The 101,987-nt window shown below is 45.3% G+C and overlaps 1 protein-coding gene and 1 long non-coding RNA gene across 9 annotated transcripts; one reads left to right on the forward strand and one right to left on the reverse strand.

Annotated features, from left to right (window-relative positions):
• Nucleotides 1-2,789: 2,789 nt before the first annotated feature.
• IRF2 (interferon regulatory factor 2) lies at nt 2,790-82,088 on the reverse strand. Of its 7 annotated transcripts, XM_077848683.1 has the most exons (10): nt 81,901-82,088; nt 66,668-66,852; nt 43,515-43,607; nt 35,185-35,284; nt 33,607-33,783; nt 33,233-33,279; nt 23,842-23,959; nt 12,924-13,088; nt 5,456-5,502; nt 2,790-4,147 (listed from the first exon to the last, which is right to left on the reverse strand). In XM_077848683.1, the coding sequence occupies exons 3-10, from the start codon at nt 43,599-43,601 to the stop codon at nt 3,839-3,841; spliced, it is 1,050 nt and encodes a 349-aa protein (XP_077704809.1). In that variant the 5' UTR covers nt 43,602-43,607; nt 66,668-66,852; nt 81,901-82,088; the 3' UTR covers nt 2,790-3,838. The 7 variants fall into 7 exon arrangements, with proteins under 7 accessions (XP_077704809.1, XP_077704808.1, XP_077704812.1 ...); XM_077848682.1 differs by lacking the exon at nt 66,668-66,852; XM_077848686.1 differs by lacking the exon at nt 66,668-66,852 and having other exon boundaries at nt 82,035-82,058.
• A 178-nt stretch (nt 82,089-82,266) lies between these two features.
• Nucleotides 82,267-88,730, forward strand: LOC144284310 (uncharacterized). 2 transcript variants are annotated; one of them, XR_013352656.1, is made up of 2 exons: nt 82,267-82,416; nt 83,384-88,730. It is a non-coding gene; the product is annotated as an uncharacterized LOC144284310 (long non-coding RNA). The 2 variants fall into 2 exon arrangements; XR_013352657.1 differs by lacking the exon at nt 82,267-82,416 and adding an exon at nt 82,509-82,594.
• Nucleotides 88,731-101,987: the final 13,257 nt, after the last annotated feature.

Below are 101,987 nucleotides of genomic sequence, written 5' to 3' on the forward strand. Positions count from 1 at the left end.
GATCCCAGGGGAGACGGAGGAGGTTCTGGGGTTGGGGGGTACTTCCAATCTTACATGTTGGGATGCAAACATGTGATTGAGACACAGCTCGGAGATGCTTACAGTCCTGTGGGCTGTGATGCCCTTGAGGAGAGTACCCTACAGCCTGGGAACAGATGGGAGAGGAGAGCCAGCTCCGGCCCCCTTGGCTGGTCAGTGTCAGGTCCCCCTGGCTCTGATCATCCTGGCCCTGAGTGTGCCATTGGATGGAATTTTAGGATGAGGTAGCTGAACACCACCAGGTAGAAATCGGCTTCTGCTCCCATTCTCTTTCCACACCAAAACTAATACCAAGGTGTTGGATATCCGGCACGCATGCCAGGGACCCATCTTGGGTACCTCATTGCAACCCTCCTCCTAGCATGCTTTTTGTTTCTTCAGTAGAAATTTGGCAGAAGAGCAGGATTCTTATTTTCACCTTTTATCTGGGTCTGTTTGTCCACAGCTAGAATAACAGGGGCTCTAAAAACCTAATGAATTCAACGTTCAAAGAATGGCCTCAAGCAAATGGAATGTCTAATGTTCCATCTCTCTGGCTTAGGGCAGGAGGCCATTGGGGCTTAACATCTTTTTCATTCACATGCAAAATATTTCCCAAAGCCCAAGTTTTAAAATTCAGAATCCTGAAACCAAATCACTAATAACCTTCCCCATTCCTAAAACTTTCCATGTCCAGCGGATTTGTGTGTCTTTTTTATCCATGTGTATTTCTTCTTCTCTATAAACACATTTGAATAGACTAAACACCTCCTTTGGCAGTTACTTCAACAAAACATTGAAAAATCGGCTACGGTTGAGCATGGATTTATTTAGATACTTGCAAACGGTGTTCTGGAAGCCCTTTGCAGTTGAAGGATATGCTGGGTTCTCTCAGCCCTCTGGCTGGGAGGAAGTTGCTGTCACTGGAGTCACAGTTCACAGCTGTACCACGCTCCTGCTATCAGGGGAGAGACCTGAGTGCCAGCTGCAGAGAACAGAGATTATTGTCCCAAAGGCTATCACACTGAATTTGCTACTTACACACACACACCACACACACACACACCCAAGCCCATCATAAAAGCATATCAGCTCACACAGACACTGCCCAAATGAAGCACGTGTCCCCAGTACTTCCTCTAACCGACAAGGTCTGAGGCTTGAGTCCCTGAGATGCCCCATCTCATCCTCTTTCTTCCTCACGTCAACCCTTGGCATTGTATAACTAGCTCGTTTCCCTACACTACTGGTAACACTTAGAACCAATACAGAATTTCTCAGAAATAATTTAGACTTGATTCCATTCTCTGGGGCCTTATTGGCAACGGGTGATTATTTTTAGTACCTCAGTTGCGCATTTCCAAATCCTGGGAAGGTTCTGTAAGTAAGTCTGCTCACAACCACGGGGGTGGAAGATGCCAGTGGGGATGGCGTCTGGGGCCTGCAGAGCTGCGGGGAGGGGTGAGGTGTGAGCAGGCTCCTCTATTTTGAGGAGAGGGAAGGGATCAGGGATCAGGAGCTACCCTTAACCCTCTGACTGCCAGGCCATGTGACTTAGGGCCACTTTCTTTTATTATTTTTTCAATTCAATTTAAAACAGGATGGCTACTTAGATAGAAGTCACAAAAAACTGGTCTCATTTGTTTAGAACTCAGAAGATGAGTAGGTCTTAACTGGAGAGCATAGTGCTTAGGGGGTTGGGAGCATCTCCTTCCTCTTCAGGAATCGTTTCACTACGAAAGTGAGGCTTTCCCACGAAATTGAAGTAAACACACAGTCAACAAAGTGCCCCTCACAGAAGCAGTCAACCATCAAGATGTGGCATTTCAACCCAACACATCCACCAGTAAAATGCTTCAGTTAATTTCTGTTCAGAGCTGGATAATTTTATGACCACTAATTATGTCTGCAGCTACACATGGAGAAAAGCATAAAAATAGCTCTCTGTCCTTTCACCAAAGGAACCTTTTCAAATATTAACTTAGCAATCTCTTCCACAACGCCCGGAGGAAGTAGATAGGCAGGTTAAGTCTGAGTTTTCTGATTTTATAGACATCATGGATGCATGAAAGGTTGGCGCGGTGGCTTTTCCAAGGTCAGGGATACACCTTGAAATGACAAATGGGTGACGAAGTCTGGAGTTCTTTCAATGCAAAAAGACAGGCCCTAAGTACTGAGGACAGCTTCTGGGAGGCCCCAGGTCCCAGAAAGAAGACTGAGGTAGACTAGGAACCCAACACGTATTTCCTATTACTGAAAACGTCTTGCGTGTGGGCCTGGTATGTGACATAAATACAAAATTTTAGCCATACATATGAGCCTATGGGTGAGGAGAGGAAAAGCACAGAAGTGGGTAGAATGGGCACATGGTAGAGAGGGAGATAGTGGGGTGGCTTTGGACTCCCTCCACAGTCACACCAGACTTGGGCTTAACTCATGCTCTTGACTCCTACTACCCATGTGACCTCGAGAAAAGGCATTTTCACTGGAAACGTCCATTTCTTCCATGTGAAATGGAGCTAAGTAACTATCAGGGATACAGCCTCAGTGAGTGAAGTAGAGAGCTCACGGAAAACGCACAGCCGAGCGCCTGGCTCAAGGTGAGCACTAGAAAGAGGAGGCCATTCTGTCCTCACGGTAAGAACCTTCCAGGGTTTCTTATGGTTGAAATGGGAGTAAGTTTGGGTCCCCAACAAGCAATGATCCTTTGCCAGCCGTGTCCCATGGTGGTCCTCTCAAGTAGACACAGACAAAGTCAGGCATCATGCCCATTAAAAATTTAACTATATATCATATTCATTTATTATCAATCCACAGGATAATTTGATTGCTACATGAGCTCATAAAAGCTTTTTCACCTTTACAAAATTAAAAAAAAATGTGCCACAAGGATGTAATAACAACTGCCGATAAACAAGAAAAGGAATCTTAAAATTATAAATTTGCTGTAGAAAAGATAAAAAACAATTATATTTTCTTTAGAATTTTACCTTGAATAAAATATTCCCCTGTATAAAAAATAAAAAAGCTTGCTCTGGTTAGAATTAGAATATTTTTGTCTTCAAATCTGGGAATTTGCATAATATCTCCATGATAGTTTTCCTTTGTACCGCGTGGCATTCAAGCACAGCAGATTAGATTTTCTTTTTCTTTTTTTCTTTTTTTTTTTTTAAAGCAGTCTTAAAAAAATGGGACATCTGTGGAGAAGCTCATTTTCTTCTTCTCCTCCTCAGGGATGTGGAACACAGCCTCTGCGGGGAGGAAAAGGAGGAAATGAACTGGATGGGCTGGGCCGGGAGGCGGGACAAAGGGCCCAGAAGGGGGGGCCGCTGAATGTGTTGAGAAATAGAGCAAGATCACAAGAAGAAGGTCTATCTGTAAGTGCTTTAAGATAAGGTGCAGAAGCAGACTGCAACGTCGCTAGTACTGCCCTATGTACATATTCACAAGAATAAAAAATTCCAGCTAGTTCACATTTTCTCATCCGTTCTGAGGCATCCACTCCACCATGCTGGCCTTGACCGCAGGCAATGCAGCACCTCGCTGCCCGTGTGGGTGTTGGTCCTATGACGTCCTTGAACTTGAGGGAGCAGCCCTGGGAGATCCAGCAGGCTCTAGAGATACACGTCTACCAATGGGCTGGAGTCCTGAGTTAAAAAGAAGCTCCAGTACTGGAGTTGGACACAGCAATCAATGTTCTATTGTCAAGGCTTTTTCCCTTAGATTTGTCTAAAATGGGTGTCAGAGAGAAAAATAAAATACAAACAAACAACAAAACAAAGCCAAGAAATCCCAACAACCACCAGGGGAAGTCAAAGGCTTAACAGCTCTTGACTCGGGCCTGGGTGATATCTGATGTTTTCTTGATGACGCTGGCCCGAGTCTCCCGGTCTGGCCGACTGCTGCTGGGCGCTGGGGTCACGGAGGGAGGGAGGGGGAGGTCTGGTAAAGTGGGCCATGAGCTGTTGTAAGGCACCGGACAGCTCTCCTCTTTGATGGTGACCTGGAGGTCAGGTTTGTTGGAAGTAACGAAGGTCGCCATGCTGGGCAGCAGGTAGGTGCTTCGAGTCCCCATGTTGCTGAGGTACTGTTTGCCTTCAATGTTCCTCTTCCTCCAGTGGGGTCGTCCCTTTCAAAGAGAAGAAGCAAGATACATGTTTGTTCTTGGCCTTCAATCAAACGGCTCTTTATAAACAAAAATGCACCACTATTCCCACGTGTCAGTGTGTTAACTGAGGTTCTTAGGAGGCATGGAATGAACAGAAGCTTAGCGACTTGACATCCCTCAACTGAGACCCACACCCGGCTGTGCACATCCCAAGCAATGGTTTCTCTTCCCTTTTTTTATCAATTCCCATTTGCTACCTCCCAGAAAAAAATGGCCAAAACTGTTCTATGAAGGCAGGAAAACAAGGCAGGAACTTGGTTTCTGGTTCCGCTCTCCTGCAGGCCCCCCAGCCTGATCATGAGGTAGGTCTTAGGTCATCATGGCTGGTTTGTCACAGAGTCTTGCTTCCTCACTCATGGCCCAATCCAATCTTTTGAGTCAATCTGCGCTTTCCGAGAGAGAGGGAAATGAGGAACTCGGAGGGTGAATGCCTTTCCACCGCGTTCAAACGGGTACAGCGTAGAGCTCCAGCGTGCCAAGCAAACAGAGGGTCTCGGCGGGGAGGGGCGGCTACACTCCAAAGAAGGAGCTGGAATTTCTGACCTTGAAGAAACAGGGTTGGAATGTATGTGAGCATCTACACTTCCTGTCTTTTCAGAGTTCCTGGACTCCACTTGAAGTATTTCCTACACTGAAAAATCACGACTTGAAACACCCATTAGCCAGTCAGTCTCTCTCTCTCAAACACAGACACAAAGCAGGCGGTTACAGCCATTTCCTGCCATTGTGTGAGCCCAGCCTAGAGCAGGGGGAATGGGGAGCAGGCGACTGCGAATCCAGACTGCACGCACACCTAGGCTCTGGGCACGGATCACAGAGGAAGGGGACTCCGGGTAAACATGGAGATGCTTTTGCTCAGCACTTGCTGCCACCTACTTCCGGTCACTGCTTTTGGCCACTTGGACCAGCTGTTTCTGCTGGTGAACTAGGATGTTGAGGGTGGGGAGCACCTCAACAATTCCTGGCCTCCACTCCGGTCTCTATTTCCTGCCGTCATAGCCTCTTTTTCTAATAGCAACCTCTTCCTCTTTCCCCCCGTTCGGTTCCCAGAGATTAAATTTATAATTCAAAACCCAGAAGTACGGTAATTTTCATGCTGTGTACATTTTACGACACACACACACAAACCCCCGCACCCATACACAAACTCCTCCAGGAGAACTCGTGATCAAACGTAGAGAAACTTAAGGAGCAGCAGGGAAACCGAAGTGCTGGTGGGAAAATGCTTCCCCGCAGCGCCTGTCGGAGCCAGGTGGCGGCCATGCTTACCTCGACGCTCTCTTCGTCACTGGGCACACTATCGGTAGTTTCGCTTTCTGTTCACAGAGAGAAAAACACAGGGCCATCATTCCTGCCGCTCCAACTGCTGTGTGGCTCAGGCAGTGTTTAAAAAAAATATATCAGCACTTCTTTTTTGTTGTTGTTCAAAAGAGAAATGGGTCAGTGAACTCATGATCTTCACCCTCTTTGTGCAAAAGGTCAAACAGACAGTTTGTACTCGGGAGATGCTAGAGTGGGTTGTCCTTCTCTGATTTTGGCCCTTCGGTCGAGGGTCGCTCGCTCTCCAAGGGCCAGGCTATGTGTTCTCATGGCCCCTACCTCCCAGGACTGGGGCCAATCTGCCCTCCGCTCCCCAGGACCTCTGCTCACTCCTGCGTCCACCTCACCCCCTTCCCTCAGGGCTGCTCTATCCACACGCCCCACTCGTGCTTTCTTCCAATCCCTGTCGGGTTAGTTCCATTTAAGTCCCAGCCCAGAGCCTCCCTGGAGCACCCCCCCACTTACTCGGGCCCTCCTTTACCCCATATCCCTTTCAGACTTTTATCCTAGGTTTACAAAGTTGCACCCTCCACCTGGGTTGCTGTGGGGGACAGATTCTAGGGCAGCTCCTGTGATCCTCCTCTCCTGCTGTTTCCTGGCTTGTTGGGATTCCCTCCTCTGGAATGCAGGGGGGGAGGGGACCTGCGACTTGGTTTGAAGCAACAGAACACAGTGAGCGATGGATGGATGTATGCAACTATGTTAAGTAAGCCTGAATCCTGTCTCCTGAGGAGACTTTCTCCCTTGTTGGCTTTGAGGAAACAAGGAGCCATGTTGGGAAGGTTTCCATGACAAAAAGCCAACCAAACAAAAAACAACCTAGAAGCTGCTTCCAGCCAACAGCCAGCAAGAAACTGAGGCTCTCAGTCTGACAACCTGCAAAGAGCGACATTCCACTCCAAACCACATTCCACTCCAACCACGTGAGCTTAGAAGCAGACCTCCTCCCCGCCATTCCACCCCGATGCCTGCCGGATGAGCAAGTAGCCCTGGACCATACCTGGACGGCAGCAGGGCTGCGCAGGCAACGTGCAGAGCAGAGAGCCCAGCTAAGCCATGCCTGCACTCCTGACCCTCAGAAACTGGGCTGGGATAATACATGTGTGTTGTTGTCTTAAGCCACTGAGTTTGTGGTTCTGTTGTTACGCAGCAACAGACAACTAATCCGGTTACCATCCTGATTCGGTCTGCCCGTTGGGAGACGCCGAGCAGGTTGCCTAACTTCACAAAGTGCAATTTCCTCATCTGTAAGATGGGAGTATGAATGTCTCCCGAAGAGGGTTAAGTGATGAATCAGTGTGAGGATGTGTGGGAAAAGGCCTAGCACAGGGCCCGGCCCACAGCTCGAGAAATGATAGCACACCGTTGTCCTCAGCTCGTCAGCCTTGCTCAACCTTGGATTTGCACAACACACTAGATTAACAGAGTCAAAGTTAATAGCCAGCGATTACACATCACCTGTACGTAGAACACAGGATTTTTTTTTAACTTAAAAAACCTAATTTTTTAAGTACAAAGTTTTTAATTCTTTAAGAAAATTGATGGTGTGCAGCTCTTCAGTGTTGATGGCATTGAGAAATGAAAGCACCAGGGGTAGGGAAATACACTGCCCCTTAGAGAGCCCTGACTCTGGGTCATTCCTTTATAGACAAGGGCTAGAGAAAGCATGATAGTGAACAAAAGAGAGAGCCTTGGGCCGGGGCCGTGTCGGCACCTTTGCACGCAGGTCTGGTTAGCCCTCACAGAGATCCTCAGCTGGGAAGCAGCTCCTATCACCCCCCTTACGTAGAAGGGCTCATGTGTGCTCCAGCACCTTCTACCTCTTTCCATCCCAAACCTACTGAGCGACTGACCTCCAGTCTCATATCTGGCCAGTGGCAAAGCTGGGACCATAGGGCTCCAGCCCACATGGAGCCCTTTTGACCATTCGGAGCACTAGCCCCAGAGCAGGATCTCTATGAATTAAAGGTTAAATAACAAATGGATAAACTGAGCCACAGGTTCCTCCCTTAAACAAAGCAAGCGAGAATGCTGACCACACGAGGCCTGCCCTGGAGCCTTTTTCCACACAAGGTCAGCCACTGTTTTCCAGCGACATCCCCTGGGCATGAGCGATCCCCCCCAGAGCTGACCAGGGGCCCCTAGAGCACAGGCCTGGCCTCTCCTCTTCTCAGGCTGAGCAGACTTCCCCAGAGCACCCCCAGCTGGAGCAACAGCCACCCGGAGAAGGCTTTGCCTGGGCTGATGATGACCCTACCCCTCCAGACAAGCTGACAGTACCAGGAGGCCTAAGAAATGCTTCCACCCCAAAACAAGTGAAAAACCCTGCTCGCATAATCCTCGGGCTAGCTCAGTATCCCAAGGAGGCAGGGATCAGTATCGCAGCTCCCAAGAAGAATGAGGAACAGAGATATTGAGAAACCTGCCAAAGTTGTGGCCTGAGTCAGCAGAGAGGAGAGAAAACAAAACTGCACATCTGATTCCAGGGCTCTGGGCACCGAAACACAACAGCAGCTCTGCTTCCTGAGCGCTCCTGCTGCTCCGGCTGAAATTTCAAGATCCCCTTTCCATTTTTATGCTCAGCTTTCTCGGTGCTCTAAAGCCAGGGTTTCTCTTCCTTTCATACATGTCTAGACCCCCTTTGCTCCTAATTACCTCCCAGAAACGCCATCATCTTCTGTTCCTGTCTCCCTTCAAATAGAAACAAACACACAGACGCCAACGGACATGTGTTGCGGGGAGGAGAGCTGGAAATATGTGGACACCAGGGTTCTGGGATTCCAGCACAGCCCCAGCCCCAGCTGCAGGAGGGCCGAGAAGACGCAGACCCTGGGCAGACTACTTGGTTAAGACCTTTGCAGAGACCATGAACGTGATCAGAACGTTCACTGCTCTCATGAGAGACTCCCCAACCCTGGGAAACGAACAAGGTGGGGGGACAGGGGGACTGGGTGATGGGCACTGGGTGTTAGGCTATATGTTGGCGAATCGAACTCCAATAAAAAAATATACAAAAAAAAAGAGTTCATTGCCCTTAAGCATCCAGTTTTCAAAACTTCAGGAAACAGTTTGAGACAAGAAAAGCCATCCGTGGTCTGAGCTGAAATTTTCAGCTAACGCAAATCTTAGTGGAGAGCAGGGCTTCTAAAATAAGATCATCTGCTTCTGAAGTAACTCTAAAGACTCTCCATTATTAGCAAGCTGAGATTTCTAGTTTTTATTGTTTAAAACAACGGCCCTGTGCGCCTGTGACCCAGGAGCAGGAGATGCCCGAAGCTCCGGCCTGAGGACCCGAAGACCCTCCTCTCCCAAGTAAGCACGGCTTCCCCGACGTCACTGGTTCACGGTGCTTTGTTGGGTGTCCACGAGCCCATGTCCCTCTGTCCCCTTGGTTTTCCTTCACTGTTGCCATTCTCAAGATCCCTTCTTATATCACAAATGAACTCACTGCAGCTGCATATCAGCCTGCACTGTTATTTCATTTTCCCTTTCGATGAGTTTGGATTTGGGTTTTTTTATTGGTTGTGAATACAACGGAATGAGAAAAAATTGGAGTCGCTTCACTAGCGCGGCACGACTGAATGGAAAGTATTTACAGAGCAGTAACAGGTACATGAGTAGCTCCTTTCAACACTGTGGTCCCAGTTCCCCTGAAAGTGACTGGTGAGAGGGAAGGGGATCAACCCTTGGGCGGGTTGATCTCAGAGATCCTTCTTCCAGAGCTGTGGTTCTAGGATGACACTAGTCTTACGTTCACACACCGCTTCAGCCCAGTTTTTATTGTCAAACCACCTCAGGAACATTCCAGAGAGGGAAACAGGATGTTTAATGTTTAAGCCTTTTTGCATTCTGACATCCGGGCACATTTTCTGGAAGGTTCTTGTTCAACAAGTTTTATTAATAAGATTGACAAGAATTTCTTTCCCTCGATCCTTTCCTCAACTCACTTAGGAAAGCTCAGTCAAAAGGTTCAAGTCAGAGTCCTCTTCATTTCAAAGCACTTCTACCTTAGCCTCACCCAACAAAATGCAAGCCTGCTAGGGTTTCCATAAGGGCCCAAAGTCTTACTGCCAATTGTTGGTCAGTCCACTCTCTCAGTCATAACCAATTAATCCTTTGTATTTTTTTTTCAAGATTTCATTCATTTATTCATGAGAGACACGCACACACACACACACACACAGAGAGAGAGAGAGAGAGAGAGGCAGAGACACAGGCAGAGGGAGAAGCAGGCTTCATGCAGGGAGCCTGATGTGGGACTCAATCCCGGGACTCCAGGATCACACCCTGGGCCGAAGGCAGGTGTTAAACTGCTGAGCCACCCAGGGATCCCTAATCCTCTGTATTACGCTCTCTTCTCCATCCTCTCGTCCAGCCCTCCACAAAATACTACTATGGCTTTCTCTTACTAAACCATCGATAACCTAGTAAAATCCTGGTGCCATACATACAAGAGGCAAGAGCCCACTATATAGCAGACTTTTAAAGATAAAACGACTGTCCACCGGAGTTTCCCAAGGTTGGGCTCGGGAGATCTCTCTCCAGGATGAAAGTTTTAAGAATCCAACGAGAATTTTATATTGTCTTAAAACACCCAATGCAAGTACTTCCACTCAAAGAAACCACCTCTTTTCTTGCTCACCACAAAATTTAAACCATAGAGAAGACAGACTTGCAAAACGGAATGTGGTTTTGTAATACTACTGGATTATATTTCAATGATCAGGAAGGGTAAAAAAAAAAAAAAAAGAAAGAAAAAAGAAAAATAACAAAACAACAGCCTCCACATACCAGTTTCCTAAGCAAGTGAATGAAATGGTGAGAGGAAGTTGAAATTCAGTTGAATTTCAGTCCAAACAAAGGAAGCTTATCACAAAAAACAGACAAGCAGCCTCTCCTATCAGGGAACATAACGTAAGAAGGGTGAATTACAACCAAAAAAAGCTGCCTTTCGAGGCAGAATGTTATCAAATTCCTTGACCGGAAGACTTTAACCAGCTACTCCGTTAAATTTTCCTAACAGGTAAACTTCGGGTCTGTAAGTTCTGGAAAGGCAGCAGTGAGGAAACATCTTGGCTCCAACCGGTGAGCCTCACTCCAAAAGGTTCTGGAGAATTCAGACAATGAAAACAAGGGAGAGAACGAAAGGCCAGACTGAACAGCCAGGCTCCAACAAAGCTCCTGCTGCCTGCCAGCCTGGCAACTGGGATCCTTCTTTTCAAATCTATGCAAATGTCCTGAAAAGGGTAATGAAATTTTCATTTCTCTCTGCATGGATCAGCTGTTCCTGGGATTCTTCTGCAGAGGCAAAACGCCACTGAGGGCAGACCAGCAAGAAAGACGTCTTTCCAGAACCCTCGAGAAGGCTTCAGGAAGTCTTCAACAGATAAACAGAAAAGTCTATTCTAAAGTTCCAACCCTTGAAAAACAAAAAACACCCAAACTCACATGGGGTGGCATCATGCCCCGCAGCAGCATGATGTAGAACAAAGTCACACATTTTCAGCCATAGCTATGTAAATATAAGCAAAGGAGCCTAGTGTCATCTCAACTGTAAAATTAAGGCATAAACAGGCTGCTCTGTTCCCCCCCCCACGCCCCCCATCGTAGGCCGTGGATCTCAGGGCCGTGGATGTGTTCCCAACCACGGAGCCCCGTGGATTGTCCGGGGCAGCACCACAGTGGGAGGGTTAAGAACAGGCATTTGGCACCAGCCACCTGTAGGCAGAGTCTATCCGTGTTGCCAATTGTTCTTCCCTGGACACACTGCTTTGCCCACAACTGGCCTTAGGTTCCTAATTTTTTTTTTTTTAAAGATGTAATAATGATGATACCCAGGCTGACAGGGTTCTTCTCCTGATAATTAAGCAAAGTCAGTGGATTCCAAGCAGTTAGCACAGGTCCTGGGGCACAATAAACAGACAACACACAGCAGTTATTTATCCCTGGAGCCTGGCAAAGGCCAAAACGGAACTCTGATGCGTAGGAGCTCAAAGCGTGATGAGTAAACCACTAATGACAAGCTTATCCTGTTTGACAGATTATAAGCTTCCTGTAGCCAAGGTCTGCTCTCACATCCCCTTCGCGTTCCTGGCATGGAACAAAGTGAGGATCTCGAGGACCTTACGTGAAACCGGCCAATCACAGAAGGACAAACGCTGCGTGAGTCCACTCTCCTCAGTTTCGGAGAGTGGCCTAGTCCACAGAGGCAGAAAGTGGAGCGGGGGGCTGCCAGGGGCTGGGGACCTGGTGTTGACCGGGGACAGAGTTTTAGTTTTGCAAGATGAGAAAGTACTGGAGCTGGGAGGTGGCGATGGTTGCACAACAACGCAAATGCAATTCCTGCCGCCAAAATGTGCACTTAAAAATAGCAAAAATGGCAAATTTTGTGCTATGTCCATTTAACCACAGGTTAAAAAAATAAGCTAAAGAGATAGAAAGCGGGTGTTCAGGCGAAGAGAAGGGTCGCTTAGTGGCTGACAATTCACAAAGAACCTGTCATTTGAATCAACCTAATTCTACTACTGTGTGCCAGTCACCAGAGCGTCATCCTAAGTGAAGGACGCTCTGTCTGGCAGCACAGAAAGGATCCTGGGAAGTGTATTAGAGCTGCCTGTACTGACTCTTGATAGGGCCTCTTTTTTTCTCTCTATTTTTAACGTTCGCAAGCAATAACATTGACTCAGAATTTATATTTCCTAATTATCGAGTCTGCAGAAAATTAAACGGAGATCATGGGACAGTGTAAGACGATGTAATGGTGGCAGATGAAGGAGCCACCACTTTGTTGCGTAAGGATGGAAGAAACAACAGAATCCGGTTCTGATCCTAGGATTGTCTGAGTCAACTTCTGGGTTGTTATGGGGCCCTCCCCCGGGGAATCAGATCTGGGCTCAGGCACCTGGCCTGATTAGAAGCTGTATTGAACTGAAAAAGAAGGGGAAAAAGTAAACATGGTGGGATGGAATGTGGCTCGAGGTCTCCAGGTTGGGTTCAAGTCCTGACCAAACACTCACTGACCATGTTATGTTCCCTAGAACACATGCCTTCCCTTCCAGAAATTCTGTAGGAGCTGAAAGGGATGGTCTTCGAGGTTCGATCCAGCTTGGTCAAACTCAGATTCCACTGGAAACACCCTTCCGGATTTCTTATAATTTATGCAATAACATAGACTTCGACGAACTACTTCTCCCAAGAAATATTGTTAGTCATGCACGAAAAAGTTATGGGTGATCGAGTAAAGAAATGCTGTGGCCGTGTCTTCCGAGAACAAAAGTACCCAAGAAGATGTTCGTGGAGAAAACAAAGCAAGAATAATCCCCAGGATGGAGAAGTGAAGCAGGTGCCCCCCGCCCCCCGAAGGACTGCCCCACACCCATCCTTGCTCAGCTCCAGAGGTTCCCTCCAACCCTCTTACCTGCGTAGGAAGACACGGGGGAAATCTGCAGAGGGTAGAGCTCACTCATGCTGACCGGCTGCTCGTCACTCTCGGTGGTCACCTCTACAACTTGGCAAATGTCCGGAGGATTAGTGACAATCTCTTGATCGTCGATGTTGCTGTCCAGATGTGACTGTCCTACAACTTCAAAGAGATGACAGCCATCATGCCCTGATGCCTGACTCACGACTCTAGCACGCACTCTCAAGGAAGACAAGCTTTCCCCAGAGTTGAATCATCAGGAATCAGATTCTCAGCCACATGTCATCTGCCGTGAAACTGAAGAACAGCCTTAGCTTTGGGTTTATGTCTCCAGAGAAGCATCTTGCCAGTATCCTGCCTCCCGGGGCTATTTCCAGCGTGCTGGCCAATGGTGCTTACACGTGGCCATGTCCCAAACTCAATCCAGTCATAGCCAAGCCTGCAGGACCAAAGGCTGCAGCCAGAGCTAGCCCCAGGGCCAGACAGACAGTGCTTTGAACTTGACCCACTTCTGTCCTCTGCTCTTCCACCGAAGGAAGGAAGCTGCCGTGCTGTTTTCCAGGTCTGGGTCCACAGAGACATAATCAAATCTTACTAAGGAGAAAGGACCACCCAAATCCACTCCACTGCATCCTTTCCAGCTGAGGGTGCTCTGTTTGGGCTCCCAGCCCTTCCCTGCCCTCCGGGCACCATGACCACTGGAGGAAATATCAGAACGACGGAACAGAGCGGCCTAACACAGACCAGCCCCACCAGCTCCCCAGGACACTGACAAGATGAATTCCCACCACCCTGGTTCTGGATCTTGCCTCGACTTGCTTTTAATTAAACTTTTCAGTTTGAGGTCATTGTAGATTCACATACAGTTTGGAGAAATAATAGAGAGATCCTGTGTCCTGTGTGCCTTTACCCAATCTCCTCTAATGGCTACATCTCAGAAAACTCTAGCACAGTATTAGGATATTGACACTGATAACTCTACACTGCTTGTTCAGATTTCTTCACTCCTACCTGTATTCCTCTGTGTGTAGATGTGTGTCTACGTGTGTGTGTGTGTCTACATATGTGCAATTAAGTTTTATGCAATTTTATCACATACAGAGTTTCGTGTGTTTGCCAGCACAGTCAAAATACAAAACAGGTCCATCCTCACAAGCATCTCCTATATACCCACCTCTGTCAGCCTCTCCTCCCCACCGTCTCTGACCCCTGACATCCACTCATCTGTTCCCCACTTCTATAATTTTTGTCATTTCAAGGATGTTTCATAAATGAGCTCACATGGTAACCGTGGGAGATTAGCTCCCCCGCCTCCCCTCAGTATAATTCCCTGGAGATTCATTCAACCTGCTGTGTCTACAGAGCTCCTTTCCCTGCTGAGTACTATTCCATGGTGTGGATATACCACAGTCTGCTTAACTACTCATGCATTGAAGGACTTCTGGGTTGTTTCCGGTCTTAGGCTATTCCAAATACAGCTGCCATGAGGGACATGGCACACATGCCATACAGGCTTTGTATGAACCTAAGCTTCCAGTTCTCTGGGACCAATCAATGCCTAAGAGCACAACTGCTGGATCACATGGGAACTTCATGTTCCATTTTACAAGAAACTGCCAAACTGTTGCTTGACGTGGCTATACTGTTTGACATTCCCACCAGCAATGTGTGGATGGTCTAATTCATGGTCATTCTTGCCAGCTTTTGGTGTTGTCACTATTTTTCTACTTCAGCCACTCTGAAAGGTGTGTAGTGGTATCTCATGGTGGTTTTCATTTCAATGACCCTAAGGCCCTCCCCTACTTTCAAACAGAACTGACCTTATACTTGTTGGCCATTGGCCAAATGACATACCCCTAAAAACTGGCACTGATAAACAAATGGAAACAACAAAGGAGTAATAAGGTTTTCCCAAGGGCCTCAGAATACTTGGCGATCATAGTCAATGTTTTACTCATCCCTGTGTAAGTGATTTCTAACATTTCCACCCATGAGAACGACAAGCAAGCCATCCTAATCCTTTTATCAATTAAGAAGCCCAGTCACAAAAAAAAAAAAAAAAAAAAAAGAAGAAGAAGAAGCCCAGTCACAGAGAGGTAGATTCACCTCTCCGAAGGCACACAGTCCAGATTACGCGCAGCGCTCCCACGTCCCTCACATTTTCTTGACCATCAAGTTAGGCAAAAAGGCCTAACCACATTCCAATCTTCCTGAGAAATCTGCCATCGTGGACAAGTTCTTGTTTTAACTGCTCAGTATTTTAATTGCTCCAGGATTTTTGTTTATAAATGAGTTCCGGTTTTAATTGCTTTTTGGAGAGAGATGAAATGACTAGCACGAGGTGGAGAGAACATGACCTGATTCTATTCAGAGAAGGCTTGAGAGGGGAGTGAGAATTCTCGAGTTCTGGAACGAAGAGAGGAAAGGCACCCGCGAGGCTGGGGGAAGGAGATGTGGGGATGTGATAACCATCCACAAAGCCCTGGCATTCAGAGAGGAAGGGAAATGGAATGTTGTTTAGGTTCTCCTGGAGGGGATGAAATTAAAGAAAAGGACGACAGGCTATATATGGCAGGCAGACTCCCAAATTCTTATTTTATCCTTTGGACCGTCCCATTTGAGCATGAAGAGCATCAATTATGTAGTTCACCAGACACAGACTGAGCACCGACACTGACCTCTCTCAGGTTTCTGCTGCCTCTTCTCCCACGGAAGATAAAACGGTAGGAAAACAAGATTTTCCCAAGTCCTAAAAGCAGTGGGCAGATGGAAACCAAACGGGGCCCGCGTGTATGCATGCGTGTGTCTGAGGAGGGGCTGGCCAAGAGCGATACCCTGCCCAGTAGGGCAATCAAGGTCTTCGACAAATTTGACTGACATCAAAACCACTCTAACTTCCAGAACTTCAAAATTCAATTCTCGGTTGCACCGTCCTTCCAAGTAGACAGCAAGTGAGCTGGTCGTTTATGCAATGGCAGCAGCTCAAGCGTCTTCCCATCGTAACAGCCCCTTGCTCTGACCTGGGATTCTCTCCCTCCCTGCCTTTCCCCATAATGCCCAACTCATTCAACTCACAGAAGATTTATTGTGCATCTACTCTGTAGGAGGCCTTGTTGTCAAGTACTAAGGGGGCAGAGGGCCTGGTTTGTGAGGACTCTGGTAGGGCTGTAGGCCAGCACACAATGCTCTGGAGGTGAAGTTTAGGACAGTTGTGAAGGGAGGGGGGCCGGGGAGAGTCCACACCAAACGAGTTGAGAAAGTGGAGTATTTTTCCCCCCAGTTCGAGGAATCAAAGGCTTCAATGAGGCAGTAACGCGTGGGTTGGGTGGGAAGGGGAGGCTGAGCAACAGGCAGTATTCAGAAGGCCTCTTTCTAGAGCCTTTTCCTGACCACCCCTCACCCCAACCCCCAGAACAGACTGACCTCTCCTTCCAGATTGCCTCTCACCCACTTGCCCCCGCTGCTTGTCCAAAATTACAATGTGACACAACCTCGTGACACTTCCCTGACTTTCTACCCCATATCACAAGTTAACTTTTTATTTGTACGCATCACTTCCCAACCAAATTGTGGCTCCTGAGAGAGTTGAGAACCGGGATTAAAACTTTCTGTACCAAGGCCTAGCACAGGCTCAGGACTCATGCCTGAGAACAGCTCAGTGAACCTCTGCTAAACACACAGATGAATGAAACAGACCGAGGCTCACGGACTGGAGCCAGGGTCCCATAGGAGATCAGGACCACTTGCAGATGCCGGATGTGGCAATGAGAGTCTCCCACCAAATTTTAAGACTCGTGGCAAGTGGGCTTTTCAGAACCTAGAGGAAGTGATGAAGACAGAGTGGGCCGTGGTTGCCAGAAGCTGGGGGTAAGGTGAGGAAATGTTAGGGGGTGATAAAATGTCCTAGGCCTTGAAGATAGTGGTGGTTACACAACTGAGTGCTTCTGCCAGAATTCTAGAACTATACACTGAAGAGGGGTTACTTTGTTGTTTTTTCAATTAACATCTCAACATCGGTGGGAGCCCAACTCACAATCTGCAAGCCCAAAGGAGAAGCAAGGAAGTCCCAACATCTGAGATGCTCTCTGGATGTGCTTTAGGCACTACCCCTAATCAACTGATCGATCTGTCACTCGTTCTCTCTCTCTCTCTCTTTCTCTCTCTCCCTGAACGACTAACCTTTGCCCCAAGGGACGACCTAGACAGTAACACTGACTCTTGACGGTCATGAGACACACACACAGCAAACTGTTAGCAATCTGCTATGGCGAATCAAGTCAGGAGCAGCACCGTGCTAGGTGCCCAAGTATCCTGACTGATAAGTAATAGTAACAAAACCAAACACTTCCTGAGCACTTCTCTTTGCCTCTCCCACTCACCCCTGACCTCCCACCTGGAAGCCTCCACAACCCCATGAGGAAGGTACAATTATGGTCCTCATTCTAGGCATGAGGAAAGGCGTCACGGAGAGTTAAATATTTATTCAAGGTCAGACGGCCAGTAAGTGACAGAACCAGAAGTCAAATTCCACACTCCCAGATGTGGAGGTGCAACTCAAATTCTCCGCAGAACCACCTCTCCAATCAAAAGAGCTCATTAAGTGCCTACCTGGCTGTTCCTGGCTTTCTAAGCCCATCTGGGGATAAAACCTTAAGAATCTCACTTTAATGAAACTCTGGGCTCACAACAGCAGTAGTGACATTGCTTTTCAGCAGCTCTGTATTGGGTGCCAAGGAAATTCTCCAATGATCAGAGGAGCTAGGAATCCACTAAGCTTCTCTAGCACATCAGGTCAGCCCATCAGGAAAAGAGTCACCCACAGGAATGTAATTTTATCTGGACCTAGTTGCTGAGAATTACAACAATATTATTCATGGCTGCTTACTGATGACCAGTTTGGTTCCTTAAAAGGTCATTCTAACTTTATTAACAATTGCTGACGTAACGTAGGGCTCCACCTGAGAAAGCAGTCGCCCCTGTGCCTCACAGAAAGCTTTGAATACCAGAGACTATTAGAAATAAAAATAAGGGTCTCTGGTGGAGGAGGGGGTGGGGTCCCATGTTGGTCCTACCACTTTACAGCTAAAAAAAGCAGAAACCCAGAGAGGCCACAGAGACTGCCAAGGTCACCCAAGTAGCTGTAGGGTTGAGCATAGAGCTTATCGGTGGGCATAGAAAATCAGGCCATCAGCATGGTAGCATGGAGAGAAATTTCTTCTTGATCTCATCCGAAGAATGGAATCTGTTACTCTTAGCGCTGACAATGTGGCACAGATGGAGGCTACTTTCCTTACTCAAATATATTTTAATATACTTTTGATAATATCATCATAATACTATTTAACCACCTTCTCACTATCCAGTGATTTTTTTTCCATTACACTCATTTTGTGCTCCCAACAACCTGTTGAGGTGGGCAGGATCAGCATTATTATTCCCATTTTATATTTCAAGAAATGCAGTCTCAGAATGGCTACGGAATTTGCTCAAGGTCATGTGGTAAGTAAAAATCTACAGAGGTAGGTCTAGAACCTATGTCTTTTAACTTCTAAACTCCGTGTGTATGTGTTTTAAATAAAATGCAGCCATGATTTGGGTTAGAGGCCCAAGATCCACAGTGAGAGACGGTCACTAGGGGGCTAATAATTTCAGAGAATGGACTTCTGTCCTTGCATGGGCCAGACCTCCCCAGCTGCATCAACAAGTTGATGATGTAGGTCAGGGCAAAGCAAGAGTGTGACTGGGGCAGTATCCACTCTTCACTCTCAAGAGCAAACAGTACCACATGCTACCGTAAAGGGAAGTAAAGGGAAGCCAATCACCTGCTCCAATAAAATCTCGGTCAAGTTAATCAATGTATCTCAAGGGTCAATGGTCTGGGAGCAGAGATGTGGGTGAGACTTCTTGGGGTAGCAGCCTACACCTGCCAGCAGAACTGCCAAACATCCATGTCTTCTGGGCTGTGTGGACAAGCCCTAACAGCCGCTGCACAAGGACAACACACATAGCCCACCTCGCTTTCTCACTGGATAGGCACATGGAAGTCAAAATGTTCAGAATAATTCAAGTTCAAAAGCAAATATAAAAGGAGTCACCAGGGACCAGGTCACCAGGATTCTGGGGACCCGAGAGAGACTCCGGTCCTCATCCTGGGGGTAACAGTGAAATGCTGAGATTGGCATTTTTTTTAAATCTCTCTGTATAGAGAATGAATGGGGCAGGGGCAGAATGGAAGCTGAGCCCTGGCAAGAGCGAAGGTGACTGAGGGTACTATCAGAAAAAGAAAGAAGGGGATGGATTTGAGAAATACGAAGAAAGACAGGAGGAGCTGATGATTAATTATAAACACAGTAGGTAGCAAGGGAGAGGAGACGGTGATAAATATAGAGCCCCATAAATAGATGGCAGGTTTCGTGGGCAAAGAAAAACTTCTCAAGATTGTAAACACCATAACCAAACTACTGCCAGGATACTGTGCCGGCACATGGTAACTGAGAGAGTCCCATGCAGTTCCACCTCTGTGACCAGGCTTTCCCAGGTCCAGTTTGCTAAGGAAAAATAAGGTACACTATCAGTTCTGGGTCTGGGTATATTGTGACATTTGGGTTTTACATCTCACTTGGAGTTTCATATTGCTCAGAGTTTTCTAGGAGTTCTAGTAAAATCGGAGGCTTTGTCTCCTGAGGGGCAAACAGCTCAGCCCTCTCCGGAGAAGGCGAGAGGCACACAGCCCACCTAGAAAGAGCACAGAAGACCTTCACTGCCCCCCCTTACGGGGTGGGGTGGGGGACTTTCATCTAAAGAGCCACCTCAAGCTATTATTGATCTTGTAGATGGGAGTTTTTGTTTTGTTTTGTAAAAACATTGCTTACATTGTAAGCACCAGGAAAAAGAGCAGAAAAGAACAGTGAACAAAGGGGCTGGAAAAAAGATGAAGACACAATTCTACAGCCTAGCGTCACCTCTGGCCATCCACAAATCATTATGAATTCTGGTGCCAGAGGCTGCCAACCTTGAGTCATAACCATGAGGCCATCATGGGGACCCAAAGGTGGTCTCTACTTCTTGATTCTCTTCTCTTGCGGCTGCAGTCCTCCCTGGTGATACCGGAATTCCTAAGCTTGTCTACAGGAGCTACCCAAGCCTAACTTTTCAAGACAGTCAAATTTGGAAGCAATTACTCACAAAAGTACATCCTATCAGGTGCATCTTGGGCAGACAAAATCCAAATTGCCTTATTTCCTAATTGCCATCCGTCTAGTCACTAAGGATTGCTTGATTTACTGTGGAGTCATGAATAGTCCCCCTGTTTCACAGCAATCTTTGCTTTATTGAAGGGTGGGGTTACCTTTTATCAAGAAACACAATGGGGTTATAAAGCACTGCCTAGGCAAGTCACACAGAACGTCCGCACCTGCAAACTTTTTACGCTGCCTGGAGATGATTTCAATACAGCTCAGCAAAAAGCACTGCTAACCTGGGCAAGATGCCAGCGGGGTATTGTCAGAACAATTCAACATGTTGCTGGCGTCTTCCGCTTCCTAAAACCAGAAGTCACCCCACACAAAAAAGAATTCAATGCTCAAGAAAAGTAAAAATAAGAATAGAAGGGTTTTGGTTTTTTTTTTTTTTTTACCCCTACCCTTTCAAAGGAAAGCCGGGTCAGGTCTTTGGGCGTGCTAACCTGTGCATTTAATCAGACAGGAGAGATGAACATTAAGAGACACTTGATGGGGTGAGCACTGGGTGTTATGTGTTGGCAAATCGAACTCCAGTAATAATTAAAAAATATATATATATATAAATTAAAAAAAAATAGAACAGAAAAAGAGACAAGTCTTAAGGATTGAGACACCGTGCTCCTTTTGGGTGTGGACAGCCGGCTGAATCAGAAAGGGCCTTCTGCTGTCAAGGACACGAAGGCAAGACCAGGGCCCGGCCCGCCGACAGCCACAAGTGTGCTCATGTGTGCGTGTGTATGCAAGCCTGTGTGTGTCTTCCTGCTGTAATTTGTGGCGAGAATAAAAGCAAAACATAGCAGCAATCAAGCAAGAGTCCCGGTGCCAGGGCAACGGTACGTTCCCTGCTTTGTACTGGATTACGCTCACAGTGACCTCCACCCCGTCTGGAAGAAAACTGCGCTGGGTGGCTGGCCTCCACTGTATTAGCTTATTGATTTTCCATCTCTTTCCCTCGCCTAAGAACCTACCAGACAATGTGAAAAACTGCTATCATCGAAAACACTCGTTTCAGTTCCCAAATTAAATCTTATCAACAACATGTGCTTAGAAAAGCAGAAAGAAAACGCCGGGAAGCCTTCTTCCTCTGGGCCCAAACACAGAACTGGCATGAACTCTGGCTTCAGGACCAAATGAACTAAAAGCAAGAAATGGTGTTGTTTTTAAATAAGGCATTTTTTAAAAGGTTGAGAGAGTTGCTCTCAAATTCCACAGTGGCCTTGGAGTCGGAATCCCTGAGTTTCTCACCTCTGTGCACGAATCACAGAGGCTGGGGATGGCTAATGGATGGATGGTCACCGCGGGAGCGGAGATCGAGTGCTGTGAAGGGTTTAAAACTGGAGACAGTGCTACTGTTAACTGTGATCACAAATGACCCCCTTCTTTAAAATACTTGCATGGGGGCGCCTGGGTGGCTCAGTGGTTGAGCGTTTGCCTTTGGCTCAGGGTGTGATCCCGGGGTCCTGGGATCGAGTCCCTAGCAGGCTACCCATAGGGAGACTGCTTCTCCCTCTGCCTATGTCTCTGTCTCTCTCTCTGCATCTCTTAAGAATAAATAAAGTCTTAAAAAAATAAGATAAAAATAAAATACTTGGCATGGATCCACTTGGTATATTATTACATACCTTTGTAAGGGCCGCCAACTAATTAGAGATATTCAAATTCCTTTTACTGCCATCCACTATTAGTTTATTATTAGGCCAAGGAAGAGACTCATTTAATCCAGCAGGTGGTTTTCCAACCAAACAGGGGCATCCGTCTTTGCCCTGGAAGTAAGGACTCATTAAATGAGCACCAACCCCCATAGCACCAATCATACCAAAGGGCAAAGAACAATCAGCCTGACAGAGAATTTACATGCCAAAGACTCCACCAAATGTTTAAAAAAAAAAAAAGTAAAGAAAACTCTGTATTTGCCATTTTATCTGAGGCTGAATTCACCTCGTAAATGAAGGAGAGCTTAAAACCAACCAGCTCACTCGAAATAGCTGAATCTTAAGAAAAAGTGCCTGGAGTCTTGGCAAACATTTTCTTTCTTTTTTTTTCTTTAAAGGGCTCCACGGGCAAGGCTTTCCAGAGGCTGCCTGCTGGGAAGAGGAAGACAGATGAGAACCCAGGGGGGGTTGAAGCAGCTCCAGGCTAAGGGAGCACTGGTCAGGCAAGGCCTCATTCCCCAGGGGAAGTGGTAACACTGGGGGGGGGGGGGCTGTTATCTGTCCTGCTCTGCTCCCATCCTTCCCTCACGCTGCACTTGCATTCAAGGGATCCCCTGCATACATCCCCCTGCTTCCCAAACTCCAAAACCCAGAGGAAGAGGCGGAGGGGGGATACTGACACTCGTAGCATCTGCAGCCTCCTGTCCTCAGCTGAGGATCCAGACATGAAGGCACCTGGACAGGAGGTCTGCTCTCATCGTTCTGCATGATCTCACCGGTTCTTAGCAGCACCAGAAGCCCTGACTGTCTACAAACTGGAGAAAAGTGTAACGGCCCTATAGGTGCCTTGAGGGCAGAGCCTGGTGCTGGATGCTGTGGCTGGAGGTGGCCTCGCCGCCTGCCGGGGCCTGCACCATCCGGCCGCTCAGCTATGGCTCAGTGCGATCTGGTTGAGGAGAGCCACTCGGGTCACCCTCCTGCCTAAATCCCTCCAAGGGATGGTGTGTACCTCGAGTGTGTATGTATGGAAAACATTTGTGCACGTCACTGTCTCTGAAACTTCAATTTAAAAGAAGTAAAAATTTTTTTGAAACGCCCCCTCCAGCAGTTTGGAGATAAAACCCAATGTCCTTCCCATGGCCTGAAAAGTCCGCAGGACCCCACCCTTCGTCCCTCTCTGACACACCCTCGTGCCCCCCTCTCCCCAGCCTCACCCCACTCCACCACTTGGACTTCCCTAGTCTTCCATGTGGGTTCCCACGTCGGGGTCCACGTCTGGCAGTTCCGGGGCCCCCTCCTCACCCACCCACCTCAGAGGAAATGCCACTCCTTCGAGAAGCTTCCAATCTAAATCTGGCCCCAGATAGTCTCTCTTGTTTTCTTCTTCATAGCATTTTCCACAAATGCTAGTGTCGTAGTTATCCATGGCCTTAGTGAACTGTCTCCTTCCAGGGAACTAGGGTTTGGGCCTGTCCTGTTCCCCAACCTATTGCTAGCACGGAGTCTGGTATACAGAAGGTGCTCAAGAATCTTTGTGGAATCCAAGCGTGCCCTCAGGCTACATGTCTCTGCCTCAGTTCTTTCGTGTGTAAGAGGAGCGCCACTCTTTGCGTCAGGTATGCCACGGAGCAGGTTCCACGAGGACCCAAGAGGACAGTCATCCCTCTTCTTGTTCCCAAATTCAAAGAATAACGCTTTTGTCCATGTGACCAGTTATTGAAAGATGGAGAACCACTAATCATGAGCCACTGGGGGAAAAAAAACCCCATTTCATCTACTGGAATCTCCTGGGAAGTCACTCTTGGCCTATTTTCTTGAGGCTGACCCATCAAAAGTTCCTTTATCGGATCCTCAAAGGCCTTTATTTTTCAGCCCTGAAATCTGGGGCTGGAACTCTGCCCTCTGAGATGGTTCCAAGACCTCCTCCCACTGACTATGTTATTTCAAATCACGTTTTACAAATTTTTAGATCCCAGGGGGCTGCTCGTGTGTATAAAAAAATGAGATGTCAAAACAGTTTACCTATGATGTTCACCGTACTATCCACTTCATTTTTTATAGCTGAAGTCAGGACGGCATACTCAGGAGAAAGATCACTTACTCCATTACTAAGCCCCAAAGATGACTCAACTGGTTCTTGCTAGGAAGAAGAAAAGAAAAAAGAATTGAGAACACTTCCTTTCCCTCCCTCCTTTTTCTTAGTTTAAATTCTACCCTCTGTCTACTTTTCTTTTTCTTTCTTTTCTTTTTTTTTTTTTAAACTGCTAGGGTCATGCTCGTCCCCTGAATACATTCCCTACTAATTTAAATCAGCCTGGAGCTAAAGCAGCGCATTTCTGCATGGAGTACACTGCCAGGTATTTGCCTACTTTCATTTTCCTTCGAGGACATGGTTCAAGCCCATCTGGTTTGCTTTTATGAAAGGCTTACACCTGTAGACTATAGTCTGGGGGCTGCGCGGGGCTGCAGAACTGTCTGTGGGAAGTAGCGTGAGCCTCGCTTCCAGATCCTTCTTCTCTGAGGGAGTGCTCCAAAGGGGCAACTCCTGGCTTTCTCTGGAAGGAATCATGCCACCTCTTTGGAAACCATTTCTGGGGGAAATGTCTGCCTCAACCACCGAGCCAAGAACAGGAGCCCAGGGGACTCTGTGAATGACTTCTCCTCCCATAAGGTTTGTCTTGCACCTTGGCCACTTGAGCACCAGGCCCTGGGTGGGTGGCAGGTGACACAGGCCAGATGGTGCAGGAGGCCTCCTCCCCCAGTGGAGTCCAACTGGGCAACCCCACACCCATGGCTTCCCACAGAGGCCTCCCGAGAGCCTGAAGGTCCCAGGCAGCCCGGGAGTCTACTTGTTCCTACTGATGAAGCGATGCAACAACTTCCTTGCCCCTTAGTGTAGCTCTTGCTTCTGCCTTATTCAAGTGCATCGGAACCCTCCAACCTCTGGGGGAGCCAACCAACTTTGGGGAGAGCCAATTCCTGAGCTGCAGACTTCCAGCATTTTGATGAGAGAGCTCTTGCTCAGGGTAAGATTGCATTTGCATCTATGAGAGGAATTGTGTCAGAAAAAAAAAAAAAAAAAAAAAAGCCACACAGGACAAGTCCTTCGGGAAACCAAAATGAAGAGTGGGGGCAGGGGCGGGCAGAAAGAACAAGCTGGGAGCAGAAGATCATCAGAGGTACAGATGCCTGTGCTTTGAAAAATCCAGAGTGGGGGGCACCTCTAAGGCATGTGGGGTGTTCTGATGGGTTTATGTGCTACCTGGAAATCAACGGTGAACCCCCACCCCCACCCAGCCCCACTGTCGAAATCTTGGGAAAGCCACCTAGGGAAGGTCATGATCCCAACCTGGCAAACTCCCATCATGACAACTGTGACTTGGAAGACATCCCTTCACTACATAGCTCAGTCCTGAGAACCTCCCACCCCGCATGGCTCACAAGAGGCACGACAGGGCGCAGAGGACGGGCCCAGGACAGGGAGCCCCCTGCCCCCCACCCCCAGGTAGCGTCTTTACCCCTTCCTCCTGCAGCGCCTTGCACTACCTCCTTGTATGAGGCCTTCCTGGGGATAACTCGCTTGCCTGTGACTTGAGTCTTCATCCTTTCCCCTCGTCTACAGCCAAACTTCTGACAAGGATCTGCCCTTCCCACCTTCCCCCCCCTCCTTGCACCTCTGCACCCATGACAGAGCCTGGTCTGGCCACCACACCAGCCTTGGCCTTCAGCTCCAGCCCCCGCCTCCAGCCCTGGCCTCTTACTCCAGCCTCCAGCTCCAGCCTCCAGCCCCGGCCTCCAGCTCCAGCTCTTAGCCCCAGCCTCCAGCCCTGGCCTTCAGCTCCAGCCTCCAGCCTCGGCCTCCAGCCCTGGCCTCCAGCTCCAGCCTTGGCCTCCAGCTCCAGGCTCCTGCAGGGCTGCTATGACCAGCCTGCTATCTGCCCAGCTTCGCAGTCATGCAGGACCTGGGGTCAGAGCCTGGCTCTGTCACCTTGTGCTGGATGCAGGAACTCATTTTACTCTCTTCAGCCTCGTCCAGGGCACTATAGACAGCAGTAAACCAAGGGCAGTAAAACAAGGACATCCCAGGGATGATGTGATAATTAAGTGAGATTTAATAGGGACCTGGCACTTACTATCAAGTAAATGCTTCTGATCATCCAAGCCTTAGTCAGGCCAATAAAACTGTTCTCCCAAATACTGTGACCTGTCCTCAGGTGCTGGGGCTCAACCCCACACTCTGACATCCAACAGGGAGGAAGGACGGCACTACCCCTCTCGCCAATGTGACAGTCCCATGTTATTCTAATTCTCCACCTTCTCGTGGCACCTGCCACTCTCGCTGCTTCCTCGGGGGCGTCTTCCCGTCTCCCCACTCCCCCACCCCGTCGTGCTCCACGTGTCACTTGGCCACTTCCTTTCCCTCAATTAGCCCAAAGATCCATGTACAGAACATCAGAAGGAATGATGAAAAGAACCGCTAATCTGTATGGCTTTCTTTCGTTGTTGAGTTATTTCTTACTCATTCTGCTTCTAGATTTCTTATAAAAGTAATGAGGCAGTCGAGACTTGCACGTATTTAAAAACCTAAATTATTCTGATCTCAACTGAAGGCCTCGGAGTGTTTCACATGATCTACTGTTTAATTAGCGGCAAGTGATACTTCTATCACTTTACACTTGAGAAAACATGACTCAGAGACTAAATTAATTTTCCAAGATCACTCTACTTTTAGCTTGAGGAGATGCAAGAACTGAACTCAGTCTCTGGTCACGCCACACGATCCTATTCCAGGAGCTTTCTGCCTTAATAAACCCTGCACTGATCCCAGTGGAGATTCAGAAGGAACTATTTTTGACACCGTTGTAGTCTCCACCCCAACCCCACCTTGTGTCCTGCGCTACTTCTCTATCGGAATGGTACACTCTCTACCATCGGAGACTGAGTCGGACTCTTTTGGACACTGACTCCTCCTGTCCCACTCCTCCCATCCCCTGTTGCTTCTGAAGTCTTCAGTGCCAACCATCTCGTTGGTCCTATCACTCTAGAAGAACAGTATAGTAAACTGAGCAGTGGTAGGTAGCCAGCATCTCTCCGAAAGCTCTCTCTCTATTCAGGGTGCAAGATGAGGTTCTTCACTGTACTCGGTCAAACCTAACTATATACCTTTTTCTTTTTTTAAGCAAGGAACTCAAATGAAAAGAAGGGGTGCACAGTTCTGTATGGAACGTGTGCGCAGAGGTCTCTGTCTAGCATCCTCTGGTCCCATACGGTGCCCACCCCTGCCCCGTCCCCCTGCCTTGCTCTACCGTAGCCTGGCCTCATTAATCCTAGGCCAGCCTCCCTCTCTCTGGCCCCTTTCTTACTTAGATGTAGGTTCACTTATGAGTCAACTAGTTTTGGTTTCTAACCTGCTCCCAGAGGAAACCAAACCGAGACTACGCCTTAGTGCATTAACTTTGCCACGTATGTACGGTGCATTAACTCTGCTTCCGTGGTGCATTCACTCTGCCAAGTATGTATGCCCAAGAACCTTTTTTCACAGCATGGGATCTAAAGTTTGTCTGCAGTTTAAGGGGTTTGGGGCAAAGGCACAAACTGGCACAAGAGGTCCAGGGCAGGAGCCACTCTCTATAGACCTCTAACACAACACATCTTTGTTTGGTCTCTAAAGCTACGCTTGCGGCAGGGGCGTGAGGATGGGCCCAAGTCAGAGGACAGCAAGGACTACTCAGCCCCCTCTGCTCCAAGTCCATTCCATCTCATCCCTAAGCCACAGCCCCCTGTCTAGATGTCACTTTCCTTAAGGCCAAATGCAACGGCCGCCTGAGCTTTTCCGTCTGCAACCCAGCCCCTACCGCCAGCAGTGCCCTAATTCATCTGTGCAAAGCCAGTCTCCTTGAAGTCAAATGTAAGGACATCTCTAGGTCTCTCTACTAAGTAAAATTTCAGGCTGACAGCTGGGCTTTGTAAAGTAGCCCAGGGGTGGGGCGCCTGGGTGGCTCCGTTGGTTGGGCATTCGACTCTTCAGATCTCAACTCAAGGTCTTGATCTCAGTGTCGTGACTTCAAGCCCAGCATGGAGCCTACTTAGAAAAACAAAAATAAAAGAATAAAAGTAGCCCAGAGGGATTGCACACTCCACACCATGAGGCGGCTAGTAAAACAGGTTGATGCCTCCTGCCAGGTCCTACGACACCATCCTCCCTTCCTTCCCTGGAACTAGACCGCCTTCATTCTCCTCCTACTCTCATTGTGACCTCCCTTTGACTTCTCTCCTTGGCTCCCTTTCCTCTTCGCCTTGTCCTTGGGTCTCTGTGTGTGTCTGATACAGCTTCTCCTTGGAGCAGGCACCTGCTGTCAAGGCCTCCAGTATCATTCCTGAGCATGTGACCACACACCTGCGCCCCCCACACTGACCGGAGCTCTGGGCCCATCAGCTCCCACTCTCTACCTGACATTTGTTTCAGAGAGCTCTCTGTCCTCTCAAACTCAACATGTTCCAAGTTAAACTCCCCGCCTTCTCCACAAAGCATGCTCCACTCCCAACGTTCATTCCTGGGAGGTGTGAAGACCCAGGGCTTCCTCTTTGATCTACTCCTGTCTTCATCCTCCGTATCCTCTCCAACATCGCCTCTCTTTCCACGCGCCACCATCTTCATCTTCACTTGCCCTCCACTTGCTCTTCTTCTCCTCCCCTCCATTCCTTCTTACTGCCAGGAGAAAGACCTCCCCCCCCCCTTACACAGCAACTCCGTCACGCTCCGATCCTACCCAAGGAGTTCAACACCAAGCCTTATTTTGCAACCTCATCCATAGAGGTTACTCTGTCACCCAGTCTTCAGACTGAGCTCTGAGCGTAACCTCAAGAGCCACCGGGAGCGGAAGGAGGCACCAGTGCCAAACAGGCAGGGCAAGCCCTCTCTCCTGCTCCATCTGGGCCAGCTCTGATTTTATCTGTTTTTGAAGTGGGTTGCCACTCTGTGTTTTCATCTGGTTAAGGTTTAAAAGTGGAAGGCCTCTTCCAACGGATGAAGGGATCCCTCCAGTATCAGCCCTGATGGGTGGCCTTTGGACGGTGACAGGGAGCCTGTTGTTTTTAATCTAGCTCAAGTCACCATCAGAGCCAACAGCTCGATTAGAAAGTTCTGCTAGAAACCAGTACCTGCTTCTCTGCAACTTCTCCCCAGCGGTCTGCATTCAGAACTGACACAGGCCAAGTCTGCTCTCTCTCTACCAGGTGACTTTAGAGACCCTCCTCGAATAGATTTCCCATCTCAGCACCAAGGCTTTGATCTGGAAGCACTTTATAGTTTCAAAGCACTCATGTTTCATCTGCAAACAATCCTGGGAGGCGGGCAGTATTAATTTCTAATCCTCCCCACCCACGGCCTTTTGTTTCCACTGTTGCCTCACATAGACTCCTGCTCTAATGAAGCCGGTTTCCTGACTCATCCAGCGAAGACCAAACAGCAACCTCCAACTTCCTGGCCTTCATCTGATGCTCCCGGTGCTGGGGATTGACTACCATCTTGCTTCACCCACACCCCAAAGCCAGGCTCGGGTCCCAGGCTCTTGAAATGTCAAGAGGCACCAGGTAGAGTGAACAAGCGTGGGTTTGGGGGCTGGATTGACCTGGATTCAAATCCCAGCTTCGTAAAGCACTGCTACATTGGGGAAATTACTCACCCCCCTCCCACCCCGGCCATGCCTCCAGCTCCTCCTATGCAAACAGAAGATGACCTGGCCACCCCAGGGAGAGCTAGATGACATAATAATTGGTGCTCAGAACTTGGTAGAGGCTAAAAAATGTCAGCTACCACCCCCCTCTGTTTATCCCCTTCTCTCCTGACAGATCTTGGCCCTGGGACATTTTTGGAAACACATACGTGCACCGATGATGCACGACATAGGATGGTTCACTGTTGCCTATCCTAGGCTTATTTCTTTAGACGGCCAGTTACCTCCACACAGGCAAGGCCTACTTTAAGTAATAAATGGCTCACTGAGTTCAGAGCGTATTTATTCCTAAAAAGAACATCAAAGAATATTGAGGCAGAGTTCCTGCACCTACCACGTGGCCAGTAGGGTCTCAGTTTCCCAGTCTCGGGGAAGCTATTTGCTGAGGGGAACAACTGCCTGAGCGACCCAGGGAAAATCCTGACACTTAGCCTACATGTGCTAAACATCCTTTCCTAGTTAAAACTTCAACTCAAACTCAATGAAGACTGGGAGGAGCTTGTCTCAATAGCAAATCTTCACCCCTAGTTACCACACGCAAGACAAATGCTGTCAGTGGAAGAAACCTGTCTCATTAATCCTGTTGCACTTCTGCATAGGACATATTAACTCAGAGCTTAGACGTTGTGACAACAAAAAGTAATGTATTAATAGCTCGGTAAGGATAAAGTCCTTCAACTATACAATTCCACACAACCTGTAGAGCTCACTTGGGAATGTTCTATAGCAACATTCAGTGAACACCATGGTGTTAGCTGTCAGGAGCCACAAAACCTGGGAAGGCTACTGGCCTTATCTATGTCTTGCTGCTATACTGGGACAGATGCAAGCAGATTTCAATTCAAAAGTTAGGCTGTGAGGGGCACCTGGGGTGGCTCAGTGGTTGAGCATCTGCCTTTGGCTCAGGTCATGATCCAGTCCCGCATGGGGCTCCCCGTAGGAAGCCTGCTTCTCCCTCTGCCTATGTCTCTGCCTCTCTCTGTGTGTCTCTCATGAATAAATAAATACGATCTTAAAAAAAAAAAAGTTGGGCTGTGCTTATTTCTGATGAATTGCCTGTCTTCTGCTGAAGGAACAATGTCCCTGTGAGGGATAGGTCTTAGGTATTCACCAAACTGTCATCACTGGAAGACCTTACATGTACACTTGGCTGGGACGGAACTTGACAGATACAGCTCTTTGGAAGAGGAAAACTCTCACTGGTTTCCCTGGGCCAGTATGGCCCAACTTCACCCAGGGCTGTCCATTCCACAACTTGCTGCACTGATTGGCCATATGGAAGACACTACCATGTCCTCTGCTTATGAGAACACCCCGTGTCATCAATTCTAAAATGCACATCTCCTCGAATGTCCACAGCCCTAAAATAGAATGTGCCTTGTAATCAATTATGGGCCATGGTTTCATTGCAAGCAGTTTTTCTTGCTTAGACCTCCCTAAAATAATGGTGTGTCTTATACTTACTGGCATCTGATATTCAATGGACTATGGAAGATGTGTCTGAGCAAGGTTTGCTGAAAGTGAACATCGGTCACTCCATTCTTCCCTGTCTTCTAACTGACATTATGACATTAAATCTGCATTGCAATGTAAAACCTCTACTCCTGCCTCACACATTTTATTTATTTATGCATCTATTTGGGGATCAAATATGTATTATCTGTTCTGTACCAGACATTGAGCTAGATGCCATAAAAGTTGTAGTAAATATGACATAGTCATACTTAAGATGGTAGCAAATTCTTCCAAGTCACGTATTTGTGGGGAAGTTAGTTTAGTTTTCTGACTAAACAACACTAATAAAAATGCAGGCCCCAGAAAAAAAATCCAAACTCTGGGAAACTTGATACAACTAATAACTCGTTTTTTACTTCAGTTGCAAGGAAAAATAAAATTTTTAAAAAGTGATGTTAAGGGAGACTTACAGATTTAAAAAAATGTATAAAGGAAAAGACTTATAGATTTTTAAAAAATGTCAAGAGACATACCCCCAAGTCACAGTGTGTGAACCTTAGATGGATTTTCATTCAAGTAAACGGACCGTATAAAAATGACATCACTTATGACACCTGGGAACCTGAACACTGACTGGATATCTGACAAAATTGAGGATTTACTAATTCTTCAGATGCTATAGTAATACTGTGTTATTTTTAAAGAATGTCCATATTTTAAGGTGTACACTGAAATAGTTATGGGGAAAAAATGATACGATGTGGAATTTGTTTGAAAATAGTGTGCTGAACCATACAAAATGGTTTTTGTGAATCAAAAATGGCCAAATATCTGTCATTCCTATGGGGTGGAGGGACGTGGATGGAGTTACTCCTGAAACAGAATAGCCAGGAGCTGGTTAATGTGGAAATTGGGGTGATGGTGACAGAGCAAATTCTACTCAGTTGTCTCATCCTGTGTGCATAAAATGTTTCCATGATAAAAAGTTAAGAGACAATTAGGCCTCAGTACTCTGCTGTATTTAAAATAAGTCACAAACTGTAGATATTTTGAGTGAAACTGAACATATCACTGCTGAAATACTCTGCTGAAAATATTTGTTTTCCACTCGGAAGGGAAGGGGAATATGAAACTTTAACACTTGATCTCAGCTTCCCCTCAAACTATCTCTACCCCCACAAGTCTCACTTTATATCAGAAGTCAGTATTTCTGTATTTCTTCTGACTATCTGGACTAACTGGCTTGCTTTTAAACACTGTGCTGTCTGGACGGTTTGGTTCTTCCCTCCGATAGGGATTCTGGATTAGGAATTGGAATACTTGGCGTCACCTTTAAGTGCAGTTCTACACGACCACGCTACTTTGGCCATGAGTCCCACGGCCCTTGGGCCCACGGCCCTCAGCTCCCTTGAACCTCAGTTTCTTCATTTTGTAAACAGAGTGCACTGAACCCTAAGACAGTCTTCTCTCTGATGGCCTGTAGGCCTGGGGGTGTGGTATCTCCTCTTTGCTCAGCAACTGAAGCTCATCCTCAATTTGGCATGGATATTTGGCTATGCTCTGGCTATTTAACAAAGGCCTTCCAATCCAGGCACAAAGATGCTCACATGTCAGGGGATTCCAAACTACACAGCCCCCTGAAAGGCTCACATGCACACGCATGCGCATGTGTACACACACCCCTACAGAAAACCTTTGGGAGTCGTGAGAGTCAGTTCTGGGATGGAGCAGAGAAAATCGGCTGGGAACTACACTAATAGGGTGTTCAAAGGTACCCCCCAACCTAATGGCATGTCATGGAATAGATAACGTAACAGGTAGGTGATATGCCTTAATACAAGTATATAATATATAATATGCCTTAAGATCTACTGAATAGCCTGGAAACGTACTCGATATGATCAGATAGCTGGCTATTGGAGCTCGCCTGGAGCTCCGGGCCCCGCTGGCAACAGTCGTGGGGACCAGATGGAGCTCAGTGTGAACTGGGGACTTCATTCATAAATTGTTCAGTGAGATCGGATTAAGCAGGGGATAGGTGTATTGAGTCTGCGCGAGGGGACAGGCCAAAGAGGAGACATGAAAAGCACAGAAAACACAACAGCCGAAGAAGAAAGATCAAATACGTCACAGGGATCATGTTACTTGTTTTTATGAGACAGAACAGGAATTACTAACACAGTCACAACTTTGGCTTTTTCATCTGAACCACCAAAGATTACCTTGATGTGCTTAACTCTGTCTTCTTTCTCGGTCTTTGGTTTCTTTCCTGTGGCAACAACAAAAAAATAGTTGGGGGTCACTTCCTGAGGAATGTACAGAGAAACGTTCTCCCCCCACCTCCGCAGTTCGTTCTGGAACTCTCAATGAACTCCGTATATGCTTTAATCTACACATGGTCAAAATTCCACAGGGTTCTCTGACCGTCTCTGGTGACCTGATGGTCACTTGCCCCAGCCAGGCAGAGGTGGGACGATCATCCACAGTGTGAACAAGTGTTCTAACCTCAGACTTACCACAGATGTGGAAATACAGAAATCGTGGAGGTATGGCGATACATATTACATGGCCATTATTCTAGTCAGTAAATATCTACCTTTCTTAGAAGGTCGCTCAGATAAGGGCAACATCCGGTACACTCTGAATGCATTGTTTCCCTTCTTTATACTTTTATCCTTGACTTCCTCAATGTCAGGCAAGGAGTTCATGGCACATCGAAAATTCGCCTTCCATGTTTTTGGATCAGGTTTATCTACTCCCGGTTGATGCTTTCCTAACAAAATAGCCAAAAGAATGAAGGTTAAGAAAAACAGGAGAAATAATATAGGGTAGAAGTTTCTGGAAACATAGTCTTGCTGACCAGGTACTGCAGAGACCCCATCATTTTTTTTTAGAGACCCCATTTTTAATTCCAGGCTACTACAGATTTGCCTGGGACCAAGACTGAATTCCTGGGATGTGAGAACTTTTGTCTTAAAACCTGGACAGCTCTGGGCAAACTGGGACAAACCGGTCACCCTGGCATGAGAAAAAATTAATAATGATAGAAGATAGGAGTCGAGGTAAGTAACAGAGAAAGCTTGGCAGGTCGCGGAGGCCAACAAGCCCAGGTAACTAGAGTGCCTCTTTTTCATCTGACTCTCAAATATTAGTAAAAAGGCTATTCCTATAAACAGCTCCCTACTTATATTTTCTTATAAACAAATATATTCTTGACTACCTTTTGGAGAGATAAGTTCCAACCAAATTTACCACTCCAGAACAAATAGGTTCTATATTCCCCTGGCGTACACCTGAAGAGCATAATCAGAACCCCACATTTAAAGGAAATTTAAGGACTAAGTTGCTATAGGATGGGCAAAGTATCACTTCTGAGTGACAGAGTCTGTGGCCCATGTGTCCTGGATGGGATGTGCCTGGGGACACGCCACAGGTTTTTCAGAGCTGTCTTCATGAGGCCATAAGCCATATACATGCAGCGGGAAAAAAAAAAACCAACAATGGTTATTAACACTGTATTGTAGAATTGAAATTTGCTGAAAGTACATCAACGTTCTCACCAAAAATAAAAAATAAAAGGTCAAGGGATCCCTGGGTGGCGCAGCGGTTTGGCGCCTGCCTTTGACCCGGGGCGCGATCCTGGAGAACCGGGATCGAATCCCACGTCGGGCTCCCGGTGCATGGAGCCTGCTTCTCCCTCTGCCTGTGTCTCTGCCTCTCTCTCTCTCTGTGTGACTATCATAAATAAGTAAATAATAAAAAATGTTTAAAAAAAATAAAAGGTCAAATATGAGAGGTAATGGATGTGTTAATTAATGGGGAGAATCTTTACATAGTGCATAAATCAAATCATCACGTGGTATGTTCTAAATATCTTACAATTTTATTTGTCCATTATATCTCGATTTTTTAAAAAAAGAAAGCACTGGGGCACCAGGGTGGCTCAGTCGGTTAAGCATCTGCCTTCAGCTCAAGTCATGATCTCGGGGTCTTGGGATCAAGCCCTGAAAATCGGGCTTCCTGCTCAGTGGGAAGTCTGCTTCTCCCTCTGCCCCTCCCACCCCACTCCTGCACTCTCTCTCTCTCTCAAATAGATAAATAAAATATTTTTAAAAAGGCATGAAAGCAACAACAACAATAGCATCTACCTCTATACACGATGCGGTTTTAATACCTGTATGGATCGCCCAGTTTCTAAAGAGTGGTGCATCTTTTTCCACATCCCACCCATGTCTAGCTGCATGCATCCAAGGGATCTGGAAAATCTTCTTTTCCTAAAAAAAAAAAAAAAAAAAAAAAAGAAGAATTAAAAAAAAAAAGACTGCGGCAATAGGGTTTTAGCCACCTTTACAGAAGGTCTCTCCATCCTAGCCAGTAAGATTCTCTACTAAGGGACACTGGGTGTGCAGAGTGTCTATGGCAAAATCCACTAGGAACCAAACCTGCCTCCTCACTGGGCCCCAGATCTTGACAGTCCTACTGGGGAGAGATTCAGAGTCGTATGGAGTCTGGCAGAACAGGAATGCATGCCAAGGTCCAAGGACTTGATTTGGGGATATGCCAATGTGTTCCATTATGTGTGCCATTTCTCCTTAAAGGACCACAGATGACTGGCCACCGACCGAAACTTCTAATGCTTATTGTCATCATTGAATTCCATCATTTGCTAGAGAGGAACTCCAGTTGCCTTAGGTAAATTAAAATTTAGGCAACTTTCCAAAATTATACCCATTTGTGCTGCTAAAGGGAAATTGGGGTTATCTGAGGTCATGGCCACAGAGATCAAATACCTCAAACTACTGTGCATCCAACAGAAATAGAAGATTCGGTCTAATGTGTCTACTCAGGGGTTAAAACCTGCATGAAACAGCAAGAAGATGTATGGAATGTGTGGCCATGATTACTACTTTTCTCGTAGAGAAAAGGTTTTTGGTACAAATCTTACGGTAGACCCTTTCCATCTCTCTCACAGCCTTGAGAGGTAGGTAACTCAGTTTATACCAACCCTGGCAAACATGGGATTAGACACTAGCGTTTTGGAAACAACTTCTTCAAGCAACAACTTGTGCAACTTCTTTAACCAGCAATCCTGACAGGACCAGCAGTCACTAAGTTCCCACGGCACTTGACTGCCCACCTGTTCACATGGTCTAGTTTCCTTTTTTTGCAAGCACCTACTGAGCTACATATATGTAATAATTTCTGCTTTACAGTTGAGGAAACTGAGGAAGAGAATTAAGTTATACAGCTAAGGAAATTATCATAACAAGTGTCCAAATTCAAAACCAGGTCACGTACCCCACACTTAATCACCTAGTCCCATCACACGCTTTCTCCCAGGAGTCAGACGGAGATTTCCCATCCTATGACACATCTGTTGTCTTGGATTCTGTGGAAACCAGGCCCAGGAAAACTATGTGTTTTTAAGCCCTAGAGGTAGTTCTGGTAGATTCTAGGTATGGGGAATCCTTGCACAATACACCGGGAAAGGAAAAAAATGTCAGTAGGGATTTCCCACCACTTTGGTCTCACACAATGAAAGACAGGAAGGGTCCCAGTTGACCCCCAAAAGGACTCAATGCCTCTATAGAAGCCTGAGCTAAAAATACTTCAGAATATTTGAGAGTTCCCCAAAAACTGTCAAAAGGGAAAATTCTGTTGTATTTAAAACTCAGTTAATAAAAAGAACTGAAAGTGAGAGACTTCTCATAAACCCCTCCCCATCCATGGAGATAGCATGGTTTCAGGTCAGCCATTTCCAAAGAGCAGTGTCAGCCAAGGGCTGGGTGAAATTTTATTTTATTTTATTTTATTTTATTTTATTTTATTTTATTTTATTTTGTTTTTTAATTTTATTTTTTTAATGTAGATGAAACATCAGAGAGCAGTCTTTTAATGCAGTTTTTGATGTTCACATGAAAATGAAAAAAAACCAAATAAATGTATTTTGGTGAAGGAGTTCTCCTGAAAGTGCAACCAGAATCTAAATGTTTATGCCTACAGATGCAGATCCTTTATAGAATTGCTGCTGCACATTTCTGTAGGTCAAAAGAGTTGTGGAGGTGATGCAATCTGAAATCTATCTTAAACACAAAGTTGATTCTGATAAATAGATTTTTTTAAGCATCTGCATGCATGGAGTTGCATGTGTGTGCACACAGATGCACACAACTACCAAATTTAGTCTCACTGAAACTATGCCCAAATCACGAACCCACAAACATAATGACTAAACCTAGCAATTATCCGCCCTGGATCCATGGATCCTCTTTCCTGGGCAAAAGGTCTGAATGGACCTTTCTTGAAAGAAGATAGATAAATGGCCAGTAGCACATGAACACACCCCAAATCATTAATCATCAGGCCAATGCATCTCAAAACAATAATGAGATACCATCTCCTACCCCCCAGGATGACAGAATAAAGTAATATAAGTAAATAAATAATAAGTTGGTGGTCAGGATGTGGAGAAAGAGGAACCTTCCTACATTGCTGGCGGGAATGTCAAATGGTGTAGACGCTGTGGAAATCATTTGGCTCTTCCTCAAAAAGTTAAACACAGAGTGTCCACAAGACCCAGTAATTTCATTCAAAGACTTATAAACAGATGTCGAAACAAACATTTATATGTGAATGTTCATAACAGCACTACTCACAATAGCCCAAATGTCCATCAACCGATGAATGGATAAAGGAAATGTTGTACATGCACAAAATGGAATATTATTCGGCCACAAAAAGGAATGTGGCATTGACAAGTGCGACAACACAAATGAGCCTTGAACATTATGCTAAGTGAAAGAAGCTTTCTACAAAAGGCCACATATTGAATGGTCCCATTTATGTGAAATGAGCAGAAAAGGCAAATCCACAGAGATAGAGAGCAGATTAGTGGATGCCTTGCACAACGAAAAGATTTAAAATACTTTGCAATGCAAAGTGACTGCTTAATGGGCAAGTGTTTCTTTCTGGGCTGATGAAAATTCTGGAATTATAGTGGTGAGGCTTGCATATAACATTATGAGTAGACAATGCTGCTGAATTATACATTTAAAAAATGGCTAAAGTGGTAAATTTTTTAAAAACCTCGTGTCACTTTTAACTAGTTTTTCATGTTGCAAAAAATACTAACAAACATATTACATGTATCTTTTTTTTAAAAAAGCACTATGCTAAAGAAAAAGAAAGTGAGATTCATTTTAAAACTGGAAGAGATTCTGACCAGTAAACATTCCGGTCATAGATCATTGTGTCCTATGGGATGGTGACGGCGTTGCTCTGGGTCTGTGTAGCCTCTGTGACATCAGTATGTGCCATTAGAAGCCCTGAGCGTCCCCTCCACACAGGCTGTGCACACTGTGTATGGAAGTACAACATGTTCCAGACTCTACTCATGTTTATAGAGAGAGAAGACTCTGCCCACATGAGGGAAGGAGAGAGAATCATTGCTTGAGTTGAGAAGTTAAGATTATCTAGAGTAATGCAGAACAGACGTATGTTGACCCCAAGGGGAAACCGGTTCTCTTAACTCCCTCTGCCTCTTCCCTCCCCTAATACTTGTAAGATGTCCAATGTACTCTATTTTTGTTTGGACTCCTTACCTTGTGCTGAGCCTCTCTGACATTTCCACAAGCACAAGCCTGCTTTCAATGTGAACAGAAGGATAAGGTATGAGGCTACCTGGTGACACCGTACACTTGGGGAGTGGCCTCAGCTCCAGGGTCTAGGCAGCTCTCCCACATGAAATGAGCATGTCAATAACTAGGTGGCGGGGCAGCCTGGGTGGCTCAGTGGTTTAGCGCCACCTTCGGCCCAGGGCCTGATCTGGTGACCCGGGATCGAGTCCCACCTCGGGCTCCCTGCATGGAGCCTGCCTCTCCCTCTGCCTGTGTCTCTGCCTCTCTCTCTCTGTGTATCTCTCATGAATAAATAAATAAATAAATCTTAAAAAAAAATAACTGAGTGGGAATCAACCAGAGCTACAAGAGAAACCACGAACCTGGTCATGGCTGCCTCCTTCCTTCCTCAAGAAATGGCCCAGAGAAACCACAAGCAAGCATTTGGACCAGTCCAAAACTGACCTGGTCTCTTGGACAAGTCAATGCCAAGAAGGAAAATAAATAAATAAATAAATAAATAAATAAATAGGGGGCCACTGTTCATAATCAAGGCAATCAGGAGACACTTCAAGTCAGAATAGCCTTCTCTGGATTCTCACTGAAGAAATCAATTGTAAAAACATATTTTTGGGGAATACACAAGGCATTCCAAATATGGATGATGCAGGGATGAGACTGAAAAATTATGATTAATGATGAGTGGTTTATTCAATTGGTGATCCTATTGTGAATACACAGAAAATGCTCTTAAGTCTTACTGACGTGCAGTATCAGGGAGTTGCTTTCAAATGCCATACACATATACACACAGAAATATTTTAAATGTTAGTAATTTTTAAACTGGATGTGAATTTGAAAACTACACAAGAGGGGCGGCCTAGTCGGTTAAGTGTCTGCTTTTGGCCCAGGTCATGATCCCGGGGTCCTGGGACTGAGCCCCGCATCAGGCTTCCTGCTCAGTGGGGAGTCTGCTTCTCCCTCTACCCCTTCTCCACAATGGTGCTCTCTGTCTCTCTCAAATAAATGAATAAAATGTTTAAAAATAAAAGGAAAAAAACAAAACTACATTAGAATTTGCAGGATGCGTAGTGACTCAGCGGTTTAGCATTTGTCTTCAGCTTAGAGCGTGGTCCCAGGGTCCTGGGATCGAGTCCCACGTTGGGCTCCCTGCATGGAGCCTGCTTCTCCCTCTGCCTGTGTCTCTGCCTCTCTCTTTCTCTCTCTGTGTCTCTCATGAATAAATAAATAAAATCTTAAAAAAAAAAAAAGAATTTGCTATACTATTCTTTCTAGTCATTAGACTATTCAAATCTGCGAGTATGTTTGCAAATACTCATAATGAAAAGTAACAGGCCCAAGCCAAGGCCTTTTTCATGAGCTAGTGATAATGCTGCTTTGCCAGACATCTTCCCTGCTCCTTCAGAGGATACAAGCCATCACCATCCTCCTCAGGATGCATTAAGAAATAAGAAATGAGGGACGCCTGGGTGGTTCAGCGGTTGAGCATCTGCCTTTGGCTTAGGGCGTGATCCTGGAGTCCCGGGATCTAAGTCCCACATGGGGCTCCCTTCAGGGAGCCTGCTTCTCCCTCTGCCTGTGTCTCTACCTCTCTCTCTCTCTCTCTCTCTCATGAATAAATAAATAAAATCTTAAAAAAAGAAAAAGAAATGGAAACAAATTTAAGGCATCCATTAGCAACCTATTCGTCTCTTACTAAGATGTCCCGGATATGATGGACTCTCCACTTGAGAGGAACACGACACCCACCAACCCGATGTGCGTAAGCCCAGTTATCTTAACAGAACGAAGCCACAGTCCCCAGCACTGGTCCTCTTGGAGGGCACACACATCGCTCACCTAGAGCCGCCCACGGGTCAGGCAGGAGGCCTAGCACCGAGCCAGCGAGCAGCAGCAATCAAGACGTCCCTGGCCTGCTCTCCAGGGCCTTCCAGCACGGAGGCCTTCACCACCACGACCGACCGGTCCTGAACAACTGATGTGTAAGTGGGTAACGAAGCCCCACAGACAGTGCCGTTTTCTGAGTTATAACCAGTCCTCAGCAGGAGAAGAGATTTTACAACGACCCCAAGCCACTGAACACACAGCGGGGATTCTCAGTCAGAGTGCCTCTGAACAGAAGAGGGGGCGCCCGGTGGCTCAGCGGTTGAGCATCTGCCTTCGGCTCAGGTCACGATCCCGGGGTCCCGGGATTGAGCCCCGTGTGGGGCTCCCTGCTCAGGGGGGAGCCTGCTTCTCCCTCTCCCTCTGCCCCTCCCCCTGGCTGTGCTCTCTCTGTGTCTCTCTTTCAAATAAATAAATAAAATCTTTTTTTTTTTTTTCTTAAAGAAGGAAATAAAAGTAAGGTCTCAAGTGAAATATTTCTGTGGGTAGATGAATGCCAAAGCCTAAGTTAGCAGAAACCTCTAGAAAGATGGCCTGAGGAGGTGCAGGCACAGCGGCCGTGGCAGGCCTGCCCGAGCGCACCCTGCCCAGGCCCGTCGGCCGCCCACCGCAGCGGCCCCCCGGGCACCCATGGGCTCCTGTGCCAGCGTCGTCCTGAGAGGCGTCACGGCCCGCTCTCGCCGAGGGCCAGCACAGCGGCCTGTCAGGGTGGCGAAGGGGTCTCCGCTCCCTCTTCTCCAGGGAAGAGAACTCGCAGGCCAAGGGCCGGCTCAGAGAAGCTCAGCAGGGAGGGCCACCCAAGGGGGCCTAGTGCTCAGCCGCGCACAAAGGAATCCGCTCACTTTCCAGTCCTCGGTCAGAAAAACACGGACAAAGTGGGTGGAAGAAAAGGCTTAATGGGGGGGCCCGGCGAGGAAGCAAGCCTAAGAGGGTGCATTAGTTTCCCAGAGCTATCGAACAAGCTGCCACAAACCGGGCAGCTTACGGCCACGGAAATCCATCCTGCCACCGTTGTGGAGGCCAGAACTCTCAAATCTAGATGCCAGCAGAGCCATATTCCCTTTCAGAGGCTGTAAAGACCATCTTTCCCGGACATGTCCAGCCTCTGGTGGTTCCAGGTGCTTCCCTGGCTCGTGGCTGTGTCTCTGCAATCTCTACCTCTGTCTCCATGTGGCCTCTGCTCTCCTTTCTCTTCTGCGGATGCTTGTCATCCCATTGGCCCAGCTGGACAAGCTAGGATAACCTTGAGATCCTTAACTTCTTCTGAAGACCCTTTTTTCCCAGTAATTACACATCCACAGGTTCCGGGGGTTAGGACGTTAGCACAAACCAACCCACTAGGAGGAGAGTTAACCGCACCATATCAAGTGCCTACTCGTACAGGGGACACGATAACACCGTAAGTCTACCCCTTGCATCGAGTCAGCCCAAATCAGTGGAGATATATATTTTTTTAGTGGATATATTTTTTAAGAAGAAAAAAAAAATCACTTCTTTTCAGAAATCAGGAACTTCTGTTTAAATGTCATAAAAGGCAATATTATCTTGTTCTTTAAAACATAATCCTACTTAGTGTCTCTATACCTTGGCTTCCAGGTCTGTAGAATGGAAAACATAACAGTATCTCCCCCATTGTGGGGATTACGTGAGTTGATGCGTGTGTCTTGCTTAGATGAGTACCTGGCATTATTAACAAGCATTAGTTTTTATTATTATTATCATTATTGAGCACCTTACATTTCTTCAATTCTCCTTGATGACAGTCCCCCCTTTCCTTCTCCACCTGCGGCTCCACTAACCATGCAGGCCAAGACCCAACCTGATTTCCTGTTTGTTTCTTTGGAGCAGGCTAATTACAAACCCTTCCAGGATACCAATCTGAAACATTATGGACAGAGCAAGCCTAGAAAAAGAAATGGTTTGCCATAAGACCTTCAAATAGAGGGCAGCTCACCTGAAATGAGCACATCGTTTACTTATTTCTATTTATTCCATCCTGCTTCAGAAAAGGCCCGCTGAAACCGATGCACTCAAATACAATACGGTCACATTTAAAATAAGTGGAAAAAGCATAAGTGGGTGAGGGAGAAAGAAATAAGGCTTGAGAGATATCTGAAAAGACAAGCTTGAGCCAGGGAGTGATCTTAGCAAGCAGAGCAATGCAGCAGTATCCCGCACGCTTGTTAGAAGTGGGCCACAATCAGGCTCTGAGCTCTGGAGCGCCATACAAAGATAAAGCCCTACCAGCTGAATTATTCATCAGGCCCTTAAGATTACAATGAGGGGGAGGCAGAAGAGGAAAAGGAAATTTACTCAAAAGAGCTGCAATATTCCTGGCAGTGGGAGAGCAACCTCTCCCTTGGGCCCTCTTAAAGAAGGCGCGGTATGTTCACTGCTTTTCTAAGCGATAAATCTATTTTTTCAGGTGTTCTTTATTTTGACATCCATTCTCTTCCTGAGTCACTCCTAACAGGTAGGATCAGTTCGATCGAGAGTCTGAGGCTGATAAAGGAAGGATTTATATACATGTGTGTGTACATATGTGGGGGGCAGGGGGTCGTAAGGGACAGCGTACTTTTTTAAAGACCTGTAGGCACATAAACAGTGCTTCACAATAAAAAGAGAAAACTTTTTTTTTTAAGTCCCAAAACAAAAGTTTTCTTTACTCAGAAGAATACTGAGAGGAACACCAGTAGACTCCATTCCCAACACAAAACCCACATGTTTCCATGTCCTCCAATGCTAGAAGCCAGGAGAAGCAAGAGAGGAGTTCAGAGAAGGAAGAGGGTGAGAATCGTTAAAGAATAACACAGATCATTTCTGGTTGGCTGGTTTTGTCATTAATAAGCATAAGATTTTGAATACGAAGAGTGCAAGTTTCCTTTTCAGCAGTTTCCATGCATATCTTTTAGTAAGGACCTCTCTCTCTCTCTCTCACACACACACACACACACACACACACACAGGCACCCAACACACTTACCTTGTTAAGCCACTTTAGCCCTGGTATCGTATTTGAGTTTATCTGTTCCTCCAGCCACGGGCGCATCCGCATCCTTTCCACCGGCATGGTACCCTTTTGCAGAAGAGAAACATGGTATCAGGCAATTTTGCTAGCGACTGTCACGTCTGAACTGTAAAGTGCTACACCTCTCTCTAGCACTTATCTTCATCCTATTTGCATGTAAATTTAAGTTTAATGTGGGATTCAGAAGCAAAGATGAGGCCCATTCAAGCCTCCACGCTATCAACCCCATGGGCAGCGTGACATCATCCTCTTTTCAACCTCTAGCTGTATCTTCCTCCTTTTACTTGTTTCCTTCTCCAAAAATGAGCTCTGAAAATTCTACTGCGATGAATTTGGGTTGACTTGATCAAAGTCTCAGTCACTCTGTCTTCCAGCTTGCAGAGGACTTGTCTCTCCTCTGTGCCTCCCCAGCTCATGCCAGAGTGCAAGTATCAGTCCAAGAACCATGTGGGACCACAGCCTTGGCCTCAGGAGTCTAATTCCATTCTAGAACTCAATTCTAGAACCAGTACATCTCTCCCAGTTCAGATCCACTCACTGTTGCAGACGCCTCGCCTCGGGCTCCTTGCTCACACTGCACTCTCTGCTCCTCCCTCCCTACGCTTTGCCCATCCCTACCCATCCTCCAAGACTCAGTTTCTGCTCTCTCCTTCTCCACAGGCCTTCTCAGACCACTCCAGCCTGAAGAAATCTTCCTCCTGGACTTCCCTAATTCTCACGGATCTTACATTGCTCTTTTGAGAATCAAACATTGCTTCGGAGCAGCTTTTCTATGCTGCCTTTATTCTTATCCAACTCTCATCTATAAACTTTTCCACTGTGTACACCTCTCTCTCTTCCTAACCAAACAGTAGGCTCTTTGAGGGTAGGAACTCTACCTCCCGTAGGTCTTTTTATATTCCTACAAAGCCCAAAGGCTGCCTTCCACCCAGGAGATGTTTAAACAAGATCCAGACCAGCCCTGAAAGGTCAGCCAAGCCGGGCTGCCATTGTGGGTTGGCCCTGACCACTCATATGGAGGCTTCAGGCCATCATTCTTTGAGGTAAGTAATAGGAAGCTCAGGGACAGGCCCAAAGGGGCCCCCAACACAGATGCTCTTAGTGGTTCTGAATTCATCCCATCCCCTCATGCATTCATCCACTCATTCAAGGATCACTTATTGAGAATATTCCAGGAAAGGGCGAGACATCCTCTAGCACCTAGAAACTCCCAGTCTAACAGAACACAGGAAGGAAGAGATTACCACACCACATGAAGAGCCCTGTGTACCGAATGATACTAGAAAGTAGTCGGCAACGGACAGGGTGACGGAGTCAGGCTGGCCCTGCAGGGCCTGGAAAACCATGCCTGAGATTCTGGTCATCATCCCAGAAGGGAGGAGAACCGGAAGTTAATGCAAATGAATGATATGATTAATCTTGTCAACAGTAAAGGGAAGGGCTGATTACAAAATCCAGACCAGGGCTTCACCAACTTGAACGGGGACACAAATCTTGATTTGGTAAGTCTAGGTGAGCCCTGGGATTCCGCAGTTCTAATAAAGCTCCATGGGCCTTGGACCAGACTCTGAGGAGCAAGGCTCTCGATTGCCTTTTATTTTTAATTATGAGCCACCTCCTCTTCTGCGCTCTTCCCACAAAGTCTGGTCATCCTGGCAGGCAGACCCCTTCCGTTAGTCTCAGCAGGTCAGGTTCCAGATAACCTGTCTGTCAGTCCATCCCTTGTTTACATGCTGTGCCTTTCTAACAAGGACACAGCTCAACCGAACTTCAGCCAATCGCTTACCCAGCCAATCACACATGTAAAAAATGGTCTAAATCTTTAATCAGGACTGTCATTAATCATCAGCAGATTTTTTTTGGAAAAACAAAGACAGCAAGTATTGCCTTATCAGAGTAGGGCAGGCTCATTTACAAAGGGCTTCTCTTATTCCAGGTTCTACATTTTGTTTTATTTTAAACACCCAGGACGTCCCCGATGTCACACAGAGAAAAAACTAATCCTTTTACATGAAGATACTTCCTCTATTTATATTTGATTTTACAGCCTGGCCGCACGCCCCACACACTAACTAGGTAATGAATTACCAGTGGTCTCCCCACACGGCACAGAAGAGAACAGGTGCCGTCTGACACAGATTTCCCATGGCTATCACAAGTTGAACGCACATCCTGACTTCTGTGGAAGAAAGCAAAGATGGAATTCTATATTGACCCTAGCACCAGAAATTCATCATTTAGCTTGACACAAAAAATAAATTAGATTTCCGGAGATGAAAAGGCTGGGAGGATAGTCACAGAGGGCTAGAGACCAGATAGTAGGGAAAGATGCTTCCTTGGTCTGCGTCTTCTAGCTCTGTCGATGAAATTTACGGGGACAGATTGGTCTTCCTGCTATAAGGCAAGGTTCCCATAGGCCCCTGGTCTGATGGGCCACATGAGACTCGTGGGAAAGGCATGGAAATGCTTAGAAAGACAAAGAGGTGCTATTTTTTGACAAGAGAACCAAAATCTGCCAGAAATCGAGGCACTTGTGTTCCAGCCCTGACCTTGCCATTACTGGTGTGTGTCCTCGGGCTAGTCACTCAAACCCTCTGGTCTGCACTTTGATCATCTAGGAAAATAAGAGGTTTCAAAAAGATAACTTCTCAAGTGAGCTATGACCCTAGGAATCCTCCTGTAACAGGAAGGCTCGTCATCTGCTTTATCTTTTTTGTAAGCTTCTGATCTTGTACACTGGGTTGTTTTTAAAAGTGAAATGCTTGAGGCGCCTGGGTGGTTCAGTAAGTTAAGTGGCCAACTCTTGATTTCAGCTCAGGTCATGATCTCAGGCTCCAGGGATCGAGCCCCATGTCCGTCCATCCGTCCATCCATCGGTCCAGCTCTGTATTCGGTGGAGAGTCTACATGAAGATTCTCTCTCCCTCTCCCTCTGCCCCTCCTGCCGCTTGCGCGTATGCACACATTCTCTCCAAAATAAATCTTTTTTAAAGTGAAATGCTAAAATCTTATAATTCTATAAACCTAAAATATGAAGCAGCTACCCTCAAGCTTGACAAAGGCACTTTCTAAAATCACCTATCATTACACCTTTGAGATGTGAGGTTGGGATCATCTTTAAAACCAGAACATCAGCCTCTAAATCAGTTCGGTACATGGAGAGTACTTAGAATATTACTGGCACCAGTGATGCTGCATAAATGTATGCAAGAGTCCCCCATGAAGTTGACAATGGTATGGTCATGTTCACGGCCAGTAACAGTAATCTTGAATTTTAACCTAAATAACTGATTTTTGGATCTTGGAATAATAACAGCAATGGTTACCATTTACTGAGCATATACTATATGCCAACCCATTAAAACCAGAGTTTTCTGAGTTTCTCGTGTAATTCCTATAACCCTAAAAAATAAGGACTTTAGTATTTCATATTATAGACAACAGGATAGGTAAAGGAATTGCTTAAAGACAATCTGCTAGTAAGTAGGAGAGCCAAGACTCTCACTCGGATCTCTCTGAAATGCCCAACTTCAGAAACCCTAACACCTGCTCTTTTCTTAGTCTAGAAAGCACTCAGTTATGATGGTCTTTTAACTGTTCTACTTACTGAGCCTTTCCCAACTCCTGTCTGTTTTGCATACCACTGACATATTAAATTTCCTAAAATACCACTTAAATCATGTTAATGTTCTGTTCTAGAGACTTCTAAACATCCCTGCTGGATTTAATAATAAAATCCTTGGCTGAGATGAGGGGGGCGGTGCGCTTCTGGTAATGACACAATAGGTAATTCAGACCTAACTCCCAAGGTGAATAACAAGAAAACCTATACAAAACATTTTTTTAAAAATCTGTTTAAAAGGATCAGGGAAGTAACAAGTAGGAGAGCAGGATCTGGGGGAAGAAAGAAACCCAGGAAGGTAAACCTGATGTTTGGAGCACTCTTACCCTAGCCTGGAGGCATCTACCAATTCCAGGATAGAAGGCTGCAGGGCACAGAAGCTGAGCAAAGCTTCTGACACATTCGGGTGACCAGGAGGACAAGAATTGAAGATCAGGACCTAAACTAGGAATAGGGAGTCCTGGAAACCACACACTCACCCGCCACCACCCCCAAGCTTCGTTTGGGATAAAACTAAATGGAAATAGACTAACCTCAAAGACTGAAGTCGAGCTTTGAATCACCTCAATCCCTGATCAAATTAAAATAACCTGGAACTCCCAGAAGTAAATGTAATCATATCTTGAGGAAGATAACATTATCCTAGGATTTATATTATCTCTGGAATTTTTCATACACCAGCAATATAGCTGAGAACACAAGGATAAAAGGCGATGAAATAAAAAAAAATCAATGAAATATGAACAACAAAAACAGACCCACAGGGATTCAGACATGGGTCTTAAACAGACATAAGGGATACAGAGATACCAAAAGTTTTCGGACACAGCCTTTAACACAAGTATGCCTCACATGTTCAAGGAACTAAAAGACAAGATGGACAATGTTGGCAGAGAACTAGAAAGTAAAAAAAGAAATTCTAGAGCTAAAGGGCAAATAATTAAAATTAAGAACTCAAACGGTGGGTTTACTAATAGATCAGACACCCCGATAAAGAAATAGTAGAAAGAAGATAGGTCAGAAGGAAATAAACAGAATGAAGCACTTAGAGACAAAAGGTGGGAAACGTTAAAAAGAACATAAAATCCATAGCATTTTTTATTTTAGAGGTAAAAAGATCTAAAATATGGGCAGTCTGTAGTTCCACAAAGAGAAAGAATGAGGCAAGAGCGGTATTTGCAGACAGTGACCACATATTTAAATAATTTACTACAAACCCCAAACAGATAAATACAAATAAAACCACACTATAGTACATGTGCTGAAAACCAAAACCATAGCGAAAAATCTTAAAGATGGCTAGAGGGAAAAAAAGACAGGCATCACCTTCAAAGTACAAGTAACAAAAACCACAAGACCAGAGGCCTTATGGTTGCTACTCAACAGAAGCCATGGAAGACAGAAGACAGCAGAAAGGGCTTCGGTGTGAGTCTGTCGCCAACACTGACCACAGCAGCGTCCCATCCCATTTCTTCCGCAGCTGAGACATTTATTAGTTTTATCAGTAACCTTCGAGGGGTCTTGTCACCTAGTAGCCCTCCCTCCACAGCCATGCCCACCCCTCTGACCAACTGATGGAAATGCTGCCCTCCTAATAAAAGCTAGCTCCAACCTCTGTTCATGCATGAAAACTCTCACGTCTCTAACCAGCGGACCCTCTGCTTCTAGGGCAGGTCCTGTCTGCAGGACCCAGTCATCCGGTGTTACCCACAGATATTTATTAAACACATATTATGGGGCACCTGGGTGGCTCAGCCGTTGAGCATCTGCCTTTGGCTCAGGGCGTGATCCTGGAGTCCCGGGATCGAGCCCCACATCAGGCTCCCTGCATGGAGCCTGCTTCTCCCTCTGCCTACATCTCTGCCTCTCTCTCTGTGTCTCTCAAGAATAAATAAATAAAATCTTAAAAAAAAAAATAAACACATGTTACTGCAAGGGGCTCTGCTCAATGCGGAGGATTCAGAGATGTGTGAGACAGGATCACTACCCTCAAGGAATTCATAAGTGAACTGGGGGTATGAGACATTAATCCTATAAAGCTACCTAATAATACTATAATTATGATAATAAAAGACTGCACCAGGGACGGCAGAGGCAGTACACGATTAATTGCCAAGTGCATCAACTAGTTGGTGAGGAATACATAAATCACCATTGGATGGGTTTGTAAGGGAAAGCTTTGTGGCACAAGAAGACTTTATAGGATGGGCAGGAATAGTCCAGGTGCAGAGGGGGTGGCAAGGAAGCCAGGCAAAGGTGAAGGCAGAGCCAGGAACCTGGGAAGATGGGTCTCCTGATGTGGGCGGAGCAACTGACTTATGTGGGTGGAGCTTCGTGAGAGTCAGGAGCAGGGCAGCAGGTGAGCAGGGGAGCAGGTGCGCAGGTGGGCAGGCTGGTTGGTTACCAGAAATTGTCGCTAACCCACACTGTGGCCCTTGTCACTTAAATATAGTCATCCCCATCTTACAGAGGAGGGAAAGCATAGCTTGAAAAGGTGACTTCAGGAAGAGAAAAAAACATGTCCAATCCCCCAAGGCCCCAGAGAAGGGACCAAGGCTTCACGATCCCCCCCACCCCTCCAAATCGCCCAGCTTGTGTAGAGGCTACTGAAACCACTGGGTGTGAGCTGGAGACCGGCTGTGTGGCACTATGGTGACACAGGCAGCAGTCACACGGGGGCAAACACAGGCAAGGAGGTGAGCCAATGAGCTACTGCTCTGGTCCAGGCAGTGGCTCTTCCTGAACACGAGGGCATCTTTCCCCAAGTGCGAGCTCCGCTTGCATGATGTTCTCCACTCCTCACGCTGACCTCTGTACCCTTTTGGCCAAAGTTAAAAATTCCAGTTCAAAATTATGTGAATTGAGAGGAAGCTGGAGTTGAAAACTGAAAATCCTTGCCATCATCAGCCCCAACACCTCGCTCAAGCGCTTCCTAGGAATCAGACACTGGGCCAGGGGCTTTTTGTGCGTTATTTCATTTAATCTTCAAACCAGCTACATGAGGTATAGGATCTTATCTCCATTTTACAGATAAGGAAATGAAGCTGCTTACCAAGCTGGAGAACCATTAAGTGGTAAAGCTGGGATTCAAATCCGGATCCACCTGATTCCAAAGAGGACACCAAAAACCTCCAGTGTTGGGAAAACACTGGCTCGTGAAATCAATTTACGGTGCTTCAATCTTAATGTATGTGAACACAGAATACATACTATGGGAGTCCCCCAGATGAGAGTAAGGTTGTTTTATTAAGCTTTTTTTTTTCAATTTTATATTATATTATCCTGGTACTATGGTCAAAAGGGTATAAAAAAGCATTTTCCTCAGCCAAACCATTCCCCAGGTGTGTGCACAGATGTGTGTGAGCCTGTGGGGGGCAGGGCAAGGGGGGGGAGGGTCATGGTGCAAAGTAGGAATTGGAAGAGAAGGATATGGCAAACCTTAGAACAGGAAGGACTCCTGGAAGACAGAAGTGAAAAGCATGAGAGAAGTTTAACAAGTGTGGGGCATGGAAACAACATGTTCAGAGCTCAGATAACAGGGCCCTGTATCTGAGGGTGGGGGTTTGAGACCCGCCCCCATTTGGCTGCACTTAATACTTCGCTGCCTCCGCTCTGCAAACTCTTGGGGCCCCGGAGGATGAAATCAACGGTTACTGGTCGTGAAATCAGGAAAACATTTTAACACTGAGATGAGTGCCAGAGAAAACATCCCTGTCCACATACATGTTACCTGCACTGATGCGAAACCAATTTCAAAAAGTTTTATTAAACTTCTGGAGAGTTAATTCGCAGTGGAAATCAATTGCGTGACATCCACTGTTGTTATCACTGATGCAATCCTCATTCCATGCACTTACTGTTATATTGAACTTTGAAAAGATGTGCATCGGGCTCATTAAATAATTTTAAGTCTCTAGCCCAGTTTTCCTCAAGGTTTTAAGAAACTCAACCATGAATTCTCCTACTATGTGGATTTTTCAAGAGCTCGACCTTGGGGCACCTGGGTGGCTCAGTCGGTTAAGCCTCTGCCTTCGGGTCAGGTCATGATCCCGGGGTCCTGGGATCCAGACCCCGTGTCCAGCTTCCTCTCCCTCTGCACCACCCCCACCAATCGTGCTCCCCCCCTCAAATAAATAAATAAAATCTAAGAAAAAAAAAAAAAAAAGCTCAATTCTGAGTGATGAGGGCAGGACTGCCAGAACTGGCTGCCCTCAATGTATCACCACCCCTAATTATACTTTTCTATACTTTTCCATCCACCTATACTAGCACCCCCAAACTGCCTTGCTACATTATTACCCGAGGAATTAAAAAAAAAAAAAAAAAAAAAAAAAGACTCCCTGGTCCCATCAAGACTCACTGAGTAAGAATTTCCAGGGCTTAGGAACCAGGAATTCTTTTTATTAACCCAGGGCAATTCAGATATGCAGCTAGCTACCTGTGGATATCACTGCCACTCAGTAAGTACCACCAGCTCAATGGCCTTCCAGATCCTCTATGTATGATAAACATCTCCAAATGAGTCATAGGAAAACGAGGACGCCCATGGCGAATAGATTTCATCATGAATAGAATATAAATACGTATGAAATTAAAATTCTAAAATGCCTTTAAATACCACGGAACAAGTTTCCCATACTGAGAATCATCCAAATTATAGTTTTGCATATTCCCTGTTCTACCCACAATTTTCTTATTGGACGTGTTTTCTATATCCTTTTAGAAGAGATTACCATAGCTACTTTACAAAAATTTCCCTGCCTCTGACCACAAACTAACTCTGGTCCCTGAAACAGTGTGATTTAGCCTCTGATAGGGACTTGCACTGCATCACTGCAACCGAAACTGACTTAGGGCCTCCACATGGGTGCTCGAAAGACACCAAAATACATCACCAGTTTTCCATAACTGTGGTGAGCCAACGGTCATTCTAGGAAACAGTTCTCGATGCGGCCTAAAGAGAACAGGAGTTCTCTCCATCCAGAGGGCAGGCCTTGAAAAAACACTGGACATGCTCTGTCGAGGCAGATACGTGCTCTTCAGACGTGGGGCCCAGAGCCCTGCCATCCATCCCTGCCCAACCAGCCCCGCTCCCCTGTCCCCTGTCCCCAGAGCGCCTACCTACCCCGTGGCCCTCTTCTCTGCCCAACACAGCTGCTCTAGCCCTTCCCCACTACAAATGGGTCTCACTTCCTCCCTCCTGCTGCCTCATGTGGGAAACCCTTGCCTGGGCCCACTAACCCCCAGGCCTGACTCTACCATGACACATTGCTGGTGTATCACCTCACCCGAGCCTTCAAATTTCTGCACATCTTTTTTTGCATCTCCCTCATCAGCTCCCACTGCTGATCTCAGATCTTTCCATCCTCACACTGCCCAACTCACTTCCACACTCGTCAATCCCAGCAAAGCGCAATCCCAGCAAAGCGTCTGGCCTCTCACTTCAGAGAGAGAAGCAGAAGCCACTGCCAGGCTCTTCTTTCTGAATTGCTGACTCCTTCCCCTCCTCAAACTCCTCCAGGCTTCCAGTGTTGGGTGGGCAATTAGATCCACGGGGGCTACACTGGGGAGAAAGGGCTAGCCTGGAAACAGCCAGCCACCACTTCACAGCTGGTTCAAATGCCATCTCTGCCACAAAGCCGATCTTGACCTTCTCAAAACGTCCCTTGAATTCCTAAAATACTGCCTCCAATATACATCCTATGTTCCCGCCAAGCCGGACACACCTGTGTTAACATTGTATGTTAATATGTACATCTGTGCGGTCTTGCATTTTGCATCCAGGAGGCACCCAATAAATATAGACCAGCCCGATCCAGCAATTCTGGACACGTCCTGTACCTGCACAGTCCAACAGCGGAGCCCCCAGCCACAGGTGGCTACTGAACACCTGAAATGTGGCTGGTGTGAAGGAGGAACCGTTTGCCCCCAAAGATGGACAGAGTTTCAAGGCCAGTTCTAGTTTTTCCAAATCATAGTGAGTGGTCAGGTGTCTGGTAAAGAAACAAAATATCTGCATAGGACACCCTTGTGGGGCTTTTGAAAAGGCCACCTGACATTGAAACTATTCTATTTCGAGAAAAGCCTGGGTTTTTTAGTGATTTTTATTGTTTTTGTGATTTTTAGATTTTTTTCTTTTTGCTTGTTTAGTTGTTCTTTTTTATTGTTTTGGGGGCTTTGTTTTGAGAAAACCCTGGTTTTAAAAGGCCAGACTCGCTCTGCAAGCTTAATCATCTTTTGGAAGGCAACCTGTTGGTAAGTAAGGGAGATTCTGTGTGAGAAATTCTTATCCCTGTTCAGACCTGCAAGCCCTTGAAAACACCACCAGCGGGTGGGTACAGAGCACCCAGGATCCCATGCTACATGATAATGATATGAGGAATAGCTGATGAGTATTAAATGCTCCACAGCGCCAAGCAAGTTCTCAGCTTGTTGTATTAGTTTACTCACTTGATTTACCACAATCCTGTAAGTAGATGCTACTAAATATCTCCATTTTAGAGATGAAGAGACAGAGATACGTAAGCTTGGTAACTTGCCCAAGGTCACAGAGCTACTGAGTGGTTGAGTTCACATTTAAACAGAAGGGGCAGGGCACCTGGGTGTCTCAGTGGTTGAGCATCTGCCTTCGGCTCAGGGAGTGATCCCGGGGTCCTGGGATCAAGTCCTGCGGGGAGCCTGCTTCTCCCTCTGCCTATGTCTCTGCCTCTCTCTGTTTCTCTCATGAATAAATAAATAAAATCTTTAAATAAATAAATAGATAAATAAATAAAATAGGTCTTAGGCCTTTACTTGGTCTTTTGACCACAAAGTCAAATTGGGGTCCACATAAAGAGGCGTGGAAGGCCCAGCACCTCCCAGTCTGACGCAGTGTCCACACTGGGAGCCTGGGCTGACGGGGCTCCAAGCCAGGGCAGAGAGAGGCCGGTGGCCAGCAAGCACTGCTCCAGGGACACTGCATAGAAAGCAGCTTCCCTGGGGATGCCCGGGTGGCTCAGTGGTTGAGCAGGTGTCTTTGGCTCAGGTTGTGATCCTGGGATCCAGGATCGAGTCCCACATCGGGCTCCCTGCATGAAGCCTGCTTCTCCCTCTGCCTGTGTCTCAGCCTCTCTTTCTCTCTCTCTGTCTCTCATGAATAAATACATAAAATCGAAAGAAAAGAAGAAAAGAAAAGAAAGAAAAGAAAAGAAGCAAAAGCAGCTTCCCAACCTCCAATACCCCGCACCACCCCCCACTACTCCATACTTCCTGCCCCTGTCAGTACCTTCCTGGCTGGTGGAATCAGCAAGACATACTGCATATCCTGTCCAGCCAGAGCTTTATTTTTGTCATTTGTACCAGGACAACAGTATTTCCCCACTCCCAAATAAAACTATTTTTCTACTTTTCACCCCTCCACCTGCATCTCCACTTTAAGAAAGCAACAGGAGAGAACCAGGTTTGTTGTTTGTCACTGGGGGTATTTTACAGTTGTTTGATTTTAGTTTCTGCTTCTGCCATAAGGCAGGGTCACCTGGCCCAGAGCACAGGCCATCTGGGTCTTGGGGGGTAGGGGGGTGGAAGAAAATGTGCCCTGCCCAGCCTATTTTTTTTCCCTTTTCCTTTTTTTTTTTTTAATTTAAATCAATTAATTAACATATAGTATATCAGTAGTTTCAGAGGTAGAGGTCAGCCCTTCATCAGTTGCATACAACACCCAGGGCTCATTCCATCATGTGCCCTCCTTAATGCCTGTCACCCAGAGGCCCCAACTCCTACCTCCGTCCCCTCAGTTTATTTCCTAGACTTGAGTCTCTGATGGTTTGCCTCCCTCTCTGATTTTATCTTATTTTACTTTTCCTTCCCTTCCCCTATGTTGATCTTAAATTTCACATATGAGTGATTCTTGATGAGCCCCAAGAACTATTTCAGGAGCACACATGAGACCCATAGACAGCTGTCACTCTATCACCTCAATGTACACCTCACACGAACATTTGTGTAGGGCACTGAAAAACACTCAGATGGTAAGCATTTGGGGCGCTTGTCGATTTCCATCCCGCCAATGTGTATGAAGAGCAAGCACAGGCCATGAGGGCATTTTGCTTCTCCCTCATTTTTAGTAGCAGGACCTCTAACGAGTGCCGAACCTCATGCCTGCAAACACCACGCCAACCTGCATGCATCTGTACGTCCCTCGGCACCAACTCACCTTCCTCTTGCAACTAAGGGCCAGTTTCAAATCTACCCTTCCCCAAAAGCTTTCCCTGACCAATGCAGTGACTATGACAACAGTCATCCTGCTTATATGGATATAACAGCCCCAAGAAATAGGTGGATGTTAATTGATCTCACCTGACTCTTACTTAGCTAATTAAGTTGACCCGGAACTTCCTAATAAGCGATTGTGATCTCACAGGGCCTAGCACCATCCTTATTTGTCACTGAATAGCACAGTGGCCACGATGCAGGGCTGACAGGCTCCATGACTCAGGGACAGAATGGTCACCCAACCAGCAGGGTGGAGACCAGGGAAAGCCTTGGAAGCTCCTGTGTCCCAAGGAGCTAGACCCACATCCTTATCACCATGTCCTATATGAGACTAGGACTGGGGAGTTGTGACCCTAAGAATTCTAACCTGCTGTTGCCCTAAAAGCTCAGAAATCTCTTAGTAGCCTCCTCCACTTTCTCCACACAGGTCTAGGAGTATTTCCCCTCGGCAACCCCGGCCACTCCCGGGGCACTGCTTCAGGTACCAAATGCAGAGGGTAGCAGAACCCCAGCTCCTTATGCCTCACTGTTCTCATCTGCCAAATGGGGATAACTTCCTAAGAGTCTGTGGTAGGATTAATCAGATGTGTAAAGTGCCTCATCTACTATCTGGTCAACAGTGGATCTTGAATAATTAATAGTTTCCACAGTCACAAATTTTTGGTCAAGGATATTTGATGGAGCAGGATTTACAACAGCAAAAAATATAAATTGATCCAAACACCAGACAGGAGGGAGATGGTTAAGTAACAGGCGGTAGACTCAAATAATGAAAAACTGTGATTCTAGAAGAGTATCTCATTTGTATGGGAAATCGACCAGAATACACGTTAATATAGAGCTAATATATGTAAGTATATAGCCTATGTATTTTTGTATGTTCCATATATGTAATATATAAGTTAATACAGTTCGGAATATAATACAAGTGAATAAGTGTGTGGGGGGGGGAAGCCAGGTGTGGAGGTCATTTTTTTTTTTCAACTATCAGGGCAACAGGCCTCTAGGATGCGCTGGGCCCTGGGCAGCGCCCCCACAGCTGCTGAGTCAGGGTCCTGGCACAGGGTGCAGAGCTCACCCTGCACACGCACCCCAGCTGCCCCCCACGGAGGCTGGCACGGAACTGACAACGCACACCAACACACGGCTGTTTGGCCTGGAACCGGGCACCCAGGGGACAGGGGAGGACCCCAACCTCAGTGGCACCAGACCAGGTGAAGAGGTTTGCTCAACAGTGAGTAAAAAGCTGCCACACATTATAGCACAGGGTGTCTTGAGGGGTACAGCCCCGTGAGGAATCGTAGTCACATCCTAACAAGTGCCAGCCTGCGTTCGCACCAAGTCCAGAGGTTTCCAACAGCCCTGCTGGCAGCAGAGTGCTCTAACTTCAGGTCACAGAGTAAGTATAATATGGCAATAAAGAACATTCTTCTAGAAACGATGGAGTTTCCTTCTATCCTTCCTCCTCCCTCCCTCCCTTCATGGAGGATTTAATCCAAAAGCCCATTAGGTGGAACAGAACAGAGCCAATGTACTGTTTTGCACAGTGTTGCCCCAAAAGCCAGGTCCACCCTGAACCTGTGAATATAACCTTATTTGGAAATAGGGTCTTTTCAGATATAATCAAGTTAAAATGAGGTCATACTCGGTGGTCAGGATGGACCCTAAATCCAACACGAGTGGTATCCTTATAAGAGGACAGAAATCTGGACACACACACATATAAGAGAAGGCCATATGAAGACAGAGACCGGGATTCGGGGGAGACATCTAGAAGCCAAGGGACGCCAAGGACTACAGCCACTGCCAACAGGAGGAGAGCCACATGGAGCAGATTCCCCCTTAGAGCCCCCAGAAGAAACCAACCCTGCCAACACCCTGAGATTTCAGACTTCCAGCCTCCAGAACTGTGATCACCCAGTTTGTGGTACTCTGTGATGGCAGCCCTAACAATCTGCAAATAGCAGACATTTGGGGAGCAGAGCAGAAGCATGCTAGTGTGGGGTGCTGGCATAAAGAGGGTGTCCCCTTGGGTGGGAGAAAGCAGCGGTATGTAGCGTGGGGAGGACTGCAGCCCATGTGGCGCAGTGAGGATAGATGCTGGGGGAGGCAGGAGCCAAGAGTGGGGTGTCAGGGCACAAGTGGAGTGGCTAGGCTCCTGTCCAGGAGCAGCCATCCCATCTGGGGTGCAGGAGCCCCAAGAATGAGGTGGGGAGGGCAACCTCACCACCTTGGGGAGGCTGGAGATTGGAGACATAGAGGAACTGAGTCAATGAATTAATACATTAAGGATAATGAGAGCCAGGCTCCTCACTTTTGGAGAAGGAAGTTCAAACAAAGAAAGAAATCTAGAATAACCCTGGGCCTCGGTACAGAATAAGGACTGAGTTCATAGCTCATCATCTATCTCGATACAGAAATACATGCAGATGTAAAAATACATGTATGTGTACTGTGCACAGATTCCCCACCCACTATGAGGGTCTGGGGACAGCAACAGGCCACTGGTGATGGGTACACATCATGCCCGAATCTTCGTTTCCTTTTGTTTTTTTAAAAAGGTTTTTAAATATTATATTATATTTCATATATATTCAATTATATATAAAATTCATATATATAAAATTTCATATATATTTAATTATATATAAATTATATATAAAATATATAATTGAATATGTAAAATTATATTCAATAGAAACTCCATCGTTTCTATTTTTAAATACTTATTCATGAAAGACACAGAGAGAGAGGCAGACATAAGCAGAGGGAGAAGCAGGTTCCATGCAGGAGACGTGGGACTCGATCCCAGGACCCCGGGATCACGCCCTGAGCCAAAGGCAGACACTCAACCCCTGAGCCACCCAAACATCCCAAATCTTAGTTTCTAAACACCATTCTCCACTAAAAGGAATCAGGGCTTTGTGGGAAAATGGCTGGTGGCAGGTCTAGGGCAGGGAAAGCAAAAGATAAGCCTGAGCCATTTTAGGGGGGATCAGAAGTACAGAACTGGGGACCCAGCAAGAGGACCCAGCAGCTCACACGAAGGGGCTCCGTCTAGCCAAATCTGGGACAATCTGAACACCGGAATAAGGACAAAAGGGTCTTAAGGTCTGGGCTCAAGAAAGGCCCACGCGACTGAGGACTGAGGGCTTTGCTTCTCATTTCTCACTGACGATTCCTCAGCTTGCAGGATTCCGGGAGCCTGGACAGCCTTCAGCTCTGCTTGCTCTAACCTGGAGGAACGTCTCAGGAACCACTGTGGCCTTAAGTTGTGAGCGGAGCCCACATTTCCAAGAGAGTGACTGTCACACGGTGGGAATAGGAAGTGCGACCCCATGGGTCAGGAGCAATCCCAGCCCTCATTGGGGCCGGTGCCCGGCAGCCCTTCTGTGCTCTCTGCACCCCTGTCCCCCATCTGGTAGCCACCCTGCAGCCAGAACAGCCCCGGGAAAGGACAGATAGTCTCTTTCAGTCCCCTTGGGTGCCACAAGCACTGGCTCCAGCTTCATCTCCCTCTACTACCCTCACTCCCCAAACTCCAGCCAGCGGGTCTGCCCCAAGGCCTCCCCCCACCTTGTCCCCTTTCACTGCCTGACCTCACATTCCTCCCCTCCTAGCTCTAAGGCCACTTCCTCTGTGAGCCTCCTTAGTGTCTCTGGGCAGGGCCAGGCCAGGCCCTCACATCTGTCTGCCCCCCCTGAAGACCATCTCCATGCGGCCCAAGAGCATTTCTGCTGGCTCACCTCTGTGTCCCCAGGTCCTGGAGCATGGCAAGGGCTGAGGCTTAATAAATAAACCATGGGCTTTCTACGTATGCCAGGCATCAATGATGATGACAGAGGGAACACAGATGGGCTTGCGAACTAGTCAAAGAAGGCGGATACACAAGGAATTAGAGTAAGGGGAGCGATGATTTGCCATAATAAAAAAGGGATATATAAATGCTGTGGGGAATCCCATCTAAGGAAGCACAGGGGCAGACCATTTAAAAAATCATTTCCTATAAACAATGCTCTAAGTCATCTTAGGGTTTCAAGATATAATGTGGAACCTGTATAGAGGGCAGCTCACTAGAAACATACGGATGCCCATCAGCACCACGTTGCCCGTTACCAAGAGCGCAGAGATGGTCAGCACGGTGACCCAAATCATCCATTGTCCAAAATGGAACACTTCTAAGTGTGAATGGGGCCTTATTAATAGTCATCCCTTGCCTGTGCACAGAGGTGAAGAGGTGAAGAGGGACTGTCCCTGGAAAAAAAAAAAAACAGGATGTGGTGGTGTTCTGGTTATGGGAGATAGTTGCTCTTTTATTCAAAATCCTTAGACCAGGTATGTATGTTTGAAAATGCAGCCAGTGGGGGGATATTAGAGAGACAATATGGTGCACCTACCATACGAACAAGAATATCCCCAGCAATATCCAGAGCAGGACCCCTAATGCAACACAGCGATATTTCTGCAGTTAAAACGTGAACACTCACACTGATCGGGATTAGCAAAAGCTCCGAAGAGCTTCACACCAATTCAGGGCAGATCATACTGCCAAATGAGTCATGATAAAAAAAACTTCAGTTTTCAGAGCTTTTTGGATTGCAAATAAGAGATATGGGATCTGTAATTAATCTCAAGTTATTTCTACCCTTGGAATATATTAGTGTTCCCATATTATACAAGGAAATCATCTTCTTCCTTAAACTGTACTTTCATTATAAATTAATCTGGCACATACTACGCTTAAATTAGTGAATAATAATAGCACAGTTTTAGTCCCGAAATGGAAAAGTTTAATGCAAACTTCTTTTGCACATTAAAAAGTAGGGAAATACTTCTGCTGAATATTTTTATAAAATCTGAAATCATAAGTAGCCATTTAAAAAGGATTATTAAAAATTTTTTTAAATATATAAATAAAAAGGATTATTGCATTTATGGTAGATCTAGCCGGCAATATGGATAGATCTTCATTTTACCTATCTAATATATAAAATATTTATTTATAAAATAAGAAAAACCTTAAGATGCAAAATGTCTTTCAAATATCTTCCCTAGGCTTCCCTTATAATGACATCTGTAGTGACATTGTTCCTTCTTGTATAACATTTTAAATATTTCATTTCCAAAATTAAATGTATTACAGAAAATACTTTGATGCGTATCAAGTGAGAACAAGTTTATTGGTTTTATTATGGTTTGTGTGGTATGCATGAGAACTGCATGAGCCATGGAGATGAGTACAGGAACCCCCCTCCCATTTCCTAGAAGCCCTACTGCTCTGTGGCAAAACCATCGTGGGAACCAAAAAGACTGAATACTTACTTGTAGTGGCACAAATGCACATTTATTCAAAGAATTGTCTGGAAAGTTTACCTGTTCCATTGTTTTTAGTTACTTAATATAATTTTGAATGAAAGAGCACAGCTATCATTGCAACGTGAGAAGTGCAATGCACACTGCATGGTTCAGATCCTGTGGGACATGGGCAGAAATTCAGTTCAAAGGTCCTGGGGCACACAATTTCTCCTATGTGAAGTGTAAAGGAAGAAAACACACTAAGGCTAATGATGGTCAAGGTGAAGAGCCCCCAGAGACCTTCCAACCATAAAGGTCAAAGCAGTTTACATTTACTGACTTGAATTGTTTATAAATATACAAGTTAAAAAGTCAACACTTAAAAAAAATAAAAAGTCAAAACTTGCCTCCAAGAAAAAAAAAAAGCTATCCGATTCTTCACTAGATAATGATGGTGGTAGGGATGGATGGCAACGACTACTTATAAGAGCACCCATGATGCACCTGGTATTAAACTCTATGCTTTATATACATTATCTCATTAACCCTCACAGCAAGCCTAGGGGGTAGGCGCTGTCATCACCACTATTCTAGAAGAAGCGGTGGCTTAGTCCTTGCCAGAGCGGATTCCCCACCACTGAGCACCGTTATCATGAGAACCAAGTGTCCAAAAATAGGCTTTCAACCTGGAAAGGTCAGTACTCATCTCCATGTGCCCTCTGGGTCCTAAAACATAAATGCTAGAAAGCTGGTGTGTTTCCCAAGCTTCACTTGAACGGGCTGCCAGGTCTGACAGTCGCCTCCCTGAGTCAGAAACATTTCAGGAACAGGAGCCTTAGCGCCGGTCACCTAGGGCTGCAGGTCAGAAAGAAAACAGAGCCAGAATGGTAGCATTTCCCGACACTTTCTGTTTCATTTGGTGTCTGTTCTCAGGGAGGTACAATGAAGGATACAAACCACCCACAAACAAGGATGGAACAAGAAGATAAGTGAGCTGTCTGGGGCTTTTCTAAAAGAGGAAGTATTTTGACCCTGAATGACCCCTGGGCTACACTGCTGAAAACATTTTTGTTGGGGTGTGTGTGTGTGTGTGTGTGTGTGTGTGTGTGTGAGAGAGAGAGAGAGAGAGAGAGAGAGATCTATTGCACCGGATTCAGCAGCAAAGATAAACAGGGGTTTAAAATCTGAAGTCCCTAAACAAAACTTTATAGCCCCTTCCTCCCCCCCCCACCCCCTCCCCGCACCTGACACTGTCCATCAGGTGCTGCTGGCAACCAGGTGATGACAAAGAGGCAAGAAGAGGGGTCATATGGGTACAAGATTTAATGCTGCCCACTACCAACTTCCCCCCACCCTGGCTTTTTTCTTCTTCTTTTTTTTTAGCCTGCAGCCTGCAGAAGGGAGAACTGGGGAAAAGCCTGGTGCTTCTTTCCTAAAAATGACTGCTTCGGAATTGCACAGCTTCATTAGGAATGTACAGACCAAGGCTTTGGGTTCAGGAAAACCATTCTGCACCTATTCTATCCGATGCATCAAGAACGAGGGTCAAGGACATTATATCCAGACCGTAGGGACTCATCACAGGATGACTCTGTTCATTCTCTCCCACCGGCTGCCCGGAGCTAACAGAGTGGAAAAGGCAGCCGTGTGCGATATGGAATCTGGTTGATCTGCCTCGTTCCAAACTCTGGCTCTGTCTGCTTATGAGCTGTGTGACCTTGGGCGGGTTACTCACCCTATCTGTTCTCACAGGCCTTTGCAAGGCTTAGGTGAGGAAACACGTAAAACATCTAGAACAGCTCTTTCTATCTCACGTGGGTTATAGTATAAAAAGGAACAAACTCTCCAGAGAGCAGCGTGGCCACGGGGACCAGAAAGTTTCAACAGCATCCTTTGACCCAGTCGTGTCATGTCCAGGAACGCTTCCCAAGCAGCTTTAACAATTGTGTGTGAAACGATTTTTTTTCTTAAAAAAAAAAAAAAAAAGTAATAATAATCTACAATCATTGTGAAATCTGTTACAGATGCAAAGGTAATATTCTTTCTCACAAAAAAAAAAAAAAAAAAACAGATAAGAATGTTGTATGCAGCTGCACGGATAAATGACTCCCCAGATACATCTAAATTATGAAAATCTAAGAGCAGTTTTAAATCCATCACCTTTTCCGAGTATTTTCTAGAAGAATTCATAGTAGGCAATAAAGACCTAAAAGCGCAGAAATCACGCTGTGACTGCTGGGTGTGCTTGGGCCCAGACCCCAGTACCTAGATGGCATGGAGTCTGCAATTCAGCAAAGCAAGAATCATGGACAGATTTCAAAGCATATGGACTCAGGCTCATACTGCATGTTCAAACCTTCTTTCCATATGGAAAACAGGAAAACAAGCGACCCTAATTTTCCCTTAATCAGCATGTCCTCTGAGCACTGCCTTTGCAGCACAGAAGTAAAGCACGCTGAAAGGCACGGCTTCTTTGGGGAGTTAATGAAGAGTTCACTTAAGACTGTCCCTCCTTCCCTGAATAGGCTGGTGTCCCTGGAGCCACCCATCTAACTCAGCAGAACGAAGGCTGGGAAAAGACACTTTGGTCCTTAACTTGGCCCAGGAAAGTAGGGGAGACGGTGCACGTCAGAAACGTGTGGACAACAGTGCGGGTCAGTGTGCCACACAGGCACCTGTCAACCCCTTCCAGGGCCACACTGGTGTCCTTCTCTCTCCCTGTTGCAGCAGAACGTGCTGGAGAGCTCAGGTTGGGGGGTCAAGCACACCTGGATTCAAACCTCGGCACTCACAACCTGTAACTTCTCCACATCCTCTACTACAGCACTTGGCTGAGCTCCCCTGAGGAAGAGCTGCGTAAGGAGGAAGACCATGGGATGACTGCTTCCGTCTCCTCTAAGACTTCCCCAAAGAAGATCTAAAATGTGGAGCCAGGCCTCCATCTAATACCAGAATGGACAAAGGCAGATTCTCTCACAAGGAGCAGGAGGGTAGCCAGGGTCCATCTTCTAGAACACTAGTGTGGTCTCCGCCCTGCAGGGTGGCGGCCAGGTTAATATTCCAAACCATCAGATCACCTGGCGCAGAGTCCTCCAGCAGCTCTGCAAGGCCCCCTGAACAAAATCTGAGCCACAACTCAGCCTGTCCCACTCTCTGGACTTCATATCCCACCGACTGTTCCCAAAGCTTGAACAGTACTTGAAAACAGGCATATCTCTGTATATACAAAGTTCCTGTGAGCAGGAATCTCCTCCTATTCATCTTTAAACCTCCCCAGGCATCAAGCACAGTGCCCTGCAAATAACAGTATGTGGTAATTATTTATTGGTAAGTGTTGGAGAAGGTCATGGAAAAGAAAGAACCGCCAGCTGAACTGGGAGCTGGACCCCAGCAATGTGAGGCTCCTTGCCTCGTCCCCCTGCCCTTGGAATAGGAGTTCTCCTTGCCTTTCCTGCTCCCAGAAGCCCTTCCAAGGACACAGCCGTGAGATAGTGATGGGATGTTGAGAACACCTGCATGGTCTATGTGACTGAACCGAGGTAAGGCCTCTCTATATAAACTTCTAAGGTTTGATGGGCAGGTGCAGAGATCCAATCGTCTTGCTGCCTCCAAGACAACCCTCCTATGCAAGTTCCCTTTGCTTATTAAAACTGCCACACGCCAACCTGGAGCAGCCTGCCTGGAGTGTATAGGGGCCAATTTCAGATTATACCAGGGAAGCTCCCAAGAGGGCTGCAAGCAAGTGATAAGAAAGTGGATGGATCCCTCCTGCAGAACCCGTAGTGGGGGCAGGGGACAGGGAGGGAAAAGCAGATGACATGAACTATATACATTGTGATGGAAAAAACGTACTATGAATCAGTGATAAACAAGCCAGAGGAGTGGGGGGAATGATTACAAAAAGCATGCAACCCAAAAAAGAACAATTTTACTCTTTTCATGACATGATGAATCCCAGAGGAATTGAGCTTAGGATGTTAATGAATTTCTGACAGTTGATTCAACTTTTAATTCAAAAAGCCTTACTGAAAAAAATTAAAATTAAAAAAATAAAAAAACAAAAACAAAAAGCCTTACTGAGCCAGGTACTGTAAAGAGCCCTCTGTGTCAAGCACAATGACAAGACTTTGGGGCAGGGGACGGGATACAAAGGAGAGGAGGCCAAGATCTCTACCCTCAGAGCTGACGCTGCAGTGATGGGCCGAGGCACATGAGCAACCAACTCCAAAATGAGGTATCTTGTCCTGAAGGTAACATAGAGAAACCAACTGAGGATGGGAGAACCTGAGATGATGCACTTCAGGATCTGCCCCAGCCCGTGATAACCAAATGGAGCATTCAGCACCACTGGTTTGCGGGTCATTCTCCACATCAGACTCACCTGCCCCCAACACCCCTGCATCAGCCTCACAATAATGTGACCTGAGTCGTATACAGGTGAACACTGCTGCCAAGGTATTTGGGGCGGGGGGGGGGGGGGGGGGGGAGAGGTTACTGTATTGTGTAAATGCCCAGAAGAGCTAACTCTGGAAGACTGCAAAGAATTGGGGGTGGGGTGGGGTGGAGGGGTGAGGGATCCCCAGGTGAAAAGCAAGGAAAAACATTCCAGACAAAAGAAAGAATGGCAAAGGGCAAGAGAGAGGAGGTATGCAAGGTATGTCTGAACCATCAGTAAGAAGGAGAAGCTGTGCCCCAGGGAAAGGGTAGAAGAGGCGGAGAAACAGCTGGAAGGCTCGTCCAAGGCTGGCTAATAAACAGAGAGCCATTGGTCCTTGCACCTTAACAGGTCCCTGTTGACTGACCAGGCGAAACACCCCGATACACCCCAAGGCACATGCAAACGTGGCTGATGTGCTTTCCACCTGCCATCTGGTCCTGTTCCTTACCGGGCAACACAGCACATGGGTCCTATTAGCTCTAAGGTACCACAGATGGGCCCATGTCTGGACAGGAAATCACAAACGGAGAACTAGGTCAATCATTACAATCTAGCGCAACCAAGACTTATCGAGTATTGGGTACGGGAAAGTCATTTTGCTGAGCCCTGAGAAACACATGACAGTACTCCAAAATGTATCAGCGGAGTCGAGAAGGCAGCCGTTAATAATAGATGTAGAATGTGATATATTGTCATCGAACCCAGAAAAACCTAGGGCCTTTGGATAAGGTCTTCAAACTTTATCCCTACAATGAAGTGGAGAGCCCAGCAAATGCCCATGATCTGCTATCAAGGGAGCCAGTCAACCAGGCCGACACGGCCTCCACCCCTGATGAGGGTGCCGGTTTGACTTCAGTCATGCTGAGGGAATGCACATGGGAAGGAGGCTCAACGTGGTGCAGCCCACCTCACCAGGTTCCTCTGCGCTTCCCGAGTCCCTGTAGTTTAGGCTTGACCCTAAGGATCCATGAACCAGCCCTTCCATGTCCTTCCATAGGCATACTCAGGGAATGTGAGCAAGCTGACCTCATGCCTGGGCAGGGAGGAGCCTCCTAACCCAACAGCCAGTGTCACTCCCGAGGGGACAGCGAGATCCCCATCACTCTTTAAGCCAACAGGACACCCTGGCCTGAAAACTTCTGCTGTGCTAACACATGGTTTCGGGGCACCCTGCCAACCATTCTCGTGGTTCTCTAAGTTACGCTTGCATCCGTATTAAGGACAACCATCCACTGTAAACCTGTTCATCACTCTCTTTATAAACCAGATCAAAACAAACAAGAGAAAGCGCAAATAAATATTTTGGAACACCTGGGTGGCTCAGCGGTTGAGCGTCTGCCTTCGGCCCAGGGCATGATCCCGGAGACCCAGGATCGAATCCCACATTAGGTTCCCTGCATGGAGCCTGCTTCTCCCTCTGCCTGTGTCTCTGCCTCTCTCTCTCTCTCTCTCTCTTTGGGTCTCTCATGAATAAATACAATCTTTAAAAAATGTATTTTCATACCTGTGCATTACTTGCTCTTAGGAACACATGAAAGCACCTCAAAGGCAGGCCTGGTTATCATCAAAAGCACAATCCGGTCCTTTCTGCAACGCTCATCACATGTCAGAACGACGAATGCACATGCTCTTACATCTCCTCACAGCTCTTCCGGACCCGGCCGGCCAGCAGTTATTATCTAGCACTTTCTAAAATGTAAGGAGAAAACATTCCAAAGCCTCAATCAGCTCCCCCCTCAACCACCACCCCACGCCCCCGCCCAGAAAACTTGCTCTATGCTCAAAACCAAGTCCTTCCTTATTGGGAAACACAGGGCCACATGCCTTGAGGTAGCTGTGCTCACCCGGGCTGACCCTGTCCCTCCCATGATCCATCTGCTCCTGCCACACCAGACAACTCTCCACGCACCAAGAGCGCAAGGGGTCTTCGGCTCGGTCTGCCTTTGCTCTTGCTGTACTTTCCCACCACAGACGCCCCGCCCCACTCCTCCATTTGCCACCAGCTGACACCGCCATCCTCCCACTGGCAGGTGGGAAATCTGTGGTGAAGCACACCCCATTTCTCTGGGCAAAGACACAGGTCCTTTTGCTTGCTGTGCTTTTATTAAGTACACATTTCACTCTTTTTGTTATGACAGATGGTTATCTACTGCCTGTCTCTCTAAGTAAATGATAAGCTCTTTGAGAACATCAAATTGTCAACGTTACATCTCCACAGCACCAGGCTTCACACACACGGGTTCAAAAATGTCTTTTGAAGGCATTAATTCTCCTGAGAGTTTCTTCCCTTTTTTTTTTTTAAGATTTTTATGTATTTTTCCTGAGAGACACAGAGAGAGGGGCAGAGACATAGGCAGAGGGAAAAGCAGGCTCCCCCAGGGGGAGCCCGAAGTGGGACTTGATCCCAGGACCCCGGGATCATGACCTGAGCTGAAGGCAGATGCTCAACCAGGGAGCCATCCAGGTGCCCCTCTCCTGAGAGTTTCATTTAAACTATGTGCTTGCAGAAAGGAGTCTTCAACTTAATTTCATCATGATCCTATTTGTTTCATAATACCTAAGGTGAATTTTGAGGGCTTTAAAAAAAAAGCCTGGGCCCCAAACCTGAAGGGAACATTAATTAACCTTATGTCAGAGACATTATGGATCTCCTTCCCAGTTTTTCACAAAGCATCCCCAGTTAGAATCCATATGTCATCTTGCCAGGCTGTATGATTTAATAAAGACCCACTCTGCAAAAGGATCGAATGAAGTGAAAAATTTGAGCACAACATCAAAGCAAACCAACGATAAATTTGCTACTGTGCATTTGTGATATTTCACTGAATTTCCTCATCTCCTGTTGCTCTCATGAGAACAAATAAATGCCTCCTCATTTGGTCGATAATTCAGAATAAACACACAAATGCTTTCATTTTACTTTACAGATCTGTTATTACAGCAATAAATTTGTTTTCATCCACACAAGAAGTAGTATTAAACCATGACTGGATATAAGACCTTTAAATTCTCATGCCCCAAGTGTTATTTTAAGGTTGCTTTTACTCAACTTTTATCCTAACACAATGGGGATGAACCTGAGGGTCTTTTTCATGAGCACCACAGGAGCAGCCACTGCAATTAATTCATTACCATATTCAAGGACTGCTATGCATTTTTTCTTCCTGGAAATTTTAAAATGCTAAATGCAACACAAAAAAACTTAATTCTTTACTACAGAGTTCAACAAGGCATACTGAGTACTTCATCTGGTCACAAGATCCTGGACAGGTCATTTGATTTCTCCAGCTAAAAAACTGAAGAAGCAGTATAATCTCTAAGGAAACTCCCAATTCTAGTATTCTATGAGAAGATTAAATACTTTTATCTGAATTCCTGTTTACCAATGCACCTTGATTTACTTCATGCAAGGGTCATTTAATTCCTCAACCCTCAACGTGTGCTTTATCAGCTTTACAACATCACAAAAGTTTTTAAATGATTTTGTGCCACATGCTACACATACTATAATGGGGGAAGGGGATCCTTGCTAGCTTTTCAGGCCATCTAGCATGTCATCTTGGAATCCACAAAAAAGAATGACATAACCCTACAACTCAGCAACAAAAAAACCCAAACAACCAAATTAAAAAAAAAAAAAAAAAAAAAAACAGGAAAAGATTTGAATAGACATTTCTCCCACCCAAGGCAATATACAAATGGCCAAGAAGCACAGGAAAAGATGCTCACCATCACCAGGTATTAGAGAAATGCAAATCAAAAGCACAATGAGAGGGGCGCCTGGCTGGCGCCATGGGTTAAGGGTCTGCCTTTGGCTCAGGTCATGATCCCAGGGGCCTGGGGCTGAGCAGGGAGCCTGCTTCTCCCTCTTTCTCTGCCCCTCTCCACTATTCCTTCTCTCCCTAGCTCTCTGTCTCTCAAATAAATAAATAAATAAACAAACAAATAAATAAATAAATAAATAAAATCGTTTAAAAAAGAAAAGCACAATGAGATACTACTTCATAGCCTTTAGGAGGCCTAGTATCAAAAAACAAAACAAAAAACCCCTGAAAAACAGAAAACAACAAATGGTGGCCAGGATGTGGAGAAACTGGAACCCTCACGCGTTACTAGAAGGATGCAAAATGGTACAGCCACTGTGGAAAAGTTTAGTAGTTTTAAAACGTGGAATTACTGTGTGACCCACTGGATTGAAAGAATGGGAGGCAGGAACTCAAACTGAGGCTTTTTACACCAACGATCACAGCAGCATTAGTCACAATAGCTGGACGGTAATAATAAACCAAGTGACCTATCAACAGATGAATGGACAAACAACATGTGGGAATATTATTCAGTCTTAAAAACACAAGAAGTTCTGGCAACCTGCTACAACACCGATCAACATGGAAAGCATTCTGGGAGGTGAAAAAAAAAACAGATACAAAGATACAAATACTGTATGATTCCATTTATATGAAGTGAGAGTAATTAAATTCATAGGAAGTAGAATGTTGCCAGGGCTTGGGCCAGTGGGGTTACAGCTGATTAGGTACAGGGTTTCGTTTAAGATGAGAAGTTCTGGGGTGGATGGTGGTGATGGTTGCACAGCATGGTAAACATGCTTAACGCCACCAGATTATACACCTAAAGATGTTTATCTCGGTAAATTTTATGTTATGTAACTTTTACCAGAATAAAAAAAGAAATGAGACAGGCATTTATGAATTCACTGCTTGCTCCACTGTTTCCTTAGTCCCATCATGGGTGATGGTTATTCTTTGATTCCAGGCAACTCGAAGTATTTGCCAGCCAAATGCGTGTGTGCATGCGTGTGTACGAACGCATGTGTGCATGTGTATGTGCACACCCGTGCATGCACGCACACGTACACATGCACACACACAAAGAATAAGAGAAAAAGAGGGGAAAACGAGGATGTTCAAAATGAAATAAGGGCCAATTTCCTGTTCATGGTGATGATACCTCAAACCAAGTGAGGAGAAGGCCTCTCCCGGACATGCAAAGGGCTGGATTCTCCCAGCCTCAACCTGGGGGGAGGGATCAGAGCAGTAAAATTTATTAGCCGCACAGCTAGATACAGTGTCTACCTTGAGTGAAGGGGAAGGAGAGAGAGGAGATAGCCATCAGGACTTACCCACAGGGTTTTTCCTGAATGATAAAAGCTACAACAGTTGAATTCTACACGCCAGACTCAGTGTGGGAGAACTGTACAAAAACAACAGTGAGGACAAAGCAATATGCTGTTTTATGCCTATTATATAATTTATTAAGAATCTGTCTTTTAGGGGACCCCAGGGTGGCTCAGGGGTTGAGCATCTGCCTTCGGCTCAGGGCGTGATCCCGGGGTCCTGGGATCGAGTCCCGCATCAGGTTCCCTGTAGGGAGCCTGCTTCTCCCTCTGCCTCTCTGTGTCTCAGGAATGAATGAATGAATGAATGAATGAATAAATAAATAAGTCTTTAAGAAAAAGAAAAGAATCTTTCTTTTAATAATGAAAATGTATACACCCAGACCAAAAACGTGTCATATTAGCACTGTAGCTTTGCCTACGCTCTGAGACAACGCCACGAGGCCCATGAAGACCTGCAGAGGGGATTCACACATATCTAACAGCACTTCCAGAAGTGGGATCTTAGTTGCTCAACTGCTTGATTCTGTTTCATCTAGCTGTTAAAAGTAGTGACATCCTGACAGTCCTATCCTCGTAGCTAGGCGCGGAGACCCTCTACCTAACTCAAATCCAAGCTTATCACTTTTTCACCTTTTTGTACCTCTCTCTACATAGAGCTAGCACCGAGTAAATACCTGTAAAAATCCGTAACTGAACGAATCAATGATCAAAATAGTCGACTGTTCCAGCTGAATGACTCATCTCAACCCAAACTGCAGCCTGACTTTAAAGAAATTTTTTCAAAAATTTTTTCAGTCTTAATGTATGAAAAGCACCTGTCAGAGAGGCAGATCCCCCCCTGCAGTATTTTGAATTCACCCTGACTTCTCGAATCACCCAACATGACCACACCCAACAGTGGAAACCTGCAGTTTTCTATCCACACTCCCTACGGGGGCCTCCTTTGCAGGCTCCCCCATTTCTACTTTCATTTTATAAAGGAGAGAAGGAAGGGGTACAGGGCCATCTGTGTGGGTCCCTGGGAGTACCCAGAACACCCCACAAGTCCACAGTGTCCTCTTGGGATGAGAACCACATGTCTGACTTCTCTGCTCCATTCTATTCTACCCTGGGGAACTTAACTTTCAAGGTCAGCTAAACGGTACACATGAGTTAAGTTTTCCCATATGAACAAAATCCCCACCATTCCCCAAAAAGAGTCAATAAAGATTTACCTTCAGGATTACTATTTTAAAGTGAGATTATACTTTCCTGTTCTTCTGTCAGTTGCAAATCCCCAAACCTACTAGAATTCACTTAAAACTAATCTACAGTGTTTTCATTGGTAGAAAGCAATCAGGAAAGCTCTGACCCACTGAGCAGCTGGGAATTTCTTTGCTGAAGGTTTGGTTTAGTCTTTATTTTTCTAGCTGCTGGCCCTGCTAACATGATTCAGTGAAGGTCGTATTTAATCTCGCGGAGAAAAGCTACCTAAGCAGTTCTTAGGTAGGCTTCAGTAAAAATAAATTGCCTTGGCTCTGTGGAGAAGTCTGTTGCTTCACCCCAACAATTATAGTCAAAGGGGACAAATCAAGTCAACTGTAAAATACTGTACTTGATTTTAAAAGAATTCCACTGCATACCCGTTATAGCTAAGTGCGTGTTAATAATAAAGTGATTGTCACAACTAACCCACCAAGAAAGTCGCAGATCCCAAGCACCTATCTTCAGTTTACCGGTGAGTATAGCTTATTTATATGTTCAGCAAAGTATTAGTATGCTCATTGGAACTTAAATGTTAAAGAAAGGGGCTAGTAAGATTGTTTTACAGTCCTACGTACAAAGGAGAAGAAGAAAAAAGTGGGTTTTCGCCTCCTGGATGTTGAACCCCTAATTCAAAGTGACAAATCCTAATGCAAAGCGACAAATCTCAATGTTAATGTGCTCAGTACCTATACCATTAGCTTTCTAACACAAAGCAGACCTGTGCCATCCATGGGAACTGGAATTCAGCCTTCTGAGCTAACCTTTGCTTCGGGGCTAAAAATCAAATCAACAAATGTTTATCTAGTTCTTACTGCGTTTCAAGTACTGGTGGGGAATGCAAAGAAATACAACAGGATCCTCGCTCACAAATAACTTGCCACATAGGTGTTACAAATGGAAAAACCCAAGGAATCAACAATTTTCTGAACAGGTCAAGGGGCTAGAGAAGATTCAAGATGTTTGAGGCTGATTATCAAAGGAATGGCACACACAAGGGGTTGCTTTTAAAGAAATTCAAAGCATTTTGTTATCTCAGGCTGAAGAGATCAGTGGGGTTTGTTTGGGGAGGCAGGGAGGTGCATGCAGTTATCACCGAATGATTGCATCACCAAAAGGACTGCTCAAATCTACTTTCCCTCAGTCCTGTTAGCTTTAGTCATTGGATTATAACTTTTCCCCATACTTCTCTTCACGCCTTGCTTCATGTCCTCATTCTGCACCACACCTCGCATGTGAGCCACATGTGGCCACTACACTCTGGAAATAGGGCCAGGCAGATTCAGATGTCCTATAGGTATAAGACATCCTATAGGTATAAGAGACACATTAGATCTTGCAGATTCGGTATGAAAAAAGAATGTAAATGACCTCATTAATACTTTTATATGAATCACATGTCAAAGATAGTATTTTGGACATACTGAGCTAAATAAAATATTAAAATTAATTTCCTTGCTTTCTTTTTACATTCCTAACGTGGCTACTAGAAAATTAAAAATTATGCCTGTGGCTTATGTTCTATTTGTATTGGGCAATATTGTCCTAATCAATACTTTTTTTTTTATAAATTTTTTTTTAATTTTTATTTATTTGTGATAGTCACACAGAGAGAGAGAGAATGAGGCAGAGACACAGGCAGAGGGAGAAGCAGGCTCCATGCACCAGGAGCCCGACGTGGGATTCGATCCCGGGTCTCCAGGATCGCACCCTGGGCCAAAGGCAGGCGCCAAACCGCTGCGCCACCCAGGGATCCCCTTTTTTTTTTTTTTAAACCATGCTTTGGTGCTCCTCTTCTGAACTGGTAATGGTTATAATCAATACCAGCTCGTAACAACCCAAAAGTGTCTCCAGTATCTATAAAGGGATGAAAACTATTCTACTTTTTTTTTTTTTTCAGTTACAAGTCAGGTATCTGGAGGTTTCTGTAGTTGTGAAAAATCTTAGGCCACATTCTTGATGGAGTCACACTAAGTCAGTCGCCAATAAAGGCTGTTGTGTAAGGAAATAAAAATTCTGTAGATTTCTCAGAGCTCCCGTGAGACACCTGACCCACCCGAGACCCAGAAATGTATGCAATATAGAGAATGTCTATGACATAAAGAGAGGGAACGTCAGCATTCACTTCCCCTAGAAACATTTTGTTCTTCAGCATACCAGGAGAATTGGATCGGTGGCCTTTTGTCTAAATTAACTGCTCTGATCCAAGAGGGTAATTTTACTCCTCTCCCCTCAAGAGGGCCAACTGGTTACAGCCAGGACCAGGGCCCTGGGTTGGTTCCCAGGGTGCCAGGAAGACCTGTCTCTAATATGGACAGTTCAAAAGGAATGAGGCCCAGGTCTCAGGAACACCCCTAGAAAAAGCCTCACATTCCCAAGGGCTGGATGAGAACCCTGGATCCTTTCCATCCACTGTCACAGGAGCAAAGGTGGGGTTTTATTTTTTTCCTTCTCTGTTTCTCCCTTGGGTTACTCTGACGTCACCGACAGATTGTATTCCCCACACCCACGTTCCACCTGTTTTCACAGCGTCTCCTAAGGGTCTGGGAATGGGTGACCATCGCCACATTACTCAGGCTGTTGGCCTCGCCGTGATGATGGATGATAAATTCTTCTTTCCTACCACAGTATCTTGTTTCTGCGGTAATCCCGTACATAAAGATGTACCGATCAAGTGGGGTAACATCTGTGACCCTGCCACACAATGTTTGACAAGACAGCATATCCCACCATCACCAAGGAAGTGGCAAGAGCTGAACTGGGACAAGAGCATCTGTTAGCACCAGCTGTGGGGGGAAGCCCAGATTCTAGAGCCTGGCTCCATACATCAAGGCAGAAAGAACTCAAGAATGGCCACATCCACGCATGCCTGGGTGGCTCAATCATTAAGCATCTGACTCTTGATTTCAGCTCAGGTCTTGATCTCAGGGTTGCGAGTTCAAGCCCTGCATTGAGCTCCATGCTTGGGTGTAGAGCCCACTAAAAAAAAAAAAAGAAGAAGAAGAAGAAGAAGAATGGCCACATCCAGGTACAGCACCCTCCTCAGCAATGTTCTCGTCTTACATTTATCAGAGATGAGGTCAGAGGGGACGCTTCAGAGTCATCTTGAGGGTATTTTTCAGGTTATAAAAGCAACTGTACTGCTATATTAATTTGGAAAATACAAGTGTTTCGGAGTGGGGGGAGCCAAGCAGCCTCAATCCCACCATCCAAATATTTTCTGCCAGCTTTTTCTTTAATAATGGAAATATATGAACACACATACATTTTCAAAATAAGGGCACAATTAAGGACCTCTTTTTCTCCACTCAACATGTATCACAAGCACTTTTCCATCATTAGATGCAAAAGCATGAATTTTATAAGCTAGCTATCCTCATCGTCTGGCTGTACCAGAATTCACGTAAACGTGTTCCCACTGCGGGTATTTCAACTGTTTCCAAATTTTCACTCTTACAAAACCGAATTCAATAAACATCCTCGCACATAAATCTTTGTCCCATCTCTGGTTACTTCATATGGGTACGTTCCTAGAAGTAGAATTACTGGAACAGAGTTTAACAGTTTCAAGACTTTAAGTCTATAGCACCAAATTGAATTCCAGGAGGTTTATTTCAACATACAATCCCAACTGCAACACCGAGTGCTCAGTTTCAACGTCAGTGACCTACAGTCCCCAGGAACAGCATTTAGAGTTCAGCCTTAACTGGTGCCACCTGTTCTTTAGGGAAACACGGGATGGGCCCAATCTGTTTTCCTGGTTCCCAGTCACCTCCTACAGTCTGACAAAAATAAAACAGCAGCTAGGAAGACCAGCCTTGGCCTAAGAAGGCAGTTACAGTATTTCTAAAAATTTGTATCATCAGGGATCTTCCTCTCAGGGCCCATGGTTGCCTCCAAAGGCAACTGTGGACTGAGTCTGAGGTCTCGAGGGGGGTATGAATTCTTGCAACCGCAGCTCCAGCACCACGTCCAAGTGATAACTACCCACCACGGCCTGTTCACTTGTCCAGAGCCGGCTGATGCCTAGCGGTCTTCCCATCAGACTTTACCCCCCAAAGGATAAAAAGGATTATTAATTCCAAAGTTGGATGGGGAGGGTCCTCTGGTATTTCAACTTGTCCTTGAGTTACTATCCACTAACTGCAGACCTTCTCCTTGCCACCCCGAAACTCCTTCAGTGATATCTGTAACGACACAGAAAATCCACCTGCCTGATTCCCTCTTTTCTCGCTCTCCCACTCAAAAATTCAGGAGGCACTATCCCACCCTACACCATATTCTTGTTTCATCATCTCACCCCTCCCCAAAAGTGTCACCTTCCAATGCCCTCCCACTGCTATCCCAGCCATCCGGGCACCCACTAACACCCTATGCAGGTGCTAGGACACTCTCCTCACCACTCTAACTCTTCTTGTCCTGTTCAATAATTCTAGGGTAAAGAGAACAAAAAAAAGACTCTCTTCAAAAAATAACATATTAGATATTGCTTGGGAAAGAAAGCAATTTGTATGCAGTGCTTTCTCACTCAAAATGTCGACCTCGAGAAATGGGAAAAGGCAGTAGGAGTCTAGGATGATGGGGCCAGGGCAGTGTACTCTATCTATAAAACATTTCTTTGGATCCTACACACAAACCTGACATTTATAAGCTCAATAGGAACAAATTAAATTGGAAGCTCGTCTTTCCCTCGATCACACTGGGTGTGTGAGAATAGCAACAGATTGCTAAGTTTGCCTGAAAAGAAATTATTTATGAAAATTACACAGCAAGTACTTAACTCCCCAAAATATTGGTTTAATGAAAATTAGACAGAACTTTATCACACAAAATCCTAAATTATTTTGCTGAACTACATTGGCCTTGCCCTGGAGATACACATGCTCAGAATCCTTCATCAGAAGGAATCGCACAAGCCTTGTTTCTCATAAAAATAGGGACAATGAGGCATGCACATAGAGTGTGAGGCATAGGAGACATTCTTGCTAGACTCCAGTTTTCTCTTGTTTATTGAAGATGAATACTACACTGATAGAGGGGACTAGGAGCTGAAATAGAAACAAACCCATAACTCTTTATGGCCTTCCTAGACCAAGAGACATACACATAAAACAAAGTCCTTCATGCCTCTTCAGAATGGAAAATCCAAAGCAGCACAATCATAACACTAATACCAGTTTTGTATGACAAGCAAGGTCAACACGAGCAGAGCCAACTGAGAGTGACCGCGGATTCCCTATCCAAAGCCCCATCTAAAATGTGGAAAACTGGTCTGCATAGCATGGCCTCTGGGACAACGGAAAAATAAAAGATCTGGCCCTGAGAAGAGATCCTTGATTCAGTGGTTCTCCACCTTTGCTCTGGCCCACATATCTGGGGAATGGGGACCTGGGATGCCTGGTGGGGATCCGGGATGCCTGGTGGGGATCAGAGCCTTGCTATGGGGGTGGGGGTGGCGGTTCTTTGCGTGAAAGAGTCAAAGACTCGAGAGAAAGGTTGTAGACAGTGTTAAATCTAAAAGTTCCTTATGGCTTCTCAAAGCCACCCCGCCCCCGCTGGGGTGATTTGATACCCACATAAGCCCCATACGCCATACATAACAGAACGATGCAGCCCCATTTTACAGATGTGAAAAGCAAGGTACCAAAAGGAGAAGTGATTGGGAGAGTAAATGAAAGGGCTGAAAGTCAACTCCAGGCCTCTGGACACTTGAGTTCATGCCCCTTGAACATAGCTGGTTGTCAACAAGTATTTAATAAATTAATGATGTAAAGGTACAGTGTTTGTGTTCATTCAATAACATAACCGCCTGGGTAACTACAATGGTTCATATCCTGGGATTCTTGGCTCCCAAAGTTAACTGTGGCCATCAGGAGTCCTGGGCTAGTTTCCAACTCAGAAAGCCTAAGGAGACTATGAGTTTATCCAAAATGGGCTGCTCAGAGTCCAAAACGTCAAGTGTCTCTACTTTGGGCTGGAATGAGATCAACCAGACCTGAGGATGCTATTTCTCCCAGGTCAATCAGGAGTTCTGACTAGAAGTCTGATGCAATTCTAATAATAAAAACAGGCATCGAAGTCTTCCTAATAAGCACAATATGTTTCAGGGACAGTCTTTCAAAAGATGAAGCTTGTGTGTGTGTGTGTGTGTGTGTGTGTGTGAGGGGGGATTATTTAAAAAGGATGCTTGAAGGTAAAATGCTGGCAACTAAGGGCCTGCTGCAGGCAGCCCAAGCTATGGCTTGGCATCAGGTGCCCGAGGGCTGAATTTGCTGCTTGTATATTTCCCTTGGTATACACAAAATATTGGCTTCACATTTAAATCTGGAACCTACATATAATTTATCAATCTTTGTTGGAAAAAAAAAAAAAATCAAGATTCATTCAACCTTCCTCACTTCCTTTCCTGCCAGGCACCTCCTTAAGAAACACCCTTTAACCCTGCCTGGGGCAAACATTATGCACCGGACATTGATCACACTCGGGACAAAAGCAGGGCACATCTAGGGCAAAAGGGCAGAAAGCCCTGATCTCCTATCCCACCTGAGAAGAACCTGGTGTCCCATACAGACAAAAAGAACGGATTTTATTAACAAAACTGACACTTCACAGCAATTTACATTATTTGCCTATAGTACCTTATGTACTCTTAAATGTTGTATTTTATAAAAATACACTATTTTTTTCACATACACAGTGCTGCACACACAGCAGTCAATAAATGAAAGTGAACCGAGTCCCCTTAATGATGCTATAGCAAAATACTAACATCAGCTAGGAGCTTATCTGTAATAACGATAATGAATTACAGAGTCTGCAGCAATGGTAAGAAAATTCAGACTAAATGACATTGAGCCTGAGAAGATTTATTTATATAAATATACAGATATATAGATATATATATCCTTGCACACACACACACACACACACACACAGAAAGTATACTGGTATCACTGTTATTTCCATATCATTTGGTCTCCATGGATACCATCCAACTTCTGACAGAAAAAATTCACTGACAATATTATATTTCACTGTTAAATTCTTTGATGCTTTACATAAAATAGCTATTCTGTATTTAATTCCTTGCCGTTATCCATAATACTCTCAGAAGAAGTAAATCCCTTTTTGCTGAAAATTCTGTAAGAGAAAGTCAGTGATCAATCCATAGTCCTGATTTCCTGGCTTTTTCGCATTAATAATAGTGACAGATTTCTGAAAGTTAATGCCTTACACATTTGTAGACTGCTGTAACTTCTATAACCTTCTCCCATACACAGTCTCTCCTCTGTTCCCCAAAGCAACCCTATCAGATAGGCAGTTAAGTATTATTATCACCTTCCATAGAAGCAACCCCAGAAGGTAATCACTGTTATTTATCTTTCGGTTGCCTATTATCAGCTCACCGACCACAATACAATTTCCCCAGAGGGTAAGGAAGTTGTTTTCCTGTTCCGAGTAGAACCCACAGAGCCTAGCACTGTGTCTGGGTGCAGAGTGAATGTCCCAGGAATATTTATTAAATGAATAAATAAAGTCCTTCCTCTGCTTTACACCCTTTTTGGTATATAGCACAAAACAGAACCATGTCCCAGATACCCCATTTAGAGTTCTGCTCTCTATCAAAAGGAAATTGTGTGAAAATGTTCTAGAAACAACCAAGCTCGTATCTGATAATCCTAAGAATAAAAGTACAGTGTCCTTGCAAACCTGAAGCAATGGATGCACACCAAAAGTTAAGTATCCAGAGTCTCGAATCTTCCACTACTAGTTGTAAGCTTAACAGCCTTATTAACTGGCTTCGGTATATGGAATATCTGCCTAATAAAGTCTTTCAGAAGGCACAGGAAAGCCGGGCCATAGTTCATAGAGCTGTCAGTACTTAAGGACAACCATTACTTTGCCATAATTTGCTTCCAATTCAACTACAAACTCTCACTTTTGATGCCGGTGACATTTTTACAGGTAAGTCAAGTCTGAAATATGCAAAATTACCTTTTACTTTCCAAGATCAAAAGGAAAAAAAAAAAAAAAGGACAACTCCCTGAGGACGAAGTATATAAATGTTTAATATTAGGAAGCGATTACAAGTCATCACAGAACTCCTGAATCTAAAGAAGCGAAAATCTTGCTTCTTACATAACAGGCCGAGTTATAAATTATAATCGTTCACTAATTGCAGCGAAATTCCGGACTTTGCCGTCTATCGATCAATAGATGTTCCAAGGTTACCCCGTAGAAATGCCCGTTTCATTTCTCAATATTCCATGTCTGAAGTCTCCTTAGAAAAGTCGAGTTTTTCCAGGACGTTCTAGGTTCCTACTTCTACCGCTGCCCCCTCCAAAAAAGGAAGCACGGGGCGCTGGGGAAACTGCTGGATCCTGGATCTGCTGGGCGCCCCGAAGTGGGGCAGGGATGGGCCCCCGGGCGCCGGGAGGCGAGCGCGCATCCAAGACCACCCGCCCTCGGAACCACGTCGGCCAGCGGCCCCTCGCTGCACCTGCCCTGAGAGCACCAAGTGCAGGCTCCTAGCCCCCCCCCCAGCCCCCCACGCCGTGTGCAATCGGTCTGAACCCTGATAAGTGACTGCAGGCTCGACAGCAGCCTCGGTGATTCCTGAAAATCCCCAACAGGAAATGTAACCATCCTCCACCCTCCCCAGCCATTCATCAAAAGCAGACCGAGCCACTGCAACAGGGGAGGCCGGGGGGTCGGGGGGCGCAGGAGGCGCAGGGGGCACAGGAGCGCCCGCACTTTTCCAGCTTTGGAGACACTCCGCGTCTTGGGATTCCGTGACCCTGCACGCGGAGCACTACCCACCGCCCGCACGGAGGGAGGAGGCGGAGGAGGGACGGGGCGGGCAAAATGTCCCCAAGTTGCAGAGACTGTCCTCCGGGGCTGCCGAGGAGTGCGCCCGGGCCTGCCCGTGCCAGGGGGCGCAGCTCCCGCCCCCGCCCCCGCCCCCGCTCCCGCTGCAACAGGGCAAGGGCGGCCAACGTACCGGGACCTGGGGCCGGGGCCGGCGCGTCCTGGCGGGGGGACCCGGTCGCATCCGCAGCCCCCCTCCTCCCCGAACTTGCGGAGGCTCCGCGGGCCCCGCTCGGTGGCCGGGCCGGGCCGGCGGGGCGGGGAGGAAGTGGCGGCCGCGCACCAACCACGTTCGGCCGGCGGGCGAATGCCGCTCGGCGCCCAGAGCGGGGTCGGAGGGCGCGGGGCGGGCACTCGCGTCCCCACCCCGCCCCGCCCGCGCCGCGGACCCCCGGGGGACGCCCGCCCCCGCGCCTGCCAGCGGGGCGCCGCTCGCTCCCCGGAGGCTCCCCGCCCCCACCGCGCCCGCGCCGCGGCCGAGGCGGGTCGGGCCCAGCGCGCCAGGCCGGCCCGGGGGCGCCCGCGGGGACCCGGCGGCGCCGGGCGCTAGGCCGCGGCCGGGGCGGTGACCCCTCGGCGCGGCGCCCTCCCGGGACGCGCCGCCGGAGCCCCCCGCGCGCCGGGACCAGCGCGGCGACAAAGCCCCGGGGCCAGGCCGGGCGCCGGCCGGCGGGAAGGAGGGCGCGGCGTCCCCCCGCGGCGGCGGCGGCGGCGGCGGCCCAGCTCCCGGGCAGCCGGGCGCGCCGGCCAGGCCCCGCTGGCCCCCGCCGCCCGCCGCCCGCCGCCCAGCACCGTGCCCCGGGCCCGCCGCGGGGCGCCCCACCAAGTTTCCCCTCGCCGGGGCCCGGGGCGCGGGGCCCGGGGCGCGGGGCGCAGGCAGCGGGGCGCACGGCGGAGCCGCCCGGAGACCGCGAGCCCCGCTCCCCTCCTTCGGATCCCGCGGCGACGGCGTCTGTAAACACGCACACGCACACACACACACACACACACACGCACACGAGAATTTTGTTTTAAAAGGAGGCCCGACTCCGGCGGACCTGCGCCCACACACCCAACACCTGGGGCGCAGAATCACACAGAGCAGGTCTGTGTCCATGGAGCCACCTCTCCGCATCTGCAAATCCAAAAGTGAAATTAAACCTCCACCGACCTCCTCCTCCTCCTCCTCCTCCCTCTCTACCTCCTCCTCCTCCTCCTTGCAGCCTCAGCAGCCCCAGCAGCCTCAGCAGCCCCAGCAGCAGCAGCAGAACCTGCTTCCCCTAAACATCAGACGATCCATCAGAGCGCCGACTGCTCCTCCAAAAATCAGTATTAATATTTATGAACCCCCAGCATTTTCCGGCTGCGACTGTGTCAAACCATCAGCACGCGCGCGCAACACACGCACACGCACACACACACACACACACACATCCCCTCCAGTGCTCAGCAAACATGCCCTCGAGAAAAACACACACGCACAGTCACAACTATTATTTGAAAAATGTTACCTCTCAGTGTGCTTTTTCACACTACCAATACAATCCCGCAAGGTTTAAGTGTTGCTAGGGTGTGTGAAATGGAAATGAAAGCCCGTCAGTTGAATAATCGCAGGAGCAAAACTAAAAGTTACTCCCCAGCTTGCCTGAGAACAGTCCAGATCGAAAGCAAAACAAGGAGAGGAAACTGCGAAGCGCAGAGGCTGGAAATCCCCCCACCCCCCGCCCTCCTCCCTGCCTGCCTCCCTCCCTCCCTCCCTCCCTCGCTGCTCGCTCCCTCCCTCGCCTCCCCCCTCCGCCCTCCCCCCTCCGCCCTCCTCCCTCCGCCCTTCCTCCCCAGTGTTTGTTTCGAGCTTGTGCAACCGGGAGGTGGAGGCGGAGGGAGGGCGCGAGCGGCCGGGCCGGGAGGTGCGGAAGTTCGCCGCGGCCGCTCATTGGCGCCCGGCGCCGCTTTCATCATTTCTCGGAAAAGTCCATTTCATTTTCGCTTCCCCACGTCGCGGCAGCGGGAGCAACAAGCGGCTGCTCGTGAGTCTGTCGTCGGCCGCCGGGACGCTCCCGCCGGCCGCGCTCAGCCTCGGGGCGCCGGGGGCGCAGGGGGCGCGGGGGCGCGGGGGGCGCCGGCCTCCTCTCAGCCCCGAAGCTGTAGCGGCCGCTGGGCGAGGAAGGCAGGTCCCCGAGCCTCCAGCCTCGGGGCTCCCTGAAGGTTGGAGAGGGAGGAGGAGCTGGCGGCGGAGGAGGAGGGGGGCAGGGAGCCCGGGGGAGCTGGCCGTCCACCGGCCGGCGGGGCAGGTGGCAGGGGCGGGCAGCACCGCTCTGGTCCGAGGGGACAAAACCCCACTTTGTCGCGGGCCCGCCCCGGAGGGAGAGAGGGCACGGGCGCCCCGGCCAGACAGCGTGACTTAGACACCAGCTGCAAGACTGGGCCAGCCGAGGCCCTGCGACCTTAACCGGGTTGGGACCCTCATCAGTAGTTGAGGGTGACCCCCTTGGAGGGCTGCTGCCGGCCCCGGCCCCACCTGGCGCCGCGTGGGTGGAGGGGGGACAGCGGGGGGTGAGGAAGGCCTTGCCCACGCCAGCCAGGGCCGCCCCCTCCAGGCCCATGACCGCCGCCGGGGCAACAGGAGTGACTCCTCCCCGCGGGATGAGATGCGCAAGGCTGCGAGTTAATTTTGCCTCCCGACGTCTTCATCGTGGCCGGTCCAGGAGAGAGGCTTCTTCATCCTGGGACCCGGGCAGCCAGATTCCGATATGGCCTCTAACTGATTAGCTGGGCATGCCCCGGCAAGTGGCATGGCCTGAGGCCTCCGTTTTTAATGTGGTGGAATGGGGACAAATGATAGAACGCGGGTGGCCAGGTACAGCGCCTGTCGCCCTCCAGGTGTGTTAGCTCACACTGATGTAATTCATTTGGGACCTACCACCGCGGGGTCCTTTGCCAGGTAACGGTACCGGTTCTCCTCTAACTATACCTGTTTCTTCCCCCCACATGCAGCAAAATCAGCCTCCTCCCAAAGTTCTCTATCCAACCAAGAGAGGCCCTTCTCCGGAGGCCAACTATTTACACGTGAACACGTCTCTAAGAGCATAGCCCAGCATCCCTCTTTGCCACAGAAGTATTGAATTCTGTGCATTGGAAGAAGAAAAGTATCTGAGTGCGTATGTGCTGAGACAGCTGAGCGTTTAGGATTCTGTTTTGTGGCTGCGATCTCAGAACTAGATCCCACTGCACACATTGCTTCCTGTCCCCCCTCCTATGATCCTATCTGACACAGCCGCTTGCTTTCTTATTTCACAGAACATTGCCCACTCCGGGTGGTAGAGTCATTATATACAAAGTCTTTAGGGCAGTTGACACTCCCTCCACCACCTGGGGACCCAAGTTAAAAACCTAGTAGTCCTCCTTGATGTCTTCTTTCCCGCAACATACACCCAATCAGTGGCATCCGACTGACCTGTTGATGTCACTCCCAGATACGTGTGGACCCGGGCCCTTCTCCGTCTCCACTCTGCCAGCTGAGCCTGCCTCCAACCGTGCTCCTTCAGGCTAGCAGCCACACTATATGTCTAATTAAGTAGAAAATGAACTACAAGAAAAGCACGATTCCAACCCTAACTCCCTTCCAAAACTTCTCTGGAGACTTCAGAATAAAGTCTTTATTTATTTACAGAGAGAGAGAACTAGAGTGAGTACAGTGGAGGGGAGGCGGGTAGCGGGAGAGAGAGACTCTTAAGCAGGCTCCATCTCCCAACCCCGAGATCATGACCTGAGCCAAAATCAAGCATCACTTAACCGACTGAGCCACCCAGTGCCCCAGTAAGTCCATATCATTTAACAAAACCTGTAAAATCCATTATGATCTGTCACCAAGCCCTTGAGCAGCCTCATCTCATGCTGCTGGGCCCCACAGTCCTCCCTCGTCAAACACGCTGCCATTCCATTTTGTGAAACAGCCATCCTGAGGTCTGTTGTGTTGTCCTTAGCGTGGTACCCCGCACACGGGCACTCAAATACTTGTCCATTAATCATTACCTGCCCTTATTTTTTTCTCGTGAAATATTTTAGACTTCATCAGAGTATTTTTATTGTTTAATGTATTGTGACCGATATTTATTGTGTGGAATGCAGAAAATGCAGCAAAGCTGAAAGAGGAAAATCAGCCACCTGGAATCTCACCAATCAGGAATTGGACTGTTGATATTTTTTATTTCCTTCTTTAGTTTTTCGAAAGGGCCACCTCCAGGGCCACCGATGCAATCTTTCCATATCCTGTAGTAGGGCCCGTCGGTGCTGTCTATTTTCCAGGATGTCCGTGTGACTCCCCTGTGTCCTGTTCTATTTCTCAGCTGGCTCCTCTCCTGCTGCCAGCCCCCTAAATTATGGGTTTTCCAGACATTCCATCTTAAACCCTTCCATTTTCTCATTCCACATGCCTTCTGAGTGCTCTCACTCATGCCCAAAGCTTCAGCTAGCTTTATTTGGTGATAGCCCCAAAGTCTGTAGCTCCTGAGGTCTGGACGCATTACCTCTTAGGTGTTCAACAAAGTATGCATGTCTAAAACTAAACTCATCACATCTTTCCCAACAACCTTGTATATTTGTCGCCTCGCGGACCCACCAAGAGACTGGCAGACGTCACTGACTCCTGCCTTTCCTGAGTACCCCCTGGAGCTCCATGAGGCATGCGAACTGTTTCCAATTTTTCAGGTCCCGAAACACATAAAGCACAGAATGAATTTCGCTCTGTTCCTATGACCTGGGTGACGTATCATTACAGGCCAAAAGGGTAAATACGCCCCCCAAATCCACCTGGTATTCATATACACAGTCAAGAAATATTTCTTAGCACTTCAATGAGATATATACAGTCATAAATCTCTGTGGGAAATGGATCAATATAGCAAAATAGAACCTTTTTGAAAGTCTCTGAAAAAAGTAACCTTTGCCATACCATAGAAATCTGACCAGACACCTGGTCACCTGCCATTGTTCAGACAGTCTTATATCATGAAACCAGAGTGATCTCCTGAGTGAGGCATGTTAATGTTTCACCTGCAGAATGGGACCTTCTAAAGAAAGATCTACCTGCATGCATTGGGACTATTTTCTTTTCAAGGAAGTTGAGTAAGAGCAGTGATTAGTTGGACATGTGGTGATCGGTATCTCCATGAAGGATTTCAACTAAGGAAGAAATTTAAAGATACGTTCAAGGTTAACCCCTTTCAAATGGGTTTCTCATTTATTTTGCTAACAAGAGTATTTCCTAAAATTATCATTCAAATAGCAAACATTTATTAAGTGCCCACGAATTTTTCTCAATACCGGGAATACAGCACTGATCCAAAACCATTGGAAATCTCTGTCTCCTGAGACGATTTCTCACAGTCTAAGAAGTTGGCATGTTAATTTCCATGACATCATCCCGGTCTCCCAGCCATCCCCTCCATCTGTAATCACAGCCTTTAGAAATGCACATTAAAATTAAGAATGTGCAGTCCGATGGCTCGCTCACTAAAGTGTTGAGTATTTACAGTTCTGATTAAATCAGTAGCCCCTCATCCGTCTATCAATTGATGTCTCAATCCTCTCCACCGTATCAATGATACTGTTCCATCCTGGCCACGGAGGCGCTCCTCCATGGTGCTGTAATTCAAGGGATTATAAAACCATAGAAAATGAGTATTCCACACTTGGAGGAGCAGTTGGCCAACACAGAGGCATAGACTATAGTTCTGAACTCCAAAGAATATTACACGTTGAATAAATACACAGCCAAGTTAGATTTTAGTTGAGACGGTAATACTGTAATGACATTGAGAAAGCCTTCAGAGGTCAAGGATCAGAGTCATCAAGTGGACACCTTGATGAGAAATTCTTGACTATTTCCTCATGTAATGGTTTCATCCACTTTACTAGAAACTCTAAAATGAGTTCTATTGCAGTTACTCTCTGAAAATCATGGATTTAAGTTGAGCAGTATATTGCCCAGTCCTTAGTGGTAAATATTAATTTTGTCCTGTTCCTATGAAGTAAGGGGAAAAATATACTTTAAGAAAAAAAAGATTTTTTTTTATTTATTCATGAGACACACACAGATAGAGAGAAGCAGAGACACACAGAAGGGAGAAGCAGGCTCCATGCAGGGAGCCTGATGTGGGACTCCGTCCAGGACCCTGGGATCATGACCTGAGCCAAAGGCAGATGCTCAACCACTGAGACACCCAGGTGTCCCAGGGGAAAAAATATTCTTTAAAATTGCCAGGCTGGAGGGTGGTGGTGGGAAAAAATAATAAAATAAATAAAATAATAAAATAAATAAAATAAAATAAATAATAAAAACTTAATTAATTAAATAAAATAAAATTGCCAGGATGGGGGGCACCCGGCTGGCTTAATCAGTGGAGTGTATGACTCTTGATCTCAGGGTTGTAAGTTCAAGCCCCACATTAGATGCGGAAATTACTTAAAACGTTTTAAAGTAAATAAATAAAATTGTCAGGATATCTGTGTATGTGTGTAAGAGAGAGAGAGAGACAGGAAAAGGGGAAGAAAGATTTTTCTTGTCTAAAAGGAAGGTTTACAATTTTTGAAGACTTCCTAATTTTTTTGCTAAAATTTCTCTGTTCCATCCCAAATAGCTTTGAAATATTCATCACTTCTCCAAGGTGATAAACTATAAAGTAGTACTTTTATTTTTAAAGTCAGAAGGAAAAGGTGTCAAAAAAAAAAAAAAAAAAGGAAAAGGCATCCACAGTTCTGTCTTGAGGTTCTTTAGAAAGAATTGCTATTAATAGTTTCAAGTATAAAAAATATTTTAAACAGGAAATAAATTTCAAAGTTTTAACGTAAATTAAGCAAACCACACGATTCCCTGGATCTGGATAGTTGAAGAATTTTTCGTTTACAGCTTCCAGTCACTGGAAGCTCCCCACTTGCCTCATATGAAGCTCGATGACATTCAGCGTGTTCTCTTTCTTCCCAAACCTCCTAGCATTCTGAATGACACACACCTTCACTTGTATTTGGAAATGTTTGGAAATTTCCCCGTCAAAAAGACAGAGGAGTGTCATGAAACAAAGGACTGAGAGCGTTTTTTAAGTCTCTGACTTCCTGGAAAAACTTCAGCTCCACTAAATCCAAAATGTGCGTGACAGTTCCTGCACACAACTCCTTTGCCTCTGATGCGAGTTGGCAGCAGTGTGCACCTCTGTAGTGTGGAGCGCTGCTAAGGTCCAGACACTCAGAGGTGCTGTGAAGGCAGTGAGAGCAAGACAGGCCCCCTCCTCCCTGGAGCTCACGTTTGAGTGGGGGCCATGTCACCAAACCAACCAATGAGACAGTGAGCAGACCTGTATTGGTGTTTTGAAGGAAATAAGAGTTTTGACTGAAAATCCTAGGTGGGATTGATCTAGGTGGTCAAGGAAGGTTCCTTGGAGAAAATGACATGGAAGCCAAGGCTTGAAGAGCAAGAGGATACTGCTCAGTTTCCTAGTGCCGCGTAACAAAGCACCGCGAACCCCAAACCCCCGGCCACTTGAACCAACAGAAATGTGTTGTCTGTCCCACAGTTATGGGAGCTGATAGTCCTAGATCACGGTGTCCCAGGGTCGGTTCCTTCTGAGGCTGAGGGAGGGATTTGCTCCATGCCTCCTGGCTTCTGGTGGTTTCCCAGGAACCTTGGGCATCCTTTGGCTTGCCGGTGATCTCATCTCTGCCTTCATTTTTTTATGGTGTTCTCTGTGGAGTGCACCTATCTCCAAACTTCTCCAGTCACTGGATTAGAGGCTCACCCACTCCAGTATCCTCTCATCTTAACCAAGGACATCTGCAAAGACTGTTTCTGCATCAGGTCACATTGGGAGATACTGAAGGTTGGGACTTCAGCGTGTGAATTTGCGGCTGGGGGGTGGGGGCTGGAGGGGGCGGGGAACACAACGCATAACAGGTACCAATTGTGTGCTAAAGCCCTGGGGGCAGAGGAAAGAGTCAGGACAAGAATCCCAAGAAGCCAAAGGGTCTGGTGAATTCTGGAATATGAGGGAAAATGTGACTTCGGAGTTGAAAATGAGGGTAAGCAGGACCCAGGCATAGGCCAATTGAGCAGACACCAGATCTAGGAGTTTGGGTTTTATTATGGGATCAATGGAAAGATTTCCACAGGTTCCATAGTTTTAAAAGGTCATCTTATAAATTTCCCAGGGGTCAGCTCAACGAGGCAATGCAAGGACATCTTAATTTGTTGGTTTCTTAGGAGAATTTACAACTGTTCCTTCATTGTCCTCTCTGCTGGTTCCATGTTGAATTTGCTGAGGAAATACAATACATGTATGATATTCTGAAACAGTTTGGTCTTTTTAATATTCATTTTTTAATTCCTCAGTTAAAATATTTATTTCCTGTTAACTTTCTGATTTTCACTTCCAGAAATGCGGTTTTTACTTCATTCTTTTTAGCCCTAAAAACACTTTCCTTAAAGAAGAAGGAAAAAGAGAAGAAATACTCAATTCTAGATTCCAAGCATTTTCCTCAGACTGTTTTGAGTGAACAGTGATCCTTTTCAGAGATTGTGTCACCACAAAATCACTGTTCATTCCAAAGTTCAGTGGCTCCAAATTATTTCAGTTTTTTGATTTCTAAAAACTTTCAATTTTTTTTCTTTCAGAAACTCCATGTGTAATAAATCGTTTCCCCAAAACTGAATTTTTGTTGGCAGAACAATCAGCATAAGTAAAACTTCATGGTTTGCCCTGAACGTTTTGTAATTTGAAAGCAAATATTGGCTTAAACAGCCCATCACGTATTTTCTCAACCTCAAGCTGTGGATCCTGGTTTCTGCATCACTCCTCTCTTGACAACCAAAAAAAGGTCGACTTTTTTCTGTGTTATGTATTGAGGTTCTGAGTAAAATTTCATTTAGGGAAACGGTGCTGCTGCTTTAAAAAAAATTTTTTTTAAGATTTTATTTATTTATTCATGAGAGCCACAGAGAGAGAGGCAGAGACAGGCAGAAGGAGAAGCAGGCTCCCAACGGGGAGCCTGATATGGGACGCAATTCCAGGACCCCGGGATCACGACCTGAGCCAAAGGCAGATGCTCAACCACTGAGCCACCCAGGTGCCCCTCAAAGAGTTTTTTTTATTTAAAAACTAACAGCCACAAAAATTGGCTGTTAGTTTTACTTCATTTTCAGATAATTGGAGAGAAAAAAGAAAACATAACCAACTGTAAGTGGAAAACCATTAAAGATTGAAGGAGAGAAAGAAATACGGACACCAGGCGACAGGACGCAGTTGGGATCATCCACAGAGCAGAGCCGGCCACCTTAGAGGTACCCCCGTTATAAGCTCATTTGCACTTGACTTGCTCAGTTGTCTCCCATTTTGCCCTGTTTTATACCCCATCTTGATGGGAACTTCTCATCTTTTCAGTGATGCAGAACCAAAGAATCATGACCACTTGTTTTCACGTATGCAGTTGAGGCCATACATAAAAGTTGAGGTTTGGACAGACTTTTTTCCCTCATTGAGAAATTGGAGAAACATGACCCCCAACCCGTTTGTCTTTTACAGTGCTTATACATGTTTTACCACATACGCACTTTTCCTTTTGTTGGTATGTTTGCTTATGTTTAACTTGTTAAGTATGATAGGAAATATTTATACCACATTGAGGGTGAAAGGAAAATAAAGTTTTATATGTATGATGTGACCACCCCCCAAAGATGTCTTGTAAATGAGACCAAACAGAACCACATCAAAACGTGAACAGTGGCTGTCTTTGGATGATGGAACTACGGATAATTTTTTTCCTATTGAAAAGTGAACAATTTTGAAAATAGATTTTTATTTTATTAATGTAAAACTTTAATAATTTTATAGGTGATTTCAGAAAAGTATTTCTTGATATATGATTATAGAAACTATTTGTGTAAGTTTTAGCTAGTTTTTTCCATAGAACTTCAAAAAAGAAAGCATTGATTAACATAGCTTATATCTTACACTATATTCTTTTAAGAATTTTTAAACCTATGTCTCTTTAAGTTGCATGGAAAATATTTTTTTTCCTACAAGTGACATGTAGTTTCTCCTAATCTTTTATTTCATCAAAACATTGATCTTTTAAAACAAATTTGTATTTTTATCATAACAGTTCAAATATTGACTCTCCAAATGAACAATACAAGAACAAACTTATAAATTAATGTGTATCCAGATAAATGGCTATTAATAAGTGATACACCCCATGATCATTAATATTTAGATAACCTTTCACTTTGCTTCACATCATGGTTTAAATATGCTATTTGAAAAAATAAGAATTGGGGCACCTGGGTGGCTCAGTGGTTGAGCATCTGCCTTTGGCTCTGGTCGTGATCCAGGGGTCCTGGGATTGCATCTAGCATCAGGCTCCCCACCGGAAGCCTGCTTCTCCCTCTGCCTATGTTTCTCCCTCTCTGTCTGTGTCTGTCATGAATAAATAAATAAAATCTTTTTTAAAAAAATGAAAAAGAATAACAACTAAAGAGTCTTTTCTAATTATAAATTTTCGTTTCACTTATATGCAAATTTCAGTTACTATATTCTTAGCAATCAAATTCAAATTCTTAGATCTCAAACATGAATGAGAACTCTAAGAAAAATTTCAAACTTCTATGTTAAATTTGTCCTTTTTGCATTTCGTCTTTCTGGCACTTTCATATTTAGTCATCACATTTCCTACTTTGCTTGCTCAGTTTCCACATACAACCAGATCAGCAGAAGGGGAGAGAAAACATCTCATTTGAGGAGACTGAAGGAAAGAGTCTCTCATACCTCTCTCTCTCATGTGCGCACATGCGCACACACATACACGTACACACAGTAGAAGGTTCTATGCATGCAGATGCTCTTTTGGAATTCAGAACATATTTTACCACAGAAATATAAGAAACTATAACAATGTAAGCGTATAGTTTACCTTCGGTATGAGTTAAAATAAGAATCTGTGGGCTAGCCTGGGAATCCAGTTTTACGACACCGTACACATGGGAAATTTTTATTCTGAAATCTTAACAGCTGTTTTCCAAAGACATCGTTAGAGCATATTGGATTGTGTGGGTCTGGGACTGCCTGCCCTCTGCAAGGCTGTGTTCCTCTATTTGGAAGGGACAAGGAGGAAAGAGGCCTGGTTCTTGACCTCAAGGCATTTGCAGGTGACATTGGGAGACGGCTCACAATGAAATGATTATTTCAAGACAGAGGTGATTGGTGGCTCTACTCCCGGGTAATATTTTTTTTTTAAGATTTTATTTATTTATGAGAGACCTAGAGAGAGAGGCAGAGATACAGGCAGAGGGAGAAGCAGGCTCCAAGCAGGGAGCCCAACGCAGGACTCGATCCGGGAACCCCAGGATCATGACCTGAGCCAAAGGCAGCGGCCCAACCTCTGAGCCACCCAGGAGTCCCGGTAATATTTTAATATATTTATTTACCTGTTTGTTCAGCAAACAGGCTCAGTGTATTTCTTGACTCTATATTAGTTATCTCTCTTTTTGTGGTTTACATAATATTTTCTAATATAAGTATTAGATGACTATAATAGAATATCAGTAGTTACAAAATTGGGAAGCATTTGAATGTCTATCGGTGACTAAATGATTGAACAAACCGTGGTTGATCTATTCTATGGGATGTTAAGCACAAATAAAAAAGAACACATTAAGACTTCCGGATGATTTAGAGAGGAGACCAGGGTGTATTTCAAAGAATGAAAATGAAGATGCAAAGAAATGTTCATATTATGATCTTATTTTTGCAAAGACAACAGGGACCCCCTTTTCCCAAAAAAGTGTTTGAATTGAAAAGAATAAAGGTATATATATATAAAATATACAAAGTTGTTAATACTGCTCAGATTGAGGACAAGTGGGTTACTAATTTTTTTAATTTAATTTTGTATTGAGAAAAATATAATTTTAAAATGAAAATCTGGAAATACAGAGCAAGCAGATTAAAGAGAAAAATTAAAATCACTTTGAGGGACGCCTGGGTGGCTCAGTGGTTGAGCATCTGCCTTTGACTCAGGATGTGATCCCCGGGGTCCTGGGATAGAGTCCTGCATCAGTCTCCCCTCAAGGAGCCTGCTTCTCCCTCTGTCTATGTGTCTACCTCTGTCTTTCTTTCATGAATAAATAAATAAAATCTTTTAAAAAATAGAATAAAATCACTTTGATTTCTATTTTGTTAGGGGTGTGTGTGTGTGTGTGTGTGTGTGCTACTTGGGATGATTAATTATAAGTAGATTTTTCTCAACTGTTCACTGTGTTTATGTTACTTCAAGGACCTTCTGGCAAAAATGCTTTAATCCAAAGGCACCCAATAGATCCACGATGGAGACACTTTTAAGCAGGCAGGCATTTCGGTTCCCTTGAAGATCTACCTCCTATCCCTGCGGGAATGGCCCATCTTAGCCCTTTCTGTATATCTCTCCTACCTAAATGGAAAGGAAGACTTTATCCTAAAGTGTAAAAATGTGGGAATAAAGCATGCTGTTCTCCTATCGGCATGAGCCCTACTCCCATTAAGGGTTCTCTGCTTTATGCCGATGAGTTTTTCAACACCATCTTAAAGAACCAACATGGCTTCTTCCCCCTGGACAAGCTGGACATACTCATAGGAAGGAAGCAAACAGATAATGGAGACCGGCCTGCTAACTGCATCTTAAGAAAACACATTTCTACTCAATATTACTTGTAAGTCCATGACACTAGTTCAGTAGTCTTGGAAAAAGTGGGTAGCTTAGTCTAGTTTTCTCTGTATTTATTCTGAAGAATTATTCACCAGAAGATAGAGGTTCATTATATCAACATGATATATCAGCAGCACAAAAATGAACTATTCTAGATAGTAAACAACAAAGCATAGCCAGGACTACCAAAGGAAAAGCTCAGAAGACTTCTCCGAGGTAGTAGGATTTGAGCTGACCTTAAAGAATAGGTTTAAAATAGAGTAATTACAAATATGTGTGTGTGTGTTTGTGTGTGTGTAATTAATAGCTTTAAAAAGCCTTGCCAGAAGATTTCAGACTTTAAAATGTCCTCTCATCCCACAGAGAACACCCATCTAATAAACTCATCTGGTCCTATAGTCCAAGGTAGTTCTGTATTTAAGCCAAAGAAATTTTGTTGAATTATACATTAAATGTAGTGGTAGAGTCAGGAACGAGCTTTTTCCATTAAAAATTGGAGATGGGGGTGGGGAGAAAGGCTCCTGATGCAACATGTGGAAGAAATATGTGTGTTTACTAAGCTCTCTAAGGCAGATCTTTAGCCTCTAAAACTATATAGATTGAAAACTATTTCCCTGTGGTACTTTAACTGATTCCTTAGGAATGAAAGAGAGAAGTTCTACTCACCAGATCAGTGTCTGTAGATGTGAATTTCTTGGATCCTCTTAGGGCATGTAGCAGTGGGCAGCTGATACAATGATGGTGGTGAACCTGTTCATGGCCATGTTCAGGATGTGCGAAAGAGTAGTCTCAACTTACTTGTCGACGCAGCATTCCTCTCACAAGTGACTTTGATTACAAGTCTGTGTCTATTCCATGATACCAAACAGCTGGTGGAAACTAAAACCTATTGTCTAGATATTTTGCTTGTGATCATGTAGGCAAAACACCTGTGCACTAACCAAGTATTTTATCCAGATGTTTGATGGTGTGTGCCTATGACCCTTTTGCTATACATTTTATTTCTTCCTGTCAATCAATATAAAGCCCAAATTAGATTAAAATTCAATTTATCTCCAAGTTTAGGCTTTAATTAAACAAAAATAAAGGAATACTAAGAATCCAGAATATGGTGAGTCATGTTTTCTGCTAGAAAAATGTGAGAGATTCTTGAGTACAGAATAGCAGAGTAAACACGTGCCCACCCAACCACCTTCTGTCAAAATTCGCCAAGAAATTTCAGGAAGAATGGGTAACAGAAATGTATATCCATCATTGGGAAGGTAAGTGATATGCGTACCCACAATATATGGAAACAGATGTGGAAAAAGGAATAACAAAGATCAAGGAGCAAAGACTGCTCCTTGAGCAAGGAGAAAGAAAGTCAAACCTGAACACCTGCAAAGGGAGTTGGAGGGATATCTATGAGAAGTGGGCAAATTTTCCACACGAGACCCAGAAAGGACACAGGAATAGGAAAAACTAGACAGAGGCATAGGATTAAATTAAAAGTCTATCTAAAGAACAGTTAGATCCATCTGGTTCTCTACCTTTATCTAGTTCCAAGCAGTTCGTTGGCTTCTCTTTTCCCCAAAAACACTGAAATGGGCAGAGGTGAAGTTCCTTCCAAAGTAAGTGGATTGAGGTAGTCTTTATACCGAACAGTGAAATCTCCAGCCACCTTCCACTGCTCAGACTCAGAACACCAACATCCAGAGAAAAATTCTTAGATTGGAGACTACTTTCTGAGGATGCTACCCCAGAGGAGATACTAGCCAACAGTGATATTTGGAGAGTCTCAGTAGAAAACTAACTGGGTCCTCACAGTTTGCCTCAGTGAAGACCACCAGTGAATAAGCTCGTGTCCAAAGAGCTTCTGGTCAGATTGGCTTTTTGGTGCCTTAATCTTAAGAGTGAATGCCTTAAGATAAGCACAATGAAGACAAACAATAAAGAATTCCTGCAACGAAAATGATGCAGATAAGAAAACTAAAAAAATTAAACAACTTTCATTAACATCATTGGAGATATGAGAAAAGATATTGCACCTATAAAATAGGAACAAAATGGTATAAAGGGAACCATTGAAGAACAAGAAAAAGTTCCTAGAAATTAAAAATAAGACAGAATGTTTAAAATTCTATAGAATAATTGGAAGATAAAGTCAAATAAATCTCACATGAAGTATAATAAAATAACAGAGAAGTGGAAAATAGGAAAAACATGAAAAATAAATGCTCAATCCAAGATATCCAATATCTAGTAGAAATTCTAGATAATAGTAAATTATCTAGAATTAGCAGAATTAGCAAAAGCATAAGAAAATCCCTCAGGACATTTTGAGGAACGTGATTTTCCAAATTTGAAAGGTACCCCAATGTCCATCACAATATATGAAGGAAGATACCTGAGGATCTCTATCAAGATTATCATCACAATAGGGGGCACCAAGGTAGCTCAGTCAGTTAAGCATCTGCCTTTGGCCCTGGTCATGATCCTGAGGTTCTGTGATCCAGCCCACATCAGACTCCCTGCTCAGCAGAGAGCCTGCTTCTCCTTTTCCTCTGCCTCTCCCCTGATTGTCCTCTCTCTCTCTCTAAAATAAATAAATAAATAAATAAATAAATAAATAAATAAATAAATACTTTTTCAACAGCTGAAAGGACAATTTGGCAATGAAAAGGTAACAAGGACTATACTTGACCTCCTGCAGTAAGCAACTAGAAACCTAGATGAAAACATGAAACAGCTGTTTTCAGGCATTGACTAGAATCCTTGTGAAAATGAAATAAATAAGCCAGCACTGTGCTGTCTTTGAGAGGCAACTTCCACACTGTGGTTGCAGTGATGAGCAGACCCAAACAGAACCAGGAAAGGAAGTCAGGAAACAAATATGATAGGTTGTTGGGGAGGGGTTGGGACTTGTGAGGCAGAGCTCTCAAAAAGAGGTAAAGGGGTCCAGAAATTTGTAGGTCCGCTTTAGTGTTTGCTGAGTACTGAATAGACATGCAGGAACCAGTATTCCAAAATGCTAGACAAAGAATGGCTGGCAAACTAAATATTCCCAGGGCTCACACAGACCTTGGAATTGAACATTCATTCCCCAACAGGCAGAATGAAGAGGACTTACTGATCATCCAACAAGTTTATGCCTCTCAGGTAGGACTGACCAATCATTCAAGTAAAAGCTACTTTCTGTATGTCTTAGCAAGGCTTAAAAACAGGCCTTAGAGGGATAAAACTGATACTCAACTAAAACTACTTGCTCAAGGCCAAAATCTCATTAAGGTAAGACAAAAAGCAAACAAAGTCCAGACATTCAATGACATAAAATACACAGTGTCTAAAATCTAATAAAAAATCTCTAAACATGCCAAGAAGTAAGAAAATGTGACCCATAATCAAGGTGGGGACCGGGGAAGGAATCGAGCAATAGGAACAGGCATGAATAAAAGCCACAGATGACAAAACTAAGCAGACAAGGATTTTTTAAGCTATTATAATTGTGAACATATACTTGAACGAAAATATGAACCTAATGAGGAAATACATGGAAGATATCAAAAAGAACCAAATAGTGAAATTTCTAAGATAAAAAGTACACCATCTGAAAAGAAAGTTTAACTAGATGAACCTACACCCAGATCTTGGCATCCAAATCCATTCTCCAACAGGAGAAACTGGGGTTCCTTGGTGATCAAAATTATCATCATTGGCCATAAGTCATGTTGTTAGCATATATCCTTAATATATGATGTGATGAGAATTGCACTTTACCCCTGTGATCTTCCTTCTTTTGCCTGCCGCATTGTGGCAAGCAAAATAATGGCCCCCAAAATGTTCACCTTCCAAAACCCAGAACTTGTGAATATGTTACCTATGGCAAAAGGGACTTTACAGATGAGATTAAGGATACAGACTTTGAGATGGAGAGATTACCCTGAATTATCTGGCTAGACCCAATCTAATTGTATGACTCCTTGAAGTGGAGACCCTCTACTGGCTCTGTGGTAAGTAGAGGGAGAGAGAGAGAAAGATGTGACAGTGAAAAAAAAAGTGTCAGAGGGATGGAAGGGTCAGAGAGAGCTGCTTGGTTTATAGATGGAGGAAGAAATCACAAGCCAAGAAATTGTAGATGGCCTCTAACTGCAAAAGATAAGGACACAGAGTATCCACAGAGCTGCCAGAAAGGGTCACAGCCATGCTGATACCTTGATTTTGGCCCAGTGAGACTCATGTCAGACTTCTGACATACAGAATCATAGGAAATAAATTTGTGCTATCTAAGCCACTAAGTTCAGAGTAATTTGTTACCACAGCAATAAAAAGCATACATTAAGCCTAACCATGAGAAAAACATCAAACCCAAGCTGACATATCCCACAAGACACCCTCTCAAAACTGTCAAGATCATCAAAAACAATGAAAGTCTGAAAAACTCACAACCCAGAGGAGACTAGGGAGACATGATAACTACGTGTTATATGATATCCTAGGTGGGCAGATGGACCTTGGTTAAAAACTAAGGAAATGTGAATAAAGTATGGACTTTATTTTTTTTTAAGATTTATTTTTATTTATTTATGATAGACATAGAGAGAGAGAGAGAGAGGCAGAGACACAGGCAGAGGGAGAAGCAGGCTCCATGCTGGGAGTCCGACGTGGAACTCGATCCCGGGACTCCAGGATCGTGCCCTGGGCCAAAGGCAGGAGCGAAACCGCTGAGCCACCCAGGGATCCCCAAAGTATGGACTTTAGTTAATAGTTATGCATCAGCGTTGATTCATTATTTGTAACAAATGTACCATAGTAATGTAAAAAGTTAATAAGGGAAACCAGATGAGAAATATATAGGAACACTCTGCACTCTCTTTGCAATTTTTCTGTGAGTCTAAAAATGCTCTAAAATAAGTTTTAAAAAATTCACTGGATAGGATTAGTGGCAGTTTAGATACAGGAGACAAGGCAATGTGAAGTCATAGCAGTACAACCTATCCAAAATAAAACATTGAGATGAGAAAAAAAGAAAAAAAAGAACTGAAAGGAATGTCTGGATGGTTCAGTTTACAATCTCAAGATTGTGCTTTCGGCTCAGGTTACAATCTCAAGATTGTGAGATCAAACCTCAAGTCAGTCTCCACACTCAGTGCTGAGTATGCTTGAGATTCTCTATCTCCTCCTCCGCCTGTCCCTCCCCCACTGTTCACCTGTGTGCACTCTCTCTCTTTTTCACCCTCTAAAAAAAGGGGGGGTGGACTAAAAGAAAAAGTAAACAGAGACTGAATGATCTTTGGGAAAATGCAAAGAAATCTGAGTCATGTATAACTGAAGCCCCAGAAAATGAGGAGAAAGGAAGCCAGAAATAATGACCAAAAATTTTCTAAGTTTGATGAAACCCTCAAATGCAAGAAACTCAGCAAATCTTAAGGAAAATAACAAAAAAAACCACAGTAAGCCATATTATAATCAAATTTTGAAAACTCCCGATAAAAGGAAAAATCTTAAAAGCAGCAAGAGAAGAAAAAATATAGAGAAGAACAAAAATAAAGAAGACAACAGACTTCTCATCAGAATTTTGCAAACCCAGAAGACAATGGAATGGTACTAGTTAATGATCAGATTGAGGAATTCAATTTTAAAAGCAGCACAAAGCAAAAAGCATAATTAAACAAGTGGAACTACAACCAAAAAGCTTCTGCACAGTAAAGAAAACCATCAACAAAATGAAAAGGCGACCTATTGAAATGGGAGAAAATAACTGCAAATCATATGACTCATAAGGGGCTAATATCCAAAATATAAAAAGAACTCCTACAACTCAAAAGAAAATAAAATCAAACAATCCAATTAAAAATGGTCTAAAAATCTGAATAGACATTTTTCCAAAGAAAATACACAGATAGCCAACAGACACTTGAAAAAACTCTCTATATCTTTAATCATCAGAGAAATGCAAATCAAAACCACAATGAGATATTATGTCACACCTATGAGGATTGCTAGTATCAAAAAGACAAGAGATAGCAAGTGTTGGCAAAGATGTAGAGAAAAGGGAACACCTGTGCAGTGTTAGGAATGTAAAATGGTGCAGCTGCTATGGAAAACAGTATAGAGGTTCCTCAAAAAATTAAAAATAGAACTAACATATGATCCAGAAATCCCCCTTCTGGGAATTTATCTGAAGAAACTTAAAACACTAACTCAAAAAGAAATGTGTACCTCCATGTCCATTGCACCATAATTTATAATAGCCAAGGTATGAAAACAACCTAAGTGTCTATCAATGAATGAATAGACAAGAAAATTATGGTATATATACAATAGAATACTATTTATCCATAAAAGAGAATGAAATCCTGCCATTTGCAAATATATGGATAGACCTCAAGGGCATTATCCTAGGCAAAGTCAGAGAAGAAGAAATACTGCATAATCTTTCTCCCTTATATGTAAAACAGAACAAAACGAGCTCATAGATACAGAGAACAAATTGGTGATTGCCAGAGGCAAGGCGGGGGTGGGGGGGAAGACATAGGTGAACTGTTCTTTGTTTTTTTTGTTTGTTTAAATACACTGATATTAAAAATAAATAAATACATTGATATTTTAAAAACCAGAAATTGGAAACTAAAGTTTTTTTTTTTTAATAATCATGTAAGACAATAAGAATAAGATATCTTGGAGTGAATAAAATCAAAATGTTAGAAATCATCAAAGAAAACGATTAATAAATTTAACTACATATAAATATTTTCAAATGCAACATGAAAAATATAAACAAAATAATAAGACAGATAGCAAACTGAAAGCAAATATTTGCAACATATATAACAAGTTCCTAATTTCTATGAAATAGAAAATAAATAAGTTTTCTTCCAAAGTCTACTTATAAAAAGACCAAAACTCCAATAGAAAAATGAGCAAGTACATAAATAGATATTTCATAGAAGAAATGGGTAACAGACATTTTTAAAGATATTTGACTGTAGCTATAATTAAATAAATGATCCTTAAAATAAGAATTTTTAATAAGTGATTTTGGCAAAGATCAAAAGGCCTGATAAGAAATGGTTTTCTGCAAGTTCAAAGGAAACAGATGTTCTCACACACATGTTTTAGGACAGAAAATTGGTGTAACCTCTTTGGAGGGCAACTTGACAATACATATCTTAATGTAAACTTCCTATACCCTTTAACTGAGCATTTCTGGATTTCTGTATTGCTATCTTAGTAGATATAAGCTAAGGCCTGTGATACTCATTGCAGCATTGTTGTTAATATGAAAATGTGTACATAATCCAAAGCTTAAGAAATAAAAAGCCCTGCAGTGGACATAAAACTTAAAATTTAGTTAAAAAGACAAGATTTACATACTGGAATCAATTGGGAAATAATCCTAGGGCAATGTATCAACTTGCATATTGTATGTAGGCAAATTATGTTGCTGATCCCCCTAAAGTCTTTTTAAAAAGACAGAGTAAAAAAAAAATAAAAAATAAAAATAAATAAAAAGACAGAGTCCACCATTGTAATGGGTTAAATATTGACCCCCAAAAGACACGTTCATGTCCTGACACCCAGAACCTATGAATATGATTTATTGTAACCTGGGCCTTTGCAGACATGGTTAAGTTAAGGAAACTGAAATAAGATCATTCGAGATTATTCTGGTGGGCCTAAATCCAAAGACAAGTGTCCTTATGAGAGAGAGAAGAGGAGAAGACACACTCACAGAGCAGAAAGCATCAGAAGAGAGAGAGAGAGAATGAGGGATTGCCTGGATTGTGCTACAAGCCAAGGAGTGCAAGTCAGAAACCAAAAGAGGCAAGGAAAGATTCTCCTCCAGAGCCTTTGGAGGCCAAGAACAATGGTCATTTTTATGCTTTTGCTATTGTATATATAGAGAGTTACTAATTATTGATTAATTACCCCTGTCTTTCAAAGTACATAAAGTCAAATAAATGTAAGATCTTTAACCCTCCAACTGTCTACATTATTTCACTTAACACCCAGGTTCTGGGTTGGTCAGAATTTTATCATACCTTTTATCATACCTTTATTATACCATTTTATCATACCTTTTCTCAACTTCATGGGCCTATGTGGTCCCATACGGGATGCTAGGTGATTTATCCCCTCCCCAAGCTGATAAATTATCACTATCGGACAAATTTCCAACGTTGGTGTTTTTTACATCTCTATTCCCATTCAATGCCAGAAAGATCAAGAGCACATAAAGACTAGTTTTTGCTTTGTTGTTGTTGGTTTTGTTTTGTTTTGTTTTGTTTTGTCTATATACCTAAGGATAATTCTTTAAAAACCTTTTTGATATATTTATACTTTTAATGAGGACAACTAAATAAATTAAATGCATTTTCAGAACAACAATAAGGCCGGTGATCTTGATAAACCTGAATCAGTAGAAACATTTTATCTATTTCATGTGGCTCAACAAAAATAGGGATGTACACATCTCAAGCACCCCCCCACACACACACGTTTCCTATCACAGACTCTAACAAAACTTAAACATGCACTTTAATGATATTATCTGACCTATTTTTCATAGAATGACCCATTTTTCTGAAAGACTTAGACCAAACCCTTATTCCCAGGTTTTGGGCCACCAGAGAAGGAAGGAAGTGTACAGAGCTAACATTTACTGAGTAGCTATTACTTCCCAGGTGCTCTGCTAGATGCTGAAACACCCTATCGCCCTGATAGGTCATTCCCTTTGAGGATCAGGCTCTAATTCCACTTCAGTATTTTATCATCTCCGCCTGGTCTGCTGAAGCAGGCTCCTTACTGGTATCCCTGCTTCTACTTTGGTTTCCTGACAGCCCATTCTGGACTCAGATGCACCGGAGTGTGATTAAAATAGATCGTGGCTCTT

The sequence above is a fragment of the Canis aureus genome, chromosome 15 (assembly GCF_053574225.1).
Source record: "Canis aureus isolate CA01 chromosome 15, VMU_Caureus_v.1.0, whole genome shotgun sequence".
Classification (NCBI taxonomy): domain Eukaryota; kingdom Metazoa; phylum Chordata; class Mammalia; order Carnivora; family Canidae; genus Canis; species Canis aureus.

Bases quoted from the DNA above. Each gene is read 5' to 3' on its own strand.
- IRF2 (XM_077848681.1), bottom strand. From the start codon at position 80,594: ATGCGACCGGGTCCCCCCGCCAGGACGCGCCGGCCCCGGCCCCAGGTC. The intron at 33,280-33,606 runs GTAGATATTTAC...TTGTTGCCACAG, and splicing joins TGAGCGACCTTCTAAGAAAG to GAAAGAAACCAAAGACCGAG. The intron at 13,089-23,841 runs GTAAACTGTTTT...ATCTCTTTGAAG, and splicing joins TAGTACGGTGAACATCATAG to TTGTAGGACAGTCACATCTG.